Below are 144,179 nucleotides of genomic sequence, written 5' to 3' on the forward strand. Positions count from 1 at the left end.
CTGTTTGCTGCTGCTGAGAAGTCTACGGCCAATTATAGATCATTCCTGCCATTTGCTTCTTCTCTCTGGTAGCTTCATAGATCGTCTTCTATCTCTGATGTTCTGCAATATCACTTTTATAAGTCTAAGTGTAGCTTTATTTTTCTTTTTCCTTCTTGTATTTTAAAGCACAATTTATATCTGAAGAATCATGCCTTTCAATAATTTTGGATAATTTTCAAGTCATTGCCTTAAACATGGCTTCTGTACCATTCAATCCAGCGTCTTCTTCTGGAACACCACTTTATGTATTTTGGAGTCTCTGGATCTATTATCCACCTCTCTTAACTGTCTCTGTGATGCATTCTGAGCAAATGCTACCATGATGTTTTCCAGTTTAGCAATCCTCTCTTCACCTATGTCCAGCCTAGACTTTATCCTATATGTTGAGTTTTAGATGTCATTGACTCTAATTTTCCTTCCTAAGAGTTTCAGTTGGTGATTTTGTATAATCAATTATTCTCATTTCTCTTCTGCCTAGTTTGGATTTATAATTTTTTTCTTTAATGGATATTGAACAATGTTCACTTGTCTCTTTTAACATCCTCAGTGCATACAATGCCTTTTCCACAGAGCTTCCTCACATTTCCATGGATAGAATTAACATTAAAGGACCACGAGAGTTTGGACAATGGCATCTCAGTGGATACTGAAAGATTTGAAGCTTCTTTAAATATTGAGCTCTGAGTAAGACCTCTTGTTCCTTTTTAGCCTGTTATGGAGGCAGGTATTGGGTTGTGGGAAAGGACGTTAAGCAGCCTTTAGTAATGCCTGAAATAGACTTCCCCACTGACCCAGTGCAGTAGAACTTAGAGTCTGATTTATTGCCATAGACAAAATATAGAAATGGGTCATTTCTTGGAAAAAAACAAGGCTATAGTTGCCACTTTATACCTACCTATATGCGTCTCCTTCAAGGAAACAAAAATAAAAGCGTAATTTACATACCCTTTATAAGTTGCCTTTTTTCACTAGATTTTGCATCATGAACTTCTTTCCATCCTTGCATATTTTCTCTTACTTTTGTTAACTTCATTTTGTTCATTGTCCAGATTAATTGCTCCTTCGCTGACTCCATTTTCTCTTTATCTAATTATCTTTGTTTCCTTGGTGCACTTACATATGGGCACCCTAATTTTGTCCTCCGGAGGGAAGCTGGAGGGTGTCCTCCTTCAGGCCTGCCTGTTGCCATGGAGACGGAGACCAGGTGCTGCCGGCGGAAGGTCTGTCAAGTACTGCTCGTGCCGCCAGGGTATGGAGAGGAAACCACGTGGGGGGTAAGCTCGCAGGAAACCATTCTGAAGCTGTCAAGTTGCCTGAGTCCCTGAAATGCTCCTCCGGGCCTGCTTGCAACAGGGAAAGGACCTTCTCCTGTGCGGTGACACAGCAGCGGGTGGATGTGATTGGGGTGATCCATCTCATGCCCTGGAGGGCAACGTGGGAGAACATCCGGGCTGGGTCAGGGCTGAAGCTCACATGAGAAGAAAGAGACAAAGCTTCTCTCCCGATTTGCCTCTGCCACAGCAACCAACGGGAACTTCCTGGAGGTAACCGTATGGGCAGTGGACAGCAACATGGGATAGTTGGAGCAGGAGAGAAAGAACTGGCAATTCCAGGTGGAGACCGAGGCTGGCAGTTTATAGTTGCACAGAAGGACCTGTTAGGGGGCTTCCAAAGACAACCAAGGGAGGGGGTCTGGGAAGAGAAGAGCTGAAGTACTTCTCCCAAGTAGGTGACGCACCAAAGCATTGTGATGAGGGCATAATGTAGGTGCACCATTTTTTATACTTATGGAGCTCCTCTGGGGACCTTCATCTTGGAGTTGTTTTATTCTTGTTTATTTATTTTTTTTTTATTTGAGAGAGAGACAGAAAGAGAGCATGAGCAGGGGAGACGGGGAGAGGGAGAGAGAGAGAGAGAATTTTTTTTTTTTTACGTTTTATTTATTTTGAGAGAGAGAGAGAGAGAGAACGAACAAGCTGGGGAGGGGCAGAGAGAGAGGGAGACAGAGGATCCAAAGCAGGCTCTGTGCTGACAGCTGACAGCAGACAGCCTGACACTGGGCTCGAACTCAAGAACCAGAAGGCCATGATCTGAGCCAAAGACAGATGCTTCACCAACTGAGCCACCCAGGCACCCCAAGAGAGAGAATCTGAAGCAGGCTCCACGCATGGAGACTGCCGCAGGGCTCAATTTCTCGACCCTGAGATCACGACCTGAATTGAAACCGAGTCAAACGCTCAACCCACTGAGCCACCCAGGGGCCCCTCCTGGGGATATTTTAAACCCTAGTGTATCTGTAGCACATCTATACAAATTAATTACCTAAGAATTTGGTTGGGATGTGGAGACTGATTATGGCACACATACCCCAAAAGGGTATGAAAAAGGTTTACTACTTACTGAGAAGAATAGGGTGTCCCCCCAGCAGGTCTCAAAATAGTTTGAGAGAGCAGAGAAAAGAGACCAGCTTCTGGGTATTATGTTTGGGGTAAGGCCAGGTAAGGATTCCGTGTGTGTTTGAACTTCCTGTTGGTGCCAAAGGGGGGAGCACCGCACTTTCTTATCAGCTTGCCAAGATGTGGGATGCAAGGGAAAGAGCAAGGTGTAAGACTTAAAAGCTATCAGAAAACATAAAAAAGGAAAAGAAAAGAAAAGAAAAGAATCAGCCTCTTTATTGTAGTATGTGATCTTGTTGACATAATTATCTTGATGCAAACTAGTTGAAGCCGATGTTGATGTTTTGACATAACATACTTTCAGGCAGATAAAATAACAAACCATTAAATTTGAGTTTTCTTTCTTTTTTTTTTTAAAGTTTATTTATTTGTCTTGAGAGGGGAGCGGGGAGAGAGAGAATCCCAAGCAGGCTTATCAGGGCGGAGCCTGACACAAGGCTGGAAGATCATGACATGAGCTAAAATCAAGAGATGTTTAACTAACTGAGCCACCCAGGTGCCCTGAGTTTTCTTTTTAAAAAAGGATTGAGTCATATACACAAAATACACTGCACTCTAACCCACCCATCCCTGAGCCTTGCTCGATCCTACATTCTTTTCCTTTTGATTTGCTCCAGGCCCCTGCTCTTGCGATTGCTTTCATTAATAATGACAATGATGCCTCCATGACCTGTGGTAGGTTATCAATTGTGTCCCTGGATCAGGAGGGCAGAATGGCTTGACAGTGTCCAGGAAGCTGCCTATAGGGTATGTTAAATGAGAAAAAAAAAAAAAAAGTATCACTCTGCAGGAATTAATGCAATAGTCATATCTAGTTGGGATTGCAGAATGTTTGCTGATGAAAACCATTTATTCCACTTTGATGGATTATACCAAATAAAATAATTCACTGTTGGCTCAAGCATGCTTCACAGGGCTGTAAAACCAGGCTATGTTAGCCTGGGGAAAATTCTACCTGTGGTGAATGAAGACTTTCATGGAAGTCATATTGCTCAAGTTCTTGTTGCAATTCATGCTTATGTAAATGTTGAGCAGGGAAATTCTTGAAGCGCCATCTGTGTCTTCCAATGATGCTTATCAGAACACTTGAGAGGCAGTGAAAAGAAAATTGCCCAACACTGAAGTAATGAAAAAAACATACTCTCATGAAGGGGAGGCTGGGCCCACTGTCAGGTCCAGTAAAACCACAGACTTGACTTCAGTAGGGTTTCTGGGGTGCTGTGGGGTGTAAGGGGAAGACATCTCACACAGTGGACCACTGTTTGGCATGTGATCCTCCCTGGGGACCTAATCCTGGAGAATTACCAAAGTGCTTCAATAGGAGCCAGCAGTTTCTTATTCCTAGGGGGAATCCTGGGAAGAACCTTTATAGGGAGTATAAGAGTTTACAGGAGGGAGATTGTAAGCAATAGTCCCTTGGCTGGGCAGGGGCTGAGCCGCAAGATGTGCGAGGGGAATCACATTAGACCCTTTGTCTCCCTCTCTGCATCCATTCCGCATATGCACCTGTGTGAATGCTAGCGTGATCAAGAAGTAGAATATTAGGTCATGTCCCTTCCAGTCATGACTTCCCGCTGCCATGACTAATAACGCCGCAGCTGACTTTCGCCTGGTTTGTGTTTTATACAATCTTGTATTTGGCTTCTTTCACTGAACACGATGCTGTAAGAGTCATCCACATTGTCCTGCATAGTAATAGGTGCATTCACTGTCAGGATTGTATGAATATACCACAGTTTAGTTCTCCTGATGGTGACGGTCATCTGGGCTGTTGGCATTTTGGGAATATTATGAATAGCGTTGCTATGAACATTCCTATACGTATCCCATGAACGTATGTGTGCATTTATGTTGGGCATATATCCAGGAGTGCATTTGCTTGGCCATATAGTATGTGTCTATTCAGCTTTACTACATGATACCAAAGGATTTTCCAAAATGGATCATGAAAGTTCCAGTTGCTCTTCATCCTCAGCAAGATTTACTGTTTGTTTTACTCCAGTCAGTAGTTTTAATGTATATTTCTCCGAAAACTTACGAGGCTGAACACCTTGTTATAGCTTTATGTTAATTGTTCACTTGAATATCATCTTTTGGGAAGTTCAAGACTTTGCTCATTTTCCTATTGGGCTGTTTGGCCTTTAAAAAATTGATTTGAAGGGGTTGTTTATATATTCTGGACACAAATCTGTTGTTAGATTTCATATATTCAAATATCTTCTACTCTGGTTAATTTCTCCATTCTTTTAGTGGTATCCTTTGATGAACAGAACTTTTTTAAAAAAAAATTAAAAAAAAAATTTTTGAGAGAGAGAGGGAGAGAGACAGAGCATGAGTGAGGGAGGAGCGGAGACAGAGGGAGACACAGAATCCAAAGCAGGCTCCAGGCTCTGAGCGGTCAGCATAGAGCCCGATGTGGGGCTCGAACTCACGAGTCTTGAGATCATGACCTGAGCTGAAGTCGGACGCTTGACTGACTCAGCCACCCAGGTGCCCCTGATGAATGGAACTTCTTAATGTTAAGGTAGTCCAATTTATCAAATTGTGTTCTTGATTATTAATGCTTTTTGTGTCCTGTTTTAAGGCCAACAAATAGTATCCTAAATGTTTATCTGGAAACATACGAGTTTTACCTTTCACATTTAGGTCTATGATGCATCTTGAAATGATATTTCTATATGGTGTGATGTTAATTTTATTTACATCATATATATATAGATATATATGATGTAAATACAGTGTAAATATATATATATATGTATATATATTTTTATAAATGTGCCCCTTACATTTTCAGACCCCAGGCCAAGTGTACAATGGAGACATACATATCATATATCTAAATATTTACAAATTATAAATCAGACTGGAAAACTGTTAAATGAAACACAATTCTTCTACCTTGATAGATGGACCTTTATAATGTCAAACTTGAAAAATATGTTCATGGTCGTGTTTTTATGTGATTGACATTTGATAAAATACCCAAGATGACCAAATTTAATAATTATTGGGCATATCCAGTCTTCTGTTGATGGACTGGTGATGTTTGTATGAGGGATAAAATAAACATTCACAATTCATAAATTATTACATATTTATCCCATAAAGTTATGTTTCTTTATTTTATCTAAATCATTAATTTTATTACTATAATAAAGATTTTTCACACAATTTGTCTTCTATTGACACTAATGATCTAAAGAATTAAAAATAAGCTGTAACTATAATCAAAAAAAAGAAAAAAAGGAAAACAAAACAAACAGACAAAGAAAGATGTAACTATGGTCAAAATGACCAAAATTTGAATGTATTTCTATTGAAAGTTTCATTTGTTTTCCAAAAATTATTCCTCTTCTAAAACATTCACTATCACCTATTAAAAATTAAAAAGCAGAAATAGGGGCACCTGGGTGGCTCAGGTGGTGGCCCAACTCTTGATTTAGGCTCAGGTCATGATCTCACGGTTTCTGGGTTCGAGCCCCGTATTGGGCTCTATGCTGACAGTGTGGAGCCTGCTTGGGATTCTTTCCCTCCCTCCCTCTCTCTCTTCTCTTTCTGCTCTTCCCCCACTCACAGGCACATGCTCGCGTGTGCTCTCTCTCCTTCTCTCAAAATAAATAAACTTTAAAAAAAATACATAAAAAGCAAAAATAGACCTTGAGAAGCTGGTGGGATGTGGGAGTGGCCAGAAATGCTCAGAATAGCTTGCAAAGCTGAGCTCCCTGTGATGGGCAGACAGGTCCTGGATTCAGAGATGCCTTATGCCCTGTCTGCCCCACATCAAGGACAAGTTCTTCCTGGGAGACTCCATGGTTTATCCCGGAAATCGCCTGAGCAGACTCCTGGGACCCTGAGGGACAAGTGCTGCAGCTGGCAACGGGGGGCATCCTAGATGGGAAGAAATGGAACCAGTCTAAAGAGGCTAAATGACTTGAGACCTACGTGAGAGAGAGAGGCCAGCCACGCCACCAACCAAATACAAGCAAGTGAATGGGGGCAACAGAAGCCATCACATGTGGAAGCCAACACATGTGGAAGAGCCACCTAGCTGAGTTCTACTTGAATTCCTGACCCACAGAAGCCCCCAGAAACAAAACACACACATGAAAAACCAAAAAAGCAAAAATGAAGCATATACACTAAACATAAAATTTGTTAAATAAATTGTTTGAAGAAACTGACACTTTTTGACTTGATGTTTTGAAAAATTAATGAAATACTATTTAATATTTTCATACAAACAAAATTCTTCACAATTTTATGTTCAATGCCAATTTCATTGCCTCTGTAAATAACCAGTAACACATTTGACCCTTGTATATCTAAACCCGCATAGAAATTTAACAGTAATTTGAATGGTTTAATATTGCAAAAACATTCAAAGCTGCCATGAGCAATTGCTACAAATACTTTACCAATTCCTGGTGCCTCTAAAACATGGTTTGAGATATAAAGAGAAGCAAGAAGATGGATACCTGGTTCCACTGAAGAAATGATACTTTGTTATGCAAGATTTATTGCACTCCTATCATCTAAAAGGAAGGAGTTGAGAGGTAATTAATTTATCTCATCTGATACCCAAGGTTGCTGCTGCTCAAATCCTCCCTGCACTTGGAAGCAGTCAGTCTCTGATGTTGGCGATGATATTAAACCCACAGACCTCACCGCATTGCCAGTTAGCTGCCTTTGCACGCTGAAATGTGTTACATGCTAAATTTTAACACACTGAAAACGACCTGATGTTTATCCATGTGGCCAAGGTAACTGTTACCTTGTTTTGTGTAGAACTCAGAATAAAACTTGATCTCAGTCTCACCGCAAGGAAGTTTAGTTCTTACACATAAGGGGCATGTCCTCTATAGGCAAAGAGCAGGATCATGCAGGTTGTACCCCTGAACAACCCTAGGGGGCAATCTTCACAGGGTAGTAAGTTTTCACGTAGTTTTAGTGATAGTTCTGCACAGACGGCAGTAAAGCGTCCTGATGAAAGAGAGTGTTTAACAAATTCTCACAAAGGTCTAGCAGCAATGTTGGGTCATTCTTTTCTCCAGAGGAAACCTCTGTAAAAGTTTAAAGCTCTCCTAGACCATACATACATATATATACATATACCAACAGAACAAGTTTTATAAGCTTAAAACTTCTACATAAAATAGTAGCACACTACATTATTTCTCACTTTTCTTTTTTCACTTAATTTGTCTTGAAAATCTTTTGATGTCAATGCATACAGACATTGCTACGCATGTGCTATAGATTATTTAAACATTCCCTTATTGGTGGACATTGAACTTGCTTCAAGTTTTTTGCTGTTACAAACAACGCTGCAGTACCCATCCCTGCACGTACATATTCTCAATCACACAAGTAAGGGTCTCTAGGAGAGATGCTGAGAAGTGATGTTGCTGGCCTACAGGGTATGCATGATTTGGTAGGACACTGGCAAATCACGCTTCAAAATTGTTCTTCCAATTTAGACTCTCAAGAACAGAGCCTGAAAATATCTGTTGTCACCATGTGATGCTCTCGATTACAGTTTTTAAACTAAGCCAACGGTTGAAAAATGGATTCTCTTTTTATGGTCTATTAGCTATTGGTACTTCTTTTGTGGAGTTGTCTGTTCATGTGTTCCGTGCTTGTCTCTTACTTCGTTTGTATATTTGTGAATGTGCTCTCTAATATTTGAAAGGTTCAGAAGGATAGAATGAAGAGTAATCTTCCACCCACCTTGGCCCCAACGCCCTATTTCTCCTCATCCAAGTGTACCAGAGATATTTCATGCATATGCACAGACTGGTTATTTTAAAAAATGTAGGCGTGTCTATGCCTGTTCCCAGAAAGTTGCATACATGAGTATAAGCATATCCTCTTCTGCAAGAGTTATCACAATGAGATTTAGATATTAGGCAATCATTTACTCAGGAAAGATGAGGTGTGCATTAGAAGCAATACTGTCTAAGTAATGCTTACGAAGCTCTTTTTTTTATTCCGTTGCAGCACTGCGCTAAGTTATGTTTTTATATTATCTTTTAATTCCAACCCTTGGGTAGATACATGGATAAGAAAAGTGAGATTTGGAAAGATGAAGTGATTTATCAGGTCATGTGGCTACCAAGTGAGAGCTTTGGGAAGAGAACAGAGCTTTTGGCTCAGGAACCATAACCACTGCCCTCTATCACCTCCACATGGCTGTGGGCTGCAATGCACCCAAAATCTAGAGCTAGTACCGTGTATATAAACTAAAAGGCTAGAGCATTTGCAGAGCAGGAACCTCTACTGGCTCGTCTATGCGAGAGGGTGGCTTCTCCATTGTTCTCTTGCTCTTTGGTTGACCGTTGGTGCTAATTATACCATATTACAATTTATATCAAAGGCCTAGAAATCCTATGTCTTGGGACTGGATTTAAGTACAAGATATGCTCAGTAATGCTAAGTTCTGTTATTTGGTTTTGGTCAGTTTTAATGAACCCATTTATTATTTTTGGTTTGTAATAATAAAATCTGCCACTAAAACCAATGCTTTTAAAATGGAGTTTTGAATAATGCAAAGCTTTTTTTTTTTTTTTTTTTTTTTTGGTTCTTTCTTTCCTTTTAGGGAATGAAGCTATTGGCTATTTGGAAAGAGCAGAATGACAGAACATCACTGCAGCATGCATCCATGGGTGGGTCTTGTGGAGAACTAGGCGAGGTACCCACCCCTCTGCTTGGTGTGTGCTTCTGTTGGTTGTTGTGAAATAATACAAAAAAAATTACACACACACACACACACACACACGTATGCTTCGGTTTCCTGGGATAGGGCTCCTAAGATCCTTGTAATTTCCTAAGTGATAAGAACATTGGGAGATCTTGTGTTCTAATACTTGGTTTTGACCCTGGTTCATGACACAGAGCTCCTAAATCCCTTGGAATTTCCAAGATACTTTGGAATGTCTTTTGTTCTAGTTAGGCAACGCTGGGTGGGTTCCTGGATAGCTTCAAGATAGAAGCTGGTCCCCAGAAAGACCAAACCATGGTTAGAAGCTTGAAACTTTCCACTCCACCTCCTAACCTTTAGCAAGGGGAGAGGGACCAGCATCCCAAAAGATCATACCATATATGCCTAGCCTAGGAAAAGATCAAAATTCAAACTTCGAAGTACAGTTTCCACTGAAGATATATCGCTTTCACACTGTTGTTAAGTTGAAAAATCCTAAGTTGAACTGTCATAAATCAGGAACCATCCGTAGAGGTGACAACTGGGACCTTGCAAGTGGCATCTGAAGTGTAGGCAGGCTTGTGGGCCTGAAGACTTAACCTGTGGGATCTGACACTAACTTCAGGTAGATAGCGTCAGAACTGAATCGAACTGTAGGACACCCATCTGGTGTCGCAGAATGGCTTGGGAACCACACACATCTTGTATCAGAAGTGCTGCGGATGTGGTAGTCATGGGAGAGTAAAGGAGAAACACAGGAGGGTTTTTTCTTATACGGTTATGTAAAGACATGTGCACACAGCCTGTCATCTGGCGATAATTCCCATTATATACATGTTAGCATCTACTCTAAATATTGGTCTTCTGCATTTTCTTTCCTTGTTTTCAAGTTTATTTATTTATTTTTTTAGTAATCTACACCCAGTGTGGGACTCAAACTCACAACCCAGAGATCAAAAGTCACATGCTCTTCTGACTGAACCAGACAGGCACCCCCCCTCCCCCGACTGGCATTTTCTATTTACAATAAAGCACGAGGATGTGTTATATATTCTTAATGCTTCATCTTTGAAACGAAAATTTCCATTATTCCTCTTTCAAACTTCTGAATGGTTTATATTGAAGAAAATCTTAAATTGTTTGCAAACTGTGACTATTTACAAACACCTCTCTAAGTAGATTAGGTTTTTTTTCCAATATTGAGCCATCAAATACAGAAATAAATTATATGTTGATGCTGATAGTAGATTCCAACAATCATTCACAAACCCCTGATTTCAAATGTTGGTGTTCAACAAAGTAGCTTCTAGTGGTCTGGGAGTTCTTTATAATATGCCAATGTTACAAAGTCGAATTCTTCAAATAAATGTATAGCAACGCAATATTATCTATTGCTGTTTATAAAGGGGGTTCATTTTTAAGAAAGGGTCCCTTGTTAAACACAATTGAAAACCACTATCTTGGACCACCGTAAAGAGGATGCTGTAGGATTCTGAAAGAGTGGGGAGCTGGATAAGAGAATGGAAAGCAGAGAAGGTGAGTGACATCAAGATCTGACCACAGTGAAAAGCATGGAACTTGGATCTCTGTGGATCAGGGAAGGGAGCAGGTCAAAGCCAGTGCCAAAGTTGGTAGGATTGTGGCATTACCTGAGAGAAAGGTAGTCCAGGAAGATGAAGTGGTGGGTAAATGGATGAGAAGTCTAAATAAGCCCTTTTGTCTTACAAATAGGTAATCTGGCCCAAAAGTTTTCTTTAGTCAGTGTTTGGCAGGGATGCATAAGAGAGGTATTTTGAAAAAACAGGTTAGATTGATGGTCAGGAGTGGTTATTTTTTACTCATGTTAATTTGTCTTCATACTATTGAAAAAAGATTATGATTGTAAGGTCGGAAATCAAAATCCAAATTATTTGCAATTTGCTTAATTTTTTTTTGTTGATGGCCCTTATTGTTTGATGCATGACAAAAACCACCTTCTGTACATCATATCTACCATCACAGTCCTTCTCAAGAAGACAGGACAATTAATGTAAATTTAAAGGTAAAGAGTTTTTATGTAATGTTCTGTATAGTAACAGCTAATTATAATTTCTGAACACTGAGTTCAGGCAATTTCCATTTGTACTGTCTGTGGGTTTTGCAATTTTCCCAGGGAATAGAGGAAGGACTCAGTGTCTTCTTAGTGACTTTTTTTGAGCTATAGGCAGTATATTGGAGGTGGCTTCCTTATGGGCAGCTTGGAGATGGAAGAGATTAGAGGATCAAATTATAGTAACAGTTATAATAAAGCTATAATAATGTTATAATAATAAATATAATTTCTTGAGCCCTTGCTGTGTATCCAGCACAGTTCCAAGAGATTTACCTGGATTAAATATTTCACTTTTTTTCTTAAAATAATCTCGACAACCAATGTGGGGGATTAAACCCATGACTCCGAGATCAAGAGTCATGTGGTCGACCAGACACCCATACCTGGGTTATTTCACTTAACCCCCACAACAACCATATGTGGCTGGTGCTAATCTTACCATCCTCCTTTTTCAAATGGGAAAATGAGGCCCAGAAAGTTTAAATTATTTTCCCAAGATCGCATAATGAGAGGTAATAAAGCTAGGGTTTAAACTCAGTTAACCGGGCCCTCGTAACTATTGAGGCCAGATTGGACGGTTAAAAGAATTTCTTCTTAACAGCAATTTTATGGGGGCACCTGGATGGTTCAGTTGGTTAAGCGTCAGAATCTTGACTTCAGCTCAGGTCATGACCTCACAGTCTGTGGGTTCGAGCCCCGTGTCACGCTCCCCGTTGACAACGCAGAGCCTGCTTGGGATTCTCTCTCTCTCCTTCTCTGTGTGTCACTCCCCCACTCACTCTCATTCTCTCTCTAAAGTATATTAAAAAAAATTTTTTTAAAGCAATTTTATGGTGACTTTCTCAGCTGGCTAGGATTTTTTAAGCACCAGAAAGTCCTAGTTTTTTTTACCTGCCTATTGATGCTGTAACAAAAAGTCAGAACCTAAAAAGGTGGCAATCACCTAGCTTAGTCCCCTAGATTCAGGCTACACATTATAATTCTTAAGTTGGTAACACCACCCAGATGCTACATCCATGGAGTGCATTGAAATACCTCATTATTGCATCATTCTATTCTGAATTCTTTCCATAGTCTTCCTCTTTGTTAGGGCCATAATCCTAACAGATATTTAAATGACCTCCTATAGACTCTCCAAAATTTTTTTTTTTTTTTTTTTTTTTTTTTGCTGCTCTGTCTACAGTTATAAGGTTGTGCTTTGACAATAATAAATTTAGAAAGATTTTAATTTTCCAGAATCTCTTGGGATCTTAGACATATGCAGCATTTTGTTTTCCATTCAATTCTTTCTTTGTGGAGCAAAGGAACAAGATTTGAAAAATAAACTTTAATTTGATTTTCAAAAGTGATCATGTTTACATCACTTGTGTATTATGACTTGGGTGCAGTTTTAAGAGATTAAATAGCAACATTAAAAACAAGACAACAGGCTGAAAATGGGCCCCACCTCACCAAACTAAGACTTCATTACAGTTTCAGGATCTTCCAGAAATGGACTCTTAAACCAGTCAGTCAGGAATAACCTGGTCAGCACAGACTGGGTAATCTGCCTGATATACTCCTGCTAAACCCTCCAGGAAAATAACCTGGCCACAACCAACCTGCTTTTTCCTAGTATTACTTGTTCTGCTCCCTTCTGCCTATAAAATCTTTCACATTGTCCAGCTCCTCAGAGCTCCTTTCTGTCTGCTACATGGGATGCTGCCAGATTCATGAATAGTTGAATAAAGCCAATAAGATCTTTAAAATTTGATTCTGTTAAATTTTAACACCAGTAGCTTTAAGATTCAGAGCTTTAAGTTCAGGATCCAAGATGTTAAGACACTACCTTGTAGACTTGGAAGTTTTGTTATGCAAAGTTAGTTTAGGTGTGGAGGATAGACAGGCACAGGTTTTCCTTTTTTTTTTTTTTTTTTTTTTTAACGTTTATTTATTATTGAGAGACAGAGAGACACAGAGGGTGAGCAGGGGAGGGGCAGAGAGAGGGAGACACAGAATCGGAAGCAGGCTCCAGGCTCTGAGCTGTAAGCACAGAGCCCAACGCAGGGCTCAAACTCACAAACTGCTAGATCATGACCCCAGCCGAAGTGGGTCGCCTAGCCAACTGAGCCACCCAGACGCCCCAAAGACAGGCACATTTTCAGGTGGGCCTGGAAAGGCCCTGAATGATAATCTGCAGCTGGCTGCCTCTGACGGGAAATTTCGTGCTGGGAAAATGAAGTATAAGGCTACGTTTATTATTCTGGCCTGTAGTCATCTAGGAGGTGCTTCAGCGAACCCTGGGGTTTTCCGTGCAAACAGGTGGGTCAGGCGTAGCCCAAGGTGTCATTGGGAAAGGATTCAGGTCCCTTGGCAGAAAAATTTCAAACATACAGCAAAGTTGAAAGAATTTTACAGCAAACACTCCATGTGCCCACCGCCTAGATTCTACCATGAACAGTTTACCTTTCTTGTTGGTCACGCTATATCTATCCCCTCTCTCCCCATTCATCAATCCTTCCATCACTAAGGGGGCAGGATTGGCAAACTCCAGGTGGCTTTCAGGTGGTGATTCCAAAGGATGCCGCTTGCACACCTTCAGCTTTAGAGCCCCGGCAAGCGCGGGTATTGCCTCCCCAGCCGGGTTTGGCGGACTCGGGAAAGAGAACGCGGGCTCCGGGGCGCGGCGGCGCACCCGGGCGGCGGCACCGTTCGCTGCAGCCCAGCGGGCCGAGGGTGCGTCTCATCTTCCGCGGGCGGGAGGGCGGGGCTCCCGGACGGCGCCGGGGTGCACCTGGGCTGGGCGGTGCGGTGGCGCCCCGGGGCGGCGGAAGCTGGAGGCCCGGCGGCCCCACGAGGTCTGCGGGAGCCGAGCGCGGGCGCGGGCCGCTACGTGCGCGGGGCGCGCGGGGCTGCGCTCGGGTGCGCTCCTGGGCGCTCGCCGCCGCCGCCGCTGTGCCTTTGAGTCAGCAAACTCCGTCGCCTGCCAGCCAGCCCGCCGGCTTGGCCCTGCCCGGAGGAACCATCCGTAAGTGACAGGAGCCCTGCGGGGGAGGCCTCCTCGCGCCGCCGGGGTGGGGATCGCGGCCGTGGGCGAGCCGGCCACCCTTTTCTTTTCCTGAGGGGCCCATGCGCCCAGGTGCCGTTCCCTGCGGGCCGGGAAGAGCTTGGGTCTCCCGGGATTGGAGCGGGGAGCTGCCACCTTTCCAGCCGGGATGTGCAGGGGTGGAAGAAATGGTCGGCTTCTTTGCCAGGGGAGGGCATGGAGCGTATTACGTATCGATACAGGGGTATATGGCTAAAGAGATACCCCGGCGAGAGGGTGGGGCGGAGATGGAATCCTGGATGCCCAAAAAAGTGCTGTAGCACCTTACTCCAGGCCGGGTTTGGGTGTTTTTGTTTTTTTTGTTTTTGTTTTTTTTTTAACCCATGAAACGGTAGTTTTGAGTTTAGAAATTGGGAAGGGTAGGCAGGGGTTTTCGTGGGATTGCGGGATTGAGGGAAGAGGCCCGAGAGAAAATCCACGTTGACTGGTGACCGGGTTTGGTACCACCGGAAAGCAACAGCCTGTTTTTCAGTTCTGATGCATCATACTTCTGTGAGATTATCGAGGGGAATGGTCACGGGGACGCAGGGCAACGTGCCCTGCTTGAAAGGAAAGGCGTCTATTTCTGCAGGAAACGTTTTCTTGTAAGAAGGATGGAATTAGAAATTTAGAGCAGGAACGAGGCTTTCACGTGATCTCCTTCAAACCTTTCATTTTAAAGACGGGGAAACTAAGGCCCGGGGAGGGGAGTCCTTCAGCTGGATGGAAGCGGAAACAGGCCTAGATTCCAGTGGGCTTCTGACTCTGACCCTCGGGGGACGTGGAGGGGGGCAGGGGCGGGCTTGGAATGCAGAACTCCCTGTCCTTCACCCCCACCCCCACCCTGGGTGGGGGGGGGGGGCGGGTGAGCTGGGCCGCGATGTAAGGTGGACGGCGGGGAGAGAGCCAGTGAGAACCCACCGGCTCCTCCATCCGTGTCCGGGAGGTACCAGGCACGTGAGGTGAGCACTCCTGCCATTTCTGCCATCACTTCCAGGGATGGCTGTTCCTAAGGCCATTTTTATTCTAAGGAATGGTAGATTTCAGGTTGATTACTGGGGGTGTTTTGGATAAAGGTACAAAAATAAAATACATTTAGAAGTAAATAGGGGAAGATGTGAAAAACGTGATTACAAGCACTGGCTTGTATTTAACTCAGCGTCCTGTTTTCTTCTGCCGGAGTATTTCATTCTCAGTTCCCACCTTACCAGTTACCCGGTTCAGTGGTGAGCAAATTGGTGTTCAAAGAGTGGGGGCGTGCTCAGGTGACAGTGCTCCACACCAGGGGTCTCTTGACTGGCACTCCACTTCTCTCCCCACCACTCGGCTGTGGTGAGAACTTCCTCTTATTTTACTTTAGGGGAAGGCCTCCTGGAGCATGGTATCCAAAAAATAGATCTGAATTGTCATTCTTTTCTAAATAAAAATGTATTCATTAACGGCTGACGATTGTGTCCTAGACGCAGTTTTCTGTGGCTTTGGAGCACTCTTAAGTATCTTCTTTCAGCCTTAGGGTCTCTGCTTTCATTTTAAAGGGTTCACTTTGTTAGTTAAACTAGTTTGTGAAATGGCCTCTTTTTTTTTTTTTTTTTCCCCTCTTTTGGTGTCACTGCTGTGGTTTAACAACCAAGTTTGCAAAAGGCTTAGAACTGGTTGATATGAGAGTCCAGCGTCTGTAGTCTTTCATTTCTAAGAGTGGCAAAGAAGAGCTTTTTGCCAAGTCAGGGCTGACTTCCATGGAGAATATCCCAAATTTTAGACTGTTAGCACCTACCTCTTTCTTTCTCTTGGTTAACGCAGTAACTATGAATCAGCATTTATGCTCTCTTAGCCCTGTTCAAATAAAAGATAGTACGGGGTAGTGGTTACAGATTATGGTCTCAGGCTCACCCATGTTGAAGTCTTGGCACAGTCATTTGCTAGCTGAGGTACTGTCAGTGGGGGCACTTAACCTGTCTGACTTATCCTTTATTCAGAAATTAAAACAAAAAAAACAATGGTAATCCTTGCGTCCCAGAATTGTAAATAACAACAGCTGACATTTCTTGAGCACTTACTATGTGCTAGGCATTGTGAGAGAGTTTTTATGTGACAGTCTCCTTAATCCTCACAACAAATTTACGAATCTGATCCTATTTACCTCTGGGGAAACTGTGCTCGCTTCGGCAGCACATATACCTCTGGGGAAACTAAGGCATCAAGGTATTTAAGACTTCCCTAAACTTCACAGCTCGCAATTTTAACCACTCAGCAAATGTATCCCACCTTTCTATAATAGCTAATAATAATTTTGGGCTTCCTGTAGGCCAGGCCCTTTTTCAAATAGTCTATGTATATATTAATAGTCCTTTCTACCCCCTCACACTTCTTTTTTTTTTTTTTTTTTAAGTTTTATTTAAGAGAGAGAGATAGAACACAAGCAGGGGAGGGGCAGAGAGAAGGAGAGACAGAATCCCAAGCAGGCTTCACACCATCAGGCCTATGTGGGGCCCAATGTGGGGCTCCAACTCCGAAACCACGAGATCATGGCCTGAACTAAAACCAAGAGTCAGTCGGTCGCTTAACCAACTGCACCACCCAGGTGCCCCACATCCTTCTTTTTTTTTGGTTATAGATGGAGAAACTGTGGTTCAGAGCCCAGGGCAGACAACTAGTAAATGATGGAGACAACATTTGACCTGGGCAGCCTGGCTCTGGAATGGGTGCTCTCACCCAGTCCCCCGTGAATGTACGGAAAGGGCTGAGCCAGGCCTCAATCAAAGGCAAGTCTTATTGGCACTTTCATTTATTCTTCCCTAAGTAACTACTTCCTCCTCCCAGTTATCTGCAGAGGAGATGCTTTTAGTTCTGCAAAGATTCAACTTTGCGTAAGGTTTTGTGATTCTATGTACGTTTATGGTATTCTCTGGTATTTTTAACAGTGTGTGGTAGGTCTCAGAGATATTGATCCTAGGAATACAGAGATAGGCTTTTGGGGATCTGTGAACCCCCTGAAAATGTCTGATTTTATACTCATGTGCAAAAGTGCATTATTCTGGAGGAGAGAATCCACAGCTTACTTCCGATTCTTAAAGGGTCACCCGTGGCGGAAAGAAAGGTGAGAAATGACTGTTCTATTCCCGACATCTCATTTTACAAATGGGGCAATGGAGACCCAGTGGAAAGGTAGAATAACTTAATCTGAACGACACAGCTAATTAGGTGTAGAAAGGGGACCAAAACTCGGGTTTCCTGGTCTCGTCTTCTTTCCATCGCACTCCCATGTTTCCCTTTGGAATAAGTGGTGCCAGGTGAATAAATTATGAGATGTCAAAAGACTCACTCCTCACCTGATAGGCTGCCACAGTGTGTGGGGCCCGCAAAGCTTCCTGGAAGTGCCTATCAAAATACAGCATCTTTTGGCATATCATGTTGTAAACTGAACCCCTTTACTGTGATTCAGGATGGGCATCAACAACTCCGAAAGGTACGAGCAGGAGTATAAAAATGGGGGAGAAGGTGAGGAAAGAGTCATAACATGCACCGATTGAGTCGCAAGGAGGCCATTGAGGCCTCTTGGTAGAATTGTAGTGTTAGAAAATGTTTTGCTGAGACGTGTGTAAATTCGATCTAAATTCCATGAAGTCTGAGAATTCTGTGTAGTGTGTGAGTCACTAGGAAGTCAGGCCACCTCCTGGCCAAAGGCTGATGCTCCAGTGACTAAGCAAGACTGAAAGGTCATGAGATCTTTATTAGTTTAGGCCAGTCCTTTAACTTTGCTTCATTTTTACAAATTGATAAAGTTTACCTGGAAGAATAGATTTGTCCTAATAGGTAATACATTTTGAAATGTACCGTCCAGCCAGATTTCAAAATATATCATGGACCAGGGATGGGGAGTCCAGAAATGGTTCCATTGTGAAGACAGGAATTGAAAGTAACATAAAATCAACTACAGTTAAGTTTGTTGAGATGGTTGCCTCATACCATTCATAAAAGCACATTCCATTTAGAGTAAAGATTATAAGTCAGAAACAAATTATAGATATTAAAATATACATACATGTGATGGTTTTCAAAAATAACTTTGGAGTAGGAAAGACCTTGCCAACTTTAATACTCAGAAGGCATAAAGGAAAATACTGATTTAACTTTATGAAACATTATACTAATATAAGAAAAAAGATGTCGTAAACAAAGTTGAAAGGCAGATGACAGATTAGCAAAGCAAATAGTTGCAATATCTAAAAAGGCATGGAGTTTTCAAAGTCAATAGAGAAAAGAAAATAATCCAATAAAAATACAGGTAAAGGCTATTAACAGGTAATTCACACACACACACACACACACACACACACACACACACACATAAATGTTTAACTTTGTTAATAATCAGATAAGTGATTTGTTGCCTTTCCTGTTCTTCCACTCTCCCACTGACCCCTCCATTTGGTGGCTCCTTGGCCTGTCCTGATCCTCTTTTATTTTTTATTTATTTATTTATTTTATAAATTTTTTTTAATGTTTTTATTTTTGAGACAGAGACAGAGCATGAGCAGGGGAGGACCAGAGAGAGGGACACACAGAATCAGAAGCAGGCTCCAGGCTCTGAGCTGGCAGCACAGAGCCTGACTCAGGGCTCGAACTCACGGACTGTGAGATCATGACCTGAGCCAAAGTCGGACGCCTAGCCGACTGAGCCACCCAGGTGCCCCCTGATCCTCTTTTATTTCTCCACACTCTCTCCGTATATCTGTGGTTTTCAAATGTTTTTGTGCATTAGAATTCTCTGGGAAATTTGTTAAAGCAGATTTCTGGGCCTTACTTTGAAATATTCTCATGCAGTAGGTCTGGGATGAGACCTGGGATTCTGTGTTTTGATTCCCACGTGATCCAGATGCAATGACAAACACTGGACAAGCTGGTTTAATTTGTTTCTGAGACTTTGAACCATTAATTCCTTGATGCAGATGGCTGGCTCTCTCCTGAGCCCCAGGATTATGTAGTTAACATCAAATCTGACTCCTTGGATGTGTCAGGGACATTTTAAGTGAACTTGCCCAACATTATTGTCCCTCCCCTCCCCAGTTTTGCGGGCCTGACATTCAAGCGGTGTGGGGTCCTCTTTAGGAAAAAGAATGCAGCATTGTGAATGCAAAATGCAGTACAGGTCCGCAGAGGTGTCTGTGCAGATGCCGGCCCAGAAACTGGAGATTCTTTAACTTCTTGGTGATTCTTCCTCTGCTCCCCACTCTCACCCAACCCGTCCTCCTCCCTTGCCCATCTGAAGAAATCATTACTGCCGTCCATTCGTGTGTCCAGGCTAGCACCGGGAGCCATTTCTCCACCCTACCTCCCAGCCGGCTCAAGGTCTCAGTTCATTTTCCCATCTGTCTATGCTCCACCCCCTACCCCGGCTCCCCCCCCTTAGCTCAGGCTGCTGCCACACACATTCATATCAGGGCCTGATCACACCTCTCGTTCCACTCGGCTCCCCTCGGATCCAGTTTCCTAAATCAGCCAGAGTAATCTTTTTAAGAACATACATTGAAACGTGTGGTCTCCTGGATCTGCCAGCCCCATGGTGTGGACTGGATTGTCCCTGCAGATGGCTGAGACTCATGGCAGGGCCATGAATGTGGGGTGGGTGGGGGAGGGTCGGGCTGGGGTCACACTATACGAGCTTGACCTTTTTGGGGACTGGTTTCAAAGAAGTGGGGTGCATCTGGGGAGGCACGCCTGCATTGTTCACTAAGGCTTGTTGCTTTCCCTCCCAGTTTACCGCCTTTTCCTGTTAGAACTCGGGGGCCATGTAAGACCTGTGGAGTGCGAGCAAAGTCGGGGTGGATGTCCATTCTTTGCCTTTTGGTGCATTCCTGTGGTGATTAGATGTTATGTAGTAAAATCAGACTGTTTAATTAGTGTGGGGAAGAAAGGCACATTCTCTTCTAACCCAGGTGGCACCTGGGGGCCTCCTGTTCCTTAGAGAACTAATAAACCCCGGGGAGAACCCACCAGCCATAGTCCAGGGAATTCCACAGTTTTCCCAGGTTTTCTGCTAATTCCCTGGGGTGCAAGTGGGAGAAAGGCTCACCTGCTCTCTCTGTTTTACCTTGGTGTCAGCCCTGACATGCTGATAGAGCAGTCTGCCACCATGTGCTTTGCTGGGTCAGTGGACTTAACTAGGTTAGTGGGAGGTCAGCTGGTGGCGCCCCTGACCTGCCATCTTGTGTGTCCTTCCCTCTGCCTCTTAGTCCTTCCCTCCCTCCCTCCTCATTTTCCTCTGAGCTCCAGTCTTTTCCCTCCATGACTCTGGATTCTTCCCAGTTCTTTCCTCAGACTTATAAACCCAAACAGTTCAAAGTGCAGAGCACAACAAGGGGCTTTGTATATTGGAGACCTGTGCTTCTTAGAAATTAGAAATATAAACACGTAAAGAAGAGAATTTTCTATTAGGTGATAATTTTCTTCCCCCCTTTTTTTTTAATTAAAAGTTGTTTTTTTTTTTTTTTTAATGTTTGAGAGACAGAGACAGAGCATGAGCTGGAGAGGGGCAGAGAGAGAGGGAGATACAGACTCTGAAGCAGGCTCCAGGCTCTGAACTGTCAGCACAGAGCCCTATTTGCGGCTTGAACCTATGAACCACAAGATCATAACCTGAGCCAAAGTCAGATGCTTAACCAACTGAGCCACCCAGGCACCCCTCTTCCCCTTTCTTATTGACATAGCAGCTCTCCTTATTGTGGAGTGGCATTTGGAAGAGCTGGGGCAAAGGGGGAAAAGGGGAGAAGGCAGTCGTCCTCACAGCATTCCGGGGTCACCAGCTGGGTTGGGAGATGGTGTTACCATAGCTCTGGGTTCTGGTATCTCAGCAGGAGACAGAGACTTTTTGTCAGCTATCTATGGATGATCAAACCCTGAGAATCTGGGCTCCCGCTCAAACACGCATGAAAGCTCCTATGCCAGGAAATCAATGCAGTGATTTACAAGGAGGTGCAGACTAGATGCTGGTTTTTTCCTAGTCAGCTCATTTCCCTGACAGCTGAGAAACCTTGAAAAACTGACCTCTGTTTTGAGAACTTTGCTAAACCGAGTCGGTAAACAAACACATGTCAAAATGCCCTTGGATTACAGTCAGTGCTTTGGCAAGTAATTTAAGGAATAATAACTTTGGTATTTTACCCACTTGAAAAGGACTTTCTATGTGGCTTATCTTCGCCTTCTTGGATCAAAGTTGGGCATTGGACATCCCCGGGTAAATGATTTACTGCAGGCAATGGCCCAGGTATGCATTTCACACACGTGGGCTGAGTTTCAGAGCCGTATAAAGATCTAAGATTTTCTGCTTCTGTAAATATTACTGTTTCATCTGACAAAACAGATACTTGAAAAGAACATTTTTTTTAAAGAACATTTTTTAAAGGCACAGGTGCTCTGTGATATTGAGGGAGACTTCAGCATTTTTCCTCAGGGGTCTTGGAGAAGTCTAGGACCGTAATGAACAGGGACAGCGGCTGACACAGCAAATCCTTGGCATCTGCCTCCATGTTTGTTCCTTCAGTCTTTGCAGCAGATCCACGAAGTAGGCAGGTGTCCTGTTTTTACAGATGAGGAAACTGAGGCACAGAAAGGTTACTTTCTCCTGGCAAAGGGCAGAATGAGAATTCACAGTCAGGCTGCTTGGCATTGAACAGCTCCACTGTTTTCCCACTCACTGTGTCCTTCCTACTCCTCTTAGGGGAAGTCAGAAGTGAAATCTTGCTCAAACATGAAATCTCCCTTCTTGCTTGTCCCTCATTTTAACTTGCGAGTTCTTCCTATCTGGACAGATGTCACTTTGGACAGATTTGAACTTGACCAGTAGGTCACAGTTCCTTGTGTTGCTCTTCTCACAAGTAACTGAAATTGCCTCCCTAGTTGCAGTTCTTTGCAACAGAGGCTGCGAGCTCGCGGAAAGATTGTCATTTCCAGTGTGTTGTAATGCTTTTCCTTTTGAAAGAGAATTTATCACTGGTACTAAAGAGGAACATTTAGTGCTCACTTCTGTCTCTAATTTGCATCCCTGTACCCTTTTCTTATCTCACTGCCAACCTGTTCTCCAAAACAAGATTGTTTTGTGTGGATGTCCTACATCATCCCAGCTTATTCCCACCCGACCTCATCTTTCTCTCTTAGCTTTCAAAACAGCGCCCTCCGCCCACCCCCACACCTTTCCAACTTCTTCATTCTGCCAGTGACCACAGTCTTTTTTCCGGTCACCTGATTGGTGAGTCATCACTGACTCCCTTTTCTCCATCATGCTCTTGTCCAAGTTTTTTTCATGATATATATTTTTTTAAATAGATTTTGCGTGTTTTTTTAGAGCAGTTTTAGGTTCACAGCAGAATTCAGGGAAAGCACAGAGAGATTCTATATACTGTCTGCATCCCCTCCCCCATCATCACCCAGAGTCCACACTTGACATTAAGGTTCACTCATGGTGTTGTATACTCTATGGGTTTTGACACAAGTCAGACACGTGTCCACCATTAGAGAATCCTACAGAATAGTTTCACTGCACCCAACACCCTCTGTGTTCTGCTTCTTGTTATTTTCTAGTGCTTTTCCATCCCCCCAGCCCACCTTGGGTCCGTGATGTTTTCTGCTGGCTGGAGCATCCAAGCAGCCCCCTGATGAAGCTCATGGCCTTTAATTTCTCTCCTGGTCAATCCATCCTCCACCCCATCCTTGCATGAGTTGTTGCTATCATATCATGGCAACTTACTCAGTCATCCCTGCCTTCCAGCAGGATCGAAGTTCAAATTCCTCCTCTTTTTTAAATATATAATCTAAAAAAAATTTTTAAATTTATTTTAGAGAGAGAGAGCAAGAGGCAGAGGGAGAGAGAGAGAGAATCCTAAACAGGCTGTACACTCAGCATAGAGCCCGACACAGGGCTTGATCTCATGACCTGAGGTGAAAGCAAAAGCTCAACCGACTTAGCCACCCCAGAGCCCCATCAAATCCTCCTCTTATCATGCAGGGACTTCCCCATCCTAGATGCCCTTTGGAGCCCTTCTAGACTTAACCTCCTTGCAGTATTCTGCCAACACAGCTCTTCCACTCCTAGGGGGCCAGATTCCTGGCTCTCCGAACGTGGTACTGCTGCTTAATCACCTGGTCCCGTTTTCTGTGCTTGTCCTGATGCGAGCATCGAGGCCTCCTCACTCCCTGTCTTCTCCGTGAAGCCTCTGCCTCTCCATTCTTCCTGTGGCCTTGTTGTCAGTGTTATTTTGGGGGGGAGAGTGACACACAGTGAGTTCTGCATTACAAGCGGAGTGTCTCATATCTGTGCCTGGGCATCTTTAGGCCGTGGAAGTGAGAAAGTGTTACTTAACCATTTAAAAAAATACCCGTCACCAGGACCAGACCTGTAACAATCAGACAGCAGAGGCTCAGCGATTACATATTGAATTGACTTGTCCTTGTCCCCCGTAATGCTTAGAGGGTCCTTTATTGCCAGTGACACTAAAGAGGTCTGTCATGTGAATGCAGCACACCTCTCTCAGTATTCTTTCTTTCTGAGGAGAAAGTCACATCTAGATGTTTGGCTGCAGGCTTTCCCAGGTTCATATACAGACAGGACTCTGCCCCCAGCTCACCTCCTAAAGCATTTGAGACATTAATGAGCCAGTGTATCGGTTGCTGTCTTTTAAGCATTTATTTCTAAGGAGGTAGTGCAGGTGCCATGCTGGACATAGTGGGTCCCGTGTGGTGAGTAAGGAGGCGGCTGGTTACCTGGCTTTGGATCCTGGCTCCTTCACTTACTAGCTACACGACCTTGGGCGTGGTTTCCTTATTTGTAAAATGCGAGTAATGATACTTGGCCGTCTTGGGGATTAGATGAGATAATTCATCTTACAAGCTCTTCAGTGTCTGACACATGGTTAGCAGTCTGCTATTTTTTATTTTGATTACAGTTTCTGATTATCAGTGGCATAACTGTAACATTATTCCCCATTCTCCTCTTTTACAGTCCAGTGGAGTTAGGTCAGGAGGAAAGATAGAAAACGACAGAGGAAGACCTGGGTGGCTCGGATAGTCCCCTCTAGGCTGTTGCTGGCTGAAAGCTTTCTTTTCTTCCAAGGTGAATGATTAACGACCATGAGTGAGAAGGGAGAGGGCTGGGAGGAGAGGCAGGTGAAGTGTTTGTATGCCCCTCCTCTCAGCCCACGTGGTTAGGCCGCTTAGAAACTTGATGGTGGTGCAGACATGGAGAAAATTAGTTGGGAGTAATGCAGTCAAATTTAATTGACCCGATATTTATTGGGCACTTACTATATGCCAGGCACTCTGCTAAGTGCTGTTATAAAGCCTGAATGATTTGGACAAGGTCCCTGTCCTTGTGGGACCTTTGAGAGGACAGATAATAAACAACAAAATAGATTAATAGATAAAACAATACAGATTGTGATAAATTCTAAAGAGAAAATAAAAGGGTAGAACATTACTGGGGGGAGTTTGCTTTAGTGGGTGATCAGGGGAGGCTCCTCTGAGGAGGTAGCATTGAAACCAAGAGCTGCAGGATGGGAAGGAGCCTCCATGGTGGGTTAGGTGGGGAGGTCGGGGTGGGAGGGGCTTTAGAGGGAACAAGAGGCGCAAAGGGACTGAGGTGGGAGTTTCAGAATTGACCTGTAGGGCAACTAGGCACCATGAGTGTGCAAAGTTGAGCCAAGGGGTTGGTCAGAGAACCAGAGCACTGTGCTTTACAGGGGTTGTGCAGATATAGACTTTGTCCTCTGAAACAGTGGTTTTCAAAAATTGTCACCAGTACACTTGAGGGAGCAGGCAGTGACCTTCTGGGGTGGGCTGTCGAGGGGTTGGTGATGGGGAAGTCTCGGGTCTGTGCGATTTGAAAAGAGCCCTCTGTGATTGGGATGTACCTCCTTCTCCCCTTCCCCAAATGGAGAAGCACTGTTCTTCAGGATCCACTCAGAAGCCATGGGATCTGGGAACTTTTACGTCCCTTATTTTTCAATTAAATGTGTGAGGTTATATAGGCACACTATAGGACATGGAATTCTGTCAACTGGTGAGAACATTGGCTTGGGCATTTGAGGATGAGTCACTGTTTAATTGGATCGCTGTGTGACCCACTTCAATACCTAACTGTTTTTGAATAGAAAAGTTACTTTTCACTTTCTTTTGAAATTATTTAGAAATGACTTTGGAGATGTCCTTTAAGATTCAATGCACATGGATGTTGTCCTTGTGTTAGGAGAGGCGGTCGAGGGGAGAGGAGAGAAGAGCTTCTGGCATTTAGGAGCCTCAGTTTGAGTCTGCACCACAGAGTGTGGCTTTCAGTGGCCATTTATCCTCTCTGGGTATTGGTATCCTCTTGTGTGAAATGAGACATGTAAGTTGCCTGCCTCACCAACTGTCATGGGACAGTGCTTTTATAAACATCAGAACATCAGAAAATAAAAGTTAACTTTCAAAAGCTTAAATTCTGGGGGCACCTGGTGGCTCAGTTGGTTGAACATCTGACTTGATTTTGGCTCATCAGGTCACTATCCCAGGATCATGGGATCAAGCCTGCTTGATGCCTGCTTGGGATATTCTCTCTCTCTCTCTCTCTCTCTCTCTCTCTTTCTCTCTCTCTCTCTCTGTCTCTCTCAATCTCTCTCTCTCTCTCTCCCCCTCCCTCCCTCCTCCTCTCCCTCTCCCCCTCTCCCCTGCTCATGCTCTCTTGCTTTCTCTCTCTCTCTCTCTTAAAAAAAAACCAAACAAACAAAAAACCCAAAGAACTTAAATTCTGTTTGTGTACATTATGGCCAATAGCACTTATGGCCCCGATATAATTTATGACATAGAAGGTAACTTTTCACTGCTTACAGATGATTGGTTTCTGGAATAATTTAAAGGAGAATATTTTTATAACTTTACACTTAGGAGTAGGCTTTGTAAATATGGGGCAAAACTTAAAAGCCATAAAGGAAATGACTGATAAAATTCATTACCTAAAAACAATTAGCATAGCAAAACCCCATAAGCAAAAAAAAAAAAAAAAAAAAGTTTACAAACCAGAAAAATATATTTGTATTTCATGTTATGTATTAAGGATTAATTTTCCTAATACATAGAGAACTCCTACAAATCAATAAGGAAAAGAACAAGAATACTATAAGAAAATGGTCAAAGGATATGAGCAAACAATTCATAGAAAATAACTTAGTGGCTCCTAATCACATAAAAATGCTGACCTCACAAATAATTTTTTAAATTCTAATTAAATTGCACTGAAATTTACAACATTTCACCTGTCTGGGATTCACAAAGAGAAAAACATTTTGAAAACCATCCATGTTAGGGAGGCTGCGGGAAAACAGAACTCACATACTCGCTTGAAGAATGTGTATTAGTTTCCTATAGAGGCTGTCTTGCTGGTATTTGTCAGAGTGGAAAATTCACATGGTCTTGCTTGACTCAGAAATTCCATGTGCAGAAATTTATCCTTCAGATAAATTCACGGGATTCACTGTTTCTAACAGCAAGAGTGCCTATCCGTGCAAGCTGGTGAACATGAATTAGGGGACATTTGCACAGTGGAGTAGTACACAGCCACAAAAAGAGAACAAGAATGGTCTATGAATATCTGTGGAGCAGTGTGTATTGTTAAGTACAGAGTGAAGTGTAGGAAGGACCATATGTGAGTCTACGATTTACAGAAAAGGAAGCGGGGGGGGCGGGGATCATATGTGTATGTACTCGCATATGCATAAAATATCTCTGGAAGTTATATTAAAAATGATGAAGAGGTAGGGAAAAGAGGGAGAGTTTTTATTCTGTACTCTTTCGTGTATTTTATATTTTGAAATAAGTTATGTTTTAAAAATTAATAAATATGAAACAAAAAATAGAACATAAAACTGTCGTTGAGGTAGGGATTGAACCTACGTATAGATTCAGCATTGTGTTTGATCCCCAGGTTATTAAACGTCTTTATGTGTTCACCACTATCAGAGTTTGGGGCTATGAAAAGGGAGGACACTCTTCAAAGAGCTGTTGGCCACTTTGGGGACACGAGACTAATGTACACCACAGTCAGAGGCCAGTGGAAGGACCATCTGATCAAACATTCAGGGGCTGGTGCAGCTGATTTCTGATGGGGATTCGGTTCTCCACTAGTCAGGGGAACACTGTGTTCGAAGTGTATATACAAAGCTTGTGGTAGAATAATGGCCCCCCAAAAGGTCCATGTTCTCATCCCCACAAGCTGTGAATGTTTCCTTGTATTCAAGGGTGGATGTGATTAAATTAAGACCCTGGAGATGAGATTATCCTGGGTTTTCTACGTAGGCCCAGTCGAATCACATGGATCCCTACAGGCAGAGAACTTTCTTGGCCATGGTCAGGGGGAGATGCGCCCCCAGAACAAGGGTCAGAGAGATGATATGTTGCTGGCTTTGAAGATGGAGAAGAGGGCCAGGAGCCCAGGAATCCCGGCAGCCTCTAGAAGCTGGAAAAGGCAAGGGAGCAGTCTCTCCCTTAAAGCCTCCAGCCCTGTAGATGCCTTGATTTTAGCCGAGAGAGATCAGTGTTGGATTTCCGATCTATAGAGCTGTACAATAATAAGTTTGTGTTGTTTTAAGCCACGAAATTGATGGCAGTTTGTTATAGCAGCTATAGGAAATGCGTGCAAAGATGATGTAGAAATAGCCCCGAAGCTTTGCTCTCACGGGCTTTCGAGTTTAGGAGGGAAGAGAAGACAAGAATCTAGTCAATTACCATGCCAAGCAAACATGGAAAGTGGCATGAAGATTTGCAAGGAGCTGTCCACGAAGGAGCCAGGGAAGGCTCGGGGAAGAGGTGCAGGTGAGTTGTGCCGTGAGAGGCAGTGTGGCTTGCTGATTGGGAGGAGGGACTTTGGTGCGGATTGTGGGTTTGAATATTGGCTCTGCCTCTTCTTATTTATGGGGCCTGGAGAAAGTCAATCTCTCTGTGCCTCAGTTTTCTCATCTGTAAAGTGGGGATACTTAATAACGCCTCTTCGAAAGGCTGTTGTGCAAAGTCAATAAGTTAACGTGTGTCGAGTGCTCGGAGTAGTTTCTGGCCATTCTAAGGGCTGTGGAGGTGTACGCTTTTGATATTTTGCCCCAACGGATGGGTAGGGCAGAGATAGGCAGAGAGACGTGATGGAGCATCTGGGGACACCGAGCCCACTGCTGGGGAGAGGAAGGCTCTCAGTTGAATGGTGGGATCGCCGGTGGGAAGAAGGAGCAGAAACCAAGACTGTTTCAGACCATGGAGCCAGATGATGGTGGCCTTGGAAGTTGGATGGAAGGACATCCACTTAGTGCCCTAGAGGTTTCAGCAGGTAGGATGACAATGAGTTCAGCGAGGGTGCTGATCAGGTTTCTCTAAGAGGGGAGGCAGGTGTGGTTTTTGAGCCCTGACTCCACAGTCTTCTTCCCACTCACCTCTACTCCATCCCTTCACTCTGAGCAGCCTGACCTCTAACCAAGATGGTCACTCTTCGTTCTCCTCTCTGCTACCAGGGCCACCCTGCAGGATTTGGATTCGGGGCCACCACCTGGTGTCTTGTCAGTACTGGATCACCAGGATTCCGTGTCTCTAGAGAACACTGTGGGATCTGTAGCTGGCTGTCATGTGTGTAGATGCTCAGAGTCACCTGCTTCTTCAAAGCCAGTTTTCAGCCTCTTCTGTGTCCCCACAGACAAAGGAGCAGAGACCTGAGCTGTGTGGCTTCAGCAAGTCCCCACAGGCTGATGGCTGGGCCCGGTGGTGAGTGTGGGCCTATCCCTGTTGCCTTTGAGAAGCCAGCTCTCTTCTGGCCATTTGGGGTCTGTGTCTTCTCAACATGTAGGGCTGGTTCTTGCACAGATGAGCCACCAGAACCTTCAGAGTTCTTGGAGAGAATGATCCTGAGGTGCAGCATTGTAAGCAGAAATGGGAATCTGGATTTTCCAGACCCGACTGCCTAGTCCTTGTGTCCTGTGTGTTCAACCTCTGCCTTTTGGAAATCCCTCTTTCCTCATAGCTGCTCAGATTCCTCTTGCTGACTCAGGGATGCCCAGGGCCTCTCAGGGAGCTGTCCCTGAAATACGGGATTCCCGCCTTCCCTTCCTCCCCATCCCCCCTCACCCCCCCAACTCTGTGCTCTTTCTTGGCTTATCTCATCCTTCTGCCCCTCCTCTCACTCCTGCTTTTGTCTCCTAAGAATTTACAAGCTGGAGTGTCAGTCTTCCAAGGCCTCTTCTCTACTACATTATCTGATAAGTGAGTGAACTTGTGCAAAGGGACAGGTAGGGGCTAATGAGTGGATTTATTACGATCATGTGAGGAAATGCCCAGGCCTGCCTGTCCTTGGATAAGTCATCACCTCCATTAGGTGTCTCTTCTTATCTGAGAAACAGAGACCGTAATACTTGCCCCGCCTCAGAGGACTGTTGTGACTAGGATATCATTCATCCATTTGTTGATTCACTCATCCGTTCCATAGTCATCGAGTACCGACATCGTGGCTGATACTGTGCCAAGCAGCAGGTATACATTAGTGATAGAACAGATGCGATGCCTGCCCTACTCTTGTGGGGACAGATCACAAACAAGAGACAAAAGCATATGTATTCACAGCTTATGGGTACATGGTAATGTCCGTGACGGGGCCAAGCTGTGATTGGTTTTTTGTTTGTTTTTTTTTTCATTTTTTATTTTTTTACATTTGTTTATTTTTGAGAGACGGAGTGAGACAGAGCACAAGCGGGGGAGGAGCAGAGAGAGAAGGAGGCACAGAATCTGAAGCAGGCTCCAGGCTCCAAGCAAGCATTCAGGACAGAGCCCGACATGGGGCTTGAACCTACGAACCATGAGATCATGACCTGAGCTGAAGTTAGTTACTCAACCGACTGAGCCCCCCAGGCACCCTGGCCAAGCTGTGATTGTAAATGGCAGCCTTTGGTTTACCAAGGTGGAGGCCTTCTAGTAACTCGGCAGTTTGGGCTCAAGGTCTCCTGGGTTTCTGGGTGATAGCATGATGGGTTGGGAAACGTCTGAGAGTGCTTTGCTCTTCCTTTCCCTTAATCATGCCGTGGAGGTTCTCTTTCCTCTGCCGGGGCTTTCAGCTGGCATTTGGGCGGTGTTTGTATGGGCGCCTGGCCTTGCCCTTCACCGCCTTCTCACTGCCTGGTAGGTGAGTGCACAGGTGTGCCCTCTGGACGCAGGGCTGCTTCCCAGTCCTGTGTGCAGGAAAGGAAAGAGGATCTTGGCTTCTGCAGCAAATGACAGAAGCTTTGGTCACTGTTGACTTCATGATAGTTGCCAGGAGGGGTCACTGGAGATTTAAGACTGTTGTGATAAAGAAGTTTGAGTTGCTTAAAATTAGATTCTGAGGAAGCTCCAGATGCCAATGGTCGTGCGTGAGTCTGGCTGTGGGTTACTTCATCCAGAGCAGAGGCTACGCATAGTTCTTAAAACTGTCATGTTAGGGCTTCTGCTGGGCCCTTGAGATCAGGATTGTAGTTTTTCATCCCTTCCTCTGCTGAGGAAACTGGCTTGGACTGAGTCTACTCCCAGGTAGTAGCACACTTGGGAACAGAACCTCTTTTTTTTTTTTTTAATTTTTTTTAATGTTTATTTATTTTTGACAGAGAGAGTGAGCGAGTGCGCGCGCGCACACACACACACACACACACACACACACACACACACATGAGCGAGCAGGGGACGGGCAGAGAGGGAGGGAGACACAGAATCCGAAGCAGGCTCCAGGCTCCGAGCTGTCAGCACAGAGCCCGACGCGGGGCTCGAACCCACGAACCGTGAGATCATGACCTGAGCGGAAGGCAGACACTTAACCGACTGAGCCACCCAGGCGCCCCTCTGTTTCTTCTTTTATACACCGTGCTGCATCTTGGGAAAGGGCCTAGTATTTATATTAAAAAGATACGTGAAGCACACATAGGAATCAAGATGTAGAAGTTAACTGGCAAAAGGAGGAAGAAGCTAGTTTGTGTGTGTGTGTGTGTGTGTGTGTGTGTGTGTGTGCATGCACACGTGCACAGAAGAGGCGCGAAGAACCTCCATGCATGGGGCATTTTGGGGACCCTGCAGTTTCTCTCTCTCAGCCTTCATGTGTGGCTAACTAGAAAACCACTTAGCAGATACCTGATCATTTTTTTTTATTGTAGTAAGAACACTTAATATGAGATCTACCCTCTTAACAGATTTTTAAGTATGCTACACAGTATTGTTTTTAAAAAATTTTTTTTTTAACATTTATTTATTTTTGAGAGATAGAGCACAAGCAGGGGAGGGGCAGAGAGAGAGGGAGACACAGACTCCAAAGCAGGCTCCAGGCTCTGAGCTGCCAGCACAGAGCCCGACGTGGGGCTTGAACTCACGGACTGTGAGATCATGACCCGAGCTAAAGTCGGCCACTCAACCAACTGAGCCACCCAGGTGCCACTGCCATGCAGTATTGTTAACGATAAGTACATATCACACAGCAGCTCTCTAGAATTGGTCCTTCTAGTAGATACTGGATGGTGTTAGAACTTGTACACTGGTGTTTTGTCTCCTCAGGGCTATTGTTTCCCTCACAGGCAGCACTTTCCTTGACTAAGACATTGCATAACTGGGCTCTTCACGGTTGGTTGTTCTGCCAGGCCCGGAGAACCTGCTGTACCTGTGACTCTCTGAAAAGAATATTCGGGGGAATTCTATACCTGTAAAGATTGCGTGTTTTTTTCTTTTAAATTTATTTACATTTTAGTCAGCATACAGTGCAATATTGGCTTCAGGAGTAGACTTCGGTGATTCATCCCTTACAAACAACACTCAGTGCTGATTCCAACAAGTGCCCTCCTTAATGCCCATCAGCCATCTAGCCCATCTCTCACCTCCCTCCCTCCATCAACCCTCAGTTTGTTCTCTATCATTAAGAATCTTTTGTGATTTGTTTCTCTCTCTCTCTTTTTTCCTGACCCACGTGTTCATCTGTTTTGTTTCTTAAATTCCACATATGAATGAAATCATATGACGTTTGTCTTTCTCTGATTGACTTATTTTGCTCAGCATAATACATTCTAGCTTCATCCATGTCATTGCTAATGGCAAGATTTCATTCCTTTTGACGGATGAGTAATATTCCGTAGTATGTATGTACCACATCTTCTCTATCCATTCATCAGTCAGTGGACATTTGAGCTCTCTCTGTAGTTTGGCTATTGTTGATAATGCTGCTATAAGCATCAGGGTGTATTTTTGTATCCTTTGGGAAAATACCTAGTAATGTAGTTGCTGGATCATAGGGTAAGATTGCATGTTAAAAAAGGGTTAGATCATGTAGACCTTTCATGAATTTGGGGCTCTGCTAAACCAGTGGGACTAAGTTAACTTTTTCTCCCTTTTTCCTGAGCATTTATGTAACAAAACCCCCTCTCCGGATTGTCTCCACCTCTTCCATACTCTTAAAGCTCAGCGTTCACCTGTGATATAAAACTAAAAAACATTACAAAGTTAGAACTATCATCAGACTGATAATCAGATCCTGAGCCCTTAAAAAACCTGATTTTTTGACAGGCAGCAAATGTAATTTTCTCTTTAAAAAAGTTACTCCTTTTTTATCTTATTGGACTAAAATAGCTTGCTCTGGATGTGTTTTTGAGTCTCGTGAAGGACTTAATGCTTCTACCATTTAACATTTTAATGTTATGAATGGAGTATAATATGGGATGGTGCTATATGATTTGCTTAAAAGATTTTGCTCAAGGGTGCCTGGCTGGCTCAGTCGGTAAAGCACGCGACTCTTGATCTTGGGGTCGTGAGTTTGAGCCCCATGTTGGGCGTGGAGCCTACTTAAAAAAAGACAAAAAAATTTTACTCTCAAACCATTGGGATTTTCCTTGTGACAGTGCCTTACAAAGAAATGCTGAGATTCAATAACTGCTTTTTGTTTTGTATATAGTTTCCTTTATTTCCAGTTGCTTTTGGTTTCGTAGCTGAGTGTTAAGAAACTAGCCTGTGAATGGGATGTGATTCTGCTTCAAGTATTTGAGAAAAAAGATATTCAAGGAAGGGAATAGAATGCAGATTAGAATGGGGGCGGGGGGGCAAGAAAACAGAGGGGATGCCTGGCTGGAGCATGAGACTCTTGATCTCAAGGTTGTGAGTTTGAGCCCCACATTGAGTACAGAGATTACTTAAAAGCAAAATCTTTAAAAATTTAATTAAAGAAGTGTCAAAACAGAATTAAGCCATATGCAGTGGAAAGAGTTGACCACAATGAATCAGAAGCATGATTTATTATTATTATTATTTTAAATGTTTTTATTTATTTTTGAGAGAGAGAGAGAGAGCAAGCAGGGGTGGGACAGAGAGAGGGAGACACAGAAACCGAAGCAGGCTCCAGGCTCCGAGCTGTCAGCACAGAGCCCAACATGGGGTTTGAACCCGTGGACCATGAGGTCACAACCTGAGCTGAAGTCAGACGCTTAACCGACTGAGCCACCCTGATTTATTATTAATAATATCTTAATTGGGTTGATGAAGAGTCCATCTCTTGTACTGCCCTCTTTCAGATGGGAAGATAAAACCATGTCTCACCCCTGGGAGGTTTTGTGCTTGAGATCCTCCAGTTCTGCTTATTCCAGTTCTTCCAGTTATCTTGTCCCTCAGAATGGGCAGGTGGCATTGTGGTGCCCACACACGGACGAACACTGAACTGCCTGTGCTTGGTGCAGTGCCCAAGCGGCTGGCTGATTTCTAAATACTGTTTTTCCCCACTTTTTTGCACAATCAGTGCATGGTACTGGGGTAGGAGGTCAGGGACCCTAAGTCAACAAGCTTACAGTTTGGTGGGGAGACAGACATTAATTCAGTATTGACACAAATAAGGGTACAAATATCACTGTGATCAGAATTTCAGAGGAAGACAATGATGCAAGGGAAGTGGGGGATTTGACTTTGCTGGAGGGAGTTGGTGCGAGTGGAACCGAGATCTGAAAAGTGAGTAGTGATTAACTAGGCAGGTAGGTTTGGATTCCAGTGTTGCCCCTGGACAAGTTGGTGACCTTGAGCAAGCTGCTTCACCTCTCTAAGCCTTGACCTCTTCATCCATAAAATGGGTGATTTTAGGAATTAAACGGGGCAGTGCACATAATATACTCAGCACAATGCCAGCACTTGGTTGACATTCAGAAGTGGTAGCTATTTTTATTACTATCTGTGTTTTCTGCTCATTTGGAGACTCTGAAAAGGTACCTGTTTACATCTTTTTTTATCCTGGTTATCAAGAGCCACTGAATACCTGAGGATACTTAACTTGGAAAATGGAAGCCTAAAGGGAGATTTATTGCTGGTCTTCAACCAGGCCAACTGTCCTTGGCACCTAAGATGTGGGAAATTCGGCTCGTACAGAGCTGTTGGTGTGAAATCACATTCATAATGGGGCTGCCTTGGAAGCATTTGTAATAGACTAGGATTTTAAGACACAGTATTGTTAGATCACATCTCCATTTCTATTTCTCGTGACAGTCAATCACGAATAGCTAGGCTAATGCGTATTTTCTGTACCAGTACCATATTCTGTTTGGCCATTGATTTTTGCTGCAGTGTTTATAGTTTTACATGGATATTTTTTATAGCTAAAGATGCAGTGGGCTTGTGCATCCTTTGTGAATGGCAAGTTTTGCTTTTCTCTCTCTGCTCCGGGACATATACATGCATATGCAGCCATCCAATTGAAGTTTTTATTGAAAATATACAATTTTTTGCATCTTCCATGGTTCTTAGATTTTGAAGAAAAAGGTGCCAAGAATTCAGCCATTGGTCACACTTAACTTTTATTGCATACTTGGTAAGTGCAGTAAGTCATTATGTGATTTAATTCTCATCCTACGAAACCAGCACTATTAAGAATCCTTTCTTTGCCTCCTATAAGAAAATGGAGGACCAGAGAAGTTAAGTAACTCAGCCAAGGTCACACAGCCATGAGTGGAATGGTTGGGATTTGAATCCAGATGTGAATGGCTCTAAGTATGAGCACTAAACACTTCCATGCTGCCTTTTGAGCTGGTTATCGAGGATTGTTAAGCTGCTGTGTCAGCAAGCTAGGTATGTGCCAGAAGATCGATTAGACTTATATGAGAATTAAGACAAAGGCTTAGAAAAAGGCCAGTGTCCTCTGAAGAGCATGGGGAAGCTTGCTGAATTCAGATTTATTTACTGAGTCAGTAGAAGTGGAGAATGTAGTGCTCTCCTTCTGGATTATTTTCCTGATTGTTATATTCCTTGGTTTTACAGTACAGATCTTAAGGAGCCCTAGTGTATATCAACCCCAAATTAAATATGCTTCAACCCAAAATTAAATAAGTATTAGGAGTTTATACTTAAAATGACCTTTTTACTTTTTCCTCATTCTTACCATATCTGTATCACAATTCCTATGTTAATAGCTTTACTGCCTTAACGATTTGGGAACTGCTTCCCATCCATTTGGAAGCAAGGGAAGGATGAATTAGAGATAAATGATATATTCAGAAATGGGTGTAGACCAGGTGGGTGGAGTTGGAAAGACATACCCCTGAGACTTTGGCCAGTTAAGCTGTTGGCTGTCAGTGCCTGATACTGGCCACAGACTTAGATGGAGCCTGTTCGGGCTGGGCCGGGCTGGCTTTCAAACCATGTGGATTTGCTTTACAGTTCCTGTTTTGTGTTTCTGCTAATCTTGCTTCAAAAATTAACTGTTGGGGCCCCTGGGTGGCTCAGTCAGTTGAGTTGTACGACTCTTGATTTTGGCTCAGGTCATGATCCCAGGGTCGTGGGATCGAATCCCATGTCAGGGCTCAGTCAGCATGGAGTCTGCTTAAGATTCTCTCTCTCCCTTTCTTTCTGCCCCTTTCCTGCTCACTCTCTTTCTCTCTCTTAATTAAAAAAATAATAATTATTTTTTGATGAAGTTTTCGGGTGATGGGGGGTTCGTGGGGTCTGAAGCCGACTGCCAAGAATTCTTCAAGAATTCTTGAAGATGTTGTTGGTGCAGAAAGGTGATTTTAGTAAAGCATGGGGACAGGACCCGTTGGCAGGAAGAGTTGCACTGGGGTTATGTGTGTGTGTGTGTGTGGGGTGTTGACTGTTTAATGGAGTTGGGGGAGATAAAGTCTGAGAGGGAGTTTCCCAAAGAGACTTCTACATGCAAAAGACTTACTGGAAGCCTAGTTATTTATTGTCAAGCTAAGGTTGTTTTTCCCTCCAGTAAAGCATGAACATTAAGACAGTAGGGAGTTCCTGGACTTTAGGCTATGATGGGATTGCCTTTTTCTGGCAAACTGGTGGAGACTCTTACCAGTTTAGCCATTTGTTTTGTTGTCCTTTCCAGGTTTGGGGTAGCCTGGAGTGTCCAAGAAATATCATACATGTCCCACCTGGGTGGGGGCGGGGTGGGGGTGGGGGTCCTAGCGTGTGCTTTGCCCCTCAGCCTGCCTCAGGCTCCCTCATCATTTCTGATGGATCGGAACTGAATACAAATCTGGCCTGATGTGTCAGCTAAAGGAGGGAGAAATATCTTACACACTTCTGAAGAAAGTGGTGTCTTCACTTCTCCAGGCCGTGTTTCCTTTCCTAGTAATTGGGATCTTCTGATTCAGCAAAAGAGGAATAGAGATGCCCAGGGGCTCCGGTTTATTTTATATATTTATATATATTTACATAAATACTTTCAAATCACAAAATCTCATTTTTAACAATGAGAGTTCTTAACAATCCAGGAGTGTATAAACTAAAAAAAAAAAAAAAAAGTGCTTCCCTCCCCCTCCCCCCCCCCCCCCCCCATACACCTTCATTGCATTCACTTTGGCACATATCCTGTGGAATCTTTTTCAATGCATCACTGGGCATTTAAGTGTATACACATGTATGTTGTTAAAAAATTAAATTCAACGGGTCAGCATCTCATTTTTAGCAGGTAGAGAGATGCTCCAAGGAACTGTACAAAAAATGGAAGGTTTCTATAGGAAGGAGGGTAGGGCAGGGAAGTTGTTAGCAAAAGAAAAGAAAAAATTGCTTCAGGCAAAGCCATTGTCCCTTGGGAAGAGTGGGGGTATTACCTGCAGATTATTTTACCTTCTTTCTGTGGGGAGAGTGGAGGAGTAGGACCAAGAGGCCCTGGTAACAGATTATCTCATTAGTGCTGACCAGAAAATTCCTGACTGACTGGTTAAGACTACTTTCTGGGGGAGGTTTAAACTGCATTTAGGTTAGTCATTAAGTCCCCCCCCCCACCCCCACCCCCGGCTGGTGGCGTGGCCTTGTGTAAGTGACTCCATTTTGGGCCTTGGTTTTCTTTTTGACAATGTACACGCTTGAACAATGGAAACACACTACATATCATTCTGCAGTTTGTTGTTCCCACTTTGTGCGTCGTGAATAATCCCCTATCTCAGCACTTACAGATCCCATCCCCTCTTTTGGAACAACTGCAAGGTATGCCATGAATGCGCCTTACTTTATTCAATCTGTCCTTTACTAACGGGCATTCACGCTGTCTCCGTTTCTCCAGTTAATAAACATGGCTACAGCCTCACAGATGGGACTTTGCACCTGGTGCCAGTTTTTCTCAGAAATCCCTTCCTAGAAGTAGGGATGCTGGGTTGGAGGGTGTGTGAGCTCTAGACTTTGAAGTCGGTAACCCTGTATTCTGGTCAGGGTCAAGGTGTAAATCCTGGCCTGAGTTGCATGAAGTCCTGTCTTATGTGCCCCTGAGGCATGCAGAGCAGTGCCCAGCCCAGAGCCACGTGACAGGTCTAGTTAATGGGCATGAGGACTCTCCCAGCTAGCTTACGCTTTTCAAATTTGTGAAGGTAACGATTTAACCAGTGTTAAATCTGGGCTTTTGCTTCAATCCAGATATATTCACAAAGAACCTGAATCTGTCAAGTCTGCTCCTAGAACAAAGCCAGTCTGAGTTTTCTTTCCCATTCCCCAACCACCGGCATTTGTTTGCCTTCTTAGTATTTTGTTAATCTTTGGACTTCACAAGACCACAAGATCAGTGTTGTTTGGAAAACACTCCCTTTGGCTTTGTTTGATTTGGTCAGTTTTGTGAAAATCAATAGTTCTGCTTTGGTCAGTTTTGTGAGCCCTTGCCTAGCCAGACTCCCTGGGCCAAGGCTCCTTTCCGGATGTACAACACACCCTCGAGGTCACGGATCCAGCATTGACAGCTTGCTGTCAAGGTTATGCTGGGGCAGGAAGTGAATCACGTAAAAGGAGTGAGCGAGGCCAGCTGATTGCTGGGCACCCTAGTGACTTCCTGGCCCTCTACTTCTCTATGTTCAGCAGCAACTTACGTTAAGGGGCTCAACAAGTGACTTTAATTTTATACCTGTAGTTCAAAATTTTTTTTAATGTTTATTTTTGAGAGAGACAGAGACAGAATGCGAGTGGGTTAGGGGCAGAGAAAGAGGGTGCACTTGTAGTTTATTTAGCAGGTTTTAACGTTGGGCTCTGATGGGCTTGGGGCAGGGGTTATTTCTGTCAGACGAATTGCTCACGTCACCCTGCCTCTGCTTTATCTCCCATTCCCTCCCTGCTTGGTATTCCCATGGCAGAGGGCACTGAGTGATCTGGTCCTGCCCCTTTCCCTTGGAGTCAGACGAGCCCTCCGGAATGTTTACTTTCAGAGGTCAGAGAACGTTTCTTTGGGTTCTTTCACTTAGTATTTATGTCTCTCCCCTTGACCGTGAGGGATGACCATGTTGGTCTCCCACGAGTTGGGAGGCCTTGAAGCTGTGGTCATTGTTTGATCTCCTAGATCCCCATGAAGGAGGGAACCAGAGTAGCACTTACAGATTCCAGGGTGGCCATTTCCAGTGACTGACGAGATTAGGAATCTGTAGGTCCATAGGGACCTAAGGGCTTGCTTAGATGGCTTGCAAGGCTGCTTCCCTTTTCTTTCCGAAGCAGTTTTAGGGTGAAAGGTTAGCTTTAAGGTCTGCCTTTTAATTTTTTTTCTACTAAAGTTTTCCTACTATAAATTTATATTTTATTTATTTTTATTTTAGAGAGTGTGTGCGTGCACACGTGAGCAGGAAGGAGGAGCAAAGAAAGAGGGAGAAAATCTTATATATTTCTTAATGTTTATTTATTTTTGAGAGAGAGAAAGCAAGCATGAGTGGGGGAAGGACACAGAGAGAGGGAGACCAGATCCAAAGTAGATTCTGTGCTGACAGCAGATGGCCTGATGTGGGGTTCAAACTCACCAACAGGGAGATCATGACCTGAGCCGAAGTCGGACCCTTAACCGACTGAGCTACCCAGTCGCCCCAAGAGAGAGAGACTCTTTTACTTTTAAGTTTTTTAAATGTTTTATTTATTTTTGAGAGAGAGACAGAGTACGAGCAGGGGAGGGGCAGAGAGAGAGGGAGACATAGAATCTGAAGCAGGCTCCAGGCTCCGAGCTGCCAGCGCAGAGCCCAATGTGAGGCTTGAACTTACAAACTTCGAGATCATGACCTGAGCCGAAGTCGGACACTTAACCAACTGAGCCACCCAGGCGCCCAGGAAAGAGAGAGTCTTTTTTTTTTTTTTTAGTTAAAAAAATTTTTTTTTTTTTATTTTTGAGGGAGAGAGAGAGAGAGAGAGAGAGAGAGAGACAGAGTACGAACGAGGGAGGGGCAGAGAGGGAAACACAGAATCTGAGCCAAGCTCCAGGCTCTGAGCTGTCAGCACAGAGCGTGTTGCGGGGCTCGAACTCATGAACTGTGAGATCATGACCTGAGCCAAAGTTGGATGCTTAACTGACTGAGCTACCCAGGCACCTCTCTAATATAAATTTATATTTGACTGACTTGTATATAACTTCACAGTAGTGAGGTGTGAAGATGGCAATTTATTGGCTCACGTTTGAAGTACTATGAAACAAAATTAGAGATTTTTTTTTTTAATTTTTTTTTTAACGTTTATTTATTTTTGAGACAGAGAGAGACACAGCATGAACGGGGGAGGGGTAGAGAGAGAGGGAGACACAGAATCGGAAGCAAGCTCCAGGCTCTGAGCCATCAGCCCAGAGCCCGACGCGGGGCTCGAACTCGCGGACCACGAGATCGTGACCTGAGCTGAAATCGGACGCTTAACCGACTGAGCCACCCAGGCGCCCCCAAAATTAGAGATTTTTAAAAATATGTGTGATCTTTTCAAACTAATACTGTATCAAAAATAAATGCTTGCAGGTTAGGGTGCCGATGATTATTTCCATGGACCTTGGGGCTGGTTTTACCATCTAGTTAACCATAGGACCTTGAACAACTTAGCTGTTCCTTTGCCTTTTAGCTCTTCCACCTTGATATTCAGGAGAACTAAATACCGTGGTTAAGAAAACAGAGTGAACACGTTCCTCTGACAGTTCACTACCTTGTGAAAGTATGGAGGCACTTTACGTATCAAACAGGACTGGCCATTGGCCCTGGACCAGGTAACAGGAAGCTTTGTGTCTGACACCGTCTTTTCTCTGGGGCCTTACTTTCTACTTCCCCTTGATCCCAGCCACAGCAACCCCCCCCCCCCCCCCCGCCTTCCTGTTGCCAGATTCGACTCCCACCTTCTTGCCTTGCTGCATGTAATCGTACGTTCCCTCCACCTGGAACCTCCCTCTGCCATCTTCCCTCCATCATGAAGGCAGTATGCCAAAAGGTTAAAGGGACGACCAACGCAGACATTGGAGCCAGACTGTCTGGGTTCAAATCCCAATTCTGTCACTCAGTAGCTTTATGACCTTTGACAAATTGTTAACTTCTTGGTGACTCTGTTTCCTTAACTGTTAATACGGGGATCACATCTGTACCTGCCTCATAGGATTTTTGTGAGGGTGTATGCGAAGTTCTTAGAATGGTGACTCTATCAGAAGCATTCTCTGTGTGTTGGCTATTACTATTATCTTTTGAGGTCCAGCCTGTCGTGTAAGCCTGTGACCATTAGCCATGATGGGATTTGGGGCCTGCAGACCTCAGTTTGAATCGAAACCCTGCTATGTATGAATCTAAACCCTGCCACCGTAGATCATTATTTAACTCCTTTGACTCCTTTGACATTATTTAACTCCTCCTTTAGACTTTATATTTCTTAGCTTTCTTTGTACACGGCATGCATTTATTCTTTTATTTATTCATTGATTTGATCACTCAATCATTCTGTTCACTCATGCATGCTCCCTCTCTTTTGTTTATTCAAAAATCATTTACTGAGCATCTGCTAAGGGTGTTGGGCCCTGGGAATCTCCAGTATTTCAGCTAGGGTTCAGTAGAGAAATGACAAGATCCTGAGCTAGTCCATTGACCCTGGAGGCCAGGAGAAGGGAATGGACGTAGGAGGTATTCAGAGAGAGAGGGCTTGCTTACCAGTTGGATTTGGAAAGTAAGGGAAAGGAAGGAATCAAGGACAGTTTCTGGGACTCCCATTTGAGTCACTGTGTGGATGTTGATGTGATTCATTATTAAAATGGGCAGCACAGGAGGTGGTAGAATAGGCTAGGCCCCAGAAGTGCAGGGAAAAGGTGACATGTGACAGCCAGCTTGGATTAGACACAGTAAGTTAGAGGTGCCTACAGATGTCTGGATGGAGATGTCCACTAGGAGGTGGCCAGGCTGTCCTCAAAGGCAGTTCTGATTCTGGACTCCTTCGCATGTGATAAGGGAGTGTTAGCCAAAACAGAATGAGTAGAGAGTGGAAGGAAAGAGGGCTGCCAGTGGCCCATTTGGGAACTGTCCTGATTAAAGTGGAGGGTGACAGTGAGTACGTGGCTTCTGCTGAGAAGCTGTGTGTGGTGCCTCACCAGGGAACCTTTTCATGTCCCCACCAGGAACATACTGTCCCTTGTGTACTTCAAGGCCAGCCCGGGAGGTATCAGTGCAGAACTGGGGAGAAGAAGGCCCATTCCCCCATGGGAGCCTCACCAGGGAGTGCTGTTTCCCAAGACCACCTTGTCACTGGCTCCCTCTTGGCCTTTCAGGTTTCAGTTCAGACGTCACTTCCTCAGAGAAGCCTTTCCAAATCACCCGAATGTGAAGTAGTCCCCACCAAGTACCCGGCATCATGCTCGATTACATCATCCTGTTGTTTTCTTCATTAAGCTTGTTCATTACCTTGTCTGTTTGTTTACATGTCGTCTTTCCGTCCCTTCCCACTATGATGTAAGCGAAATGAGGGACCTGGTGTCTTGCTCGTTGTCCTATCTCTGACATCTGCAGCAGTGCCTGGTCCTTAATAGGTTGAATGAATTAGCCAGTGTTGCCCATCTACACTGGGATAAGAGGAGCTTGAGCTCGTTTGTTGGAGAAGGAAGCAGTTGGAGTTAGTAACGCTGAGGGGTACTTGAACCGACGTCTTGGAGGAGGTAGGAGAAATAAGATCACGAAGACAGGGGGAAATGTGACCCTTTTTCTCTGAGACTGAGGGAAGTGGGTGAGTATGTGGGTAGATTTCAAGGGGGCAGAGAACCAGGATGAAGAATGTAAACCTGATGGTCTTACTGTTTTGATGAAATGGGAAATAAGAGTTATCAGATGATGGGGTGGGGTAGCAAACTGGGAGGAGGTAGGTGGCTGGAGGTGAGGGGTGAAGGTCTGAAGCTGCTGGCATGAGTGGAAGATTCCTGAACCCTGGAGGAGCCCACTGAAGTTGGAACTCATAACCTGGTGATGGAGGCAGTCATAGAAACGATGGCATTTTTCTTCAGCGGTAGGTGAAATGGAGGTGACAGAGGTTAAGTTGATCCGTGTTTGGAGGTTGACATATAGAGTGTGTCAGTGGAACAGGAAATGAGGGGTACTGGAGGGAGACTATATGAGGAAGTGAGGTCCAGAGGGAGAATAGGAGGGGTAGGATCAAAGTTCTTGTGGTTTTCATTCAAATGGAAGAGCAAATTTGATGAGAATGAGGAAGTGAGAAAAGAAGGGTAATCAGAGGAGACTTTTAGTTTTACATTTCAAAGAGAAGTTCCTGGTTAGGATGTGATATGGTCACATGGTAAACACATTGTTGGTAAGAGGTTAGGTCACAGGAATCAATAGGCTAAGGCAAGACCAAGAGGTTTTAGGTCATTACCGTGAATGAGGTCCTCCTTGGAGGGATCAGGAAAAAATGGGAAAGCACAGGGAAGGTTCCTAAAAATGTAGAAAGGAGAAGTAGGAAACTGGCGAGAAGGAAGTCATTCCAGGAAGTGAGGAGGAGGGAGTTGGCCACATTCCTAGGTTCTAGGCACTTGTTGGTAGGTTATTGTCTGGAGATTGTAGTGACCTGGGGAATTTGGTTTTCTCCTGGTCCTTAGAAATGGGAGTGCTGACTTGGGAGGGTCACAAGGGAAGGGAAGAGTGGCCAGGGCCCAGCCAGAATCGTGCCGCTGAGGTGGGTGTGAATGTGGGGCACTTGCTGGATCTAGGAATGAAGTTCCGAGGCATAGTGGGAGGAAGGGTTGGAAGACGGGATGGCAGAGCAAGGATGGGGTCAGAGCCAAGTCGGGGTGAGAGAACCCTAGGGGTAGATGATGCCCACAGGGCTTTCAGTTTGGCACACATGGTGTTTTGTAGGATGAGGGACACCGGGGCTATGAATAAAATGGGTCAAACTCAGAGTTTCAGGTAACACTTAAAAAATAGCTTTCTTGAAATATCCACATACTATACAATTTACCCAGTTGAGTGTACTATTCACTGGTTTCAGTTTATTTACAGACACTTACAACTATTTTAGGATGTTTTTATCACCTCGTTTCATTGCTCTTTAGCTGTCACTTCCCTGAACCCCTACACTCCACCCTTTCACTCTCCACACCCTCCACCTGAGCCCTAAGCAACCAGTAATCTATTTTCTGTCCTTAGTTCCCTATTTGGCACTTTCATATGAATGAAATTCTGTAACAGGTGGACTCTTGTGGACCTTTTCTAACCTGATGTTTTCAAGCTTCATCCAAGTTGCAGGTGTATCAATACTTCATTCCTTTTTATTGTCAAATAACATTCCATTGGATGGATATACCACATTTTGTTTATCCATTTGTCCATTGCTGGATGTTTGGGTTATTTCCACCTTTTGGCTATTATGAATAATGCTGATATGTATATAGTAGTTTCTCTGTGGACATACATTTTCATTTCTTTTGGGTATCCACCTAGGAGACTTGCTGGGTCAAATGATGAGCCTGTGTTTGGTGGTTTGAAAAATTGCCAGATTGTTTTCTGAGGTGGCTGTACTACTTTACAAATCTACCAGCGGTGTGTGAGGGTTCCAGTTTCTCTATATCCTTAGCCAAATTTGTTATTATCGGACTTTGTGATTCTAGCCAGCCTAGTGGAGTGCAGTGATATCTCATTGTGGTTTTGATGTGCTCTCCCCTGATGGCTAATGATATTGAGCATCTTTTCATATGCTTTTGGCCATTTCTCTGTTTTCCTTGGAGGAATGTCTGTTGAGGATCCTTTGCCTGGTTTTGAATTATCAGCTATCAGTTATCTCTATAAGTTGTCAGTGGTCTTTTTATTATTCTATTTATATGTGTAATGTAATACAACATACATATTTTATTTTTATTATTTTTCCAGCTTTACCAAAGCATAATTGACAAAATTGTAAGTTACTTAGAGTGTTCGATGTGATTTGATGGTATGTATACATTGTGAAAGGATTCCCCCATCAAGTTACTTAACACATCCATCACCCTACCTATTGATATCCCTCCCCTTTTTTGGTGAGAGTTCTACTCTTTTAGAAAATTTCAATTATACAATACAGTGTATTATAGTCACCAGGTTATATATTAGATTCTTAAGGTTTTTTTTTATTACTGAATTGTATGAACTCTATATATTCTAGGTCAAGTTTCTTATCAGATACATGATTTGTAAATACTTTCTCCCATTTCATTTATTGTCTTTTCACTTTCTTGATGGTGTCCTTTGAAGAATAAAAGTTTTGATTTTCATGAAGTCTAATTTATCTGGGTTTTGTTTTTTTTTTGTTTTTTTTGATGTTGTTGTTACTCATGCTTTTGGTATATATCTAAGAATCCTTTGCTAAATCCCACGTCATGAAGATTTACCTCTGTATTTTCTTCTAAGAGTTTCATAATTTTTGCTCTTACATTTAGGTCTTTGATCCATTTCAAGGTAATTTCTCTAGCTGGTATGAAGTATGGGTCCAGCTTTATTTTGCTTGTGGATATCCACTTGTCCTGGCACCATTTGTTGAAAAGACTGGTTTTCTTCCCCCATTGAATTGTTTTGGCAGCCTTGTTGAAAATCAGGTAACCATAAAAGTATGGATTTATTTCTGGACTGTTAATTCTATTCTGTTTATCTGTTTATCTTTGTGCCACTCTCTTACATACTGTTGCTTTGTAGTAAGTTTTGAAATCAGGAAGTGAGAGTCTTGCTACTATGTTCTTCTTTTTCAGGGTTGTTTTGTCTATACTGGGTTCCTTGCAACTAGATAGGAGTTTTAGAATCAGCTTGTAATTTGCACAAAGTCAGCTGCGATTCCGATAAAGATTGCATTGAATCTACAGATCAGTTTGAGCAGAGTTGCTGTCCTAACAATAACAATGTTAAGTCTTCCTGTCCATAAACAGGTTTTTTCCCCCACTTATTTAGATCTTTAATTTCTTTAAATGATATCTGGTAATTTTTAGAGTATATGCTTTGTACTTTTTTGTTAAATTTAATTCTAGATATTTTATTCTTTTGATGCCATTTTTAAGGTGTATTTTAATGGGAAGTTGTGGTTGTACTTCTGTAAAGTCCCCTGATCAGGGGATGGGGCTAGAATAAGTGACGTTGAAAAAAATGCCTTCTAATTGTTGGTAGGAAAGAAGAGCAGGGTGTTTTCTGCTGTTCCTCAGGGGGCTGTGGTCTCAGTCTTTCACGATTCTGTGGCAGGGCGCTGAGGGATGCATCAACCTCCAAAGAACTCCACACCCCCAAGTACCAATGGTTTCCCCTCTTTTCCCTCTTCGTCAAAACTCTGCATGGTGATGGGGGTGGGGGAGGGGAGTGAGTAGCTGTAGATAGCTTTTGGTTAATAGGAATGCTGTCTGATTGGACAAATTCACACTAATGTTTAGATTACTAATACCCCATCTCCCAACCCCAAGACTTACCTGCTCTTCCAGAAGAGGAAAAGGAGTAGCCCAGACACATCACTAGTTAAGAGAACCTTAATAGCATAAAAAAAGGAAGGAGACCATTTGGGAAATGTGAAAAACATTCTTGGGTTTGATCTGGGAGGGTAGGGTTGTTTTGGGGAGAGCGGATGTCACAAGTTAGGAAATCTAGTGTTACCTGCCTGTCTGCTCTAGTGTCCCCGTCTGTCTCCTACATCTGTGTTTTATGGCTTCTTTCCTTCAATTCCGTTTCTTCTGGTCATGTGTTGCTATTCCCCAGTGTTGTCCTTAGTGTATAGATGAGGGGAGGTAGAGTTAGGCCCACAGTGTACATGGCTATGTGTCCAGGTAAGACCTTAAGTCTAAGGTAGCACGTTTCCTAAATGCCACCAAAATAGTTGAGGTTAAAATTCGATATATGTTTTTTCTTCTTCCTGGATTTTAGACCCCATATTTGGCCACCATCATTTCATGACCATAAAAGGAACCCATATGTTGTGGAGATTACCAAATCAGTGGTTTCATTGTTTTTTTGTACCGTGCACCAGTATTTTTTTAGACTGCTAATACACCTTAAAAAGAAATGCCGTATTCTCTTTGATTTTTTCTTTTGTGATAAATGGTGGCAAACTTAAGCAGTAATTTTATCTGTGTTTCCAGCTTTCACTGAATTTCAGCTTTCTGCTTGTGTTTCCATTTTGGTTTGTGTTTTTAAGTTCTAAGGTCAGACTGAGGAAGAACTTGGGCTGGCTTTACAGGTGGTTCTGCACGCGCTGCTGGTCCTCCTCGAAAGGGCACAGCTGCCCCACATCGGTCCATTTTTCATGTTTTGGTGCCAGCTTGTTTGTCTTTTTCTTTTTGGATTGCCCAAGCTGGGCTCTCCCTCAGGCTACCTTGAGTAAAGGGGTGCATGGGTACCCAGGAGACGCGGGACCCTTAAGCTACTGGACACTCTGGATGCTGGCTCCAGGCAGCTGTGTGGATGTCAGCAGCTGAAGCCAGTGCCGTAATTCAGCTTTTCTGGTGACCAGTTTCTTTGATATCTCATGAGATCTTTTATCTTCAGCATGGCTTCTGTTTCAGTACAAGCTCTGGTCCCTCAGACCTCTGGCTGCGACGTTGTAATCCCTCCTGTTTCTCTTTCATCATTTCCCAGCTTCGGGTCCCAGAGTACTGCCAGTCCTGGGCCAAATATGGGCAGGAGCAGGTGCCCAGCCCTTGTTTGCTTGCCAGGCTGTGTCTTGGGCACCTGACTAACCTGTGGATTGGCTTCTCTGGAGTCTGATACTTAACCATTGATGCCATCACCTGTGTCTAGGAAGGGTCGCCTCAGGTGATACAAAACAGGGCTACCTGTAGAGCTGTCCCTTCAGCAGGACCTTGGCCCAGAGCTTCCCCCCTAGGGGAGGTTTGGGGGGTGGGGGTATGGCCTCACCCCCAGACCTGCCCAATGCATCGTGAAGGACATAGGTGGTACTGAGAAATAGGTATGTGGAAAACTGGCACTAAGTTAAACTTTGAATTTAAAACAACCTCACTGATGGCATTATCTTTATGAGCTGAAAGTAAGAAGTCAGTAATTCTTGATTTATGTAGAAAAATTGCTGAACATCATAGGAGGAAGTAAAACACAAAGTGAAATTAACTTAGCTGTTTGTTTTCTTGGAAATGGTAACATAAAGTAATTGAGCACATTAAGTTTTACTTAAAAAATTTCGCAGTGTTTTCAGACTTCAGAAGTAACAAATGCATTGTAAACTTCCTGAAAAATACAGAAAAGAACAGAGTAAAAAGCCATTAGAATCCCACCACTCAGAAATGACCACTGTTAACTCCTTGTATGTAGGCTCTGGTTCTTAAATATTATTATTATTTTTTTAATTTAATTATTTTTTATTTAAAAAAATTTTTTTAACATTTATTTATTTTTGAGACAGAGAGACAGAGCATGTACAGGGGAGGGGCAGAGAGAGAGGGAGACACAGAATCTGAAACAGGCTCCAGGCTCTGAGCTGTCAGCACAGAGCCCGACGTGGGGCTCGAACTCACGGACCGTGAGATCATGACCTGAGCCAAAGTCGGACGCTTAACTGACCGAGCCACCCAGGTACCCCTAATTTAATTATTTTTAATTAATATTATTATTTTTTTAATTTATTTTTGAGAGAGAGAGAGAGAGAGAGAGAGAGAGACAGAGCACGAGCGGAGGAGGGGCAGAGAGAGAGGGAGACGCAGAATCTGAAACAGCTCTAGGCTCTCAACTGTCAGCACAGAGCCCGTCGCAGGGCTCGAACTCACAAACTGTGAGATCGTGATCTGAGCTGACCTCAGCTGAAGTCGGATGCTCAACCGACTGAGCCACCCAGGCGCCCCTGGTTCTTAAATAAATAAGTAAAGAAATAAAAACATACATAAAAAATTCACTTGGCGATCCTGTTACAGAAGGGTGGGAGAGACACTCGTCCTTGTCTCACGGAGTCGAAGAAGGAATCTTTGCGGACAACAGAGAGCGAGCAAAACCATAGAGTTTATTGAGGGGAAGTACAAAGCTCTCAAGAGTGAGAAGGGGTCCCAACTGGGTAGCCACCGAGGATTTTTGTCCCTGACTTTTTATTGGGACCCTATCAGAAAGTTTGTGAGACTTCATGCACGGCCCCTAGTGCGGGCAGGTCCAGAACACGTTTATCTCTTCCTCTTCTTCCCCAAACTCTGCCGCCCCTGCTGCCTCCTTAGCCTCCCGCTCTCTGATGCAGTCTGCCTCCGTGGAGGTCCCTTATCTTTCCCTGCCTGGTGTCAACCCGTTCCCTATTCAGAACTTCTTGAACAGTCCTTACGTTTAATATTCTTCTGTAACATAATTTGTAGTGGCCCAAGCTGGTTGGTGTGTTATGAAGCGCTGCCATAATTCATTCTGTCTAATCTACCGATGGACATTTACGTTTCCATTTTATTTGATACACTTTTTAAAAACACTGCATTGTGAACGTTCTTTCATATAAAAATTTTTTTTTTTGCACACGTCTGATTGATTTTTTTAGGTTGAGTTCCCAGATGTGGAATGATTGAGTCAAAGAACACGAGCAATTTAAAAATTCTTTTGAAACATATGGCCCACTTGTCTTTCAGGAATGTTGAAACAGCTCACATTCCTGCCAGCAGCAATCAGTCCCATTTCTCATGATCTTTGCCAGTGTAGATATTATCATTAAAAAAAATTCTAATTTAATAGACACAAAGATGGTTCCTTATTTTTTATTTGCATTTCTGTTTATAGCAAGGTTAAACATTTTAAATAAATCATTGACCTTTTTCCTAAAACTTTTTTTTAACATTTATTTATTTTGTGAGAGAGAGAGAGAGAGAGAGAGAGAGAGAGAGAGAGAGAGAACACGCACGAGTGAGGAAAGGGCAGACAGAGAGGGAGAGAGAATCCCAAGCAGCTTCTGCGCAGGGCTCCATCCCACGAAGCACGACATCATGACCCGAGCTGAGATCAAGAGTCAGACGCTTAAGCAACTGGGCCACACAGGCACCCCTAAAACTTTTTAATTGTGGTAAGAACATGTAAAATTGGCCATCTTGTCCAATTCAAGTGTCCAGTCCAGTAGTATTATGTATATTCCCATTGTTGTGTAACAACATCTCCGGGTCTGTTTCGTCTGGCCCAACTGAAACCCTGTACCCATTAAACAAGAACTCTCCCATTTTCCCCTTCCTCAGCCCCCGGCAGCCACCATCCCACCTTCTGTTTCTGTGAATTTGGCTAGTTAAGAAACCTTACTTACCTCATGTAGGTAAGTGGAATCATAAAGTACCTGGTTCTGTGTATGTGACTGATCACTTCATTTAGAATAGTGTCCTCAGGGCTCATCCATGCGGTAGCATGTGTCACAATTTCCTTCCTTTTAAAAGGTGAATAATGTCCCCTTCTACATATATACCACATCTTGCTCATTCATTTGTTGATGGACATTTGGGTGGCTTCCCCTTCTTGGCTGTAGGAATCAAGCTTCTAAGAAGGTGGGTGTGCAATTTTTTGAGATACTACTTTCAGTTCTTTCGGATATGTACCCAGCAGTAGAATTGCTGGACTCTAGAGTAGTTCTATTTTTAATTTTTTGAGGAACCTCCATACTGGTTTCTACAGGAGCGCCGTTTTACATTCCCGCCAGCACCCAGGTTCCAATTCCTCCATAGCCTCACCAATACTTGTTTTCTGTTTTTGTTTTTTTGGTTTTTTTTTTGTTACTAGCCTTCCTAATGGACACGGGGTGATAACTCACTGTGGTGTTGATTTCCATTTCCCTAATGACTAGTGATACTGACTGTCTTTTCATATGTTTTTTGGCCATTTGTATATCATCTTTGGAGAAATGTCTACTCAAGTCTTTTTTCCAGTTTTTAATCAGGGTGTTTGTTTTCTGTTGTTGAGTTTGACCTTTATTGTTTTCGTTTTATGAATTGATTATTGGTAACCTTTACCCCATGTTTCTACAAAAATGCTCTTTGGTATGGATTTACAAGAGCTTTTCATAAATTAAGAAATATTAATCCTTTGTTATGTATTACAAATATTAACATTTGTCTTCATATTCCTTTTGAAATGTACACTACAGCAGGTTTAAATTTTCATGTGGCCACGTCTGTCACTGTTTTCTAAAAATTTTTTCCTATTTTTATGTGTGTATGAGGGTGGAGGGGTGTTTACTGACAGTAATATTAGTACCAGTTCCTTTGGGTATCTTAGAGGACTCTATGGGGCCTTCAGCACCCCAGGGCATCTCACAGGGCAGCACAGTGGCCACAGCATAAATTCTCTGGCATGGTGAGCCTTTCCCCTGCTAGGTGCTGAGCTGCTGAGACACAGGTGTAGACAGAACACGTCTCCCTCCTCTGTGCACACTACAGAGGCCATAGGCACAGGACTGGGTGTAGGTGGGAGGAGGTTCTCTCGAAAGGTAAGGAAATAAGCTTTTTAGAACCCCGAATCAACACAGGTCCTGGGTGCCCCTGAAAGCAACCACCCCCCTCTTCCCACCTTTTTAGCTACTGCTGAGACTGACACAGGCTATTCAGCCAACTCCTCACATGGGCCCTCTCCTCCAGTGCTCACACCCCTTCAATACCAAGGCTTTTGTCTGACTTTCTTCTAAAAGCCCTCTCTGAAGGCAGAATCGTAACAGGAAAGGAACTGGGTGACTTACGCCTTTCGTTAAGCCCTCTTGTCCTGGAGTGGGGTCTCTTCAACATTAAAAAGTAATATGTTGGTGTGAAGGCTCTAAGACTTGGGTGAAAATGCATTGGAAGAAGCAGTGTCGGGGCACCTGGGAGGCTCAGTTGGTTGAGCGTCTGACTCTTGATTTCAGCTCAAGTCATGATCCCAGATCATGAGATCAAGCCCCACATTGTGTTCTGTGCTGAGTGTGGAACCTGCTTAAGATTCTCTCTGTCTCTCTGCCCCTGTCCCCCACTTGCTTTCTCTCTCTCACACACACATTCTTTAAAAAAAAAAAAAAAAAGAAGCAGTTTCAAGGTGAAATGGTGAGACCTAACAGAAAGGTGAGGTGGTATCTTTGTTACTTGTTTGCTTCCTCCATGCACAGCTTGTGGGCCTGTCTCCAGGCTCAAGCCCCAGCTCTTGGAACCTGAGCACACCTGCCGAAGGGAGAAGAGGTTAAGTGTATTTTGTTTGAGGGTTGACGACTCCTTCTAACATAACAAAATAAATAAATAAATAAATAAATAAATAAATAAATAAATAGTAAGACAGAAAGAAAAGAAAAAGAAAAGAAAGCTATAAAAGTTGTTTCCTAATAAAAAAATATACCCTTGTCCCATTACTGTTAGAAGAGCCCTGCCCACCATGAGGTTAATTAAAAATCTACCTGTACTTTCTGCTAGGAGCACATGAGATTTCTCTTGGCTTCTGGGTGGGAAATATGGAAAAACATACCTATTTGGTTTACGAAATTGTATATTGTTACAGTGAGTCAATGACTCTGTGTAGATCTTTGATAAAACCAGTTTTGTTCTGTTTAGAATGTCCTTGTGCCTTTGATATAAATTCTGACCTAGTTCATGATTAACAAATTTGTTGGGTTAATCAGCCTTTGACAAGAGATGGTAAGAAAACCCAAAACTATGGTACTAAAAGCTCACTCCCCCCACCCCCATCTTCATTTTAGAGAATGACGTAAACCATACTTGTGTTGCTTATTTCACCATGGGGAAAAGTACGTAATCCCTTCTCTTTCCGGCCCCATATATGGTCTACAGACTCTCGGTCAGTAGTTTGCTTGTCAGAGAAGAGACTGCCCATGGGTATACAGACCACGCTTAACATTGTGAATTTTTTTTCCTGTTTATCTAAGAGAGGGCTTCAGTAAGGTATAGAATTGAAAACACAATACTTAATTTCTCCATAGGTAGGGTCTGCAAACTACTGCTGCCTGTTTTTGTAGATAAAAGTTTTGTTGGAACATAGCCGTGTACGTTGGATTACTTAGCATCTGGGTGCTTTTTTCACTACAAATTTTAGACTTGAATAGTTATAACAGAGACTGTTTGACATGAAAAACCTCAAATATATACTATCTGGCCCTTTACAGAAAAGATTTGCCATCCCTGCTCTATAGAATTCTATCTTGGTTCCAGACATTTTGTATGTTATAGAAGAAATATTCCAAGGTGGAAAATGGAGGCGGTTTTCTCCTGAAGCTTCTGGTTTTGGCAAATCATACTCTCAAGGCAGTGATAGAGTTGTGAAGATACATTTTGAGTCTCTGAGATGAGTCTCCGTGGCCGCCATGTTTCCCAGTAGGGGGACAATCCATATCTCTGTCATCTCTGTGTACCTAATTCTAGCCTGAACAAGTTTGAGAAGTCATCCCTGTTGTTCAGAATAGTGGGGGCAGTTAATAATTCTCTCTAGGAAGGTAAGTAGGAAAGATCATGGATCTCAGTGGGTGATTATCCAGATGTGCAGTGGTTCCCCATCGGTGGTGGGGAGGTCCAGCGCTCCAAAGACAGTCTTGTTGATGGTCAGCTGGAGGCAGACTTCCACAGTTGTTGGAATGAAAATCTTCCAGTGAGGCAAGAATTCCCTATGTACAGTATTACGAAAGACACATGGGCTAGTCTGGAGAATTTAGAAATCTAAACAAACCTAATAATATTATAGCCCACCAGGCGGGTGTCGTGTTTTCAGAGGGCAGCTTCTCATTAGCGGCTTTGGTTTGCTAAATTATAGACAACTGGCCTTTTATCTCAAACCATACTATTGTGCTAGCAGTTAATTTCCTTCTCTTCATTAGTAAATGCCATGGCAAGGTCTAGTACCAGCTGATAGTTTCTGTTATAAAGGTACTGTCTCTTTGTAATTCAAATCTGCTATTTATTTCACATGAAAGAAAAATCTTCCATAATTTATGTTAGAGTCACTACTTCTGACAGAATTATGGTGTTTGTTTTAAACCATCATTATTTCAAAAAGTATAAAATGAATTTGTGTTAACTGGAAAAATTCAAACAATATGGAAGTATATAGAGTAAAAAATGAAAGTCCTACCCCCCTCCCCCCCACCTCTCTCCATATTAAAGGTTGACTGTGTGTTTCTCTGTGAAGTTCTGGAACTGGTTTAAACATTCAGTTTCCTACTTCTGTGCTACTTGGTATGTAGCATCTCGGGGTGGCTGGCACCCTATTGGGGTTGCAGAGTCCTTCTGTCTGGGTGGGAAAAGCTCAAGCCCTTTAAGGAGAATTAAGACCCAAACTTTGACCCATTGGTTCATATGACACAGTCATGGGTGCAACCTTGGGCAATGGAAAGAACAGGGTCGGGAAGCAGACTGGCTTGAGTTGAAAGTAGACTGGAATTCTGTCACTGGCTGTGTGACCTTGGACAACTTGTTCCCTCTGACTTTCTGTTTTCTTACTTGCAAGGTGAGGATGCTCACATCTCCCTCACAGAAGATTACACATTTCCTTTGATTACACAGGAAAGCACAGATACTCTCTGTTGGAGAAATTGACTCAATTGGGGTCATATAGATAGCATATATAAATATTGTGATGCAGATGAGGGTCATGATGGCAGGGGATTGTGTAATGGCGCAGAGAGCTGGGGCAAGAAGAGGGGAAGTGGTTTCTGAGCAGAATCCTGGAAAAGGACTGGAGCTTTGCAGGGGGGTCTGGAAGGGGTGAAGGCATGAGAGTAGAAGACCCACCTGGGCAGAGACTCAGCTGTGTGGTGCATTGCAGGGTGTGTAGGAAACGAGACCCGTCCTGAGATGGATGCAACTCTTGGTGTAAGTTTTATCCAATGCAGGAACCCCTTCAATGACCCGGCCCTCTAGCTGCTCCTCCCAGCCTCCACCCCTTTGCACATGCCAGTCCCTCTGCTCAGAATGTTTCTCCTTTTGCATTCCACGCTAAACCACACCATCCTTTAGGTCTCAGCTCAAGTGCCATTTTCTCAGTAAAGCCTTCCCAGCTCCCCACTCCACCCCCTATTTTGTCCCTCCGTTCTTGAAACAGGTGTCCTTTCCTTTCCTCTCCCTTCCACATTATGGTTATAAAGTCATCTTCTGAGCTTCCGGTGTATGCTGTAGTCCCCTGTGTGCCCCACTCCTAGCCCAGCACATGGCACATAGTAGGAGTGCCATAAATATTTGCCGAGTAAATATGCCGAGTAAATTTTCCGAGTGAATAAATGAATTCCCACCCCTTCCACAGTTACGACCCCAGCCTGTCTTTTCTATCTGATCCCCGCAGACCCTTTCTGTATCGGTTTCCTATGGCTGCCAAAAGGAGTTACCATAAACTTCGTGGCTTAAAACAAGAGAAATTTATTCTTTTGTAATTCTGGAGGCCAGATGTCTGAAATCAATGTGTTGGCAGGACCGTGCTCCCTCTGGAGTCTCTAGGGGGACATTTTTCCCCTGCCTCTGGTGACTCCGGGTGTCCTTGGCTTGTGTCTGCCCCTCTGCAATTTCTGCCTCCATCTTCGCACGGCTTCCCCTCTGTGTGCAGGTTTTCTCCTCTTCTGTCTCTCCTAAAACACTTGTCATCGTATTCGGAACCCACAATAATTCAGGATGATCACATCTGAGATTCTTCTTTATGTCTGCAAAGACCCTTTTTCTAGATAGGTCCTGGAGGTTAGGACCTGGGCATATCTTTTTGGCAGCAACAGTGCAACCTGGCCCACCCCCGCCATCCCTTTCCCACAGTGGAACTGGCCTGCCCACCTTCTCTTGACTGTCCATCATGCTTTTCTCCCTCCTTTGTGCATGCTACTACCACCCCTGTTCCTTGGAGGTCCCTCTTCCTTCCGTGAATGCTGACATTCCTGTGTTCTCCATGGGTCCTCCTGTGTTTCCCAGGTGACAGGAACTGCCTTCCCTTTGGAAACTCTCCGGCCACTCACGTGCAGTCCACTCTCCTCCTGCAGCAGGTCCTTTCCTCTGCCTGCTGTGCGGCATCTTATCAGCAACATCATGTGGGTCTGGAGGCTGAAGCTAGGGTTCTCGCTTCCTTATATTCCCTGCAGTCCCAAGGATGTTAGTAGAGGCTCAGGAGATTTTTGTGGATGGTAAAAAGTATCCGGAAAATGGACCCAGACACCTATGGTCAAAATAAAGACAGACAGTGATGACACAGTCATAGCCACCTTTCCGTCGTAAGAATACGTGTGCAGGGATACAGCTAGGGGATTTTAATTTTCTTTGACAGAGAGCAGGTGTCAGATTCAATGAGCTTATGTAATAAATGGGGTTTAAAATCCAGCAGACAATCCCAGGGACCTTCAGGGCCTGGAATGACCCATCAGGTTGGTTGTACTGACTGGAATCAAGGTGCTGACCTTTATCCCTCTTGGGGCCCACACCGTTTCTCATCTGAACACTGAAGTGGTTCAGATGTCACAGGAATGACCCGTTCCTTGAATGTCTGGTTGCTGGTAAAGCCATCAGAGCTGTTCTTAGCAGTGGCTCTCTCTGGGCATCTCCATTGTCTCCATTTCTCTGCCAGTGGGCATCCTCTGCCGGCCCCCCATGGCCACCCTGCTCCCCCACCTCCAGGCTCTGACTTACCAAGGCTTCACCTGTAGCTACACTCTGCTTGGCCTTCGGGTTTGAGCGCCTGTCAGCATCCAACTGCCTCAGACTTGCCATGTCCTAAACATCAGTCTGATGTTCACCTTGGTCTGGTCAGCAGTGGATAGGAGGGAGGAGGAGCAGAGGTTCATCTTTCAGGGACTGAGTAGGCAGAGACATTTTCCCTTGGAGGATTTTGGTGGGAGGCCATGAGAGACATTTCTGCTTCCAAATCACTGACTGTTGGTATCTTATTTTTCAGATTGATTGTATCCTGTGCTGAAGATGTTTCCAGAACAACAGAAAGAGGTATGTCATCACAAATCCAAAGATAAATAATCCATGCATTTTGACTCACTGCGGATTAGTTCTTCATTCAGTAACCATCAGTCTGTGGTGAAGAGTCACGATACTTCAGGGCATCCTAGAGGAGGGCTAACGACAGAACAAAACACCTGCCCTCCTGTCCTCACTGCCCCCGCTGCCCCCATTTCCCAGCATCGATGCGTCCTCGGCCCTCATTCCTTGGTTCCAGTGACTGAGCTGGCTCCTTGCTCACTTCCACCCACTGCTTATAAAAATATCTTTTTCCATGACTCAGATTTCTCCCAGGCTCTGACTATCACCCTCTGCTTTGAACAGTCTCCCTCTTGCTTTCTTGGTTTTCTACTCTCTTGCCTCATGAGTGAATCCCCCCACCTCTGGTAATGACCCAGGGGAACTGTCCGCCATTAGTTTCACTTTCACTTGGCTTGTTACCTCTCAGATCTCTTGGCTTGTTTTCACACAGTTCAGAGAACGCTGTTCTTTCCTGAACCCAGTCTCACCTCCCAGGCCTCCAGTCCTGGCTTCTTGAGCTTTATCTGACTGGGCGGAGGGTAGGGTAACCACCACACCAACCCTTTGCTGAGTGGCCTCTCTTCGGAGTACCCATTTGTCCTACCCTGCCTACTCCTGTATCACACACTTTGTCACTGGGTGAGCCTAATGAGACTGAACAGTGGCAGAGGGACTTGTTAGGGAGTACGCAACACACACACACACACACGGCCACATGGTCCTTAGTTTGCCTTGTCCAAGTTTAAAGCACTAAACAATCCAAGAAGTCCATTTCAGAGAATCCTTCCAGAGGCTTCTTTGCTAGATCTCACATCCTTACTTTCAGCCCTGTCTTTGGGTTCATATTCTAATTACTCCAGCTCACTTCTACCCTTTAATTCCAGGCTGGGCTCCTGCATTTTCTTTTTATTATTTTTTTTTACATTTTTTTTTGGCTCTCCTGTTTTCAAAGACAGTGTTTTTTAACTTTTGGGGTATAACATATAAACAGTAAAATGCATAAAATTCCTTAATCTTACGTGTACAACAGATTATCCCTTATGTGTACACCTGTGTAACCACACTCAGCTATAGGTGGTTCCAGCCCCCCAGACAGTGCTGTGTGGTCCTTTCCATCAGTCCCCCCTATCTTCCCCACAGAGGTAACCTCACATAATACCAGGACTTCTCTCTTGTCTCTATATTAAACAACACTGGGAAATTTCAGGAAATACTTATTTGCTTATTTCAGGAAATACCTTCTCTGTGAAGTTGGCCAAACTACAAGTCCCCACATGACTTCTGTCACTTCTGACACCAGTTACAATTTCAGGGATTCCCAAAAGCATCCTCAGTTTTGATAGTTCGTAAGACTCACAGAATTCACTGAGAGAGCTATGATACTCACAGTTACGGCTTATTACAGGGAAAGGACACAAATTAGAACCAGCCAAAGGAAGGGATGCAGAGGACAGAGTTGGGGAGGCATCCAGATGTGGAGCTCCTGCTCGTCTTCTCTGTATGGAGTTGCTGGAGTTACGCTCCCACCATTGATGTGTGAGGATATGTGCAGGGGAGCTCAGCAGGGCATTTGGTGTCCAGTTTTTACTGCGGCTCGGTCACATACTCCCTGTGTGGCTTTTTTTTTTTTTTAATTTTTTTAATGTTTATTTTTGAGAGAGAGAACGAGAGAGATAGAGCGTGAGTGGGAGAGGGGAGGGGGAGAGAGAGAGAGAGATACAGAATCTTCATGAAGCAGGCTCCAGGCTCCAAGCTGTCAGCACAGAGCCCGATGTGGGGCTCGAACCCACGAACCGTGAGATCATGACCCGAACTAAAGTCGGACGCTTAACCGACTGAGCCACCCGGGCGTCCTCCTGTGTGGCTGCCTTTTAGTCTCTACTCCTCCTGGGGTCAGGCTAATATCTTTAGTCTCCAGTTCCTCCAGAGGTTGCATTTGGTACAACTGAACTCCCATCATATGCACATTGTTGGACTGTCTGGTGGCCAAAGCCCAGGCTGGCAAAGGTACTCCTGTCAGGCAGGATGTTCCAGGGGCCTAGAGATCACCTCCCAGTAGCTGAGGGCAGAGGCCAGACCTCTCTCTGGGTGAGGTGAACTCTTCACTACACCACCTGCATTGTCCTGACCACTGGGCAGGCAGTGCCGAGAGAGTGAGACTATGCGATTGATGGCACATTCCAAGGGCACATTTTAAACCTTGTTCTCTTAGGGGAGAAGGGTGCCTGGGTGGCTCAGCTGGTTAAGCTTTTTACTCTTGGTGTTGGTTCAGATCATGATGTAATGGTTCGTGGGATTGAGCCCCAAGCCTCGTGTTGGGCTCTGCACGGACATCCTGGAGTCTTCTTGGGATTCTCTCTCCTCCCTGTCTCTCTGCCCCTCCTCCACTTGTGTGCACCTGTGCTCTCTCTCAAAAAAAAAAAAAAGTTCTCGTAGGGGGGAAAACTGCCAATGAAAGCAACAAAGACTGTTTTTCCAATTAGAGGGTTTACTTGAAAATTTCTTAATTTAAAAAAAAGTTTTTTTTAACGTTTATTTATTTTTGAGACAGAGAGAGACAGAGCATGAACGGGGGAGGGGCAGAGAGAGAGGGAGACACAGAATCGGAAGCAGGCTCCAGGCTCTGAGCCATCAGCCCAGAGCCCGACGCGGGGCTCGAACTCACGGACTGCGAGATCATGACCTGAGTTGAAGTCGGACGTTTAACCGACTGAGCCACCCAGGCGCCCCAAAAATTTCTTAATTTTTAATTTTCTAAATTTTTTACTTGGTTTAAGCACTTGATTTTGATTACAAACGCATTTCAATTAATAAAAACTACAACACGAAAAATAATTTAACCACCTACATAAAGAAAGTGTTTTATTGATCTTGCAAAAGTCCTTTATTATAAATAATTATATAATATTATAACATTGGGGTGCCTGGGTGGGTCAGTCGGTTAAACATCTGACTTTGTCTGTGCTCTTAGCACAGAACCTGCTTTGGATCCTCTGTCCCTCTCTCTTTCTGCCCCTACCCTGCTCATGCTCTCTCTATCTCAAAAATAAATAAACATAATAATAATATTATAACATTAAGGAATTTTAAAGTAATTTTTTAAAGTTTTTTTTTTTTTTGAGAGAGACGGAGACAGTGTGTGCGAATAAAGGAAGGGCAGAGAGAGAGGGGGAGAAAACTCCCAGCAGGCTCTGCCCTGTCAGCATGGAACCTGATGTGGGGCTCAAACTCATGAAACCATGAGATCATGACCTGAGCTGAAACCAACAGGAGGACGTTTAATCAACTGAGCCACCCAGGCGCCCCATAAAATTAAGGAATTTTAAACTAGAAAGTCCTTCAACTGAAAAGGAAAAAAGTATGATAAGAAGAGAGAGATTTAATGTTTGGAAATTTATGTTAGCCTTTGTCAGCAAGAACTGAGCATAGCCGGGCCAGGTTCTGGATGTATTGTAATGTAGTGTTGCTCAGACAGTCCACTGTTTCCCTGTGGCCAGAATGATCTCCTGGCTTCTAATGGCATTGCTCTTAAACAAAGTTAAAACTCCTAAATGTGTGACTAAGACCCTCTATAATTGGACCCTGCTTCTTTCTCTAGGCTCATCTTCTGTGCCTCCCTTTGCCCCGATGCACTTCTCACTTCTTATTTTGGAGTTTATTTTGCAGACTCGAATGCTCTGTGTCCTCTGGGCCCCTGGGCTTTCACAGATGTTTTCCCCACTGCTTGGATAATCTCTCCTCCCCCAGACTTCACTCCATGTTGAGTGGAGTGGCTAACTCCTCCTTATCCTCAGGCCTCCGCTTAGAAGTCAAGAAGAGGCTTTCCTAAAGCCTCAATTATAAAAAGGTATTTTTACCTCACCACCTAACCTGTAGTCGGTGTGGTCAGAAGTGGAGAAGGTTTTGGCTGAGCTTTTCAATATCCTAGTGCCTGGTTGTTGTTCAGTGGAAATAATTCATTTCCCACCTGACTGCATATGTAAGGGCTGAATGTAGTGTCACTGATTGCTCTAGAATCTAGACCAAGGAATCAGTGTGTGTGTAAGCACTTTCCACTCAGTGTCCATAGCAGACATTCCTAATTAATCTTGACATTGGCACATGAAGTGAGACCTATTTACTACCTTTGTTTAAAATTCAGATGGCCTAAGAGGGACATGTTGGTTCTACCTAACTGATAGAGCCAGCCTAGAAGTTTGGTAAAAAAAAAAATTTTTATAGATGTGGGGGGTGGGTAACCAAATCTAGTCTCTCTTGTTAAAATAGCTTTATTATTGTAATAAATCTAGAGAGAGGAGAACAGAGAGCGAGAGTTTCCCTTGTTAGTTAAACATATTCCATTTGCACATTGGTTTGGATTCCCAGGAGAACAGTATGCAAGCTGATGGATCTTCCCCATAAAAAGGCCCTGGCATTGGGCCATTGTAAAACTAAAATGAATTCAGATTCATTCATGCATGCAACTTTAATTTACAATTAAAATATTATGGTTACATATTTTAATAAGAATAATTAGGTGGACTCAACTGAATCAACTCTTCTGTTTAATGAGACAGAACCCAGTATCCTAATGAAAAGGCAGGTGGCTGTGTCAGGAAATGTGTTTCAGATTGTCTTTCGTGGAGTCAGGCATTTTTGTTCTTTTTCTATTCTAATGTCCAGAGTGAGCAGTTTGGCTTTTCTGCGTCACTAAAGGCCCTTGCTCTCTGCCACGTTGAGCTCCTCTTCTGTGATGTGTGAATAAACAGTTCCCTCCTGCCGGACAGTGTTTCATGACGTCCCACATTCTGGTCCCTCCAGGGCACTGGGTTTTTTCCTCTGCCCAGGGCTCACGTGGTGTAAATGGGACAGTCCAGCCTCTGTGATATGACTGGAAGGGTGGGCTGAAACCCCTTTTGTGGGTGTAGGTGTGGGGGATGGGATGTATATCTCCTCTGCTCTCCTGGATCATGACGACTGAATTCTACCTTGAGAAATGTATACCTTTAGGATGAGGGTTTTTCTTCAAAATGTACATACTTGATTCTGGGTAGAGCGGCAAATACCAGTATTGACACCTAGTGGCAATAAATCCTCAGCTCTGTGGCAGTGGATACCCTGAATGGAACGGATCCACGTGGGCCCAGGAGAGTTCCAGGGACCATGAGGACCCTGCCGCCGAGGGAGGAGACGGCCCTACACGGAAAGATGCCAGGGATGTGCTGCTCTTTCGGATGTGTTGCCTCAAAACTTAACATTTACATGCTCAGGATATGCTTTTGCTGACTGATGGCAACCTCTTGGGCTCGCTCTAGGAAAGCATACTTTCCTTATTGGGAAACTGATTGGAAACTGACTGGGCTGGAACCAGCGAATGTCATTAAAGAATATCCCATAAGCAGGCCTTCCACCTGGGTCCTGTGATGCTGGGGACTTTGAAGGCAAGTGACGAGACAAGACAGAACGCTCTCCTACTCCGCCAAACAAATTTTTTTTTTCCTTCTTTGCCTGTGTGGTGTGATATAATAATAGGAAAAACTGGATGTGAGATAAGTGGGGATTTTTCTGTATATCCAAAACTGTGCTAAAATTAACACTTTTATTGTTTTTTAAAAATTTTATGTTTTTATTATTTATTTTTGAGAGAGAGAGAGACAGAGCATGAGTAGGGCAGGGGCAGAGAGAGAGGGAGACACAGTATCCGAAGCAGGCTCCAGGCTCTGAGCTGTCAGCACAGAGCCCGACGCGGGGCTCGAACGCACAGACCACGAGATCCCAACCTGATCTGAAGTCGGATGCTTAACCGACTGAGCCACCCAGGTGCCCCTAAAATTAACACTTTTGAAGCAAATTACATTGAATTATATATGCTCAACATATAAAGGTTTCTAAAAGATTGTGCAGTAAATAAAGCAGGATACAAAACAGTATTTATATTATCCCATTTGTGTTAAAATTAAATATATATACATACACATGCCAATTCTATATCTATATATAATATAAAAATTATAAAAGTCCTCACTAGGTAGACAAAAAGCAGGGCGTCCAGCATGTAGGGGACTTCATTTTCATGGTGTATTCATCTGTGTTTGAAATTTTATGTATCTCTCTTTAATTACATACATGTTTTATTTTTATAGGAATGAAAAAATCTTATTTTTTAAGGTAGATAAGTATTAGGCTATTATGTTAATGGTGTCAATAAATGTTGAATAAATGGTTAACATTTTAGGTCTCTGTTTCTGACTTGCTTTCACTTTCAGGTGCCACATTTGTTCCTTTTCATAAAGCAGTCGTCTTAGGATGACCCCCCCCCCCCTTCCTCTCTCCCTTCTTCCCTTTTACTTTCTCTGATTGTAACCTTTCATTGTGAAATTTTAAACGTACACAAAGCAGAGAGGTACACAAGGGTTCATTACGTTATTCTAGGGATTCAACAATTAGCACATTGTTCATTCATGACCAAGCTATCCCCCACCCATATTCATTTTTTCGTGGGACCAGGCAGTGAATTACTTTGAAACAAATTCTAGACGTTGTGTATTTTCATCTGTAAATATTTCAGTATACATTTCTAACAAATGACCCTTCTTAGGAACAAACCAGATTATTACACCTTAACTAATTAGCATTAATTCTTTCATACCATCAAATCTTCAGTCAGTGTTCAAGTTTTTTGGATTCTGTTGGGGGTAGGGGGAATGTATATATTTAGTTCTCATTATGATCCAAATAGGGACCACACATTGCATTTAGTTACTGTTTTGCTTACAGTCTGTTATTCTGCCTTTTTCCCCTTTTGTAATTAATTTGTTGAAGAAACTACATTTTTTTGTTCAGTAGATATTTTCACAAACTGGATTTTGCTGATTGTGTCCTGTGGTATAGTTTAATACAGGTTGGCAATTACTTCTTACTGCAAAAGATGAGTTTTTTCCCACTGCACTTTTCCTAATGTATTACGAGGTACAAAAGGTAACTCTCCTTAATTTTGAACCCTACTTGTATAAAAAAGCTTGCAACATCACGAACTGTTATAAGTCATACAAAAGGCAGGTCTAAGTGAATCTTATCCATGGTTATTTCTCCTAAAGTAATAAAAGCTTTCTTAAAAATCATCATTCAAAACTGCCAGAGCATGGCATTTAAACACCCTCCAAGCTATAAAGTAGAAAGTAACATCCCTTGTAGTATTCCTTTAGGTGATTTGTCATAACTGTTATTAGGAAATAGGAAGCTCACTTGATGCATTCCTTCTGCCTTTCAAGCTTGTTATTTGTAAAGAATGTAGTGTGCAAAATGGGTTAAATATTAGTTTTGAGATTGTTATGTGAGAGTCCTGAACAGAACACTGGTGAATAAGACATTGGTTAAATTCTACAAGTTAGAACAGTGCCTAGCACAGAGTCCATGTTCTTTAGTTGAATGAATGAATGAAAATATGAATGAATCCTTAGTTTAAACACATAAGCATGTAAAACATACTTTGGAATAGGAAAAAAAAAAGTCCTGAGAAAGTGAACACATAATGAAACAAGTTTTCATTTTTGTGATAGAAAATTCTCATCAAGGCTATGAAAAATTACTCTTCATTAGCACTTAGAGGTTCTGATTTATTAGCTTTTGTCCCTACTTGTCTTTTTGTAATCTGAGTAAATATTCTTACAATTAGCACAAGGTTATGCTTCCTGTACTACAAAGCTAGGCTACAGTGAAAATTAAAAAAAAAAACCCACACCTATCAAAATGGCTAACATAAACTATAGGGATAACACCCCCAGAAACTGGTAGGTGCTGTGATGTCACATTATGGTGGTGATTTGCATTTCCTAGTGGCTAATGATGTTATACCACTTTTCATGTCCTTGTCTGCCATCTATATGTCCTTGATGAAAGGTCTCTGTGTGTGTTTTGCCTATTTTCTAATCGAACTCTTTATTTTTTTTAATGTTGAATTTTGTTTTTGTTTTTTTAAGTTTATTTATTTATTTTGAGAGAGACCGAGAGAGCTTGTGTGGGGAGGGACAGAGAGAGAGGAGAGGAAGAATCCCAAGCAGGCTCCTCGTGGTCAGTACAGAGCCTGATGTGGGGCTCAGACTCAGGAACCTGAGATCATGACCTGAGCTGAAATCAGGAGTCAGACGCTTAACCTGCTGAGCCACCCAGGTGCCACATAAATGTTGAGTTTTGAGAGTTCTTTATATGTTCTAGGTACAAGTCCTTTGAAGGATGTGTGATTTGCAAATATTTTCTTCTAGTCTGTCATTTGTCTTTTCAACTTCTTTTCAGGGTCTTTTGCAGAGGAAAGGTTTTTAGTTTTGGTGAGGTCCACTGTATAACCATTTCCTTATGTGTATTATCCTTTTTGGTATCGAGTTGATGAACTCTTCATCTACGCCTAGGACCCAAAGATTTTCTCATATTTTTTCCTAACTGTTTTATGGTTTTGTGTTTACATTTAAATATATGATCCGTTTGAATTAATTTTTGTGGAAGGTGCAAGGGTCAGGTCAAAGTTCATCTTGGGCCTGTCGATGTCTAATTGCTGCAGAGCCACTTGTTCAAAGGCTGTCTATACTTCACTGAATTGTTTTTTTATTTAAAAAATATTTTTTTTGTTTGTTTATTTATTATTGAGAAACAGAGAGAGACAGAGCATGAGCAGGGGAGGGGCAGAGAGAAGGGGAGACACAGAATCTGAAGCAGGCTCCAGGCTCTGGGCTGTCAGCACAGAGCCTGATGCGGGGCTCAAATTCACAAACCGCGAGATCATGACCTGAGCCGAAGTCGGATGCTTAACCGACTGAGCCACCCAGGCGCCCCCTTCATTGAATTGTTTTTACACGTTTGTCAAAAGTTAGTTGGACATCCCTGTATAGGTCTATTTCTGGGTTTTCTGTTCTGTTCTGTCGATCTGTGTACCTCTCCCAATACTGTACTGTCTTGATTACTGCAGCAGGGGGATTCTTTTCACTCTTTTGTACTTTTTCAGAATTGTTTTGGCTATTCTAGGGTCTGTCCCTTTCCATGTAAATTTTAGAAGAATCTCATCTGTGTCTTCAGAAAATCTTACTGGGATTGATACAGGAATTGCATTAAACCCATAGATCAGTTTGGAGAGAACTGATCTCTTTACTGTGTTGAGTCTTTCAATACATGAACGCAGTACAGACATATACTTATGTAGACATATACAGAGAAGTGTAGACTTCTTTGATTTCTTTCAACTGCATCTTGTAATTTTCAGCATACAGAATCTACGTTCTTTGTTTTTGAGTCATCTCTGTAATCAGTTGTTTGATTAATTTTCTAACATTTCATGAGGACTTACTATGTGCTACTACTGTGCTTGGGGCTAGAAATATAAAAATGGAATAGAAAGCCTTTGAGAAGAGCATGTCGTTTGAACTGATATTGGCTAAGAGCAACAAAGATAATATTTTCCCTCCAAAATAATTACAGAGAAGATGGAAATCATCTGAGATTTATCATTGCCAAAAGTACCGCTAGATAGAATGTTTGAGAGCACAAGCTTTGAGTTTGAATATTGAAATGGCCAATAGCTCAGCCTGTTGGCTGTTTGGCTTTGGGCCAGTTGCTTAAATTAAGCTTTAGAAGCCTTACTTTCCTTATCTGTAAAATGGGACAGATAATTAATTGACCGCTTCCTTAGAATTGTTGTAAAGATTAAAGAAAAACATATGTAAAACGCTTGTCACAGTGCTCTATATAATACAGTTATTTTTATTGTTAATTTCATCTCCTATCAGGGCTAAGGAAGAGAAGACAAGGTAGACGAGTAAATAGACAAAGGTTGAACCTGGGGCAGTGGTGGTGGGGGACAGGATGCATTACAATCAAAGAGCGATTATTATAAGAGAACACAGGAATTAGATTTTCAAAGAGTCTAGCAGTCTCTCTTTCTTCAGAAGCCTTTTCCCACATGGAGAACAGTAGGGATCAGTTAGTTTAAATTTTTAATTCTACTCTGCCTGGCTTCTTCCTCCACACTAGATACAGTCATTAGGCCCAAGAAGTCATTAAAGTGTTTAATAAGGTTATTAAATTGACTGACTGCTGCTGCTGAAGCAATTTTCAGAGGAAATCCATATGATTGTAGGTGTGGAACTCGGAACTGTCCTCTGCGGCTGACAAGCTGTCAACATTCCTTTGAAGGATGGTGGGCAGCATCGTGAGGGATGCGTCTAATTAAGAGATTATAGGTGAACCTTGGCTTCCTGGGTGTGCTATTCATAGCTGGATGTACGGCGAAACTTCACTAATTCCTACTAATTGCGGGGTGGGGGAGGGGAGGCCCATCTGAATTATAGAATATTTTAAAATAAATGTACTTTTATTACTTTCAAGTACATATTTTAACTCCAACTAGGCAAACAAATTGTCGTCTGGCACGGGTCTTCGGGGACCCAAGTTATTGAAGCTATCAGGATGATTTTCAATTATTTCTATGTAAATAGGTGCTTCTAGAGTTCTTTAGGGTGCTCGAAAACAGTTTGTTCTCATAGATCTTAAACATCGCTCGCGTAGCCATATGCTGTTAATTGGCACACCCTTAGAGGAAGGGGTTTGGTAAATTAAGATAAACTTTAGACCAGCTGCTAAATAACTTCTCATTAATTCACGGAGTCCAAGAACCCAAGCGGATGAGGATATTATTCCAGTTCAGGTTGGATCTTGTTTTTTTCCCGAAGGCAGTTCATTCATTCCTGCAGGCATTCATTTATTCATTAGGTGATATTAATGGAATGCATTGGCTGTGCCAGGCACCCAGGCTGGCTGTGACGGCCTGGGCTACCCTGAAGGACCTCAGTGTCCGAGAGAGGGGACCTACAGGTATCACAGCACAGTAAGCTGTGGCAAGTAGGGACAGTGCCCAGGATGTGCCCGGAGGTGTTAGGGGCTCGGAAGAGGGTCAGATGAATCAGACTGGGTGAACTGCAGGATTTCCAGAGACTGAGTTGCATTTTGAAAGAAGAATTGGAGTTAGCAGACCATGAAGGCTAGAGGAAGATGATGATGAAGAAGAAAGCGGAAAGTAGGGTAGGGATCACAGTCCAGGCAGAGGGAACAGTATGTTCAAAGGCATGGAGGGCTGAACTGGCATGTCATGTAGGCGACCTTTGTTTAGCCTTTGGCCATGAGTAGAGCGAAAATCATGTTGTGCTACCTAAGGAGTCTGAACTTGATCTTGAAAATTATGGCGTAGGTTTTGAAGGACTTTTAGCAGGAAAGTGACATCCCCAGATGTGTGCGTTGGGGCCATTCTTGTCTTAGTGTGGGGGATGACCTGGGTGCAGGCGAAGTCTGGCATAATTGCGTTTCAGGCGGGGTTGCTGGAGATGAGATGGGGGAGAAGGATGCGGTGTGTGGCAATGGTATAGACTCTGTGCTCGTGAGACTTCTAGGCAAGAGGCTGGAGATGTGGAGAGACGCCCAGGCTGGGCTGGGGATGGAATCATCAGCTCCTGCTGGGTGCTCGAAAGCATATGTTTGCATGAGATCATCCTGGAAGTGCATCTGGGTGTGAAAAACAGCAGCTGGGGGTGGCTCTCAGGGCCCTAGCGATGTTTAAGAGAGTGAGAAGGGAAGAGCTCACCATCCACAAAAGAATAGGGAAATTTAGCCCTCCTACCAAGTTAAAAATTTTCAAGATTGAAAAAATATTTGGAGTTTTAGCACCATAGTTGACTTTAAATGTGCATTTAAAATGCATTGCTGTTCTTGGGGGGGCCCGAGTGGCTCAGTAGGCTAAGTGTCTGATCCTTGATTTCCCCTTAAGTCATGATCTCACGGTTCATGGGTTCAAGCCCCATGTTGGGTTCCGCTCGGATTCCCTGTCTCCCTCTCTCTCTGCACCCCCCCACCCCGGTCAAAAATAAATAAACATTAAAAAAAATACATTGCTGCTCTTACAAGACTTTTTTTCCCCCAGCAAAGTTTTTGAATGTGTATTCAACATGTCCTTCCCTATGTAAAGAGTAGACTTTAATAAGTAACAATAATAGCAGAGTCTGAGAATTCCAACCCATTGAGATGAAGAAAAGACTTTTTTACTGTAATTTTTCATTATGTTGTCCATCCCTTCTATAAATATTATGAGGCGCTTGCTCTGGGCAAGTACTGTGAAATCCTTAGGTCAGTCTGAGTTTTGCTGAAAAATTACAGTGTTAGCGTGTTTGCTGCTGGGTTCTTAAATTAATAATTTTTTGTACTTTAAGAAACACATACAATTGGTTTAGCTTAATTTTTTATTTCCAGTGTCTGTGGGAAGGTCTCAATGCTTTGGGTTTATTTTAAGCATTTTCCTTTCTGTGTAATAATACTTTACCTTTATGTAGTACTTAATGAAAAACTTCCCAGGGTTTCCACTGGTGTTTTATAATTTGATACTTGTAACAAATAGCTGGGATATTGTTCGAACAGGCATTATTCCCATTTTCCAGATGTGGAAACAGAGGCTCAGTGAATAAGTTCATAATTTAGAATGCCGTGAACCAGAATTTATCCCTAGTCTTGTGACCATAAATTCAGTGCTCTTTCCATGAAACGGGACATGTTACCCAAAACTTACATGTTAATGGTTGGGCTGTAGCAAGCAGATAGTGGGGGGAAATAAAAGCCCCCCTTTTTTTCCCCAGAACTATTTGTCATTGCTACCATCATCGATTAATAGAATGTTGAGTGGTCAGGGGCGTTGTGACACTGTAGTAACTGTGGGTTTTATAGTTTTAGTTTAGATTTTTTTTTTTTTAATCACAAGTTTGTACACATTGACAAATGGATTTCCTTTGCTTTTCATTTTTGTTTAGTCTGTGTAGAGACCCACTATTTCACTAACAGGTGCATATCTTCTGCTATTAATATAGAACACTGAAGGGCATGTGGGTGGCTGAGTCAGCTAAGTGTCCGACTTCGGCTCAGGTCACAGTCTCACAGTTTGTGGGTACGAGCCCCACAGCAGGCTCTCTGCTGTCAGCGCAGAGCCTGCTTTGATCCTCTGTCCCCCCCCCCCCCGCCCCTCCCTAGCTAGCGTGCATAGCGCGCGCTCTCTCTCTCTCTTTCTCAAAAATAAACATTTGAAAAAAAATACAGAACATTGAGCCGTTGGAAATATTTAATTCCCCTTTTGGTATATTCAGGAACTCCGGCCTCTCCAGTGGAAAAGTGGAGCTGCCAGCACCCTGTGAGGGCTCATGGCCCACATGTGACCTGATGACTGGGTGCCTTCTGGCTGTAGGGTGGTGGAGGGATGGAGTGGGGGCATGCACAATAACCTTGCCTGCTGTTATCAATATCCTGCCTTGCTCAGTGTAGGCATAGTGGTGATCAAGGCCCACACTGCTTTTAGGGGTTTTCATTAAAACATGAAGACGTTTTAATTTTTTTTTTTTAATTTACATCCAAGTTAGTTAGTGTATAGTGCAACAATGATTTCAGGGGTAGATTCCTTAATGCCCCTTTCCCATTTAGCCCATCCCCCCCTCCCACAACCCCTCCAGTAAACCCTCTGTCTGTTCTCCATATTTAAGAGTCTCTTATGCTTTGTCCCCCTCCCTGTTTTTATATTATCTTTGCTTCCCTTCCCTTATGTTCTTCTGTTTGGTGTCTTAAAGTTCTCCTGTGAGTGAGGTCGTATGATATTTGTCTTTCTCTGACTAATTTCGCTTAGCATAATACCCTCCGGTTCCATCCACGTAGTTGCAAATGGCAAATTTCATTCTTTTTGATCGCTGAGTAATACCCCATTGTATGTAGATAGATAGATAGATAGATAGATAGATAGAGAGATAGATACCACCTCTTCTTTATCCATTCATCCATCGATGGACATTTGGGCTCTTTCCATACTTTGGCTATTGTCGATGGTGCTGTTATAAACATTGGGGTGCATGTGCCCCTTTGAAACAGCACACCTGTATCCCTTGGATAAATACCTACTAGTGCAATTGCAGGGTCATAGGGTAGTTCTATTTTTAATTTATTGAGGAACCTCCATACTGTTTTCCAGAGTGGCTGCACCAGTTTGCATTCCCACCAGCAGTGCAAAAGAGATCCTTTCTCCGCATCCTCGCCAACATCTGTTGTTGCCTGAGTTGTTAATGTTAGCCATTCTGACAGCTGTGAGGGTGGTATCTCATTGTGGTTTGGACTTGTATTTCCCTGATGATGAGTGATGTGGAGCATTTTTTCATGTGTTGGTCGGCCACTGAAAATGTTTTAATTTCCTTTTAAACCAGAAAAATAAAATGAACTTTCAGATCAAACGAAAGGTTTTAATATATATTAATATATTCCTCTTTATGTCAGTGTGGTTATAAAGTATGATTTTTGATTTTTTTTTTTTTTTTTTTTTTTTTTTTTTGGTGTGTGTGTGGCAGAAAGGTCTCATGAAGGCAAAAGTCCCCAACGCCCATGAAAGCCAGAATGCAGCTCTAAGTGTGTGTGTGGGGGAGAGGGGAGGTGCATGGTTTGGAAAGATAAATGTGGTCTGCTTTGGATTCTGGTCTTCTCTTCCTAACCTATTTTCCCTTCTGTTCATTGATTCATTGATGATTAGTCCATTAAGAACTCTGGGTGTGTGAAAAGTACTGCAGGGAAATGAGTTACACACACACACACTCACAGGAGACGGAAATGACAGTTAGACTAAGAGCAGGGTGCCTGGGTCTGTTTCAGTTTCCATCTCTGAACAGTTTCTCTTACAATTTAGAATGTACTTTTGAGAGGCGCCTGGGTGGCTCAGTTGGTTAAGTGTCTGACTCTTGATTTCAGTTTGGGTCATGAGCTCAGGGTTGGTGAGTTTGAAACTCACGTCAGGCTCTGTGCTGACAGCATGGAGCCTGCTTGGGATTGTCTCCCTCACTCTCTGCCTCTCCCCCACTTGCTCTCTCTCTTAAAATAAATAAAAATAAACTTTAAAAAAGGGGGTTTGAGAAATAATGGCCAAAAGAGCATCACTATGTTGTCTTATTTTTATTATCTGTCTTCTAAATGACTTAAAAAAATACATAAGGAAAGCTTTTAAAGTAAGACTTTTGGGAAGATTAACTCATAATCCCTGTATCCTTCAGGCAGGCAGTAGGGCAGAAGTCTCAAATTCAAGAACAAAGTTTATGTTGCCTTAGAAGGTGAAATTTGAGGGGCACCTGGGTGGCTCAGTCGTTTGGGCATCCCACTTCGGCTCAGGTCATGATCTTGCGGTCTGGACCGTGGGTTCAAGCCCTGGGTTGGGCTCTGTGCTGATAGCTCAGAGCCTGGAGCTGCTTTGGATTCTGCATGTCCCTCTCTCTCTCCTCTTCCCCTGCTTGCACTCTCTCTCTCTCTGTGTCTCTCAAAAATGAATAAACATTAACAAAAAATTTTAAAAAAGGTGAAACTTCATAGGTGTCAAAAGGGAATGTGAGCTGGTTTTTTTCGCCTTTTTAAAAAATGCCCTGGGCTGAAAAATGATCATTTTATGGTCTGTGTAACAGAATAGAGGTACTCTGTCCAGAAAACACCATCATCTCTCTTCTGCTTCTGCTCTACAAACATTCAGAGCCTGCCTCTCAGATGTGCCAGCACAAAGCAGTAACAGAAGCCTAAGATTTCAGCTTTGATGTCCCCCCTTTTTAGATAAAAAGTTGAAATATTTAAAATAAAATTAAATTTGGGGCACCTGGGTGGCACAGTCAGTTAAGCATCCAGCTTCGGCTCAGGTTATGATCTCACAGTCCATGGGATGGAGCCCCACATTGGGCTCTGTGCTAACAGCATAGAGCTGCTTAGGATTCTCTCCCTTTCTCTCTGCCCCTCCCCAGCTCACTCGCGTTTTCTCTCTCAAAATAAATACATAAACTTAAGAAAATTAAAAAAATAAATTGAATTAGGGGTGCCTGGCTGGTTCAGTCGGTAGAGCATGCAACTCTTGATCTTGGGGTTGTGAGTTTGAGCTCTATGTTGGGTATAGAGATTATCTAAAAATAATATCTTTAGAAAGAATTTGGGGCACCTGGCTGGCTGAATTGGTGGAGCGTGCAACTCTTAATCTTCGGGTTGTGGGTTTGAGCCCCACATTCAGTGTAGAGCTTACTTAAAAATGAAATCTTTAAAAATAAGTAATAAGATTTAAAAATTCAGTTAGCAAATTTGTGATCACCAAGCGAATAAATTAATACTTTCAGATTTATCATGCCAAACATAATCGTTTGTTGTATATGATGTCATATTTTTATACTAAGAATATTTAGTAAAGAGCACTTTTTGGAAACCATTGTGTTTTAAATTTTACCCTGTATTTCCAATTTTTGTTATCTTTTGAAAGGAACAAGATTGTCTACCAGGTATTTTTTTTAACATCTCTTTTTACTTATAACATGAGGTTATTAAGAAGGTGAAATTATTTACTATAAGGGAAAGTGTATTTAAAAAAATAGAAAAGTATGGGGTTAAAGGGTTTCATCTTTCTAAGTTATTGTTGCTTATTCTCATGAAGGTGGGGTGTGTAGAAAGTCATTTTCATCTTCCGTTGCTTGCTTATCCCATGTCCTTTGCCACTCTTCTATTTTCTTCTAGGAAGTGATTTATCAGGTAGGGCCTATAGTTTTTTTATTTCACTTATTTATTTTTATTTATATTTGGGGGGAGCGCAAGAGGGGGAGGGGCAGAGAGAGGGGTACAGAGGATCTGAAGCGGGCGCTATACTGACAGGCTGACAGCAGTGAGCCCGAATTTGAGGGCTCGAACTCACGAACTGCGAGATCATGATCTGAGCCGAAGTCAGACGCTCAACTGACTGAGTCACCCAGGTGCCCCAGGGCCTATGGTTTTAACGTAGGGAGATGAAAAAAGTAAGAAATGGCTGCTGTAAAGAAAGTGAAAAAAAGAAAGAAAAGTAAGATTTGAGAAAAATCTGAACGTATTTCACGATTCAAAATGACACATCAGTTACTTTATTACAGTCTTCATTAACCTGTAAGACTCCCTAGAAGGACCCCCAGGTTGGATTTACACCATTTTAAAAATTCCATCTGTGGCAGAAATGCTCTTGGACTTCCCATAGTGCCTGATTCATTAGCTTTACTTCTTGTTTTTAAAAGAATGAACAACCACAGCTCATTTCAGTTTTGTTCCAGTACTGTGTGCTTCTCTCCCTTCTTTCCAGCCCTGCTCGCGATTCTGAAACATATTCCTTTGTTTATGATGCCTTTACAGGAATTTGTAAGCGTCTGGGTTCGAGATCCTCGGATTCAGAAGGAGGACTTTTGGCATTCTTATATTGACTATGAGATATGTATTCATGTAAGTATTCAGTCAATAGTCTGCAGAAATCATGGCAGTTTTTAGGTATCATGCATTTGATGGGACACACTGTTATACTTCAAATTGATATTTGTAAAAATGTTCCTATCTCAAATAACTGACTTTGGATGATTATAACTAATGCCTGTGTCTCGAATGGAGTAGTAAGTTGGTTCCTAAAGTTGGAAAATTACTCATTAGAATTGCTTATTGTACCTTTGCTAATACTAATATTTTAAAGTTTATTGCCTTCATGTATGAATATGTGAATACATCTAAAATTCACAGTTAAAGTGTATTTATAGCTCATTAATGGTATTTCTTTATGATCTGTTATAGCATATTTCTGGGTAATAGATTGCCTGATAAATCTTAGGTTTTAAGAGGATATAGAGCTTTCTGGGAAACTGATGTGCAGTGGTTTTATATGTAGAATAAGAAAGTGGAAAATAAATACGTGCAATTATTTTGCTTTAGTCTAGATTCGTAATTAACATACGTAAATAACTAGAAATGATGTACTTTATTTGGAAGTAATACTTTATCATAATCTCGAGCATTTTTGTGTGGTGTATGGCCTTCTGTAATCATCTTGAACAAGGGTCAGCAAACTTTTTTTGTAAACACTGAGGTAGTAAATGTCTTCAGCTTTGGAGTATACATTCTGTCTCAAAACTACTCAATTCCACTATTGTCGGGCGAAAGCAGTCCTAAACAATACACAAATGAATAGATGTAACTGTATTCCAATAAAACTTTATTTGCAAAGCTAAGTGGCAGGCTGGATGTGGCCCACAGGCTATAGTTTATTGGACCTGATCGTGAAGATAGGTTCCTTTTCCCATCTGATTTAGTCCAGACTTCTCTTGGGAGCATAGACTCAGATTTTATCTGTGACTGTATGCAATGTGAAGTAAAATCTAGCCACCTTTAATCTTCCCATTGTAAATAGTTAAATTGATAGATTAGACACCCAGGCATCAGCCATAAAACTTTTTTTTCTCTCCTTTCTTCCCTTTTTTTTCTTTCAAAGTTCTCCAACTTAGAAAATAAAAACTCAGAACTGCTTGCTTTTTTTTTTTTTTTTTTTTTTTTTTAGAACTGCTTTTCTGATGATTGTGTTGAAGACCACTGCCAGGGTATACCTTGTATTTTGATTTTGTTTTGGTTTTACTCATAAAATCCCACCAGATATGTGTTCTGTGTGGAAAATTATGAGTATGTAAGAGTAAGCATTTGGAAATGAAACGTAATTCTTTAGTTGCCTTTTTAACTTCTTCTGAAAAATGTGTGTGTCCTTATCACACTTCATGGGAGACATGAAATTTAATTATCCTCAGAGAGTTAATGAAAGCGTAGATTTTTTTTTCTCTGCTACATAAGTTGCATTAGGTGAATTCAGAAATGTCTGTCTCAAGCCAGAAATGATAGATTCCACAAATATTATTTGGTGGTGTTCTGGCGTTTCTCTGAAATGCTAGTACATTGACAATGACTAAATCTTCTTGGCTTGGGAGATAACAGAATAAGCAAACAGATTTAGAGGAACTTAAAAATTAGTGATCTCAGCATAGTCTGGTCCTAACTATCCATACCTGTTTATGATTAGGAATGAGGTGGGGGCCTGCGTGGGGGGGACTAGAGAGCTCTAGTCAGCCTCATTTAGGTGCTGTACCCATAGGGCTTTGCAGTAGAGAAGCCGGTAGTTAACCCATTTAAATGAACCTCAAGAGAAATGACACCAGGTGACTGTGGAATCTCAGCATTTATTTAGAATTGTAAACTAGTGAACTGTATATGCTCTCCTAACCTTGTCCTGCAAATGAAGGACTTATGGATGGACCTTTGTCTGGCATAGGTGCCAGGTGGATCTCCAACTGACACCCACATTATTGACATCCACAATAATCCAGAACAGAGAAATGAAAGGGAGTTGAAATCGGTTCAGTCCTACCTGAGGTGTCAGGAGTCCCTGCAGTGGCCTGGTCCTCTAGAGGACACCTGCCCAGGCCTTGTTAGGACACTCGTCCTGGTGTGAACGGTCTGCTGACTCAGTCCCCCAGGGGTCACTTTAGAGTGAGGCCGTAGTAAGCTTTGAAATCCACACACAGAATGTTACTGTGCCCCAGACTCCGTCTTGTGCGTTTTGCTGCCGTGTTGTCAAAGGTGACAGGCTTTAGACCAGTAGCTCCTTTGGGGGCAGATCTCTTCATCTGTCTGCATTCTGAGGTTTCCTGAACTTTATCAAGTTTAGGAGAACCAGGAGCTGTGCCGTACCTTTCATGGGGGTGGGGGTGGGGGTGGGGGTGGGGGTGGTTTAAGAACTCAGGCACATAGTCACTCGCACTCGCCAAGGGAAACAACTGCTGGGTGCTTAGGTGCTAAGTGGTAGGATAATCATGATTTTTGAAAGAATAAAAATCTTGGGGACCCAAAACACTCTCATTTGGCAGGGTAAAGATCATGAAATAGAAGTTCGAAATAAATGTAGAGAACAGAAATCTTACGAAACCATTAGTCAGGTATCTGCCAGTCTCTCTTGTTTTACACAAAGGAGAAAGGAGAAACATGTATTTACTGGTCTTGGGTTTACCCCGAGGAGAAGCATTGCTGTTCTGCTTAGGATGGGGACTCTGTAGGTGGCTTTTCCAAGTCTGCCTTAGGGTAGCTGGAAGCAAACCGACATCTCCTATCTAATAACAGTATTAATAGATAACATTTGTCAGGTACTTACCATCAATCCTTATGACCACCCAGTAAAATAGGTGTGTACTACTTCACCCCCATTTTACCACTCAGCAAACTAGAGTTTAAGTGACTTGCCATATGGCAGGGCCAGAACTGGCACGTGGGTTCCCCATGGGTATAATTGTCCCTGTGTACCACAAGCCTCTCTCTACCTTGGATCGCACTCCCTTGCACATCTAGTAGAGAAGGAGAATGCTCTTCTCTTGTTTAAAAGTGATACCAGGGGGTGCCTGGCTGGCTCAGTCAGTAGAGCGTGAGACTCTTGAGTTCAGGGTTGTGAGTTCAAGCCCCGCTCTGGGTGTGGAGCCTACTTGAAATAAACATTAAAAAAAAAAAAGTGATTTCAGGATGCCTGAAAACCACCAAACCTGGTGGTTTGTGTGATCTGTACTGATGGCCGTATCAAGGATATGATGGCTTCTCGTGGTGTCGTGTCAAGGGCCATAAGAAAGTGTCTCAATTCCCAAAGGCTTCTCCAGCCTCATGGGTGGACGGTATTAAAATGGAAGGGATGACCCCGAGTTTTTATTGGTCATTTAGACTGCAGGATTTGTTTAATTTTTATGATTCATCTTTGAAAGCAGTGCTAATAGGTGAGCAGGAGGCTACCTCAGGACTCAGGGGACGGTAGGGTCAGGCTTTGCCCCAGGACAACACTGCGCGTTGATGTCATCCCGGCTGTTTTTCAGGGATGTAATAGATAGTGGTGGGCTTTGTGCAAGATTGGAATCTGGCACAAGTGCAACTGTGCTTTTGGTTTTTTTAAATCCTATGCAAATGAACATGGGCACATTTGGTGAGTTCGAGATGGAGGAAAAAACATTTTTTCCTTAAATGGGGCTTGTATTTTTCTTTTTCTTCAAACAGACCAATAGCATGTGTTTTACAATGAAAACATCCTGTGTGCGAAGAAGATACAGAGAATTTGTGTGGCTGAGGCAGAGACTCCAAAGTAATGCGTTGCTGGTGTAAGTGATTTAAATAAGTGATATTGGGGAGGCTTTATTATTATATTCAATATTTTAAAATTCGTCATGCATTAAGATTCAGAAAACATGAAGGATTTGATAGGCTTCTTGATTGCCATCTATAGCTTTAGTTAGTTTTGTGGCTGCTACATCTGAATACAAAATTTATCACTTGCATTTCACTAACCTGTTGAGTATTGACCATGAAAGCCCTCAAAAATTTTTAAAAATGGGTTTTTCTTTAAGTTAATTAATTATCTTATACCCTTATTATATATACCCTATAATATATACAACTATATGATAATTATAACATAATTTGCTTTCGCTTGGAGAAATTTTGTCCCTAACCCACCTTGATTTGATTATTAAAAAAAATTTTTTTTCCTTTTTCCTAAGGCAACTGCCAGAACTTCCATCTAAAAACCTGTTTTTCAACATGAATAATCGCCAGCATGTAGATCAGCGTCGTCAGGGTTTGGAAGATTTCCTCAGAAAGTAAGTGTGCAGAAACTCTTGCGGCCATACAGGAGTTGTAAGCAAAGTGCTTTGCAAAAGTTGAGTGTCCTATAATTATGTGGGGGAGAAGAATATCAGTGTTCCAAATATTAATAATAATCTAGAGCCTACCTCAGTAGTTCATTTCCTATATTAGAGCGCCATCTTGTGGCTGACATCTTATCGTGCACATCTGGGACCACATCTTCTAGAAGGAAAACAATGAGCTAATTGAGTCTGGTGATGAATAAATCTGTGGTCCTTGAAGCTGTAAAGCAGAGCCAAATTACTACTCAGCTGACAAAAGTAAAATTTGCGAGGAAGCAAACATGCTTTATTAAAAAGGTGCTACTTAAAAACTATCTTTATTTACAACATTTCGGATCGACAGACCAAAATCCGTTCTCCAGTGCATTGGCTGCTAAGTGATACTGTTCTGGGCTCTTCTAAAGGAAGACTTTAACTCTCCTCTTTGGAGGGAATGTTTATAAGGGAGTATTTATTGGTGGTTGAATAGTCCCGGTGGGTTATTAGCTCTGGATTGCTTGGTGATGGTAGGCAGTGCAGTTAAAATGACTTGAATTCTCACCGCTATAATTTCTTTCTGTCCCCACTCCGGAATGCTAGAATACCCATCGTGTGAGACAGCACATTGGTTTGCACACAGATGCTGAGGCCAGACTGTCTGGGTTCAAATTTTGGCTCTGCTACTTATGAGCTGAGGGGCTGGGAGCATTTTCTACCTCCTGTGTGCTTTTGTTTTTTTTCCATCTATAAAATGGGGTTAAAAATAGTATGTACTTCATATAGTTGTTGAGAGGATGAAGTGAGTTAATGAATAGAAAGCACTCACAATAGTGTGACATGTCATGTGTGGTATTGGCTGTTATTGTTTTGATCCACTTAGACATGAAATAGCTTTGAGCTAATTTTTTAAACTTCCCATTTTATAGATAAGGAAATAGGCTGAGTCATAGGACTGCTGGTTAGTGGCAGGGCCCAGCTTCCTAAGCTCTCTTTCTTTTTCTCCTGACTTCAGGGTCTGCAGTAATCTCCTTTTGAGTTCATTCACTCCATGGGACCTTAGAGCCAGCCTGAAATAATATACTGCCTTCTCCCCATATGGCTCACTCATAAAGGGTTTGGATATTAAGTATGCACATGAATATTAATATTTATTTCCATTAAGTTGATATAGTGTCTTTCCTTGGAAGGGGTCATGGAGACATACAGAAATATCCGCGATTATAAATTGAAGGAGGGCCAGAAAGGAAAAAGAACAGAGGAATAAAAATGACAAGAGACCATAAGAACCCATTAACCAAGCCAAGTCCTCAGAAAACATTACGGTGGTATTCTTTTGGGTATCACAGGCATGACGGAACAAAGGCCTGGTCAACTTTTTTCTGCCCGTTTCCTTTGGAGACCGCTCTGCTTTTAATTGTTGTCTGTATGAGACCCAGGTGGCTGATGGCATCTCCCTTAAGATGTGGCCCCAGTTGTCCAAGTTGGCCGAATGGCCCGTCAGTGCAGATGCTGTTCAGGAAGCTGCAGACTGGCCATTGGCAGTGGGGCCTGGGTGGGGACAGCCAAATCCTGCAGTCCCTGTCAGCACTCGGGGGCCGCTTGTCTTCCGTAGAGAAGTCTCCTTTTTGGAGGTCAAAGAACAGCATGTGTCTCTGTCTTTACATTGAGTTAAGCTCAGGGCGTGTGTTTTTGACCAGGAATCACTTCGCTGCTTTGAATACGACCTTTTTTCCACAGTTGATCTGCCAAATTAATGACTGAATGAATGTCATTTGGCTGCAGTGCACTTAGGCTTGTGCTTGGTTATTTTTACATACTGTGTCGTTTGGCTGTTTGCGGATTGAATTTGATGCAGACATCATAGCAGAAAGTATCCTGGATCAGGAGCTTGAAGAGCTGGGTTCCAGGTCTCCTATAAGTCACAACTCCTAATTTTTTTCTGGCCATCCGACCTTGGAAGAGTCACTTAATTCTTGTGTGCCTTTGTTGTAAAGGGTATGATGATGTAGCACATTCACTGCTGCCCTAGTTGGTTGTGTCGTTAAGATGATGCATTGGTAAGGACTCTGGAAACCTATTTAGTAAGTGACTACTTCCGACTGCGCACAATGGACACCAATCCTTATCCACTTGAAACTTCCATTCTAGTGGGAAAGTCCTATGTACTTACCAGGGGATGGCTAGGTTCATTAAAATTGGGTCTGGGTTACCATCCAGAAGTCAAATCAGAGAAGAGACAGCAAGTTCGCTTGTGGTGTCTGTTCCACTGTGGTGTGTGAACATTAGTCTCCAAGCTGGTGAGTTTCACATTAAAAGTGAAGCTGGTGCTTCTACGTGGTTTGAACCTGAAGGAAGCAACAAGTCTATAATACCACACGGCCGGATTCACCCCCGACCTAAATGGCCTAAATACCGTGGCCCCTTCAGGTCCTCCTCACCCTCCGTTCTGTGTCCCTCGGATTCGGATGCATAGCTTTGTCCAGTCTGTGTAGAAGTAGCAACCTTCCAGCTCTTTTCCCCTGGGATCCCCCGAGCCCAAGTCCATTTTGGGAAGCGGGATGTGACTTGCAACTCGGCGGTCTCAGTGCCATCTCAGCGCCGTGTCCTGACCCCAGCTTGACATCCCCTGAGGCCCCATGAGGTACCTGCTAAGTAGTGGTTACTGTCAATGGCCTGTACCTTGTTTTTTGTGTAGTACTTCTAGGAACTTGAGAGGGAAGATACCACAGCATTCAAATGTGATATATACTTGTGCTGTAGATTTATCCCATGTATTTCTTTTGATAATTTTATTTTTTTAAACTACATCCAAATTAGCATAAAGTGCAACAGTAATTTCAGGAGTAGATTCCTTAGTGCCCCTTACCCAATTAGCCCATCCCCCCCTTCCCACAGCCCCTCCAGAAACCCTCTGTTTGTTCTCCATATTTAAGAGTCGCTTATGTTTTGTCCCCCTCCCTGTTTTGATCATCGCATGTATTTTTTAAACCTGGTTTTTATGTAAGTTTTGAAGTTATGAACCAAGAAGAGTATATATGTTCAAACCCTTTAAAACCAAATTGCTGCTGTCTCTGTACATATGTGTGTATACTATATATATATATTCATCTTAAGGTGGGATAATACTTTTTTATTAAAAAATTTATGTTTATTTTTGAGAGAGAGCGAGGGAGAGAGGCAGACACAAAATCCAAAGCAGACTCCAGGCTCCGAGCTGTCAGCACAGAGCCTGACGCAGGGCTCAAACCCATGAACCATGAGATCATGACCTGAGCCGAAGTCAGTCGCTTAACCCACTGAGCCACCCAGGCACCTCAGTAATACATCTTTAATAACAAAGTACGCATCCAGGCCAGTCTTCATAAAGGAATTGGAAAGTTGTTCCTTTGACTAGGTGCCAAAGAATAATAATTTATACTGTTTATTGAACACTTGCTAGCTTTTGTGTCTAGCTTTTTGCATGTTTTAGCTCAGGTCCTACAATAATATTAAGAATTGGGTATCATCTCACTTTTATAAACAAGGAAGTTAGAGGAAAGGTGGAGGCATATTCATTCTAGGATCTGGCAGGTTTATAATTAGTAGAACTCTTACATGATAGTTAAATTTGGTCAGTATGAGTGTGAGATTTTTCAAATACATTCATTTTCCCTCAATCTTGGCTATACTCTCCCGTTTGGATTTTCCCTCCCTAGCTAATTATAAATTGTAAGTCACTTCTGCTAATAGTTATGGGAAAAGAAAGTTATGGACTAAAATGATAAACTGTGTTGGTAAGTCCCTAACGATAAACATGGCAGTCCTACTAATTTTTTGTTTGATTCATATCATGAATGGGAGCCAGCTTTCCTTTTTTGCTGAATTCATCCCATTAATATAACTACATGTGCCTTACAGTGTAGACTTTTTATTATAGCTTTATATTTCTTAAAAATTTAAGGAATATTAGTTTTTTGTGAAAGGATACCATGAAAACACACACACACACACACACACACACACACACACACACACACAATATAAGTCTTTGTGTTCAATAGAGGGCACCATAGCACAGATCATGAATGTCTTCGGAGAAGATTTGTAGGTTGTTTTTTTTTTTCCCTCATGGTAAGAGGTAAACAGGCTGACTTAAATTCTTTCTCCCCTACATCCAACTGCGAACCTTCCACACTGTACACATGTGTATATATCATTATATTGGGTTCAGTAGACAGGGCATCCTTAGTTAGGATTAAATGGTTTTGCATAGCTATATATTGTTCCCAACTGAACTGGTATATAATACACCTAATAAAATCAGGTTGAGGAAAACCAGATTTTCAACTGTGTCCAATTCAAGGGAAAAACAAGATTTGCTTTGTTTAGTTTAAATTTGTTATGGGGAAAGGAATAACGTTTGACTCATGTTGTAAATATCTTTTCAGAAATACCTCTAAAATTCTAGAGGCTATTTGTTGCTCCTTTTGTAAAGGCTTGAAAATTGTATACATTTGTTTTTATGGAGGCTTATAAAGATGACATTTTATTGACCATTTTACAAAGTACTCTTTATATTAAGTTTGAAGTTAATTTCTGCTGTTAGATTTGTTTGTGGAAAGTGTGGCACAAATATGACTAAGGTAAAAATAGGATTTAATACTATGATGATGGCAGTCACAACGTTCTCTGAAATACAGTAAACCAGGTGTTACTTAAAATGAACTGGTTACGCTCACTGAACCAGATGGGAAAATGCTTTCAAAATTTTGTATTTTTAATTGTGAAATGAATTATCTGAGTAAAAAAAAAAAAATCATAAGTACATTAAAAAATTATTTTGCTTCTTTAAAGGCCATACCCATGGAGTATGGTAGCATAAATTTAGCCAGCCAGCGGGCATTCAGATGTACTGTCTTTGAACTCCAGGCCTGTGTGGTGTTCAGATCTCGCCTCCCCAGCCACATTCTCCCACTTCAGAATTGTGAGCTGGGTGTGTGCGGGCTCCCTCTCGCTTTTCACGGGCATGTCCTCCAGATGGCAGTAGCGAGCAGAAGAGAAAACACTGGGAAATAATGAGTCTAATGTACAGTAAAATTGGAAATTGAATTATAGCTCAAGAAAAAGGACAGTAGCCTTGAGGTCCCGATCAACCTGGACTCTGATCACTTTTGTTTGCTGTACCCGTGTGTTAGGTTACCAGCAAGTTAATAACAGCGCGTGAGCAGTTCAAGGCTCAGTAGAATTGCTTTAGACGTGAAATAAAGCTAAAATGAATTTGTGTCCAATATCATTGGCATTAGTGCTCATTACTTTTGTGGTGTAATGCCTCGAACCATCTAAAATCAATTTTAAGGATTACCCATTATTTTATAAAGAAAATAAAACACATTTCCAACAGAAATAAAGCAGTAAGTATAATCCCGTGAGCAGTTACTTGTACCCTGGCTGGCAGGAAAACCACTGACAGACAGAAGGGCGCAGGAAACACTCCGTGCAAACTTCACAGTGGATGCAAGTTCATATTAATGGGCTGTTGCCACATAAATCTTCTCTTGATTTCAAGTATTTAAAACAAGAGTGGTAAACATTTGTAAATGTAGAAAATAAATCTCAAAGAGTAGTAAAAGGGATTTACTACTTTACTACTTGTACTTGGTAAATTAATCTTTACCATGTGACATGCTCATCTTCTGGGAGAAGCCAGGGCAGAAGACACGGAGGGAAGGGAAGTATTTAGCTGCTTTGCTTGAGAGTTTTGCCCTTTCAAAACGCACAAAGCTTTTCATTTTCCTTTTCGTGGGGCCAGTAAAGAATATTTTCCCAGGCTACATTTGGTAAGCCTGTCGAAGCTACATTTTGGTTGTGATACTGTACGTGTTTAGACTTTTGCCTCTGTTTTATTTTGAAGAAAAGGAAATCTTGTAATGACCTTGGATTTTAAGTAAATTAATATGAATGGCCAGAAAAGATTCACTTTTCCTAATTATTTGTGTAAAAATGCAGACTATAAGGCAAGGTTCATTTGGCCTGACATACATAATCTGTTTTTCTTAGAGCTCTCTATGAAAAATCCCATGTTGGGCAAAATTATGCTCAGGTTTTAGTATTTTAGTTTTGTCCCTTCTATCTGGTCTGAGTGCCTTGTATTATATCTTTATTGGACTATTTGTAGAGACTAAATTATCATACATCAAGATCTTTCCTGAAAATATGAAACAGGTTTTCATTTAAAAATAAGGGTGGGGCGCCTGGGTGGCTCAGTCGGTTGGGTGTCCGACTTCAGCTCAGGTCATGATCTCACAGTCCATGAGTTCGAGCCCCGCATCGGGCTCTGTGCTGACAGCTCAGAGCCTGGAGCCTGCTTCAGATTCTGTGTCTTCCTCTCTCTCTGCCCCTCCCCTGCTCATACTCTGTCTCTCTCTGTCTCAAAAATAAATAAAAACATTTAAAAAAATAAAAATAAAAATAAGGGTGTACTCTGACTTCATTTCCCCTCCCAAGACATGCATTTCAGAAAGAAAACCCACATTCAGTAATAATATGAATTTGAGCATGTATGGATTTGTTAGAGTCGTTTTTAATTTTCCGTGTAGTTCTGATGCACTGGTTGAAATCTGTACTCGTTGTAAACTTTGACTTTGAATATGGGAAGGCTAGTATGTACTTACCACAGAATCATCATGGTTTAAGTATAGATATGGTAAAATTAGCTGGGAGCAATTTTATTTGATGGCTTATTTTAATAACATAGATACACAGTGCTACTGCAGAGTATGGAGAAATTTCTCGCCGATTTTAGGTATTCAAAAAAAGCCATCTCTCAACTTAGCTGTTGTAAACATGTACATAAGTATACTTGTAAAGTTTTAAAATGTAAAACATGCTGAGAAACGTATTGACTTTTTAATATAATTTTTAATAGCAGTGGAAAGTTTTGATGTTTGATGACAGCCTAGCCAATAAAGATCACAGAACAGACATGCTGGTTGGCAGTAAAAAATTTTTTTTAAGTAGAATAAATTTCTAGGACTATCAGCAGAATCTTTCCATAATTAATCCACACGGTCATAACAGATGGTTAAATTGAAGAAACGTCCTTGAAGTTATTCTTTTAACAGATGTTGTTAACTATTAGCTTCGTGTTTTTACTCACCTAAATTTCCAAATAATTGAATAAAAGTTAACATATGCTTTCATCCTTTTAATAGGCAGAGTCTGTAATTGATGCAAAGTTTGCCATAGTAGAGAAATTATAGCGGTGGCACATTTCTAACATTTCTCCTCTCTCCTACCCTCGAATTGTCCACCCCTGTTCACCGAGGATGTCTCCTTGTTTCTTTTGCCCAGGGTCCTACAGAACGCGCTTCTGCTCTCGGACAGCTGCCTTCACCTCTTCCTGCAGAGCCATTTGAATTCGGAAGACATTGAGGCCTGCGTCTCCGGGCAGACGAAGTACTCGGTAGAAGACGCAATTCACAAGTTTGCCTTGATGAACAGACGTTTCCCTGAAGAAGATGAAGAAGGAAAAAAAGAAAATGATATAGATTATGACTCAGAAAGGTATCGCCTTGCATTTCGAGTTAACGTGTATGCGTCTGTATGATACAGAGCGCGCGTGTGCGTGCGCATATACACGTACATGTGTGTATATGCATACGCACCTCACTGTTTTGTTGATGTAATACTAAGATAATGAAAAAATTAATTGACTGAGATTTTATTGAGCTGTGACAGCTCATCATAGTAGTCTTCACACACACCTCCACACTGAATTAATGAACGCAGTAGAAATTCAATTATCTGCATTCTGATTATGTGACTTTCATTTAGTCAGACTTGAATTATTCGCGTTTAAATTATCTAGCTAAAAAAATATCCAACTGCACTCCAAATGGCTAATTAAAAGTCCAAATTTCCTGTCTCTCTTTGTGACTGGAGATAATTAAAGTTCTCCTCTGTTACTCAGGCTTTGAGTGTGTTGTGAAAACCAATTTCCTCTTTTTATTATTTTCCCCCTCTCTTCTTTTCCAGTTCATCCTCTGGGCTCGGACACAGTAGTGATGACAGCAGTTCACACGGATGTAAAATGAGCACAGCCCCGCAGGAATCCTGAAAAAGAATTCTGATGTTACCATCTTCGGAATAGTGAATTACGTCCAGTCGTGGAGAAGCAAGCTCACTAATAATAGCTTCTTACCTAACGCTCCCTGTCATGATAGTAGGTATTTAATTAAAGACGTTGGGTTGTTTATTAGTGGTATTTTTATGTTGTCTTATTTTGGATAAGCTCCTGTAAAAAGCTAAAGGCCCGCGAATGCAACTCTCCTTTGTAGGCAAACATTATCGGTAAAACTAGATCCTGTCCTGAACTGAAATGCCACATACATTTAGAAGCACCGAGTTGGTTTTGCTGAATTTGAAAAGATAGGTAAATAGGCAGCATTGAAAATCCAGAAAGCGCCTTCCTTCTCGTGTCAGTGGGACAGCGTCAGCATAAACCCAGCTCGTGTGATCTTAGCCAGTATGAAGACTGACGGCATCGACCGGACGGCCTCTTTCAGACATGTGGCTGATGTTTTCTGGGCACCTCCCCTGCACTGGCAAAACACTTCGCTTTGGGTGTTTGAAATATTTTAAGAAGCTTCGCCTTTCCAGTATTTTATTTCACACGTAGATGGAAAATGTACCTTATGACTAGAGACATGGTAAAATAATGTTTACGTCTTACATGAAAACAGAAATCGTGCTCGTAATTTTGTTCATACCTGCAATATATAGATTCAGAAATACATTTGCATTGTTCACATTAAGCTTTAACACCTGGTTTCTGGAAACAGGTACTGTGGTTTCATTACCGGCGTGTAATTAGAATTCCAGGTTGACTGTTTTCTGACTAAATGTGCAATTTCTTATCACTAGATAACTTTCAGTGTCAGTGGTGGTTACTTGTTACTTATTTTTAAGTTACAAGTGGGATCTTATAAAAAGTAATACATTTAATGTTTTCAATAAACATTCCCATCATTTAGAAAAGAATATCAACTTGCTAATTTAAGAATTACTCATTTTTCAAGAGCCTTTCTTTTAAGGCATCTGCCTGAGGACTGGCGCAGTTTAATAAAATGTCTTCTTTGTTAGTGGCCCAAAGATAAAATGTCTTAGATAAACTACATTGAACTTCAAATTTCAGATGAGGCAGCGTTTCCTTGAGATAATTATCCAAGTTTCTTCTCTGTTGAATGGTGTGAAGCGTCTCTCAAACTACCGGGAAGACACTTCCATGTAACTGCGATAACTTGTTGCTTTAATTAAATGTTACCTCACCTCATTTTAACTGGGAGTTTAAAAGTGACTGTATTATTAAAAAGCCTTTGAAGTGCTCGTAACTAAGAACAGAAAATAAATTAAATTTAGAACAAGAATGATTTCCTTAAGTTTTCCTTTTTTGTTTTTGTTTGGTCTAAAACATTATTGAACTTTTGTAAATATTTTTATTTAATGTATCTTGGATCTTGTTATTTTATCATCTAAGACTCATTTTAACACGGGGGCGGAAAAGATGGAGCAATTTCTTTTTATCTTGCTAACCTGTGAAGTTTGCCATCTAGCCATGTAAGAGCGATCCCCAGCTTGTTTGGCAATATGTGTCTGAATTCACATTATTTCTGTTTTACAGCAGTTTTCAACAGCATGTAATGTGCCACCAATTGTCATATTTTTAGATGATGTAACATAGCCATTAAAGTTGATATTAAGTAATGCCTAATACTGTGGTATGTAACCTTCACATGATCATCGTTTTCACATTAAACGTGAAAAAATCAAGTTCAGTTTGTTGGATCACTTATTTTATAGAAGAGGATACATTTTTTTTTTTGACTTCCACCTAATTTCAGGGTGTTTTTGAGCAAGCAGTAAATTTTAATGAGAAACGTGGGTAAGATTTGGTTTACTGCTCAGTATAGTTGTACACATTTGAGGTTTTTAGCCTTGGGTTTGGTTGTTTTGTAAGCACTGGCTTCTCATTTTCTGCAGCTGAGATATTTAGGTAAACTTCAGCCCCCAGTGGCCTTCTTGCTATGTTCAAGTCTCTTATTTTTCTCTGGCGTAATTTTATAAAGCTTTCTTTGGGAAAAAAAAGTAGTTACTAAGTAACTAAATTAAGTCGATGTTTATTTAAAACTATTTTTAATGTAATCTTGGATGCTTTATGATTTACATACAGCAGAACTGTATTTCCCTGGCTAGTTCTTAAAGGGTAAATGATTCACCTATAAAGCCAGTTTGTGTGTTTTGTTTGAGAACTGGTTTTATATATAACCCGGAGGTGTCGACAAGGAAAGTCAACAACCTGTTACTTAGGGCTTCTTTAAAGTCTCACTTGGAAGAAAGTGACTTAGATTCTAGTTAAAATTACAAGTTTTAAAAATTGCCAAGGAAAAGCAGAAATGTTTATCTTTAAATAGTTATGTCCCTTAAGATATTAAATATCTTGCAGGAGCTTTTCAAGCCTAATGCACATTTTATTGAATAATTAAATACAAACAAGTGATATGCAATAACCTTACTGTAGTAAGGTAAAAGAATAAAATTTCTTTTATGGCTATTGAGAACATAAACAAATTCATTTAGCCTCGCCACAATTACAGTTATATCCAACAGTAAATTGAATGTTGTTTTGAACTCCGTTTTTTTGGTGCCTTAAGGATTTATCATTATGGAGCTACTGTGGTACAAATAAGGTTTTTAGTATTTCAGCTATAAATGGAAGACAGTTTTTTTCACAAAAGGCCTCTACAGTTTTAAGACAAATATAACACAACAAAAGCTTATTCTCTTTCTAAATAGTTGCCCTCTTAATACTTAAATTGCTTAGTTGGTGTCCTGTAAATCCAATGTAGCATCTTTTCAGTGGAGGAAAACCATTAATTTCAACACAATTTTCTGTTTTTGTTTGGAATATAGACCTTCTCTTCCTTTATTATATAGACACATTTTCAAGTACAAAACGCCGTCTGAAATTAATTACTGCAATTTGATATTCAAAGCATAGATACAATTTTCTTTGCAAATAAAGGTCATAAGAAATACATTTTAATAGAGGGAATTCAAAAATTTTAGAAGAATGTAGGTAAGCAACATTTTAAAATTTGAAATATTTACTAAGGATTTTGACTCTGTTCTTTGCCGTATGCATCTCACAAACGAGTCACCATTGTCCCTTTAAGTCAGACACAATTGCTGTTCACTCTTGTTGGAAACTTTTCTGGATCATTGTTATGAACACTGCCTTGGACAGTCATTTATTTCAGCTGCGCCAACTCTGGTAATGATCATTTTCTCTTTCTCCAAAATTCCAAGGACTTCTTTTCAAACGATACAGAAGAAAAGAGGGGAAAAAATTCAGCCACGGTTTTCTGCTGAAAGTAAACTCTGGTCTAAAGACACTATGCAAATGGCTTATGCCAAAGAGGCACACACCCTTTCTCTCCCCCACGAGAAGTGTAGACTCATCCCCAAACCCCACACCGCTTGTCTTTGCTGCTGCAGAGGCACAGCACGGGCATAACTTGTGGTTGTGTTTTTGTTAGTTTCTTACCTCTGGGTCTTCTTTATAGCTCTGCCCCCACCCCACTGGCGGTGGCGCTCCCGCCGCTGCACCCTCGGCCGCCCGTTGGCTGCGGCGCCTCGGCGGCCCGCGCACACTCCCCCGCGCCGCGTCCCGTACACGCGCGCTCCCGCCTCCTCCCGCCCGGGCGCTCCGCCGGCGGCGGCTGCGGCGGCGACTGGGTGGCAGGTAGCGAGCCAGCCGGCCTCGGTCCGGTAACCCATGGCAACCGCCCTGGTAACCCATAGCAACTGCGCTGCGGAAAGAAAGAGAGAGAGAGAGAGAGAGAAAAAAAAGAAAACCCGGGTGGAGGGAGGCGGTGGGTGGCGAGTGGGAACAACGGCCGCAAAAAGACAGCGATTTACAGCACAAACCTGCAGCGCCCTCTCCCCTGCCCCACCTGCTGCCAACGTGGGCACCACGAGGCCCCCTTCCCAATGTGAAAATGACGACTCTGGCTGCTTGAAAAACAATAATAAAACATAAAAATGCAGAGGGGCCTCGGAGGGTGGGTTTGGTGTCGGAGGGGCGGGGGGAGCTTTGAATAGCGACGTCCCCACCGCGGGCCTCCGGGCTCGGTGGTCTCCTGGGGCCCCGCTGGGTTTGGGAGCGCGCGTGGAGCCGCAACTCCGCCGTTCTGGTGGGTTTGGGGATGGTTGGGTCGGGGTCGGCCGCGCCGGAGCCGCAGCCGGGGGAGGCGGCGGCGGCGGCGGCGGCGGCGCTGCCCCGTCTAGACCTGAGTCTTTGTTCTGCAAGATGCTCGCGGCGCTGCGGCCCCCGGCCCCGCCGGCCGGCCGGAGAGCGGGCGACGACGTGCCGCCCGGCCTGGAGGCGACGAGGCCTGGGGGGTACGGGGGGGGCGGCGAACGCCCCGGGGTCGCGGCGAGGCTGGGGCGAAGCCGGTGCGCTCCGAATGTCTGCGCACGCACCGCACCCGTTAGTTAACCCCTTTCCTCTCCAGTCTCCCCAGGACCTTAAAACCTGCCGAGCGGACGCGCCGTCGCCTTAAACTCGCCTCCTCCCGTTTGGAGAGGGAGGGGACGGTCGCGCCTGGTGGCGGGACTGGGCCTCGGGATAGAAGCGCGTGCCTCCGGGTCCAGAAACGGCCCTGGGTCAGAGTTTAATGTCTCTGTGTGCGGGGGTGGGGGTAGCGGGGTAGTTTAGGAACACGGATCCTCCACCGCTTTAGGCTGCGGGCCCAGAAGCGGGGCGGGGGGGGGGGGGGCGCTGTTCTTCGCCTGGAAAAAAGAGGCGCGCGCAGATGGCATAGCCGGTGCAAGGCCGTCGGAGGACAGAGGGGGGCGCTGCGGGGCCAGGGCGGCGGAGAGAACACGCAGCCTCGGGTCTGGCTAGTTGTCCGCTTGGTGGAGTGAGTGGCGTTAGGGGTTCCAGGTCGGAGGAACCTGCGCCCCATGTAGATTTCACTTTGTGCTTAGTGGCATCGTCTGCTCGCTAGCGTATTCGCAGAACCCCCAGCCCTCAATGAGATGATGCAGGAAATAATACCAGAGACTCGGTCCTTCAGTACAGAACACCTAGGCACATAAAAGGCCATTCCACAAGGACATGTACCGGAGTGAAGACCGGCTGCCCTAGGAAGCTGGAAGTCCACAGTCTACGTCTAGTTCAAACGAGTTGTGATTCCAAGCTCATTTTGATGCTTTAGAAAGGAAAACGTTTGACCTGGACGATTTTTTAACTCCTTTGAGATCTTAATCCTCAGTTATTTTCCCTCTGTAGATGTGTCCCAGTTTGCTGATAGCAAAGCCATCAGCAACATCTTTTTTTTATGGCAAAGATCTACACACGTATGACACGCATTCGTTTGTACCATGTATGTTCCTGAAGAAGTGATTAGATCAACCATGTTTTATATATCTAACTTTTGCTGGTAGACAAAAGGGAATCTGGCTATGTAAAGAGTGCTATTTTAATCCTTTCATCAAGAAAAGACTCTCCCAAATATATATTTTTGCTACCACGGATCCTCGGGAAACTTGGTTCATTTCACAAATGTGCGCGTTCTGGGTTCCACTGCCTACTGGGCACCTGCTACAGAGAGACCCTGTGAACCTTTAGAGGTGAAAGGTAGCTCCTTGCACGCCTGGGGATCCATTCAGTACCACCCCAGCCCTCTGCATAGTGGTGTACTGGGAGCCCTGTGCTTTAATTTAATTTTTTTTTTTTTAACAAAAGCAATTACAGAAAAGTGCAAATTTAACGTGTGACATTTAACATTTTGCCGTGGCAGGCAGCCTCCACTTAAATGGGGCCTTTCTGCAGAACAACAGGAGCCAAAAGGCCTTGTGTCATGGAGTAATGTAAGACACAATCTGGGCTGCAAACGCACAATGAATCGGGAAGGATTTATGTAATTAATTGACCAGTCTTAACCTGTTATCGTGATGTAAGGAATTTGGAACTCATTAATTTGGGCTCTGACAGATTTCATATTAGAGCTGGCAAATATGGATTGAACCTCTTATTCTTGTAGCAGCTGGAATTTCCATGACAGTGAGGATTAGTGAGGAAGACCTATTGCTGGAGTCAAACTGCCTCTTTGTAATCAGTAGCCCTGCTCTGCATTAAAGGGATAATGGAAAAAAAAAAAAAAAAAAAAAAAGGAAGAAGCGTATTACCTGGCTGAAGAAGCCGAAGGGGCTTCACTCTGCTGGTCTGTGTGTTAAGCTCAAGCATTTGCAGTGGAACGAAAACATTAATTGCAGTCATAAAGTTAGGTGGTTCCCTAAGCACCTTGAGAGAATGAGAAGGTAAGGGGCCTTAGGGTCGGGTTTGGTATTGTTGTCCAAGTTAAACGGAGTTAAAAGACGGAGCCTTTGAATTTCCTCTATGTGAGCACAGGGACTGTATGAAGAAGAATCTAGAAGTCTTCTGAGGGGCAAATTGTATTTCTTGTAATGTCATATCCACAAATGAGTAATTCAGAGCCTTGAAGGAGAGGCTGGCTTTCTCAGGAGTCACTCACTGTCTCCCGGTCAGAGCTCTTTCCCGGACCTCACGAAACCCAGAACTCACGTAATGAGCCTTTCATTGATAATCTAATCTCTGTCCTCTTCACAGCATATGATGTTTAATGAATCACCCATTTGGAAATGTCTGAAATGTCTGATTTCTTTTTTGAGATTTTAAGAAAACCCAGTAAAAACCTTACTTTCATTACCCCCTGCCCTTGACAATCAGAAAATTGCTAGGTTGAAAAAAGGGTCTCAAGATTAAACTAAATGCCTTTTCTTTTCCTTCCTTTCACAATAGTTTTCCCCTATTGCTGTTCTATGTGATAAGGTTAATATAACAACTGCCGTAAGGATCATTAATACAGGAAGATAAGCAAAGTTGCACGTTTAAAACATTTTCAGGGTATCATTTGCCTCCTTCTGCTGATAAAGAAGCCTTTGGTAACAAATGCAGAATGCAGGCACTGAACATTTAACTGTTTAGACAGACAGCCCAATTGGCCTTTCCTAATCCATTATTATTCATAAATACTCTTCAAATTTGCACCCTGACTGCTCTTGAAATGTGTTCTTTAATTTGTATATTACCTGGAAAATGTTTTCATTCAAACATAACTTAAATTTTAATATAATAGATACTGTTATAATAGAAATCTTCACACAAAAAAAACCCCAAAAAACAAAACAAAAAAAAAACCTTCCCTTCCTTTTTTGTGCTGTCTGGATTCCAACTGAATTCCAAAGTAAGTAAGAATTTTCCTTTTAGGTGGTGATGATGGGATTTGATCTCGCAACGAAGTACTTGGTGCAAAGATTTGTTTTGTGATTATCTTGTTAACAAGTGATTTCTTCAGCTTTGGTTCCGTTTAAATGAATGCATAAAGATAAACACTAGAAATTGCCATCGAAATATTAATGTTATCTTTCACACTGAGAGCAACGAGAGAGCTAGTAGTTGTTATTAGTATTATTATTTCAGTGGGAAGGCTGTGAAGATAAACAGTTGATATCAGCAAGAGTTGGATAACTAATATAAACCATGACAAGGGCGATTAATAGTGTATATAAACACACTTCAGATTTGTATACATGATCTCAGCTCTCACCTACGGATTTCTTTGTGGTTTTTTTTAGAGGGGTAATTTGTTAAGTTGGCAATTACAAGGTTATCAACTCATGTGCTGTGTGTACTGTTTACATATTGGAAGTATGGAACGGACATATTGAAGCATGATTTGTCTGAGAGAATGTTGACTGGAAGGAAGTCTGATGAATTGAGTTCTGACTCTGCCATTAGCACATACCCAAAGGTAGCTCCCAACCCCTCTCCACTGCAGTTTCCTCATCACTGCAGTAAGAAAACTGTATACAGAATGTCTTTAAAGGTGTTAATAAGTGTTACTAAAAAAAGAAGGAAGGAAGGAAGGAAGGAAGGAAGGAAGGAAGGAAGGAAGGAAGGAAGGAAGTTGGGAAGGAAAGAAAAAAAGAAAGAAAGAAAGAAAGAGAAAGAAAGAAAGAAAGAAAAGAAGGAAGGAAAGGGGTTAAGTTGGAGGTTTCCATGGTCAGTTACATTTCAGACACATTGAGTTAAACAAAATTTAACATTAATTTTTCTGCAGGACTTGTCAGTGCCTTTCATATGTTAATATGCACTGTGAATCTCTTAAGTGTACGTGTGTGGGAGGGCGTGGGGGGGGGGTGGCTTCTCTATGCAGTTTCCTTAACCTGATTTGAAGAAGAAAATCTAAAATTCCATGATATTTGATTCTGTAATACTTTGGATCTCTTCCCAGAATGAATGCACTTGCATTCACCCCAGGTGTCCCTGAGGTGTGGTGTGTGAGGGAAGTGTGAATATCACTAAGTAAAAAGGATTCTCCTTCAGAGAGCAAGTTCTATAAAGAGGCAGGGAAAATGGTAACAAGTTTAAATCTTGGTTTCACTGCTTACAAGATAAGTGGGAATAGGTCACTCAACCTTACGGAATTCGTTCCTTCATTTATAGCGTGAGGATAATAATACAACGAGAGGCTGGATGTGAATTGCTGATGAAGTCACTGCGGGTTCCCTTGGTTCAGAAGGGTCTTTTCTTTTCCCCTCCCAATGCCTCATAGCTTGGCTAATTCCTACTAGTTATTCAGGACTCACGATATGTCTCCTATGCGCTGATGGCTGAGGTCTACTCTGAGGGCATCCACTACAAGTCAGGTGCCCTTTCGTGGTGTTTCTGTAGCAAGACCCACGTATCCCCGCGTGACTTTCTGGTAGCACTTCTCCCTCTGCTCTTCATGATTGGTCACCCGCCTGTCTGTTCCTCTGTTCAGGCAGAAGCTCCTGGACGGTGAGGAACGCATTTCATTTCTGCCTCCCACCCCCCTGCCACCCAGCACCAACCTACAGTTTAATACGGAGCACGTTCTGGAGTCAATGATGCCATGTGGTGGGCAAAAGGCCTGTGGACCCTCTTAAGGCTCCATTTCCTGTGGCAGAACCAGCAAAAATAGAAGAGCTTAGAGAATGCAGCAGGTAATTCAGAGACGTTTACCTCCTTGAACTTGGAGACTTTGGTCATCCTGACGGTGCATGAGAACCCTCATGCACAGTGCCTTGTTTCCCAGTTCTCTTTTGCAATAGGCCTTGCGATGGTAATATAATTGTCCACTCGTGAGGTCTGCCTGGCGGGTCAATAAATGCCTTGCTCGACATTACTTTTTTCGTTGATCAAAGAGACCATTCAATGAAACATTTTGATGAAATATTTCTTCTGGCCAACTCGGTTCTGACAAGACACTGTGCCTAGTGCAGTGTGTCAACAGTAGAGTGACATCCAAAACAGAGTTGATGATCGAGTTGAAATATTTGACCCTATGGGGCGCCTGGGTGGCTCAGTCGGTTAAGCGTCCGACTTCGGCTCAGGTCATGATCTCATGGTCCGTGAGTTCGAGCCCCGCGTCGGGCTCTGTGCTGACAGCTCGGAGCCTGGAGCCTGTTTCGGATTCTGTGTCTCCCTCTCTCTCTGACCCTCCCCCGTTCATGCTCTGTCTCTCCCTATCTCAAAAATAAATAAATGCTAAAAAAAATAAATTAATTAAAAAAAGAAATATTTGACTCTGTGGACAGGTGAGCCTTTTCTCCAAATGTCTGCGGCTCTTGTCATATAACCCTACATAAAGCTGAAGCCCAGACAGAGTTTTAAAGTTTTACTAAAGTCTCCTAAAACAAACACCAAAGGAATCTCATTTTAGCCCCCTACACTTTCTCTGTCTCTCTCTGTCTCTCCACACACACACACACACACACACACACGCACCCCTCACATTCCTAGTCAGTTTCTTTCAAACTTCTGGCAACTTGGGCGTCTGTCGAGACTTCCAAATCCCAGCCCACACCGGCTCTCGTCTTTCTCCCCTTCTTTTCGAACCTGCCCTATCCATTCCTTGCTCTTGTGTAAATCGGTGAAGACAATCTCCGATCCTCCCGGTTCCTACCCACACTACCACTGACTCCAGCCTGCGCAGCCAGCCCTGGGGGGAGGGGGGCTGGGGTGTGTGTGTGTGGATGTGGGTGTGCCGGGGGGGGGGGGGGGGCAGAGGGCGGGAGCAGGCTGGCTATACTCGCCAGGTAATTCCCCCTCCCCCCCCCCTTCCCCCATCGCAGAAGTGAGCAGAGGAAACCCACAGTCTCACACTGCCAGGACAGCTTTCCTGAGACTCCCAATTTTTTTAGGTTCAATAACAACAAAGGGTAGTTCGCACCCCATTTCTATGTTCCTCTCTGTAGGTCTATCAACCAGTTTCATCCTCTGACCTTCAGGGGAATTCACCTAAAGCCACAAGTGTGAAAATCAACCTTATTTCTAAGGACCATTGGGGAAAGAGCCTGTGTCCTTTGGTAAGGGGTAACAACTCCTTTTAGAAAATTAATTTTAGGGGCACTTGAGTGGCTCAGTCAAATTTAGCATCCCACTCTTGGTTTCCGCCCCGGTCATGATCTCACGGTTCATAAGTTCAAGCCCCGCGTCGGGCTTTGCGCTGACAGTGTGAAGCCTGCTTGGGATTCTCTCTCTCTCACCCTCTCTGCCTCTCCCCTGCTCATTCTCTCTCTCTCAAAATAAATAAAAAACATTAAAATTTATTTTAAAAGAAAATTATTTTCAATCCGTGTGCCTCATGCTACACGTGAAGCCCAGTCTATGGCCAAATCCCTCGGGCTCCAGGGAAATGTGTAAGAAGCCTGGCGGGAGTTGGGGGGGGGGGGTGCGGCACTGGAGCGTGTATGTCCTTGAAGTACAGAAATTCAGAAATCCTGCAAGTGGTGTTGGACTGTGCCAGATCTGGGGAGGGGAAGGCCAAACAGGTCCACGGGTTGGATGCAACCTACGGGATGGTTTCGAATACAACCATATTTTATGCAAAAAAAAAAAAAAAATTAAACTTTTTCTTCACTTTTCATTCTCTCGTTGAAATGTTCTCAACATCACTCTTTCATCCTAAGTTTTGCTGTAAGAATCTATGGTTCTTTTCTGAATCAAATTTGCCCATAACTGTGGTAAACTGTAGACCGGCAAACTCAAACATGACATTCTTGTAAGGGTTTTGACAGTGAGCTGTGTCGTGGGCGAATTAAGGTCGTCTCAGTGCAATCTAGGTATCTGGGGGGCTTGTGGAGCCTGACCTGCAGAGGAGCAGAAAATGTACCCGTAGTAAACATGTATTGAGCTGTAGCACCCTTCTGACCGCGAAGAGAACCAGAAAGCAGTAAGGGGATGGTGAAGGCAGGCGAATTATCCTGTCTGTTAGAGGAAAGCAGGCTGCTTCGAAATAGAACGTAAGTAAATAAGGAGCTGGAGTTGGGTAGAGAACACTAATTATAAGAAAGAGAGCCCAAAGTGCAATGGCTCCAATGAGTCAGAAATCAATTTCTCTTCCAGCCACTGTCCAACACAGACCAGCAAGCCCGGCTCCAGGAAATCATTCAGGGACCCAGGCTGGTGGAGTAGCTCTGTCACCCTCCACACTTGCTTTCCAAGGTTGCCCCTTTCCTTCCTGTTTCTAGCCAGTCCGATGGAAAGGCTAGAACAACTGGGGCGAGTGCGTGTTAATTAATTAATTATGTTTTATTTTAATTTATTTGGATTCATCTGCCAATAGGAATTTTCAAACACACCCACAGGTAAGGATAATGTAGTATAATACACCCCCCCACCCCCCACCCCGTACCGCGGCCGTGCCCGTCACTCTGTGATTAAGAAGCTATCTGAAAGTGGCAGCCGTCACCACACCCGTCGCTTGGCAAGAACTCAGTGACCCGGCCACATCTAGCTGTAAGCAAAGCCGGGGCAGTCTCCAGTAGACGGCTGTGTGCCCAGGAGAGTGGAGGAAAGTGCCCCACTTGAGGCCACAGGATTTGAGGGGCGTCCTTGAGAAAGGCCACAGAGATCGAAGTTAAGTTACTCAAGGAAAGACTAAGGACATTTCTGCACTGCGGTGAAATCCAAATGATGACAACCGTGTACTGCTGATACCTTGCGAAAGGCCGAGTGTGAGTCTTACGCCCTTGAGTTTTTAGCAAGTGCAACATTTGCTGAACGAAAACAGAACGGCAAAACGAAGCGGCTTAGAGAGGCACCACCGAATCTTGCTTTTTTCTCACCTGCGTAAAATTAGCTGAGATAATGATTTTAGAGGAGAGTCAATATATATGTAAATTATGAAGGTGGTTTATTTGCTTCTGCTGTTGGAGTCTTGCCTCTTCGGCGTTAAAAGGTGTGTGTGTGTTTGAGACTTTACGTACCCTCGTGTAATAAAAAGAGAACAAGACAGCACAGAATTTCAAAGGAGCACAAGAAGAACTAGTTGAAACTAGCGTCATGAATCAATTCGTGTCAAGAAACATTTACTGAACTTGTACTATATTCAAGGATTGTCCTGGGTCTTGGGGATACCATGGTAACAAACAAATAGCCCTTGTTCTCAGGGGCTCTCAATCGGAGGGCAGATACACATGGAAGCATCTGACCGTAATACGGGATAGAATGAACTAGGTGCCACAGTCGAGGGTAGCAGGCAAACATTGCGTTACGTGCCTACTGCGCATTGTCTTCCTGCAAGCATCTTGATTTTCCTCGGGGGGCATCTCTTTGCTCTCGGTTCACAGTGGAGCTGATTCAACCTCCCTACCTAGAGGGGGCGGCCACCAGCCTGGCCAATCAGAGCAACGGTATTTCCCTGGCCCAAGTGATTGGCTCAGGGGTGGGCACATGACTCTACCAGGACCAGTGACTTTCGTGCAATTATGGAGGAAAGAAACTCTCTTTCGCCTTCTGGAGTGGCTGGGTGAGGGTGTAAGCCCGGAACTCTGGGATGCCGTCTTGCCACCGTAAGGGGAGCCTGTCTGAGAATGAGGAGAGTGATGCCACGCGAAACAGAACAGAGCTGGGAGACAAGAGAGTGGGCCCTGATGACGTCATGTAAATATCTTAAGTACTTCCCAGCTCACGCACGGCAGGAAGCACACCATTCGCTGATTTATTCATTCATTAACGCACTTGCTCACTTTCCTGATATTGTTGCATTTAATCCCTGTAGCATTAATATGAGCAGGTACCATTATCCCCATTGAATAGATGAACCTGCTGCTCATTGATGGAGGAGATGGAATTGAACACAGGTCTGTTTATAAACCCTTAATCATTTCCCTCTGTGATTTCCCCAGACACAGCTCTTAAGAAGAAAATAGGTCTTATTGACCAATGAATTCCCTTAACACCCAGAATAGTGCATTTGCTTCAGAGGTCCTCCTGATACATTTATTGACTCAGGAGGTGCAGGAGGAAGAGGAGGAGAGGGTGAATGACTTCGGGGTGTGGGTACAGGAAGAGACGGTGTGTTTAAGAGTGCCAGCGTGGGGTTGGAATCAGGAGAGAGGTCAGATGTGGAAATTCAGAAATCGTCTGAGAGGAGAATCGCAGAGGTCACCTCTGCACAGATGTCTGGCCAGTGAGGCCTGCCTTGACCCCCCAAGTTGCAATCTCGTCTCAACTCCCTGACCCGGCCGCTCCCCTATCCTTCTCTGCTTTCTATTCTCCACAGCGCTCACCACCTGTATCTCTTTTCCTTATCTATTTGTTTTTATCCGTTTTCTCTGCACCCACCCAACAGTATAAACTTTATTTGTGCAGGGAGATCGCTGGTGTGCGCTGTGCTATCCCATGGGACTAGACTAGGGTGTGGTACGTTGGAGATGCATAAGAAATACTTGTTGAATGAATAAACAAAAGAACAGAAGTGGATGAGATTGCTCACTGCTGGCGGAAATTGAGAGGAGGGGACAGAAGTCCAAGGAAGAGGAAATCTTGGAAGAGACCGAGAAAGTCTGTGAGGCAGAAGGCCAATCAATGAGCGATTCCCGAGCATAATGAAAGCAGAGGGTTTCAAGAAGGCAGGACTGAGCAGCAGGGCCAAATGTTGCTGGGAGGTGAAAAAGGGCCACTTCCATTACAGTTGGAGTGAATTCTCTTTGTAATGTTGCTCAGCAGCTACCTGTGGTAGCACCCGGGGCTCAGTTGATCGTGAGAAGAGGAGTTCCAGTCCCGTCATTTATTAGTGATGTGAATCTCTGAACATCAGAGCCTTGCTTTCTTTACCTGTAAAGTGAGTACAATACCGATCCTATCTCCAAGCATGATTGTGAAGGTGAGCAGAATTACTCCATGTGAAATGCATATATATGGGTGAATTATTGATATTATTACTGATTTGCAGTGAGTAGACTAAATATATAAAAAGAAAGTCATGAGAATTTCTATAACCATTATTTTTTTAAATTTATTTTTGAGAGAGAGAGAGAGCGAGCGAGCAGGGGAGGGGCAGAGAGGGAGACACAGAATCCAAAGCAGGCTCCACAGAGCTGCCAGCACAGAGCCTGACACAGGGCTAGAACTCCTGACTGAACTGTGAGATCATGACCTGAGCCGAAGTCAGACACTTACCCGACTGAGCCATCCGGGTGCCCCATTTCTATAACCATCATTATTTGGGACTAATCGGTTTCAAGACAAAGCAAAATGCATGGTGAGTCCCGCTGTCATTTTTCAACCATCATGCATATTCATTTGAAAGGTAGTACATTGCATTTATGAATTTGAATTTGGGGCATTCTCTTCGTCATGCCTGTTTCCGGTTTTCCATGCTCCTTCTTGCTCAGGCTGCTTATGCAAATACACAACCCCAAGCCAAGAGGCAACATTTCAGTTCTCTGTCAATTGGGCTGGAGAGCTGCACGCTACCATTCTCTTCCCCTGCCCCCTCCCAGGGCGTATTGTTTCCCACCCTCTGTGGCTGGGAGGTTGAATATCTCATGTCTTTCCAGAAAATCACTGATTATATTTATGCATTAGCTTTTGACATGGTAGGCTTTGAGTTAGATTTAGTCCCGGTGGCTGAAGGTTCAACGTTTTCTCAATATTTTCCTCCAAAACCACAACCATAGTTGGCAGCAAAGAAGATGAGGGATGAATAGGCTTCCATGTTGCTTGGTTATAGATAGGGAGATGCTGGCCGAAATTTGCAAGCATTTGCATATATACAATTGTCTGTCTGATGTTTGCTTCCATGCTTGCTCTCCTCCTCTGCCCCCTGTTCTCTTTGTGCAGTGAATTACTAATACAAATACAGATAATGCAATTTCTGATCCCAGCCTGCACAACAGACGCACATTTTGGAAGGTATCTGGGGAAAATGGATAGGCTCTCCTGATCTTGTTGCTTTATCCAGACAAGGAAACGAAGAGGAGAAAGTAATTACAGGGACTTGTCTTTGAAGGCAGAGTGAGTGGCGCTGACAGGGTTTCTTTTCAGAGCATCTTGTAGAGATGCTATTTTCTTGTTAATACCAGTAGGTATTTCCCTGGAAATAGAGTTTACTTATTAAAATGTGTGTTCCGCAGATGGGACGCTGTCCACAGGAAGCTGAACAAGTTCTGTCCTCGAGGCTTCAGAACAGAGTGGGTCTAGGGGCAGGTGAAATTTGTCCCCAGGACAGCACAAACCCCAGGGGAAGGAAGAAAGTAGATTCAGCCCTGAAACCATCTTTTGGTAAATCACTGCTCCTGCTCCCGCACACTCGGGAGCTACCAGTTTCTTAATGCAGCCGCGTGACTTTGTCGGGTAACTGGAGGTGGTGTGGCTCAGGATCCCAGAGTAGGTGGCAGTGATATCGGGAATGCTCAGCTTGCCTGACCTCAGAATACGTGCCCATTAGCTATTAGAAAAATCCCCTGAAAGAATGAGCTGAAAGGCAGCTTTCATTGGAAATATTTTAGGGTAACAACATTTTCGTATACTTATCCCCGCAAGTGAACCCAAAGTTAATACTCTGGTAAGTGAGCAACGAAAATGAGGCCCATGTTTTCTTAAATAAACAACCAAATGAATCAACAACGAAGTTCTAGTCGTCAGTGTGCTATATAATGTATGGCATAACACGGCCACCTCCTGTTCCAAAAATGTGTTATCAACTCCATACTTCTTTTTAAATAATCTTTGATTTTACCTATCGTTGACCTTTTCTCATATGTCATGTATTAAACACAAATTCTGTTTGTGTGAACAGGTTTCTAAACAACCCAAGTTTGTGCTGACAGCTGTATGAAAAGAGCAAATATTTGCTTTTTATTTCGTGTAAATATGTGCATGCTGTAAACCAGACGGGGTTAAAGACACTAAGATTTTGTCTTTCACTGCTCAGGAAGGGACAGCTAATCTATATCAGAAATAACTTTAGATGTAGAACTGTGAAAAATATAGACCTCCCCTCCCCCCACTGGTTGAAATGACATTAGTAGAAAAAAAAAATTAGCTGAAAAGGGTTATGAAATGTTTATTTTGTCATGTAACTTGAAATATGTTGGGAACAGAATTTTTAAAAGAGAGAAATGGTCTAGAAAACTGTTCTAACAGCTATTACTCTCCTGGAAATTAGTTCAGTGGTATTATAACATTTTAAGTAGACATATATGAAATGATCGAACTTTACGGTAGACCGGGGTTAAGTAAAACACATTGATAGTATTATTTTAGATCGAGTAGGTTCATTCCTTGAAATTGCTGGTGTTAAGGAACTCATTGGGCACTTGCTGGGTGTTTGCTTTTTTTCTGTTCTTTGATGGCACAGCCTTTATAGCTCATGATGAGGTAGGTCGAGGTACACTCTTCCCACAGCAGTTTTGTGGTGGAGAGTAAATGAAAGAAAATTTCTCTTAAAAATGAAAACAGTGTTTATCCTCACGGTGCTGTTGGACTATACACTGTGGAGATTTAAGCGAGTGTGTGGAATTCATCTGGAGATATAATGGATACCAATCTGGGTATGAAATATTAATCATGTACCATATTGCTTCTGTTTGGATTCGTGCTGTCTGCCATTTTAGATGGGGTTGTGGACGGATTTCACCCCTGACTCATTTCCTGTTTCCCGATGCCTACGGTGCAGTATTGCTGGGATATGTCAGCCGAGGAGCTACCTCTTACGGGAATGACTTATCCCCACATTCCTTTACACAATGAAGAATTAACTGTTCAGGTACAGCCATCTGCCTTATACAACATATTTTATAACACAGAAGGAGAATTTTAATAAGACCTCCAACGGGTCTGCTGCCATTTTCAGAGGGAAAGTCTCCTACAAAGGAAGTGCATGGAACCTCTCAAGAGAAAGCCGTTGAAAACACCCCCAGTGAGAGGAACGGGTGTCATCCCATTTTATTGTCTACCTGTCACCACAGCCCTTGCATGATTCTGACAGGCTGCTCTTTTCTCTTGTAGCCGGTGCTGCTTAATGTCATTTTCTTGGTTGAACATCTTTATTTCTGACTTGTTACAAACCATTAACTAGTTTCCAGGTTTCAGTGTCCTGGATACTTTTGACTAGTAAGTCATTTGGCATAACAAGGTTTCCCTTTATCTTCTTGCTAAAGAAAATCTCTACATGAAATGATCAATGTTCCAATTTTTATGAAACCTAGCAGATAGGAAGTGCCTGTCATCGGATGCAAGGCGTCTTTTCTGAAAGCATATTCTACTTCATGTAATGGAACTTGACAGACACACTAGGTAACCGCTACTCTGTTTGTAGAAAGCTTCAAGCCGTTTAGGTGAACAGCAGAGAATTTTACAAATACACTTCGCTCGTGATGATTTCACATAAACATAACAATACTGGTTTTAATTAGATTTCGTGGATGAGATGTCTTTCAACGTAAAATTCTTTGAATATATTTTTGTAAAACATTCGATAGTTTAACAGTTGTCAATCTCTATAAACACACTTTAAGAGGGTTTGTTACATGTAGCGTTGCTAAAATGAAGACTGCCTGCTTTGAGTGTTGGTATTAAAAATAATACATACAGGGGCGCCTGGGTGGCTCCGTCAGTTGAGCATGGGACTTCAGCTCAGCTCATGGTCTCACGGGTTTGTGAGTTCGAGCCCCGCGTCAGGCTTGCTGCTGTCAGCGTGGAGCCTGCTTCAGATCTGCTGTCCCCCTCTCTCTCTGCCCCTTCCTTACTCACGCTGTCTCTCTCCCTCTCAAAAACGAATAAACATTTTTATTTTTTATTTTATTTTTAACATCTCTATTTTCAAGAGACAGAGAGAGACAGAGTGTGAGAGGGGGAGGGGCAGAGAGAGAGGGAGACACAGAATCCGAAGCAGGCTCCAGGCTCCGAGCTGTCAGCCCAGAGGCCGACGTGGGGCTCGACCCCACGAACCGTGAGATCATGACCTGAGCCGAAGTCTGACGCTTAACCGACTGAGCCACCCAGGTGTCCCACAAATAAACATTTTTTAAAAATACATACGGATGTGTGGCCTGGTGGCATATTGTTAAGCATTAGGAACAACTTAGACTTTAGTTTGCTTTTGCATAAAGCTACTCAGGAATTAAAACTTTAGATGAACTTTTCCTAAATTACTTCATATTATTAACGTTTTAAAACTATACTTTTAAGAAAATGTACTTAAATATTATGTACAAATCTATTAATGCAATGTTGTAGTCAGATCCTAAATAGGGACATTCATTTATTCTAGCCTTATGCACTTAATGGATTAAGGAGATTTTATTTTATTTTTGTAAGTAAGCTCTACACCCAATGTAGGCCTTGAACTCATGACCCTGAGATCAAGAGTCACATGTTCTACTGAAAAATCAGTCACCGACCTAGCAATTCCACTTCTAGGTCTCCATCTAAGGGAAATAGTTGAGCAAGTGCATAAGCATATATGTTCAGTGTATGTGGCACTATTTTTTCATTGTGAAAAACTGGAGACAGCGTAACAATCTTTAATGAGGGAATGGATAGATGGACCATGGCACCTCTATAAAATGGAGCCCTATATTGTTGTTTAAAATACGAGCTACAAATGTACGTGGTGATACGGGGCATGTCTTTGATATATTGTTGAGGGAAAAAAGCAAATCGCAGCACAGTGATGTCAAGTGTGATGCCATTTTTGAGGGCAGGGGGAACTCTTCCTCCCCATCTCCTCTATCTTTATCTATTTATTTATTTAATTTATTTTTTAATGTTTATTTTTGAGAGAGAGAGAGAGACAGAGCGTGAGCCGGGGAGGAGCAGAGAGAGAGAGACACACACAGAATCCGAAGAAGGCTCCAGGCTCTGAGCTGTTAGCACAGAGCCCAACGTGGGGCTCGAAATCGTGAATCACGAGATTATGACCTGAGCCGAAGTCGGCCGCTTAATTGACTGAGCCACCCAGGCACCCGTCTTCTCTATCTTTAAATGAGCACAGAACAGTCTGGGAGGTTACTCATCAGACAACCTCTATGTGTAAAAGCATGGGGGAAATAAGAAGAAAGCCCTGATCTTTTGCTTTATATGCTTTCATATTCCTTGAATTTAGATTACCTGATGTTTTAAGATGCTATGAGTTCCCTTGGCAATCTAATTAAATAATTGACAAAGGAAATCTGATGTCATAGAAAGGATAGGACGGAAAGAGGTAAATGTAGCTACTTGAACTTTCTAACAAAGAAGCATGGCTTCCTTTTATCCAGTTAGCTCTGGCACTTAGAGCGTTTGTGTCTCTCCATGTATTTTAACAGAACCTCAAAATCTGGGTGCACATGCTGTCAGCCCTGGGTGTACGTCCTCCCAGGCAGTGGCACTGGTCCTCAGTCGGTTTCTTCGTGCTGTATTTCAAATCGGCTCATAAATTATTAATAGTACATGTGTAGGTCAGAGACACACTAACCCTGACAATCATCCCATAATATTCTCTCTTTAGCATCAGAAGAGAAGAGAAGGGAGAAATCAATATGCAACATCAGAGGTACATTTCACATAGATATGGTATATGCACTTAGAAAAAAAGAGTCAGATCTTTACAAAAACCTGTCAGCCTGGCATTAATCTTGTGTTATGAATAATGTGGCTATCTATGAATCTTTAATATTTTTTCAATGATGAAATTGTATGGTATGCTCTACCAAAGCAAATTTGATAAAATGTGAGAATGGTTTGATCAATGAAGATGTTGCTATACACGAATAAAAAAAATTGAAACCCAGCTCATCAAAGCAGAAAAAGCTATACTTTGACCTCAGAGTGAATTTTCAGCCCCAGTAAATTTAGTTCCACCATTATCTGTAATGCCCAGATATTATTCTTTAAACAACTTATAAAATAATTGTTTGGTTAAAACCACCAGCTCACTGGAAACCAAGCTATATACTACCAGCTACTAATATGGGGCTGTCTCCTGGCTTATAATAAAATCCATATTTGAAAACTAACAAACACACAGATTAATGTTTCATATATAAGAGAGAGCAGTGCTTGAGAAGGATTGTGAATCCAACGGCTTGTTAGAAATACTGTTACATTCCATTTTTTTGCCCATGAAGTAATCCTGGAATAATTTGCTCCAGGTTTAATTTTCAATGAAAGTAAGAAAAGTAGATCAAGAACTTTGCTTATGAAATTTGCCTAACGAAGAAATTTTCATCAGTGCTTGTTGAACTGAAGATAAAAATATAGTTTGTTTCTACAGATTCGAGGGGAATTAACATGTATCTGATTGTTAATATTTGATTCTTGTTTAATTATTTATGATATCAAGGAATGAATCTGTCAAGTAAATAATGAAATGCGTACATGCAGCATATGTAATTAGGTTAGGTGCATAAATCCAAAGTGTTCACTTTATAGTTGTCAGTGTAAAATTTATTAATAATGAGAACTGTTAAGTGAAGAAAATTCTTAACACAGTCTACCTCATTAGTGTGGATTATGGCAATTGTTGGTCAAAGGAGAGGAGGCAAGGGATAGAGAGGAGAAATATGGCCTCATTTTCTTAGTTGTGCCTCAATTGTTGAAAATATTAGTGAATTGGAGCTCCTTTTCCTTTCTGCTGTTTAGAAATGTACAATATGGGGGCGCCTGGGTGGCTCCGTCGGTTAAGTGTCCCACTTCGGCTCAGCTCATGGTCTCAAGGCTTGTGAGTTTGAGCTGCGTGTCAGGTTCCGTGCTGACAGCTCAGAGCCCGGAGCCTGCTTAGGATTCTGTGTCTCCTTCGCTCTCTGCCCTCACCAAGCCCCCGCAAACATAAATAAACGTAAAAAAAAAGAAATGTACGATATGAACAAATGAGTTGTAGGTTTGAGTGAATGCCGCCCATGGAATAAATCTATTATTCCATTCTGGAATAATTCCAAACAATTATTGAAGGGGGAAAATTCAGCTGACCTTGAGAAGTAAAAACCTACTTTCATGATTGAACTGAAAGACTCTATTCTTAAAATTTGGCTTCAAATTCACCGTGAGGGTGACATGATGGCCAGCGATGCCTTGTAGCTGTGCTCTTCTGTTTGTCCCTTCTTGTGCTGAATGGGAGTGTGGGGGAGAAGCACCTTGTCAGGGATGCTCCTCACACCCTGGGTTGGCCTGGACTGCTGGGACGTGTCATGAAAACAGGGATCTGAGGAGACCCGAGGTACCTGTGGGTCAGGATGTAGGTAGTGTTGGGCTGGTGGGGAGGACACCCAGAGGATAGAACCTACACCCTGCCCTCTCGGGGACCTGGCTGAGCGGGTGCCACCTATAAAGACTTTGACCTGATGACCTGGTTAGAGTGAGTTCTGTCCTTAATGTCAATCATTAATGGCATTGTGTGGTGTAAAGGACAGGTAACCAGAAAACAAGATGATGGGACCCTACTCTGCCACCGACTAGCCCGGCAACTTCCAAAAAGTTCTCCAAACGCAAGGGCCCTCCTGTTCTTCACTTACCACATTAGAGGGCTGTCGTTCTGGATTGCGTGGTCTATGACTCACAGAGATGAGGTCGAAATACATCTGTTTTTGTGCAAGCAGTTCCACGAGCTTCTTGAAAAAAAAAATGGGGGAGAGAGGTAGTATTATTATACGGACATTCATCATCTGACTGGGTATTGTTAGAGAGGCGGTTATACATTTATTAGAAGATGGAAGATATCATCACAAAAGGAAGCCCATGTATTATTTTAGTAAATGATATGAATCTCACCGTAGCCGCCACTAAAGCATTTCTTGCCTCACACATATGGAAGTTAGGATTGGAAGGCCTATTTAGGGTAAGGCGGTGGCATTACAAAACAAAGAATATTAGGTTGCCATTTTCTACCTGCCCTGATTAAAACGAGAGGAATGGTTATTTAATAATTGTATCCTCAAAAGCTTCTGTGGTTTACAGGTTTTCAAAAGGGTAATACTCTGGTGGCGAATAGTCCAGTTACCAAATTATTTGCAAAACCAAAGGAATTATTTGCTATCCTCCTGACCTCAATTCTCAGATCTCGACAACCTAAAGGATTTAGGGCAGAAATGGCTTAATTCAGCCAAGCGTTAATGTTACTGAAGGAAAACCCCTATGTGGAGTACATAGCATGGCTATTTATTTAGGAGAAAACAATGCAAAAGAGCAAACATGATTCTACCACCCATGAAGAAAATTATCGGTTGAATTTAGCCAATCGGCTATTGATGCAATTAAAATATACCATTTAAAAATATTATTTAAAAGTTTATTTATTCATGTTGAGAGAGAGAGAGAGAGAGAGAGAGAGAGAGAGCGAGCAGGGGCAGGACAGAGAGAGGGAGAGAGCGAGAATCCCAAGCGTGGAGCCCGACTCGGGGCTTGAACTCACAAACCGTGAGATCACGACCTGAGCCAAAATCAAGAGTCAGAGGCTTAACTGACTGAGCCACTCAGGAGCCCCTAATATGTCCCATTTTTAACACATTTTGTAGAAAGGACAACTACAAGAATAATCTAAGTGTGACTGTTTCTAACTTTCAAATAAACCATCATAATTTGCATGAAAGAGATGTTGTCACTTGCCCACCCAACCAAACCTCCCTTCTTGCTTGGGGTTCACCCCTTTCCTCACCCAGTCTAGAATATTGAGAAAAACAAATTATTTTTTAAGCCAGTAAATTTGGTATGGTCTGCATGCAGATGAGATGACTGGCTAAAATCTGCCGTTTGTTCTGATGTTACCTGTCCTATCCCTTGCCTGCTCTCCCAATATAACCCAGGGATAAATCCCGGTTAGTCACTGGTGATGATAATCTCCTCTCCCTTGCCAGTAAAAGTTTGGAGATGTGATCCAATTCCAGCTAATGACATATGAGAAAAGATCATCTGAGATGCGTCTGGTGTAATTTTCCTAACTCTTCAGAGGAAATGAAAGGTTAGAACAGTCCCACTTTTTTGGGTGGTCTTTAGCATGTCTTGAGGTGATGCCTGGAACTTTGGTAGCCATTTTGAGACCCTGAGGAGAACCAGCTAAGGACAATGTCAACAAGCTGAGGTTGGCGTGGGTCCTTGACAACACTAAACATTATGGAGACATTGAATTAGTCGGCCTCAGCACCTGCCACTTTGAGACTTCCTATGTGAGATGCTACATTTTCCTTGTTACTTGAACTAGCAGGGACAGCTTTTCTATTACTTACATTAAAGTTGTCCTAGTAAAGGGGCGCCTGGGTGGCTCAGTCGGTGGAGCGTCCGACTCTGGCTCAGGTCATGATCTCACGGTCCGTGAGTTCCAGCCCCACGTCGGGCTCTGGGCTGATGGCTCAGAGCCTGGAGCTTGCTTCCGATTCTGTGTCTCCCTCTCTCTCTGCCCCTCCCCCTTTCATGCTGTGTCTCTCTCTGTCTCAAAAATAAATAAACGTTAAAAAAAAAATTAAAAAAAAAAGTTGTCCTAGTAAAAACAAGAAGTGCAAGAAACTTTATCATATCTAAGAGAACATCCTTAAGTTGGGAGTGAGGTTTATACATTCTGCTGATAATATATATAACCTATTTGATTTGTTTGCTTGAGGATATTTAAGGCCTATGCTATTTGGGCATGTACATTACTTTTAGAATACTGGGTGTCAATAAACTCAAAACATAGGCTAAATATTACTGAGAACAAATACTAGGTAACAAAATTTTCTGTCATTAAATGTGAGGAAGGGGAAAGGATTTGGGGAGGAGGTCGTATTTAATCTGTACCTGAAAAGGGCAGTGGTATTTGAATAGTTGGAGATGGGGTTCGAGGGCTTTCTAGATAGCATGGGCCATGAACATACTAAAGTGTCTGTCATGGGAGAGAAAATGCAAGAGTACGATTTAGGGGTATATGATGTAGACAGATAAGGCGAGAGCTGCTTAGGTACAGATTGTGGCATGTCTTGAATGCCTTGCTAATGCATGAGGGCTTCTTTTCCTCAGTGGTGGGAAATATTAGAGATACTTGAGCTGTTCACCATACTTGATTCTGGATGGATTGTTAAAGCACATGGTATGTATTTTATGTAGTGTTTTTTTTGCATATTTTAATGAAAAGTGTGGATTTTGTTGTTATTTATTTTGAGAGAGAGAGAGAGAGAGAGTGAGCATGTAAGTGGGGGAGGGGCAGAGAGGAAGAGGGAGACAGAATCCCAAGCAGGCTCCACGCTGCCAGCACAGAGCCCAACGCGGGGCTTGATCCCATGAACTGTGAGATCATGAGCTGAACCGACGTCAAGAGTCAGACAATTAACTGAGCCACCCAGGCACCCCCAAAAGTGTGCGTGGTTTTAATGAAACAATAAAAATCAATTTTCCATTCTAATGTGGATTCTATATTTTAAAGCATCTGCCAAAGGAAACTACTAAGTGCCTGGTTACGTAGCCATCGTTTTTGAAAATGTCCCAAACCAGATACACATTCTCTAAAGACACTACTTGAAGGCTAGTAAGCAACATTTCACAGGGGGTCAAGCTCAGACACCTGCGTGTGTGTGTGTGTGCGCGTGTGTGTGCGGGACAGTTAGATGGAGGGTCTGATGCTGAGAGGGAAGAGACGCCTTGCCTGTGTAGACAGAGGAATGTCTTGAAGAAAAAAAGGGGGTTGGGGAAAAGCTGCCTAGTGCCTTGACACTGAGTGAGGTTGGAGGTGACTGTCCGGGAAGAGAATCTGCAAAGGCGAGGTCTCATTTTAAGCGTCTGTGCAGACACTTCAGTCATTTTACTTCATTTTACCGATGAAGACAGGGAAAGAGACCAGGGAAGAGACCTGACCAAATTTCTGGGGGGGGGGGTTCCCTTCTTTACTTCTTTATATTTTCTCTCGTTCCCAAACAGGCTTCACTTAAACATACCCCTGAACGAACATGAGGCAGCGTGATTTCACTGCTGGTAGACATGGGAATAAAATGAGACTTGCCTACACTTTAGCTCTCTCATTGTGTACTGATGAAGGGACTCCATTTTAGAAAGGCTCCATCTCTGCTGTTTTTCTGCTAGAAACGATTTACTCGTGTTCCACATTTTGCTTCTGAGTAAGCCCAAAAAGCTACGTTCCCAATTCAAGGGGGGAAGCAAGACAGTTAATCCTTCTCCAAGTTTTGTCATAGGCTTCACAACATGTAAGAAGAGAGAGCCAGATCCCTGACATGTTCCAGGACATTAGCTTCAAACAAACCTCGACCTCAATACCCCTACCTTCGATCGTTTACAGAATAGCACCTACTGTTCACCTGACACTAGCCTTTGGCCGCTACCCTGGATTCCTGAAGGAACACATACCCCAGACCCCTTTCCAGTATAAACTGGAAAAAGTGACGACGAGATTCACCCTCCTTCCCTTCCAGAGTTTCCCAGACACTCTGCTGTGCTCTGTCACTCACGCTGTTCAATAAACTCTGCTTTCACTTTCTTTGGCTTGCATTGGAATTCTAGCCTGCACCAAGCCAAGGACCCTTTTGGCTGGTCCTGTGGGACCCCCCTCCCCCCCTCCCTCCCTGGGGCCTTGGACTCCCTCTGCCCGCATTACTGAATCCTGCAGATCTGTCTCCACAAAAAGTAGTTTCGCTGGCTGGCACCCCCATGGTTACCAGGTGGTAGACACTATCAAACTACACACAGCACCAAGATATCATCCAACAGAAGAAACGGGAATCCCTTCTGCGTGTCCCTGTTTTAAGCACTTCCCAGAGCCCCCTAGCAGATGTCCCCTCCCATGACATTGGCCGGGACTGGTCACGTGTTCCTTTCTGAACCAAGCCCGGGACAAAGGAAGGGGTTGACTGGAACAGATTTAGGACTTACTCCTGGGCCACAAGGGAGAGGACCCTGTGGGAGGGGGTTGGGGAGTCGAGAGGAGGGCGCCCAGCACAGCAGTGCCAGCGGCCCCCGTAAAATGAATATTGCCGAGTGGTTGAGAGCAGACTTGCTGGCAGACAGGCCTGCTTCCCAACCCCTGCTCCATCCCTTCCTGCTGGGTTACTCTGGGCCCCTGGTAAGGCTTCCATAACCCTGGGTTTCTAGGAGAGCGGTAGCGTTGTTGTGGCAAAAATAAAGTCATCTAGATAAAGGAGTGGGTATATATTTTGCGCCTAAAAAGCTATCAGCAGATGTTAACTATTGCTGATGTGATTAATAAAAATGACCTAACTCCTGCCCTAGAGGAGCTCCCAAGGAGTCCTCATGGAATAAGTGGAACTGTCACAAGGAGAGAGGTGACTTCTTGCCAGGGAGCGAGCCCTCCTCTCGTTCTACGTGCCAAAGGAAGGAGGGAGGCTCTGTAAGGGCTGTTTTTCCTTCCGCCCTAGACTTGCCTCTATTGCCATCTGGACTGGGAGAGGGGCTCTGCAGGGTGACGCGGCATCGTCCTGGGGGGCAGGTGCACCCTAAGGCCTGGGGAGCAGGGAGCAGCACGCTCGCTTCCCTGCTTGCTCAGTAGGCGCAAATGGGCGGTAGGGATGCTTTCGTTCAAATTAATCACCAGGCAGGGCGGCCGGGGACCAGTGGGGTCCAACCTCTTCCTTCAGGGTTCAAGGTTGCGAATCCCACGCACCGAGTACTCTGTTTTCCCGGCATTTCCATACATTAATTAGATGACAGTTAAGAGGCAGGGCATTTGCTTCACACTCACGAGCACATCTCAGTCGATCAGCAGTTCTCAGCCGCCCCCACCCCCATGTCTCTCCCGAAACCGGCCTCCCCCGCGGCCCTCAAAGCCCGCGCCGGGCGGGGGGTCCGGGGTCCCGGCGGCGCGCGGGGGCGCGGGAGGAGGCGCCGGCCCTGCCGCGGGCGGTTCGTCAGGTCGGGCGGCGGCGGCTCCCGGGGCCTCCGCCCGCAGCCGGCGGCAGAGCGGAGGCAGGCGGCTGAGACGGGCGAGCCATTTGCATTCGCCGGCAGTCATTTTTATACGCGGAGGTAATGAAGTTGTCAGCGGCGCCCGGAGTGTGCCAGAGCCTGATATTCAAATAGACCTGCCCGACTCGCCCAGCCTCCCGCCCCCGCCCCCCGCCGGCCTGCGAGGCCCCGGATGAGCGCGCGCCGCCCGCCCCCTCCCCGACGGCCGCGGGCGCTTTGTTTGCAGGGGCGCCGGTTCCCCGCGCCCGGCGTCCGCTCCGGCCGGCGCCCCGCCCTCGCCCTCTTCCCTTTCTCTCCCCGCGCCTTTGTCTCCGCCTCCCTCCCGCTTTGTGTCTCTGCAAGGCTCAGCCTCAGATACCAGCGACCCCACCCGGCTGGCCGCCGGTGGCCCCGCAAACCCTGAGACGCCCGTCCCCGCTGCCCTGCGGACAGCACCCAGGGGGACGAAATTCTTGGCAGTGAGGCCACCACCCTCACACTTGGCACCCTTCCCTTCCCCCGGCAGCTCCCCTTGTTCTCCTTATCTCCATCTCCGAGAAGGAGGACCTAAATGCTGTCATTATCACTTTGGCCTGCAGTGGTTTTCTCCCCTTGCTGAATGCATGTTTGTGGTCATTTTTCTGATTACAAAACCAAAACATAGCCACCCACTCAGACTGCTAAGAAAAGGCTGTAGGTGCGGCAGCACTGGTAAGGAAATGACGTGGGAAAGACAGACACATACCTGCTTTGACATAGGTAGTTGCTGGTGAACCTTGAAGCTCGTGAGACTCATTTTCCTGGGCTTCTGGAGCTGTGCTGTCCACTGGAGCAGCCACTGGCCACATGTGGCTAGTGAGCACTTGAAATGTGGCTAGTCTAAATTGAGATGTGCTGTAAGTGCAAAATACAGGCTCTATGAAAAAGGAATGCAAACTCCCCATCATTTACAAATATTGATTGGTTATTGACATGCCGTTTTGGTATTTTGTGTGAAATAAAATATTAAAATCTGTTAAGTCTGTTCCTTTTTGCCTTAAAAAAAAAAACAACGAGACTGCAAAGAACACTTAAAATGACATACAAGGCTTGCACTGTATTTCTGTTGGGCAGTGCTGGTCTAGAGACTTAAGACCCAAGCAGCCTGCCTCTAGCCGTGACCTCTTACCTGACTGCAGGTGCTTTGGAGCAGGGCAGGGAGAGAGGGAAGGTTCTGGGATGTCAAGTGTCAAATGCCCAGGAAAATAATTAGAAAATAGTTGGGGTTACACTGAGTAGAGGCAGAGGCTTAGACTGCATGGACCAACAACTATCCCTTTCCCTTTGTTCACTGTAAAGAGAGACCCCTGTTCCCGCTACAGCCACGCCACAATTCCATGGGCCAACTGTCTGTGTGTGAAGTTGGGCCTCTAGGAGCGTTTTGTGCCTTTTAGGAGTTATTTGTCGCACACTAAACTTGCTGACATGCCGTTTAGAAGAGTGAATACTGTGTATGCACTGTAACGACTATTTCATAAGTATTTCTGGTGTACATTGTTCCTCAGCATGCACAGGCTGCGGAGTAAGGGCTCCCTGAGTATGCATTGACACGATGCGCTGCAAATGATCCAGGCATGAGGGCGTCCCTGAGTGTGCATTGACTCCACGCATGGCCATGGCTCCTACAGGGCTTTTATGGTGCAACTTGCCAATGATCCGTGCATTAAAGACTCCCCAAATACACATTGACACGACAGACTGGAGTTGTTTGGGTCTACCATGGCAATGATCCGGGGATAATGGCGGTGTCTTACGCACTTTCCTTGAGATGAGAGTGCCCCTGGTCCTAGCGGCAGAACCAGAACTGCCCCAGTTAAGTCCCCCTGTGACTCCTGGTGCAGAGTGCATGGGTCTTTGACCTCCTGCCACTGTGGCATTACTAACATTTGTTGATGTTTTCACTACTGCAGCTGAGTTAGCTTCCCACCGCCTCCCCCAAATGTACTTTTGTAAGTCAATACCTGGATTGGGGGGCCACATACTGATGATTTCATCTGGTTGATGATAAACTGAAGACGTGGGAAAGGCCGTGTTTAAAGTGCAAAAGTGGTTTAGAGAGAATAAGTTTGAGAGATGCATATGAGTTTCAGAGTTAACATGGAATAAATAACTTCAGTCCTGAGAAAAATCTAGTTGCGAAACCGAAATAGATAAAATAAGAAGGTGGTAAGGAGATGGAAGACACTTTTAGAAAATCACAAAAGTGATATATTTTATAGTAAAATAATTCAAACACTGCCAAAGACTATGAACTAAAAAAATGAAATTCTCCTGTTTCCTTCTGGCGTCTGTACCATCCGTTGTTATAATCTCTGTTAATATTTTTTTTATATTCTTTTAGTAATTTTTATACATATGCAAATATAGGCATCTGTTGTTTTTAATAACATAGCGAACGTCTCCCCACCCCCCCCCCCCCAGCATATTTAATCTAATGCATCCTTTGTGGTGATTGCATGAAATTCCAGGGTATGGATGTAACAAATTTTAAATTTATGTTATTCCAACCATTGCTGCAATGAATATACTTACACACTTGCAGATTTGTGCAAACATGTTCATGGAGTAAATTTTTAGCAGTGAGATGCTGGGACAAAGAGATGTACATTTAAAATGTTGAGACATATTGCCAAGTTGGTCACTAGAATGATTATGCTGTCTTATACTCCAACTAACATACGTGTGCCTACTTTCCCACGCCAGGCCAATACGATGGTTTATCATGGGGGACACTTTTGATGTGTGTGAGTGAATTTTCCCACCATATTTTCTGCACAGCTTTATGGTGAGAGCCCAGCCCTGGGGGGGGGGGGGGGGCGCTGTGATAAATGCGGTGAAGTGCGGAAGTCAGCTTACAAAGTAGGAAGTCCTGTTAGTAGAGATAAAAAGCGATTGCTCTACAAAACACACTGAGATCGGTTGAATTTCATAATAGCCTATCAATTTGGGACAATTGGAATTAAGTCATGTTAATTCATCATTCATCAAATATTTGCTAAGAAGTTATAAGCGACTTCTCCACTGGATGGTAAGCCCCTTGAGAGCAAAAGCTTTGTCTTTTTACCTTTGTGGCTTCTACAGATTTATGGAGTTGGGTCTGGCCTAAGGTTGTTTTTATTGTTATTATTGTTTATTGGCTTGTTTTAATTTGGCCATTTATTGTCCACTACATACCTGGGTATACTTGGCTCTCCCTGAGGCTGGGCATTCAAGATGGCTGACATTTAATTCCTCTTCCAGCAGCTCAGAGTAGGAGAGACAGGGGAATGGAAACCAGTCTGAAAATTCACATAATACGGGCAAAGTGAACAATGAGCAACTAACTCTGACGGAGTAAATAGTTTCCTCAAAGTTTATTTGACCTGGGTCTTGGAAGATGATTAGGGAACCGTTTCCATGGCAACAGGGAGGGACCTCTAGACAGAAGAAACCACAATAGGAGGGTGAAGCTTTGTGGGAATGCTGGTGTGAATGGCTCACAGAGAGGAAAGGGAGCAGAAAGGGAAGCACAGCCTACTTAGGAGGAGGCACTGAGTCAGGCATTCGGGAGCATAAAGAGAATGAGGTATAAGGAGGGAGTGGGATTTTCACTTAGACTCTAAATCTGAATTGCACTGGGGCATTCAAAAGCCATGGAAATCCTGTACCTTTAAAGTGCCTTAGTCTTAAGATGGAACATATGAGCTATGTACTTTCTAATATTTTATCATTTCTAAAATTCTATGGTCTTTGAGCTACAGGACTTGAACTTGCCTGCAAGGACTTTGTCTGTTGTTCTGTGTGCCAAGGAGCACTGTGTGATATCTCAGGGTGTTCCTTTAAGATGATAGGAAGTGTCTCGTTATAATTTGCTGCAACTGACTACCAACGCCACTTGCTGTGATCTCAAAACTACATACACTTTTTAGTCACCTCCCCACCCCCAAAAAAGATACTAATGAGAATGAAGAAGAAAACAAAACAACAGCAGGCAGTATACATCTTTTGATAATTACTCTGCACATGCAGCTAAATCCTATCTTTACCGGAGTTTGAAAAGACACTGCTTACATCGTTTCCCTGAAGTATATTGCAGAGTTGGATGTCAAGTGTCCTGTTTCTTGGATTCACACGCTGAATAAATTTCATAGGATTTGATAAGCATGCCATCCATGTCCTCGTCGCTGGCGGGGGAAAACATTTGGACTGAGGGAATGTCTAAAGACAGAGAGAACCCTGTGGCCTATTGATTAGAGACCTCCCTCCAGGCTGACACCAGTCCTCTTTGAGAATTATGAGCCAGCTCATTTTGCTTAAAAGAACGAGAGGCTTGGTTTGAGTCTGTGCTGACTTCCAGATGAACTTTACGTAATTCCCCCAATTTTTAGGCTCAGGGATTTCCGTGTTGTATTTGAGGCTATCTAGAAGCAAACAAAACAAGCACAAGCAGACCTCCCATAGGACCAAACATGTGGCACAATAACATCTCTTGTGACCAGTGACTAGCCTCAGATTAGGGAGTTTGATGACATGATTGAATTACTGAAGAAGGATGTCCTGTCAGACCTACCAGTCCCTGTTCAGAGTCTTGAATTTTACAAATGAAAGCGAGAGGTCTGAGAGGCTCTGCTGAAACCTCACAGAGTCAAGCCACCTGCCCCCACACGTTGATATTGGGGATTTCCAACATAGTTTCCCATGAGATCACCTCCTATGTGAAATTCTTGGCAATGACCTCCAAGAGGGACTCCTGACAAAACCAAATCTGATATTTTCATTGGCATGGAACAAAGCCTGGGCCATGAGAATAAATTTCTAATTTTCTCAGATATCGAACAGAAGCGCAAGGTTGTTGAGAGAATTCTTACTACGTAGGTGAAGAAGATGATCTGGCAATCCCAGACATCATTAGGACTCTGGGGACATGCAATCCTTGTTCAGACAGCAGTCTTTCCTCAGTGATTTTCTCCTAGATTCAAGGAGGAAAGTCAAAATTGTTCTGAAAGGATAAACATTGTGAAAGGATGTGCCCCTTAACAGGTATGAGGTATCGCAACTAGCAGAGCATGACATCTAATCAATCATTGGGTGTCTGGAAGCTTACGTATTTTTACACCAGCGGAGACAAGAAGGTCCAAAAGTACCTGTCCGGGGGCCATGAGCAACACATGAAGGTAATGCTAGTTGTTAGGGCCTGACTGGTAAGACATCACCCTAGAATTTTTTCATGGCCATTTGCCAAGATTATTAATACTAACTTCACAGTAGTTATATAGTTGATATTTCTGGAGCTCTGTTGTGATTGTGAAGTTCAACTCCTTCTTGAGAAAGCTTGGGAAAGAACAAAAGGATATCATCTAGAATTGATGTCCCCAAATTTTTATGTGTTTATGATCTAGCAAAGTAACTAGACCCTATCTAGGTGGTCAATACAAACTAATCAAATGATGAGTGAAGAAAGAATAACTCAATGTCAGATAAAATATAAAAAGATAACCGATTGTTTTTATCTAGTCTGATAATACCTATGTATGAAGAGAGAAATGACTGCAAGCCTAAATATGTAGGTGGTAGGATCTAACTACTTGTCACTAAAAGTTGAAAGAAAAGAGAAAACAATTAGAAAAAATGGTCAGTTTCCAAGGCCATCACATCTTTTGAAAAACCCAATTATAGGAAGATCTCTCAAAGTAGACCGCATTTATACCTAGACATGTCATCAATTGACTCGAAGTCTTGAGTTTCTATTCCAACAAAGTAGATTTGAAAACACCACACATAGCTAGTGGACTGTACTAGTGTCTCAACACTTAAAGCCTGTGAAGATCCTAACACTGAAGTTAAAGCTGAGGAGGGGGGGGCGCCTGGGTGGCTCAGTCGGTTAAGCTTCCGACTTCAGCTCAGGTCACGATCTCGCGGTCCGTGAGTTCGAGCCCCGCGTCGGGCTCTGGGCTAATGGCTCAGAGCCTGGAGCCTGCTTCCGATTCTGTGTCTCCCCCTCTCTCTCTGCCCCTCCCCCGTTCATGCTCTGTCTCTCTCTGTCTCAAAAATAAATAAACGTTAAAACTAAGGAGGGAAAAAGAGCCAACAGAAACTTGCAAAGTCATTCCAAATATATGAAAAAAACAGAGTGTCATGATGGAGCAGGAAAGTTCCAATAAAGAATCCAAATTTTTTATTTCAACTTAGGAGACATATATGGCATCTTCAGTAAATGAAATTCGGACTATATGCAGAAGATTGAATTCCTGTAATGGTCATTTAACTGCAGAGGACAGAGCTCATACTTCACATCATAGAAATGTGGAGAATACAGTGTCATACCCAGAATTGGTTTCCTGGTATAAAATGTAAGACATCTTGAGGATAAAACTTAGATAATAAGTTTTATTTAGCGCCAGCATTTTAACATCAGATATTAAGAGGCCACCAAAGCTAGGAGACAGAGAAAGCAATTCTTCAATGGCCAGGGAGCTGCTTTAGGAAGCACTGGACCTTTCTTCATCTCTTCCTAAATTCAAGATAGTCTCTCAGTGTACTTTTTCCACAGGTTAAAATGTACTGTGATTGGAGATGCTTTCAAAGTGAGATTAACAGGCGAGACACATCGAGACGCTTGTTAAAAATTAAAGGCAAATTCCTTTACCCCTGAAATAAAACCTTCCTGGGTGATTCTTAAGCACATCCAACTTTGAGACCTCCTATGATTAAGGTTGCAAGGGTGTGATCTAAAGTTATTGCCCGGTTCCTTCAATATTGGAAGTTATGTGGTGGAGGAAATCGGTATGGTTAAACAAATATTTCATTTAAAAAATAAAAACAGCCTTATTATTTTTCTTGGTGGAAAAATGGTATATGTTCCTTGTAAAAAATCAAACAACGTTGGAAAATATAAAGAAGAAAGTATTTAAACACTCTCTTTAGATTAGTGATGTTAACTCTTTGAAAATTATGCTTGCTGCAAATGTTTTTCTGTTTGTCATTTGCCTTCTTTTTTAATTACAAGGGTTTTACATTTTTTATGAAATAAAATCTATCATGTTTTCCTCTTTTCATTTCTGGCCTTTGACTCATGTTAAGAAAGACTGCCATTTTTCCTGGATAATAAAAATCTTTGTTCTTTTTTCCCTTATTACTTTTATAGTTCCAATTTTTACATTTGTTGTAATTTTGTTGATCCCTCTGGAATTTAACTCAGTATAAAGAACGAGGCTGGGATCCAACTCTATTTATTTTTTTCCAAATGGCTAGCTAGTTTTTTCAAGATCATTTCTTGAATAATTTATCTTATTCCCACTGATATAAAATGCTACTTTTATTATGTACTAAATGTCCATATATACTTTCTAGGCTCTACCACGGTCATTTGATTGCTCTGTGCATTTCTGTGCCAGGACCACACGTTTTAACATCTCATTACTATTCATCTTTAGAGTTTTCCTGGCTATTTTCGAATGTTTAGTCTTCCAGAGAGATTTTGGAATCATTTTTCAAAGGTTCAGAGAGGATCCTTTTGGGATTTTCATTAGAATTGTATTTTATGTATAGATTAATTTGGGGTTGGGGGGGAGAGCTGGTTACTTCACAATTCTGAGTCTCAAGTGACAATGTCCCTGTGTGTGAGTGGGTATCACAGATTTTGCCTGTTTCTCTCAGTGTTTGTTTCTGGGTATTTTTGTGGGTTTTGTTGGTTTCGCGATTAATCATATGGTTCTCAGGTATATGCTTAGACAGGCTACCCTCTGACATAGATTGTAAACTCAGAGCTGCAGTGAGGTGTTTTAGGGAGTTGGTATGTAATAGAAACCTACCAAGTGGATCTTTGATATAAATTCCAGGTTGCCAAGAGGCTTAGGTAGATTCTCCTGTCTAAGCTTCTTTTCCCCATCTATAAAATAGAAAACCTGGCAGGAATTTGTAAGCATCGATAATGATAAATGAATCACTTAATACAGGTCTTAGCACTTAGTGAGTCCTCAGATAATGGGAGCTATTTGAGGGCCGGGTTAAGGAGTTCATTTCAAAATTCTATACAAGACTGAGATTCCTTGAAGCTTTCAGAAACATATCCATATCCAGCAGATTTTTAACAAATGTTCTTAATAAAATCATTGTTCTAACACTCTGCCCTCCCAACACCCTCCTTCCCATGATAGCATATTTGATGTGAATAAGAGATATCATCCAATGACTGACTGGTTCTGAGCAAGATCATTGCTGAACGGATTGGTCCCAGTCACATGGCAATGGGAGGCCTGGTTTTTTCTTCTTACACTGTTAATTAATGATCGCTTGGGGAATTGGGGGAGGGGCCTCAATGTGTTAATGGCTTAGAAAAATACATCTGAGGTACACAGACCATTTGCAGTACCCAGTTAAGAATGATTTGCCACATGTAGGAGAGCTTAAAGAAGGTTTTCACAAGCATGGGCATTCAGCTAAACCAATAGTTAGCCCCACGTTCTTAATGGCATAATCACCAACATAGCCAATTCAGCATAATGGCCTGTTAATACTGAAACAATTACTTTGGATAATAAAATAACACTTTTAATTTGCCTGACACCAAATTCGACCTATGTGGATCATCTGATGGTGAGGTGAGGGGAAAGGGAGTCTGTTGGGTTCTAAATACATTATAAAGCGATAACACTTAATGTACATAATGTAGTTCAGGACTGAGATGCTTTAAATGGCCTAGTGGAAAAATAAAACAATTACCAGAATATACTATTGCTTTGGAATTTACCCAATACTTCATAATTTACACACTGACTTCCACAAGTTTCTTTAGGAAGAGATGGTTAAAACTTGAAGTTGCTGTACTTTGATTAAATCTGTTCTTTTTTTTTTTTTTTTAACGTTTATTTATTTTTGAGACAGAGAGAGACAGAGCATGAATGGGAGAGGGTCAGAGAGAGGGAGACACAGAATCCAAAACAGGCTCCGGGCTCCGAGCTGTCAGCACAGGGGCCCGATGCGGGGCTCGAACTCACAGACCGCGAGATCGTGACCTGAGCTGAAGTCCGCGCTCAACCGACTGAGCCACCCAGGCGCCCCAAATCTGTTCATTTTAAACACCTCCTGTGGGAAGTCTACACGAGATACAATCAGCATATTTTTGTTGAGTCAAAAATAATACTGTGTTCTAGAAGGAAAATGTCAGCTAAATTCATTGCTTCACTTTTTTTAATATCTATTTTCCAGCCATTACGAATTGTTTTATTCTGTGTTTTTTTTAACTGAAGTCTGTATTTTTAAGTTTTATTTATTTAAATAATCTCTACACCCAATGTGGGGCTCAAACTCACAATCTTGAGATGGAGCATTGCCCACTCTTCTGACTGAGCCAGCCAGGTGCCCCTAATTGAATTGTTTAAGTGTCATCAGTGTTTTCAAATTCTTTTGGGAAGTAGGTGAGCCTTAAATCCTAAAAAATGGAAAAACCTCTCTCTATATACCTCCTAAGTGGGTGACGAAGGCAGCATCTCTGTTTTGGTGTCATGGCTCATTGTTGTGGGCAAGGACTCTTGGAAAGTGAAGAGCTGGGACCAAGTTTATGAGGCATATGCCATATATATCAGGGATCCAGCCTCTTTCAGTTGCCTGATTTCAAAGTAATATTCCTAATGCATAGCTAATTGAAACTGGACAACTAATTCTTTTTGCTATGTCTCCTATTAAAAGGTAAATGCTCCCCGGAAAGCATTACTAGTTATTAGTCATTTACACCTTAGTGAGAATGAATTTGTAACATTTTCTTAAAATAAGTTAAGGAGATATTAATTAGTATGTTAAGAAAAACATTGATGCTAGCTAAAATCGTCTACCAAATTATAATTAGAAACAAGATAGTTTATAGAGTCCTTTCTTGATAGCAGATTTTGGTGTGTTAGAGATGGGGATTATACTGTTATATGTTACTCTTGTGTTCTATTTAGCATTATATCTATTTTTCTAATGACTGTATACTATTCCAGTGAATAACTTCACCAGAATTATTGTTCCTTTCTTCTACTGTTAGACAATTGCACCTATCCTATTGGTTTATAATATGAAAGATGCTTTTAGGTCTGGGAACTACCTTTTTATAAACGTCTTTGCTTCCTCATTTTCCTTTGGATTTTTTAATGTTGGGCTTTCCTTCTCTGAGATGTACCTGTACATACAAACACTAATCCTTGTCAACTGGCCTCCTTGCCTTTGCAAGATTAGCGGGCTGCAGGTTCAATGTCCTACATCACTGCTGTTCAACGTGTGGTCTGTGGACCAGTGCATGTCTGTGAACTGTTTGCTGCTGGTCTGCAACGAGACAAATACATCAACTGAGAGGAAGTGTCTAGATCTCAAAATGACATAGTGGTTTGACATTGCTACACTATCCAAGAAATGGTCAGAAGATTATCTTATAGGATATTGTGCAGGCTGGGTTCTGACTCTTATGTGGTGGGAATCTCTAAGCGTATGAGAACTCTGCATCGGTCCATGGCAAACTGGACAAAACAAATAAGCAAACAAACCAGTTCTTCACTTTGGACAGGCTGAGAATCAGAGTGGAGAATGCCAGCACACAGGATCTTGAAAGCTGCATAAACCCTCACAGAGCGGAGGACAGCAGTCGGAAGACAGACTTGGTTCAAATCCCAGTTCTGCCTCCTGTTTAGCAGTTACTAAAATTACTAAAATTCTCTGTGCCTTGGTTTTCCCCATCTGTAAAAATAAGAATAAGGGTAGAATTAACTTCGTAATACGATCCCACAGACAAAGGACTTTGCACATTGCCTGGCATGCATTAAGTGCTTAATAAATGGAAGCCACCATCATTATGTCACTAAACAGCACACCAAGCAGAAGTCTGGGAAGGATTCCTTTATGCATTATTATTGCAAAACATACAGCTCTCGAGTGAACTCCCCCTTCCCGTACGCCTAACGGTGATCCAGCAGCTCTTGCGTTTATCTTCTACAGAGGGTGGGGTCACATCCCTTACAGGACAGCCTGGCTCAGAACTGACAGACCAGGAAATCAGAGACCCTTCAGAACACTTACCTCTGCTCCTTCCGGCGCTGTCACTGACTCATCAAAAGCTCTGAGTGCTTATCTCACGAATGCCAGATGTCCCTCTGTTTGGGATTGTCCTGAATTTTACTGCCTTGTCCTGTTTGCAATCCCCACAGGGCACACAATGGCCCCGTGTTGGTCTGAGACCAGGTAGCAGCCATGTATCTGTGCCAGCACACCCGGATCCTGTGGGTCTCTAGTCCTGCTCCTACTGTTGACCCACTCACTACTTTGCAGGCTTAATGTAGCACTAGCACCAAAAGAGTGTCAGAGTTGAGGTTGAAGATCTGGATTTTTATCCTGACTCTGCCACTTATGATCTCTGAGCACCAGGGTCCTCACCTGCAAAATGGGGCCGTAACACTAATCCCTCCATGCCGCTGTGGTGACTGAATGAGATAGCCCTTGAAACGTGTCCTGATGGATGATAAATGCAACTTTCCTCCCCTCCTTCCAAGGTTAGGTGACTTCTCTTTCCCCACTTTGTGCTGTGCTAAGTGTATAAGGCATCACACGAAGTGAATTTCCCACCAGAACATATGTTTATAAAGGCAAGGATTTGTCTGTTTTATTTATTGGTCTGCCCCCAAGTTTTAGAACAATGCCTGGGGCTAGTGGATGTTCAATTAGCACATGCTGAACAAATTAATTAAAGTGAATTATATAGTCATGCTTTTCTGCCGTCTCCTTTAGGATACTTTCAGCCCTGAGCAGCAGAAAACCCTGACTCAACTTGCTAAACCAGTAAGGACATCTATTATTTCATACAACCAGAAGTTTGAAAGGTTGGCGTGTTTGATGGCTGGCTAACATCATGCCTGGCCCAACTCCTTCTCATCTTTCTGTTCTGTCATTTTCAGGTTAGCTGATGTCACAGTCGTGAACGGCTGCTGTGGTTCCAGGCACCATATCTGGACACAGGGACATCCAACAGAAACGGAGGGAGCCTCTCTCTTCCTTGCATATCCTTTCACACAGAAGCCCAGAATCCCTGCAGTTGACATTTGCTCACCTGCACACCTAAATCAATCACTGGCTTGGATCAGGTTAGGATTAATCCTGAGCTTCGTGTGGGAGGGGTAGATACCCGAACAGATTCTGGCCATGCCACAAAAGAAGACCAGAGGGCAGCCAACTGTGTGGGATACACCTAGTCTTTGGAGGCTTAGGGAAATAAAAGGAATTATTGAGCAAAAATTAATTAAACAAGTGCCCAAACAAGTGTTTATATTATATGCAAATTAAGGGCTGGGATAATAAGTGAAGAAAGAACTGCGTTCTGAGAGTTGGAGGAATGTACTCTACCCAGCTTCTTGATTCAAGTACAAATACGTTTGTATTTGGTTGCCAACTGGCTATGTCAAAGAGGGTGCTTAAATGCAAGATGAAGTAGAAAAAGATATATTTTCCAGTGTTGCAATATCTCATGGATTAGGTTAGAGACTGGGAACCACTGTCCTTGCTGCAGTATAATCTCACTAATGCATCCTCAATTTTTTTTTTTAATTTTTTTTAACATTTATTTATTTTTGAGACAGAGACAGAGCATGAACGGGGGAGGGTCAGAGAGACAGGGAGACACAGAATCTGAAACAGGCTCCAGGCTCTGAGCGGTCAGCACAGAGCCCGACGCGGGGCTCGAACTCATGGACCGCGAGATCATGACCTGAGCTGAAGTCGGACGCTTAGCCGACTGAACCACCCAGGCGCCCCTAATGCATCCTCAGTTAATTCAAAACATGAACTAGTTCCCTTGGCCAGGCTAGTATTTACTCTGGCATTTTCAAGGGAGCAATGGTTTGCAATAGTCCAAGTAGAAGTATAGGGAATGTGTTAAATTATTTTTAATATTCTGCCATATGAAACCCCGTATGCAAATAATAATCATTTGTTTGTTTAAGCAGGTCCTTGGAGCCTTGGAACTCCAAGTCCTTGGAGTACTTGACACACTTAATGGCTTGTGGTTGAAGGCACAATATGCGTTTGGAATGAACCAAACCAGTACTTTCTAAAACACTTTGTAATGCAAATTATCTTAATTTGGCCACTGCCTTCCCTGCAGGTAGGTTGGATTTGGGAGGTTTTCTTGTGTCTTCAAAGTACCTCGGGCACTTAGGGGTAATCAGACTACCGGAAGTCGATTCTTATTTCTGCGGCTGCTACTGTGAACGTTGCTTTGAATCAGCTGTAGGTCCACACTTAGTGGAAGCTGTTTAGGACACAGCAGCCAAGTGTAAAACACGGGTCAGCCAGACCACCCGTGTACAAGTGCCAGTTTGACAGCTTGTTGTCTGTGTGACGGCAGGTGAGTTCTATTATCTCTCCGTGTCTCGGTTTCCCCCCTTTTAAAATGGGAATAATAGTAGTACCTACCTAACAGTCTTGTGATGAATACACGAGTCAGTATATATAAAGTTCTTATAACAGTGCTTGGTTTACAGAAAGTATTATAAATATGTTTGCTACTTATTGTCATATATTGACTATGTGAATGAATTCAGGACGACTACATCAAATCGTATCTATTGTGATTTAAAGGACATTTGACCAATTATAAGTCACTTTCTTTCTGGGTCCCTTGAAATGCAACATTTTCCTCCGTGCATGGGCAAATTTTGTCCAATGTGTCTCTCATAGGGCAGTCATATTATGGCTGGGTGATATTGGTTGCAACTGATTTTTCATAAAATTAACCACTCAAGTGCCTCTCAAGCAGTTTGCAATGATTTTATTCCCATGTATAGAGACGGGAATTCTCACTTTGGCCTCCCACTGAGCTGGACATAGTCAACATTGAATACACACTTCCAGAATTGCGCTAAGATAAAAATTACTGTTTAGGTTCGAACCTAGTTGGCTTACTTTCATCATCTGCTTAGAGATTATCATTACTTTGCCAGAGAGCCAGAAAAATAATTCATTGAATAGCAACCTGGTTTAAAGTAAAATTCTTCTGCATGAATTTTCCTGATAGGGGTTAGAATGTGTATGAATTTGTCGATGAATTGAGTCATCCTGTTTGTCTTCATGGATCTGGGACTTTAATGTCCCGCTAAGGCTGTTGATCTAATAGGGGCATGTAAGTCACATGTTATTATTCATATAGTTCTGAGTGACCTGAAGCTTACGGGTATTGGAGAGATGCTTTGTATCCTGTATTCAAGCTGGGAATAAATGGAAAACAATTGACTTCTTGTCATTTCTGGAATTCTTTCTACCCGTCTACACAGCAAAGCATTGTCTCATCTTAGGTTCTAACTCAGTCTGCAAGAGGAAATCAGTCACACACACCACACCATTTATGTCTTCCCACACGGAACTTTCTGAGAAAAGCCAGGAGCTCCGGGTCTTAGGAAGATACTGAGATAGAGGTTCAGCCCACCTGGCTCTCTGGCTGTCTATGAATCAATCCTTTCATTGACCCTTTCCAGGGTGAATCTGAAAGCAGAATCTCCTCAAAGTTCTGCTCCTAAGTAATAGGGGCCCCAAAGTCTGATTCAATATTCTTATCTGTTGTAGACCTTTCATGCTTTCTTACGGTACTTATCACAAAATTAGTTGTCCCTGTGTTTATTCTCCTGAATATTTGCAGGGATGAATCAGAACTTTTTTATAATACATGACCAGCCCAGGGGAAAACGCAATTATTTTAAGAGCTAGCCAGGAATTCCTTTCAGGGAGGAGGCTGTCTACCACCTTAATGGGAGCTTTTGGCTAAGAAGATGAGGCCTCTGGAGATAGCCTGAACAGCCTGGAGCTAGACTAGGAGAGAGAAAATTGCTCTGTGGAAGAAGTTTACAGGAATTTGTGAATGGTGGAGAGCAGAGGAGAAAGAAGAGGGGAGAGAGACTAAGTAAGGGAGAAAGCAAGATGGCGGCATACGATGGACCTGATGAAAGACTTTTAAGGACATAGAAAGTCTGTTGCGCACAAATACTATTCCGCATGAATACTGTTTTTCTGTGGTGTTTTGACGGAAATCAAATGAAAGGGGTTACCTTCAGAATCTAAATTGGCATGAGGCAGCCATAAGATGTGAGAGATAGCGAGGTCAAGAATCCAGCCCAGAGAAGTCACTGGAGCTCTAGAGAAGTGAGTATAAAAATATAGGTTCTCCGGGATTCTCAGAAATCTAGGGGAGAGCATCAGACTTCCCACAGGATGTGGGGTGAACACTTGAGCCAGTTTTTAATTTAAATCTCAAAGGACAGAGCGACCTCGGCTGAACGCCTTGTTACATCTCTACCAGGGACAAAAGTGGTTTTCAGTTAAAGCATTTTTGCAATACTGCTTTGGAGATGAATGAAACCTTAAAGTAAATTGTATGACTTATGTGTCTCATAAAAAGAAAAGCATATCAGTGGCATTTTAAAAAGTTATTTCAAAGGATTTCCTTATTCTAATGGATAGAGATTGTCTTTGGATAATATAAATATTCCAAGTGTTTAATGAAGTTATCTGAGACCATGTAGACCATTAATTAGAGTTCCGTAATTAGAATTATAGTTATAGAAGCTTCCTACCGCAAATAGAGGGCAATATTTCAATATTTCAGGTTTACTGTGCTGTTAGAACACAGTACCTGATGCATTTTCATATACCATGGCTTTAATAATTCTTTCTAAATAACCATTTTGATAGATATTTAATAGTATTTTAATTAATGTCGGAGGAAAACGCATTTGTATTTGTGCTCCTTCCAGTCCTTCTTCTCTCCAAGGGAACAGTCTGTCTGCTTCCTGAGCACAGAGACACCCAAACCATTGATGACACAGAATCCAATCAGAAAAGCAGCATAAAGATGAAAGGTCTTACCAATGAGAAGTGAACTTGCTAAAGTACACCTTTCAATGAATTTGGACAAAACTGAAAAATGTTGTTGATATCAGATCCTTAGGCTGATTACTGAAGTGTTCGATTTTTCAGTATGTCAATTCATCACTGTCTCCCCGGTTATATTTAACACTTTCTCCTGTTTCCAGCGTGTCTGCTGAGACAGGCAATTGCTGTCACATGGTATCTGCCTCTCAGGAAGGTCAGTAGACTCTTTGGGGGGCCGCGGTTTCTGTCCCCCTGCCGCCTCGATTCTTTCTCAGGTAGCGCTAACAGCAGGTGGAGCCTCAATGTCTTGCAGGATCTAAAATATTAATAAGATCAGGGCTTTTATCCTTCAAACAGGTTAGCCTTTCCTTTTAGAGCCTCTGCAAAAATGTCTGATCTGTTAATTTATAACACTGGCTCTCCAGGAAGACCTGCCACCACTTAGAGATACCGAAACACCACTTTGTACCAAGGGCCTTCCTTTTCGTTTTGTGCAAGTGCTCGTTCACCTTTTAAATCACTCATTTTTCAGAGACACTTGAATGAGTCTAATTCCATTTTGAGATGAGAGGTCTTGGGGTGCGTTTTAATAAATAGTTGATGGGAATGCTGGCCCTGGGGGTCATTCTTATTTGCAAAATTAGGGATGGCGTCTCTGAGGCAGGCTTGACTTTCTGGAAGAAGCAGTGTTTATAAATGCACGCAGTACTCAGGTGCAGGGTTTGCTCTCCTTTCCAGAACATGGTGGTGATCCACGGTTTTATTTTTAGAAGCACTGATTAAATTGCAGAGCACTGCTGTGTGGTACCAATTAACCATTGTGTATTCAGTGGTGGGGTGGGTTTTTTTTTTTTTTATTTGTGGAAAGCAAAATTCTCTTTTTGCATATATGCTGCAGAAAATATATATATGGTGTGCAATTCAGGTCTTTTTAAGAGACAGTGATGGCATTAGTTTAGCTATCCCACTCTAGTCGGGCAATGAGCATCAATTTTGTTAATTAAGAATTTTAGGCTCTGTAAATTCATAGTACAATTACAATTTACCTCGTTTGGAAGAGGGTCTTTACCCCATGTCACCATTAGCAGAATGTCCACTTTTATCATCTGCTGACCATTTCAAAGGCAGAGGAATTTTAGAGGAAGAGTCACCGTTTCTTCTTCCGCATTGAAATTTCTCATTAAATGTCAATTGTTGGTCAGCAGAATGGAACCATGAAGACTTTTGACTTAAATCAATCTCCCTCTGTCTCTCTCTCTCTCTTTCTTTCTTTCCCTCCCTTTTTCTTCCTCCCTCCATCTCTCTCTCCCTTTCTTTCCTCCTTCCTTCCTCCCTCTCCTTTTCTCTCTCTTTCTCTCTCTCTCTCTCTCTCTCTCTCCCTCCCTCACTCTCTTCTTTCCTTCCTTCCTTCCTTCCTTCCTTCCTTCCTTCCTTCCTTCCTTCCTTCTTTTCTCTCTCTCTTTCTCTCCTGAAAAAGCCAATTCATCAGGTAGGAAAGGACTGCCTTTTGCAGTCTCAGGTCCTGCCAGAGACAAATGACTGTAAAAATTTAAAATCAATCATTAACAGATTAGCTGTTGGTCCAAAGTAAATAGCAATCAGCTTATTAGGCATCAGGCAGAGTGAGATAAAGGGGAAGAAGTATTGAAAATGAGGATGTTGTCTGGGGCTCTGCTCGCGGGCCGCACACAAGGAAGCTGCTTCTTTGTGACTCTAATTACAAATGGAAAACAAGGTAGTTGGCTGAATAAGTTGAGTCCCTGGTTGTGTTAAACAGAGTCCCGTGGTTTTCTGTTCTGTGTCATGGCTTTATTCACCTTGATTAGCATGGAAGTTGGCTGTGCTCCTGGTTGTTTTCCTTTTTTGTCTTCTAAGCAAGATCTGTCAACTGCTGTGCAGTTGACTCTGCAAAACAGCCCAGAAATTGTGGCTGAGACTCTTTAGTTTCAGGAACCGGACCTTTCTCACCCCTTTGCACATTTAGTTCAAATCTCATTATTGGTTGGGTTGAACTTGGGAAGCAAAGGGATGGTTCATGTTCACGAGCTGCTTCCCTTCCAGCTTCAGGTGGATGAGCCACCATTCGGCGAATGCCACGGTAATAATGTTGCAAGCAAGATTCACCAATGGACTCTAAGATCAGCAGGTGAAGGTTTGAGAAGAAAGGATATTTGTATAATCGTAAAGTATCTTTCTCAAGATTTTATTAATTATATAGGAAAAACAGTAACTCGACAGTGGTAAAATCCAGCAGATACTCCCTCCACCAAGTGATTAAGTAATAAGTGATCGCTAGTAATAAGACAGTTCCCCCCACCCCCCTATTCCCATGATGCACTGAGAAGGAGCCAACATTGTTTTTGTGGTATTCTTACTAAAAATGCATAACCTCATTCCAAATATGAATAAACATCAGGCAAATCCATTCTTTAAAAAATTTTTTTAATGTTTATTTTTGAGAGAGAGAGAGAGAGAGAGAGAGAGAGAGAGCCAGGGAGGGGCAGAGAGGGAGGGAGATACAGAATCCAAAGCAGGCTCCAGGCTCTGAGCTATCAGCACAGAGCCCAGCACAGGGCTCGAACTCACCAACCATGAGATCATGACCTGAGCTGAAGTTGGACCCTCAACCGATTGAGCTACCCAGGTGTCCCATGTTCTGAAAAATAACTGACCAGCAATCTTTAAAGTGTCAAGGACATGAATGTCAAGGAAGACTAAGGAATTGTCATGGATTTGAAGACGCTAAGGAGACAAAACATTGTGGGTGGGATTCTGGACTGGGTCCCAGAACAGAAAAAGGACATTAGTAGAAAAACTGATGAAATCCAAAGAAATGTTAGTACTGGGTGAAGGGAATATGGGAACTGTCTGTACTAGTTTTGCAAATTTTCTGTAGGTCTAAAGTTATTTCAAAATAAAAAACTGAAAAAAGAAAAAAGAAAGATAAAGAAAAACAAGACACGATGCTCTGAGTGAAAAAATAAATAAATAAAAGGTGTGAGATCCAAAAGCTGCCACTGTAAAACCCAGCTGGTAGCCCGTGCAGGTTTTAGGTTTTGTTCACACCTTGTGCTTTATTTTAGCCAAAGCTGGAGTAGACCGCTGCTTTCAATGGGAAAAAATAAAACAAAACTCTTTGTGTGGGGCCCTTCCTCACAGTCTCTTGTGAATAGCACAATAAGATTATCGTTTGTTGATGAGTGCGTTCGCTAAAGGTCGGCAAGGACCATCCCAGCTCGTGGAGTGTTGCATTCTGAAATTTGTGTGACTTGAATTTCCAGTTTGTGTGGATTGGATTATGTCGTCCGTTCTCAAGGGTCTGCAGGCTGGCTGGGGCTGGCTCTGCTTCAGTGTGTGGGTCCGGGTCGGCTCTGACTTGGGCCAAGGGACTAATTGGGACGTAATCTTCTCAGAGTGGTGGTAGAAGGGTAAGAAGGCAAGTCCCACCACGCAAGCACATTTCAAACCTCAGCCTGTGGCCCATCTAACACTTCGCGGTCAAAGCCATTCACATGGCATGCCCAAAGTCAGAGTGGGGAGCTACACTCCTCGCATGGAGGTTACGGGGATAAAATACATGTATTTTTTAAGTTTATTTATTTATTTTGAGAGAGAGAGAGAGAGAGAGAGAGAGAGAGAGAGAGAGAGAGAGACAGGCAGAGAGAGAGAGAGAGAGGGAGAGCAAAAGAATCCCAAGCAGGCTCAGCCCTGCCAGTGCAGAGCCTGATGCCGATGCTCAGACTCGCAAACCATGACCTGAGGCGAAATCAAGAGTCAGATACTTAACTGCCCCCAAGTACCTATTTTTGATACTATATCTAATCAATTTCTGGCCTTTTCCACTTCCACCACGTGGCTACTTCTGGCCTGCTCCACAGAGCCTTCTTCCTTTGCTTAAGTGTGGCTCCTGAAAGATGGACCTGCTCCCACGGATGGGATCAGTTTTCATGGGTACTGTGACTGCTCGGGGGTTTCTCGGAAGTGAGTTCCAGAACATTGTTGCTTGAGCGCTTTGGTGTTAAAGGTACACATGGAGGTCCTCTTCTCGGTTCCTACCCAGGTATGTAGATACCATCAGGTCAGCTGGGGCAGGTGGGTCTAGGAACCTGGCCCCATCCGTTACCCAGGATCACCACTCCTACGTGGCTCTCTTGCCCCCTTCACAGACTGGCTTGCCCTGCCAGACCCCAGCCCACACGGTAAGGAAGTTCTTTCCCGCCATCTCTCCACCCTCCCCCTCAACCTGGCTTCTCTCATGCCCTCCCTTCTCAAGACAGGCACAAAACTGTCTGACCAACAGTTCACGTTTGTTGACTCGTTGGTTTAGGTTTCTCCAGGAGGTTCCTTGCTTCACCCAGATCAGTGGGTGCAGTTAGTGACTTGTCGGGAGACCTAGTCCTCTGTCCCAGAATTCTAGTGTCTCGAACCACAGAGACCATCTTATTTATCTTCCACCCGTTGTGGTGAGTTACGTGTGACCCCATATAACTTCAGTTATCAAAAGGCATTTGTTCAAAGGAGCTAAACTTCTGAGTCTTTCATGTTCTGACCCAACCTTATTTCCTCTGATTCTCCAGTGTTTTCTGTTCACTGGATCTGGCCACTTTTCTCATTGCTCCAAGGTCACAGTGTTACTGGTAACCATGGTCTAGACTTCTCACTTCCTGAGGAGCCCTTCCTCTCCTGTCCTCCAAGCAAATCCCGCCTGCCCCTCAGGGCTCAGATGGAATTCACCTACTGTGTGAAACTTTGCCTGCTCTTCCTGTCTTAGGGGGGTTCTCCATTGTTCTAGGCTCTGAAGCACACACAGTTTCAACTACAACTTGACCTTTAGTAGTTCTTTTGTTTTCGTAACTGCATACATAATGTAACAACATAAATTATCTTAACTAACTAGTTAGATTATAACCTTATTGTGGTCAGAGGCCCCCAACACTTGTTCTGTATCCTCCCTGGCCAGGAAGAGGATTTTAAGCACAAAGTAGGAATTCAAGACATTCACAACCAGCTGCAAAATGTAAATCACAAAATAAATCCTTTGCTTTCTCCTAAAATAACAGACAAAAGCTAACAAGGAAAGTGAATCAAGAAAGATCAGGCAAAATAACTTCAGTGTGGATATACAACATTTTAAAAGAAATACTAATTGAATTAGGAAGAAAATGGGTACTTTGAAGAGGAAAAGGACATTCTTCACAAAGAAAAACTTATTGTGGATTTATTTTCCTCAGATGATGAATCAATACTAACTATTCCAAACTCTTATCTAAATGTAATAATAGGTTCTGTTTCCCCAGTATTTTGTAGCTGAGGGAGGGCAGACATCATTTATCTCTCTCCATGTTATAGGAAGATAAGAAACCGAGGGTCACAGCATGTATATGCTTTGCTCAGCGTCTCAGCTGCTAAATGACAAAACCGGGTCTAAGTTGTCTTCTGGCTTCAGGACCAGGGTTCTTCCCCCCGCCTCCCCCCCCCCCAACCTCTGCCACAAATCCCTGCTCCTTGAGGATGAGTCCCTTCTTTCTTTCACTCTCCCAGGATAATTGTATAGCTCTGGTAAAAGATCTATCACGATGAAGATGAATTGAGCTATCTGGTAAACATTTTAGGGAAAGAGAGGAGCTAAGTTGGAATGTGAGTGGATTGTGGTGTTGGTGACCAGCTGGCATTTTAACTGATGACATAATTACTTCTCATAACACAGAGCACCAATCATGGGGTGATGGTAATGGACAGAGGCTCTTAAGTAGTTACAGGTATGGATAAAAGCGACCACCCTTCATTAATAAAGGCGGGTGCTGGAATCTGCATGTCACTGGTAGCTGGGATGATATTAGGGTGGTAAGTTTTTGGCCCAGTCTAACATTCAGGTCCTCTATCACATCTGTGATCTGCCTTTCTGGCCCTTTCTTCCCCTACTTCCCTTTACTTAGCTTACCACCCAGCTCACCTGAGATATCCAGGACTCTCCAAACACAGTCCCTCCTTTATTCCTGTCTCCCTGAGTTTACACACCTCCTGTCACTTTCTGCCCTATGATCCAGCTCAAAGGCTACTTTTTCCAGAAAGCCGCCCTGCTTCCCTGGCAGGAAGTGGGTTCCCCTGCTTCTAAACCCCCGAGTGCTTTCTTTCCCTGCACTTCTCTGATGGCCATTGCCATGTACTATCTTTGTTACGGTGTCGGTTTCTTTCTCCTTTGTGAGTGCAAAATCTTAAAAGAAGGTTTATCAGAGCTTAGCAAAGTGCTGGGCACTTGGCAACCCTCGGTGTAAACACTGCTTAGGAAAGTGACAGAATGAGCAAATGAATGGATGTCTTATGTAGCCTGCCAAATTTTTTAATGCAAAATTTTCATATTATCAGTAGAATCACTATTCTCTTTTTAGGATATGAAAAAAATATCATTTCACCCAAGATATGTGCTTTATCCGTCTCTCCAAAAACTGTCCTACGTTAGCAGTTAAGAACAGCTTATGGGGGGCGTCTGGGTGGCTCAGTTACTTAAGCTTCCGACTCTTGATCTCAGCTCAGGTCTTGATCTCAGGGTCGTGAGTTCAAGCCCCACATTGGGCTCCACGTTGGGTGTGAAGTCTACTTACAAGAAAGAAAAGAACAAGAAGAACATCAGAAAGAAGGGGGAAATTAACCAAACTGAGGGATACATTTACTAAGCACTGCCATTAAATAAAATGCCCTGCCATTATATCTGAAAGCTCATTAGCATAGAAATGGGATTTTTAAAACACTGGGTTTTGTACTTGTTTCTCATGGATATTTACATTTACTTATTTAAACAGTTGCACCAAATATAGACGTGACTTAGGGTTGAAGATCCTGTTCCCTCCCTTTCGAAAGACTTCCTCCTACATAGGGAGTGTATCTATCTATGTTCTACAGTGTGCTGACATTAGAACAGCCTTGTCCAATAGAACTTTCTAAGATGATGGAGACGTTCTATGTCTGCGTGTCCAGGGCGTGTCCAGGATGGCACCACTAGCCACGTGTGGCCACTAAGCCCTTGAAATGTGCCAGAGTGGCTCAGGAACTGAATCCCAAATTTTATTTAAATTATTTTAAATTAATTAGTGTAAGTGTAAATAGCCACACGTGGCTAGTGGCTACTATATTGGACAAGTCAGATTTAGGGCCTCCAACATGTAGCTGGAACCCATGAACCGCGAGTTCATGACCTGAGCTGAAGTCAGATGCTTAACAGACTGAACCACCCAGGCGCCCCGCCCCCCCACATGTTTTTGAGTTCAGTTTTCCTTTGTCCAGCTTTTTATTTAAAGACCACATGCCTTTAAATAAAGGGGTCCTGCCAGTCCCGTCTATGCTGTTGTCAAAATTATCGTTGACAGCTTCTTTAATTCTCCACGAAGATGAGGAGTCGGCTGGGGATAACTATTACTAAGTAGAGATTTCCCTGTAAATTACTGATATCCGAATGGGATACCTTCCACCGCAGTGATCTTGTTCACAAGCACAGCTTTGTTGGGAGAGACTTTTGTTTTGGTGATGAGTTGCTACCATTTTGTTCTATGGGGTCGAGAGCGTCTATTTTCATTTTGGAACTGGTGCCATCCCTGCCTGAACTTGTTGGATGTTCTGAAGCAAAAGAACTACTTGCTTGCTCCTCTCCGAAAAATTCTTGTTAATGAGGCCCACGCAGGTGAGCAAGGCGTTCAAGTGAAGAAAAAAAAAATCCACAAAACAAAAATAAATCCACTCTATGAGGAAGTGAGGCTGGGAAACAAGGCATACTTGTTTTGGGCGGGGGAGTTGGGGGGAGCCTTGGAGCATCTCATAGAAGCTTTATTCTCATGCATAAAGATGGAGATTAGAATGAAAAAAATAAGAATTTGGTTTAGAGCGGCAAGTTTATATCTGTGCTGTTTCCTGACCCTTTAGCAGAAAGCCGGCCATTTCCCTGGAAGCGCGGTGGCGTCATTTCAGGGCCCTTCGGTGCAGGAGTAACATCCAGCAGCCCTCCTGCCCTCACCTTCAGAGGCCACCCCACCCGCACCGCAGCCTCAACTTGCCACAAGCAGGGGCACCATTAATGGCCCTGCAACATCCAGGGGGACCGCATTGTAGCAGTCGTTCATTTTTTTTGGGGGGGGGGGGGAGGGGTGGTAATTACCAGCACATGATTATTTTATTTTGTCTGAATTATTTACAATGGGAGGAAGCAGTTTGGAGGGGAGGGGATGTGAAAGAGCGTGTTCAACGCTCGCTCGCATTGATTCTACCCAGAGCGAGAAGAGCAAACCTATTAAGAAGAAAAATCACTTCCTTTTCTTCTTCTCTTTCCTCTCCTACCCCCCCCCCCCCCCCCCAGGTCTTAGAAATAAATAAATAATGCAGAGTGAAGTCCTGGTGGCTGCAGGGAGGGGACGGCCACTGGGGACTGGTTCCCATGACCGCAGGTGAGCTCTCGGCCTCTTCCGTTCCCTCCCCCCGCGCCGCATCTTGCGTGTTGGTGGATAATGAGCATCGCGTATGGATTTAAATCCCATTGAGAGGATGTTCTGTTATGGAACCTGTAATCAGGCCAGTTGGGCTTTAACCCTATAGATGCCATTCCCTTGTTTTTACACTTAAGAGTTACGGTCTGGGACTTCCAAAAGAACTTGCAGATGGTGAATACAGGCAAACACAGGGCACGAGGGCCCCTTTGGGGGTAAAACAGAATGGAAGCCGCCAGAAGGAAGCAGGGTGACTAGAACCGTTGGCCAGTGGGATCCGTGGTGGTTTTGTGCTTCCACTGCTAGGTAGAGTCATGTCTGTGAGAAGAGGTGCTATATCTTTGGGGCAGGATACTGCATTCTTATATGAAGAAAACGGACAGATATGTAAATAGAGGAGACTGCCCCTCAGACCTGACTCTACTGCATATCTTTAAACAGAAATATCTGCAAAGCAGTGCCCTGGCATAACTGAAGAGAAGGAACCAGCACCTTCTAAATTCCTGCTGCCACCAATGTGTGTGGGTGAGCCACCTGAGGGAAAAGGGATGGGGCCCTAAGCAAAGTAGTGGCTTTGTTCAGATTTTCTTCATTGAAGAACTTTTTCTTTCTTTCTTTCTTTTTAAATACATTTTTTTAATGCTTATTTATTTTTGAGAGAGAGAGACACACACACACAGAGGATGAGCAGGGGAGGGGCAGAGAGAGTGGGAGACATAGAATCCGAAGCAGGGTCCAGGCTCTGAGCTGTCAGCACAGAGCCTGATGTGGGGCTGGAACCCTTGAACCATGACATCATGACTTGAGCTGAGGTCGGATGCTTAACCGACTGAGCCACCCTGGAGCCCTGAACTTTTTTTTTTTAAGTTTATTTATTTTGACACAGAGAGAAAGAGAGAGAGAGAGAGAGAGAGAGAGAGAGAGAGAGAAAAGAGTGCATTGTCAGCATGGGCCTGACGTGGGGCTTGAACCTACGAACTGTGAGATCATGACTTGAGCTGAAACCAGGAGTCAGACCCTTAAGCAACTGAGCGCCCCTTCTTTTAAGAACTTTTGAATAAAATGTTAAATTACCTTCAAATTCGTAATACATATGCATTAGAAGATTTTGAGATAGAACGAATGTCTATGCATCCACCCCCTCCAAATTAAGAAATAGAGTACATTATATTTCTTCCACTGAGGCTCCAAAACACCCTTTTTACTCCCAGAGGTAACCACTATCATAATTTTATGCATATAATGCTCCCAATATGCATATAACTATTTGTATGTTGATGATGTGATTTTTTTTCTATTATGGCTTTGTTTTCAAGTTCTGCTTATTTAAACTTCTCTCATGCTTCTGCTTTTTGGAAACAAATTTTCTGGGTTGGAACTATATGTAAATGGAACTGGACTGTTATATACTTCTATGAATTGTTTTTTCACCCAGTATTATATTTGTGAGATTTGTCTAAGTTGATACCTATAACATGCTTTCTTCATACTCTATTATTATTCTGTTATTCTGTTGTGTGAATACTCTAAGACTTATTTTATCCATCCTTTTTTATTTTTATTTTTATTTTTTTAAATATTTTTTTAACGTTTATTTATTTTTGAGACAGAGAGAGGCAGAGCATGAACGGGGGAGGGTCAGAGAGAGAGGGAGACACAGAATCGGAAGCAGGCTCCAGGCCATCATCAGCCCAGAGCCCGACGCGGGGCTCGAACTCACGGACCGTGAGATCCTGACCTGAGCTGAAGTCGGACGCTCAACCGACTGAGCCACCCAGGCGCCCCTATCCATCCTTTTTTAAATGTTTGTTTGTTTATTTATGTTTATTTATTTTTGAGAGAGAGAGAGAGACAGAGTGAGAGCCAGGGAGGGACAGAGAGAGGAAGACACAGAATCCAAAGAAAGCTCCAGGCTCTGGGCTGTCAGCACAGAGCCTGATGTGGGGCTTGAACTTACACATCATGAGATCATGACCTGAGCCAAAGTTGGATGCTTAACAGACTGAGCCACCCAGATGCCACTAAATGTTTATTTATTTTGAGAGAGAGAGAGCACATGTGCATGCACATGTCTAAGCATCGTACTCTTGATTTCAGCTCAGTTCATGATCTCATGATTCATGGGATCCAGCCCCACGGTGGGATCTGTGCTGACGTGAGCCACCCGGGCGCCCCTATCCATCCTTTTCTTGATGACCATCTAGATGTTTCCACTTTTTGTTATTACAAGCCATGTTTCCATGAATAGTCTAATCCAATCTAGTCTCTTGGTCTAAACATTTCTTTGTTGTATATGCCCAAGAGTAGTGTCGCTAGCTCATAGGGAAGGAGCATCTTCAGGCCAAGATCTGAGTGGTTGTCCAAGCTGCACTCCCAATAGCACTGTTTAATAAGGACTCAAAAATGTGAATCAACCAGGGGCTAACTCAGCAGTTCTCAAGTAATCTGAGTTAAGAGGAAAGAGAGACAACCTGGTTAAGAAGAATCCCCAGATAATGATGGTAGGGACATGATGTTGGCCAGGCATTATTCTCAACACTTCAAACATGCGGACTTGTTTCACTTTTATAATTACTCTAAGAGGTATGTACTATTATCCTTACCTGCAGGTAAAAACAAAACAAAACAAAACAAAACAAAACAAAACAAAACAAAACAAAACAAAACAAAAAACCGAGCACCGAAAAGTTAAGTAGCTTGGCTGGTAAATGTAGGATCTGGAATTTGAACCGTTGTTCCGAACCCTATGCCTCATTTTAGCCATTAACCTATGAGTTCACTCTAAATGAGCCAGTAATAAAGACAGCTTCATGACTGGTGACTGATTGGTTATTCTGCCATTCAAGGGTAGACCTTACCTTTCTAATCATACCTTATTATACCCCGCCTTTCCCAGTTTTCACTGAGAGTTTTGCCTGTATTTAGACGGCATCAGAATTTGATTGTTAGGAAGCAAAGACAAGCATTCTTTCTTGGGTAGAGGGAATTTGGATGACCTCTTGGCCAATGTAAGAAAAAGTGTGAGAAGGAACTCTTAAACCCAACACCTCAAATCCTAACCTAGCATAGCCTACCTGAAGTTGATGGTGTGGTTATCGACACTTGGCCAGACAAGAGGAGAAATAATTGTTGCTACTGGCCCATCCTCACATAGTTTGATGCTAAGTACTATAGTTTGCATGGCAAAGTCATGGGGGAGGATATTGACTGTTTCAAAGGCTGCTCAAAGTGGCTAAAATATGGCCTAATAATGCTGCCACCAGGCATATGGGCCTTGCTATTTTTGTCATGAAACATCAGCAGAAATGAAGAACCATACATAAATTCATACCTTAAGATCAATAAAGCTGTATTTTTTGGCCCAAATTATTCATATTAGTCTTTTACATGGTATCTTCAGTCCTTAACTTTCCACTTCCCACTTCCCTTTGTCTGTACGCTGACATTTGAACAGGATACAAAAGTGGTATTACTAAAATTTAATACCTAGAATCCTTCTTTATGATCTGCCTTTAAATGCAAACATTATTTCAAATGTGATTAACAACAGTGTTCTCAAGACAGTAATTTCTATTTTTGTTTGTTCATTTCAAATAGGGATGTTCATATGAAAACCCAGTACAAAGGCCAAACTGTTAAGCTCTTCTTAAGTCAAAATAGGCATATTTCATGTTGAAATATGTCATTTTAATGTTGAAAGATAAAAAAGAAAGTCTTTGAAGATTTGGCCTATGGAGTAAATTTCGAAATGGGAAACAACACCAGTCTTGTAATGAGATGTAAATCATAACACTGACATTTATCTTCTCCTGGTAAGTTCAATTCCCTGTAGCAGCATAGAAAGGAAAAGAAAATATTGGAACTGAGAGTAATAAAGTGAATAGGGCAGGCTCTGCACATATAAATGACACGTTCCTTCACAAAATGAGAGTGACTGGAAGACCTAAGACATAGTCCCCTTTTCTGAAAATATCCCAGACCTTTGGCTTTTACCAATGTATTTACTGTCTTGCATGTCACTAGTGGGAGAATCACTGGGCTATGGGACAGGCCCCTTTGAAAAGTCAAAAGTCTTGGGAAGTGTGAAGAAACAAGGGGCCATTCATATGTGGGTATGAATTGGATCAATAAGATGGTTTTCCTTAGGGCATCCAGTTGGGAGGGTCTACAGTCAGGGGTTCAGAGTTCAGGGGGCTGAAATAATTGGGAGGAGGTAGGCAGGGGATGAATGTGGCACAGAAGTGAGGGGTTTAGGGCGGCCCCGAGGATGCAGGGCACTTGGGGAGAAGGGGGAACACTGTTAAGGAAATAAAGAAAGTGACCTTGGAAGACAAATTTAGCTTACTTAAAAAATGTGACTGCATCGTAGAACTACCTGATTCTAGGCCACTGATGTCATTCCTCTTAGCATTAAGTCCGTTTTGGTGAGCTAACATGATAAGCCACAATTTACAATTTTGTTTTTAAGGAACAATGCTAATAGATTGCAATGATTGGCTCCAATTCTTCACCCCCTTGCTTTAGGCTCATGTAAGAGGAGTCTACAGTGTATCCTACTATCTCTTGACTCTGGGGTCATTCATAAAACTTGGTGTTGGCCAACCCCATGTGGGCAAAAGTATGCCAGTTATCTCTCTAGGTATTTAGAGGCTTTGTCTTTTTTTGTTTGCCCTCTTGTACTTTTTGCACTTCTCGTCTGTCGATGATGAACTTTCTGTGGATAGCTACTACTCATTTAGCAGAGTTGCAGCTTGAAGCAAAGTCATGGAACTGAGCACCAGCTTAAATGAGCTCATCTCCAGCTGGCCTGCAGATACATGAGAATAAGTGATAGTTGTTTTAAGCTTAAGTTGTTTAAGTGAGTTTGGGGATGCTTTGTTACACAGCATCTTTGTGGCAATAGCTAACTGATACACAGAGCTCTGAAGAACCTTCTTATAAGTGATCTCTTAGAATATAACCCATTATTAAATTGGAATTTTCCTGTGCTGTAACAAGATCATTATTCTCTTTTTAATGAGAAATTTTAAAATTTAGTTACAGGCCAGTGATAGGACAAGTGCACAATTAGTTACCTGATGAGACAAAGTTGAACAGAGAGTATGCCTTGCACCTATAGATAAACACTACTATCTGTTGCCTATAGGAGTGGTTTTCAGACAACTCTACGAAGTTCTTGGGCCTCCAGGGAGTTCTAATAAGGTCTGCCTTGGAATGGGAGTTTCTTCTCCCCCTTCTTCACCTAGCTTCAACCATATCAGAGCCAGTTTTATTTGTTTTGCATACTATGCATTTTTGTAAGATCTTATCTAATGAAGGTGCTGAGATAAGTTCGAACACCTCCAGTGAACTCCTTGCTTTTCTTGAAACTCATGTTCTCCCACACCTGTACATCTCTTCCCTCTGCCCAAATTGTTCTCTCTTTCAACTTTGCTGTAGAAAGCTCCTATTCATTCTTCAATACTCATGATTTCAAAATAAATCTTTGACACAAAGATGGGGCTTAAATGCTATGCCCTTAAGTATGGGCTGTACTGAGTAACTTTTAAACAAGTAGATTATGCAGGGAGTGATGGTGTGTGATGTCTAAGATTAGGACCTCTCTCTTTCTGTCTTTCTCTGTCTATCTCTGTCTCTGTCTCAGTTCACTCATTCTTGGGAAACCCAGCTGCCATTTTATGAGAACATTCAAGAAGCCCCACAGAGAGGCCCACAAGAGGAACTGAGGCCTCCGGCCAACAGCCATGTGAGTGGTCTTGATTGCAACCTAATGAGAAACCTTGAGCTAGCTCTCGAATTCTTGACTCACAGAAATTGTGAGGAAAAGAAAAAAGTTGGCTTTAAGCTGCTGTGTTTTGGGGTAATTGTTATGCAGCCATGTAGGTATCTCTTGCTTTCCAAAAGTTTATGTCACCTCACTTCTATGAAAAGCTATTAGTACACTGACAGCTTTCTTCATACAAGTGAAAATCCTGGGGCCCCTGGGGTGGTTCAGTCGGTTAAATGTCACGCTCATGATTTCCGCTCAGGTCATGATCTCATGGTTTGTGAGTTGGAGCCCTGCGTGGGGCCCCGTGCTGACAGTGCAGAGCCTGCTTGAGATTCCCTCTCCTTTTCCCTCTCTCTCTGCCCCTTCTC

At 42.9% G+C, this 144,179-nt stretch overlaps 1 protein-coding gene across 5 annotated transcripts; it reads left to right on the forward strand.

The window, feature by feature from the left end:
• The first annotated feature begins 14,141 nt into the window (after positions 1-14,141).
• SNX10 (sorting nexin 10) lies at positions 14,142-88,244 on the forward strand. 5 transcript variants are annotated; one of them, XM_053897132.1, is made up of 8 exons: positions 14,142-14,297; positions 16,969-17,116; positions 56,837-56,883; positions 74,110-74,196; positions 77,812-77,912; positions 78,312-78,410; positions 85,767-85,979; positions 86,451-88,244. In XM_053897132.1, exons 3-8 carry the CDS (start codon positions 56,860-56,862, stop codon positions 86,530-86,532), a joined length of 606 nt encoding a protein of 201 aa, XP_053753107.1. In that variant the 5' UTR covers positions 14,142-14,297; positions 16,969-17,116; positions 56,837-56,859; the 3' UTR covers positions 86,533-88,244. The 5 variants fall into 5 exon arrangements, with proteins under 5 accessions (XP_053753107.1, XP_053753108.1, XP_053753106.1 ...); XM_053897133.1 differs by lacking the exon at positions 16,969-17,116 and having other exon boundaries at positions 14,142-14,343; XM_053897131.1 differs by lacking the exon at positions 16,969-17,116 and having other exon boundaries at positions 14,143-14,297.
• Positions 88,245-144,179: the final 55,935 nt, after the last annotated feature.

This window comes from Panthera pardus, unplaced genomic scaffold, assembly GCF_024362965.1.
Source record: "Panthera pardus isolate Hobbes unplaced genomic scaffold, ASM2436296v1 HiC_scaffold_8, whole genome shotgun sequence".
NCBI classification, from domain to species: Eukaryota; Metazoa; Chordata; class Mammalia; order Carnivora; family Felidae; genus Panthera; species Panthera pardus.

Coding starts and splice junctions, on each gene's coding strand:
- SNX10 (XM_053897133.1), top strand. CDS start 56,860: ATGTTTCCAGAACAACAGAAAGAG. Junction 74,197..77,811: donor ACTATGAGATATGTATTCAT/GTAAGTATTCAG, acceptor TTCTTCAAACAG/ACCAATAGCATGTGTTTTAC. Junction 78,411..85,766: donor TTGGAAGATTTCCTCAGAAA/GTAAGTGTGCAG, acceptor TCTTTTGCCCAG/GGTCCTACAGAACGCGCTTC.